This window comes from Falco biarmicus, chromosome 3 (genome assembly GCF_023638135.1).
Source record: "Falco biarmicus isolate bFalBia1 chromosome 3, bFalBia1.pri, whole genome shotgun sequence".
Classification (NCBI taxonomy): Eukaryota; Metazoa; Chordata; class Aves; order Falconiformes; family Falconidae; genus Falco; species Falco biarmicus.
Window position 1 is genome coordinate 114,211,039 of NC_079290.1, and position 102,407 is coordinate 114,313,445.

Here is a 102,407-nt window from a genome sequence, read left to right on the forward strand (position 1 = left end):
GGTGGGCACCCATGGCTGCAGCATGTCCTCGGGAGCCAAAAGTGAGGATTCCCCATTAGTGTGAAGCCAAGGAGCCAAACACTTTGTCCAGATTAGTCTCCTAAAGGCTTTGGAGTTGCTGATGTGCAAAGTCTCTAGCCGGTGGGAGCCTGTCACCTTGCAGCAGGTTTTAGGGCTGGAAGGCTGGCGTCACAGCGCTGCAGACCAGAAAAAGCCAGAAAACCCCAGGCAACTCCATCATCCTCCACCTCACAGCTCCAGGCTCAAGCACACCCACCTCATCACAGCCGGTGTCCTGCCCTCAGGAGCAGCCAATGGCAGATGCCTTGGGAAGGGCACAAGGAAGGGATGTGGTGGCATAGGAGCAGTTCCTGGAAAGTCTCTTCCAGCCCTCACCCATCCGCAGCTTTGCAGTGGGCAGCCCTGGACAGACCCTTCTGCCCGGTTACTCTCAGACGTGAGGCACCCCACCTTGCCACAGCTCCCCCCTCTCCTTCTGGGGCTGCAGACGGGACAGGGCTGTCTCTGCTCACTGGGACCAGGAGTGGATTCCCAAAGGACAAGGAGACAGCAACTGCTCCCTTCGCTGTAGTGATGCCTTGATCCCATGGCTGGAGGGAGACCCAAGGGGGGAAGGCTGGGGGAATCCTTCTCTTAAAAAAAACAAACAAAAAACAAACAACAAAAAAACCCAAGCGGCAGTGTTTGAAAGCAAAGACAAGGTGCAGCATCAGGTCTTCCACCTACAGCCTGGAGTGGGCTTCAAATACAAACCCCGTTGTTAACTCCTTCCCATTCCCCTTCTGCCTCTGCTGCTCTGAGCTACTGGCACTTCAGAGCACCACATATTCAGCATGCTCCATATGATTTTAATACTGTTATGTAAGCTGCTCTCTCCCCCATCTCTCGATGTCTCCAATTGGTGTGTCAGAATGTAATTAGCTTTTGATGGGATGTTAAGATTTCTTGAGCTCCTGTGGAGAGGCAGCATGGGGAGAGGCGAGGCAGCAGATTGTGATTGTCACTCCCCACGGTAAGTGCTCGAAGACCCTGGAAGACTCATTTACAAAAATATAAAATAAAATAAATAAAATAATCTAAAAGCAACAGACCCAGTAGGCTTTAGTTTAATTGAATGAAATCACTGAGATTTTTTTACCTCTGTGCTTTCTCTTGCTTGGAGAAAAATGAAAATTAACAGTCTTGTGACTGACAGAAGAGTGCCATGCTGTGGCAATGGTCAGGGCTCTGTTGCAAATCCAGCTCCTCAAGAGGCTGAGTCCTATCTGAGCTGTTCATTCCTGCCTTTCTGCCCAAGGCTACGCTGCAAAAGCTTGGCTGCTGCAACCAGCCTCAACTCAACCTGCAACTCCACCGCAGAGCTGCTGACCCCCAGCCATGCAGGGCAAGACGTGCCACCCAGGCAGCAGAAAGGGCAGTGGGAGGTGAAAGTTTCCTGCAACCGCATTCGCAACAGCACACCTGATTGTGGCAAGGTGCAATCCACAGCCTATCTCCAAACAAGATGACACTTCCAATCCAGACCTGCAATTTAGGGGAAGTTTGGTGCCTCTAAACAGAGCAGCAATCACAATTCCCATCGCTGCTGGGACTGAGCTCCTTCAATGCTTCGCAAATCACAGCTCTCCACTGTGGTGAGGCAGGACAGCAGTTACTGCATCCCACAGATGGGGGACAGGCACCAAGACATGGGGTGCTTTCACCAGGGAGCAGCATTTATCAGCAAGGCTAGCTGTTTCAGCATCTATTTTGTCATCCCTGAGTCCTCCTGCAGCATCCCATAGGGAGAGAGAGGACACAATTCTGCAAAAGGGTGCAAGCCCTTATTTAGGTAAACCACGTGGGAAATTGGCTTTTCAGGGCTTACAGCCCCAGCCTGAGATGCAGCAACCTAGATATGTCATGGAGCTTTTACAAAAACAAACACGTTGCCATCACTTTTCCAGCCTCGTGGAGAGCTATGGGACTTGTGCCCTAATGACCCCTGCAGGAAATGCCACGTTTCCAGAGCCTTCCCCACACTCTTCCCCACTAGCTGAGCCCCACAGTGGTGTAAAACAAGGCCGGCAATTCCCCCAGAACAAACGTTCTGCGATCTGCCCCAGCCAGCGACAGCACATGGAGCGTTTACGTACCTGCAGATGGTGCTTATATCACCGAGCAGTATGCTTGTCTACATCAGCCCTGGCCCAAAGCCCATCAGAGTCATCGGATGCCTTTCATTAACTTCAACAGGCTCTGGATGAGGTCGGTTTTGCCAGAGCCTCCATCAGTGCCGAGGCATTCTAATGAATCCTATAGGAAGCTCCAGCACACGTGCACTCAGATCAGCCTTGTAAACACTTCCCTGAACACAAACCTGCCACAAACTCCCCACAAATACACGTGGTCTGATATTAATACACCACTGGCTCTGAATTAGTTGATTATGTGAAACACAGACACATCCAATACAATAACGAGCCATTCCCATCAAATGCCAATTCAACTGGATAATGGGCCATATTGATTGCTTCAAGGGCCAGACCAATTCCACTTGTCCTTTTAATGATTATTATGACATTATCTATATTATTTGTGCTCAGCAAAATGAATTCCGCTTTCCCCACCCCTGTCCCTTTGGATGTGAGACCGCTCATGTCTCGGCTTCTGCTGAGACTGAAGCTAAGGAGACCTCTGCAAGGACTGGACTTAATTCACTTTTAAAGTGTTGTCAGGCAATTTGATTTTTTCTCTCTAATACTGTCACTGGCATTAATGGAAAGAAAATAATAAATGTATCTGGACACCTAAGTAGTCAGCCTCCACTTCCACAGCTCTGCTGATATTTCTGTCTCCAGCCTGGACAGTAATGCATTCCATTTTAATTTTAGCAAATGCTTTCTTTATGATCAGAGACATTTTTCATTTGTATTTGTTTGCATCTCCCTTAAAATTCAATATTTCATTTGGGGATGCAGGGTTATTGCCTGTTCCTCAAAACAAAGTATATGTGGCACAAGGATATTTCAAATTATTTTCTCTGGTTTCCTCCACTCAAAAGCAGCAATTGCCTTTCCAGCCACCCCCGGGGGCAGCCGAGAGGAGTCAGTCCCAGTATGGTACATCTGGCCAGCATGGCCATGGAGGGGAAACAGGGCTTCCTGGGGCTGTCCTGTACAGGATCAACAACAACAACAACAACAACAACAACAACAACAAAAAAAGAAAAAGAAGAGTTTGAACAAGCCTTCATTTCCCTGAGCTAGATGCACCTGTGGCTGCATTTATTCCTGTGAGCAGAAGCTGTATGTCGCTGAAGTTTCACCCATGCAACGCCCGCAGAAGCCAGGTGTGCAGACGCAGGCACCCGCCATCCTGGGGACAGCACTGGCCCGACACACCGACCTCCCCCATCTGCCAGAAAACCACGGACATCAGACGCTGGGCGAGCTCAGGACTCCTGCTGGCTTTAGGCGTTTGTCGTTCCAAATGCTCTGAACATAAAGTCATAAAGCTGATGAGATTCCTTTGCAGCAACCTGCTCCTCCCTTCCCTGCCAGGTTACCCCAGGGAGGCTGGGGCAGGAGCAGGTGGAGCTCCCGTAGCACGTGCACGACTGGGAGACTTCAGCCCCCAATTTTGGGGTCCAGGTCTGTGACAGACCCCGAAAACGCATCAGATAACATCTAAACGTTGTGCCCCAGAGCTGCTGACTATCAGAAGTGGTTTCTTCAGAAATACACAGTAGCTTGACACTCACGTGCTCTTACAAGCAGCACTCACCAGCTTCACAACCCACCTGGGAACAAGGGGCAGGTGGTTTGCAACGTGCAGCCACCTCCTCTGGCTTGGGCAGCTCACACCAAAGTGGCCCTGGCTCCTCTCTCCACTACTGCTTTCCCAACTGTCCACTCCCAACACTGAGCAATAGCGTCCACCGCCAGCCCCCCTTTCACATGGCAAAACCCGGTTCCTTTAAAGGCTGCCTTTGGGACATCTCAGAGGATAATTACCAGCTGCTCTTACTTAAATACCCCTCTGATCTCTAGCACCAGATAAGAATAGACAAGAGAAGTGGGTTGGATATATACATCACCATTTTTCTAATCTTCTGACCAAATTTGGTTACAGCTGCTGAACAAGGAAGCCTGAAACCTCAATAATAGAGCAATTGGACAGGCGAAGAAACGACAAGAGGTCTACACTCAAACATCATTCTGCTCTGACCTGGAGGGACCATTTGAAAGGCTGAAGGAGATGCTTGTCCTCCCTTGGCTGTCACATCAAGGTTGCTGAGAAAGGCTTCCCAGCAAACAGCTTTAGTTTTTAGGTAGTTTAGGGGTTTTTTTTTAGATAGCAATATCTCCACCGGGGCTCAGTACTAGACTGCTCAAGTGGTCTGCATCCATCCTTTGACTGCCTTGAGTCAACAAAACGGAGGGAAAGGTTTTGCATACAGGCTGCTAAAGGTTGCATGTGCCAGAGACCATGCCTCCCTGTGCGTGTACGTCTTGAACAATTATAAAAAAAGGTAGGAGGAGCCCCTTTGGCAACCTGTGTGCTTGCACAGGAGGATGGAAAGAGACCTTAGCAGGATGTTTTTCTGCAAGATGAAAGCGGCCAGCACTGGAATTATTCTGAGAGCAGAAATCAGCACAAGAGCTTGTCTCCCAGCTTCTCTGATCTCCCGTAACGACGGTGCAGAACAAAAGGTTTTGTCTCTGTTCAGGAAAGGGAGGGGTGTCCTAGTTCCTGTGAATCTGCCCTGGCAGCTGCAGCACTGGGGCATGGCCACTCTGCCTCATCTCTCCCTCCATTGCTGTTGCCTGCAACAGGTCTTTGGGACCAGCAAGCGGATCAGCTGGAGGGAAGATGCCAGGAAGGTCCTGGGCTGGGGGATGAGGTTCCCTTGGCGCATGAACAGGAAGCATCCCATGGAGCTGCTGGGGGAGCATGGCACTGCTCAGTGTCAGAGCAGGAGAACCTGCCCAGAAGTGATTTTGCCCTTAGTACCCACATCCATAGATTTTTGATTACGTGTGATGCAGCAGCTTGACTTTTTCCCAGTAAGGCTGACTGATGCTCAATCAGCCACCAGAGCCACCAGCCTGTGCAGCAGATATCAGCAGACCAGATCCACCCACACCCTGTGTAAATGGCTGTAGTTTTGCTGGAAGCCGCTCTGAGCTAAGGAAAGATCTGGCAAAGTTCTTTCAAAGCCATGTAATTTGTGCTGGTCTTTTGCTTAACTCATTTCCGGTAGCTTTCCAGGACATACTATCATCTTACTCACAGGTTTAGGGTCCATCTAAGATGCTAGCAGTTGTTACTTCCTTCCGTTTGCTGTCTTGCTTTCTCCCAAGCCTTGTGTTCTCACACCAACAAGTGTCCCTATTTTGGTTTCCCATACCAGAAATTTCATTTTAATCACTCACCATCTTCAGACACAACAGAAGATGTAATGCAGTTGTTTAACATTCATAGATCCACTAGCTCTGCTCCTTTGGGTACTTTTTTAGGCAGTGCCAGAAAACACCATCCCTCACTAGCATCCCAGTTCCAGTGCAGTGCCTGGCGTGTCAGTCCCTCTGGAGCACACACTGAAGGACATCTCTTCTGATCAATGAGAAAAGCCCAGCAATAACAATCCATAAAACTAAACTGCATTAAGAAACCTCCTAGACTTATCTTCCCATATCTAATTAATTTAATGCTACTAACTAGCCCTCTCATCCATCCTATTCAGGTTTTATTACAAGCTTTTTAATGGAGTTGGAAGGAAAATTGACTCTCCCTTGGTAAGGGTGACATGTTAAGTATCGGTCCCCCAAAAAGTTAAATAATCAGTATTAAGAAAGGAAAAGAAATACCAAAGCGAGGAGGAAAGGCTAAAACACCAGATGAAGTCTCCTATGACAGAGAACAGTTTCTGTGCCCACACTGCCAGATAAGCCTGATTTGAACTCCTGATTTGTTCAGAGCCTGCCGAGAGGAGGCTAAGAGATGAGCTGCCTGCCTCTTAAATCAGCTCTGTCTCTCTCCTACAAGCCTGGTGACACCAACACATGAAAACCATGGAGATAACAGAGAGTTCCCAAGGTCACAGAGCTGACAGCAGAATTTCCTTGCTGTCTTAAAACCGCACCATTCAACAACCATTTCTTCAGAGAGGTTTGTGCCTCCTGCCTTTTGTCTCCATGTTCTGCTCTCATCTACATCGTCTCCTACATACTGAGGTCCTTTGCTCTGAGGAACAGGAGTTTAGATGCAATTATGTGGCTCCAGAACACCCTCAACTCTAGGGACAAGGCTGCCTGCCCTCAGGACACCAACACATACCAGGAACACCATGTTCTTGCTGGACAGGCATCAGCAGACACCCCAGCATCCACTTACTCTGTACTTTGCTCAAGCTGGATAAAGCCACACTACTCACCCCTGGTATAACATGTACTCTTACAGCTCCCATCACTTTTAAGTTACTAAAAGTTTTAGCTACTTCTCATAGCTCAAGTGCTCACAGGCTTTCCCCTACGAATATTGATGGGACTTTTCTCATCCTAAGCCTAGGTATCTCCGGGAAGTTTCCTGACCTCTGCTTCACCACCTTTTTTCAGCTGGGAGGCTCTCTCCCCTGCCCAAATTGTCCTTGCACCAGCTTTTCTGTTAATGGAACTTCCAGTGTCACCTCTCTGAAGAGCACACTTACCTGCTTTATTAATCTCTGATGCTGCATTCACCTTCTCTGGGCAGCTTGTTAAAAATGGATCTGTTGGTGTTTCTATCGATTTCAGGTCCTATTAACACTAATCGCCCTTCCTGTAAGTGGATTTCACGCTGCTTTGGTTGAATACCTGTTCCTCTCCCTCTGCACCAGGCAGGCGCGGGCTGGCAGGGAGTCTCGCCCATCAGCATGCCTGTGTGTGTGAGCAGCTTTGTGCTTAGGATCAATGCTGGAGGTGCAGTAGATCTGAGTAGAGGCTTAGCACTGGTGTGAACTGGGAGCGATATGGCATGAGCCCACACAGAAGGAGGTGGAGGTGCAGGAGAGGGGAGCCAGAGCAGCACCTCTGATAAACACCCACCATCTGCTTTGCTCTGAACTTTCTTGGTCAGGAAACGGTGTAAGCATTCTTGCAAGCAGGGATTTCTTCCTGTTTTCTCATCTCTGAAGCATCCCAGCTCGACAGGCACTGAAGCCTGAAATCCTTTCCTACACAGCCCTGCTACAGCAACAGTAGCCCAAAGAGATGTGTCTGGAGGAGAGAGGGAGAGCAACGGGAGACCTGGAGATCAAAGGGGAGCTTCTTCCAAATGCCATGGCCCTGGCTGAGGGCAGCCCGAGGACAGCTCTGGAAGTGCTCATGAGGGCAGAATGAGCCTAGAGACCCCACATCCATCCCTAGCCCGGGCATCAGAGCCAGGATTAAACCCAGCAGCTCTACACGCATCCCTGTGACTGGCTGCTTGGATGTCTTGGAAACCACCCTGGTATTTTAAGGTCCTAGAGTCAAAACAACAGCAAGTCCCAGGGCATCTCCACTCCAGAGAGCAAACTGCTGAAATGGCAACACGTGCTGATGCTTAAATATTAACAACACAATAGCCATTAAATCCTGATATATGCCCAGATGCAAAACAGTATATCTGGGAAACTAATAGGATTATTAGTGCCGTAGGGGGTTTAACCACAGCAAAATTTGTCAGCCTGTTCCGCCACTGTGTTTAGTGGTGCCTGAATCATGCCCAGCCAGGACAGAAAGAATAGCTGCAACCAAGGAACCTGCCTGTGCCACAAGCCCTTTTCTGCCCCTGCACACGAACATCCACTTCCCACTCTTTACCATGCATCTGTAGCCCAAAGGAGCGGACTTTAACTTTCTGAAAAAGCCAAAGCATCTCTGCTCTGTCCCTTGGAGGATCCCCTCTGCCTGCTTGAACAATGCACCTGGTCTCAACAAGGAAACCCTCTCCCTGGCAGCACCCACTTTCTTGCTTGTGCCTGTCTCACAGCAGAGACAAGCAAGACACTCCTTTACATACAAAGTGTTCCTCCAGTGAGAAAATGTGAGCCCACAGCTGGTCTGCTTCTGGCCCTTTTCACATGAAAATCCTTAACTACAAGGTGCTGCACCAAGTGTGAACCTCAACCTTTAGCTCACAGGTGTAGTCCACAGGATCAAACACCCAGCCCAGAAATGGGTCTGGCATGGCTGGGACCCAAAGGCATTTCTCTCTTGGTAGCAATGGGCTCAGAGCCACCAAACTTTCATGAAGAAGAGTAAAATATATATATACATATATATATATATATATATATAGAAGAGTAGCAGCGCTGTAAGAGTAGCACATTGAGTCCACATACACAGAAATAGGAATTTAGGTCCTTCTGAATGTATCTACACTGTGGAGAGCAGTGTACTAAGGAGATGTAACTACTTAGGCTCTGCAAGAACATCTCACTAGCCTGGCTGCAACAGTCCTGACACCTCCCCATGGACCCAGCTCCAAGAATTTCCTGCCACAAAGCACCAGGAGATGGGAGCATGTCAGCCTGATGCAGAGGGACATCCCAGGAGATGCACAGTCAGTTCCTGCAGAAAGCCAGCAGTGTGAGCTGGGCAAGAAGCATTCATCCCCACACCGCCAGGCACCTTCGAAGAGAGGGCAACCTGCTGAAGAAGGAGAGCAAAAACACAGCAATGCCCAGCTCGCTGCAGCATCTCCAGCTCGGTCCCTGCCGGTCAGACCATGGCCCAACACCCAGCCTTTCTGCTACAGGGGGGCTGTGTCTTCAGGTTGGTCTCCCTGGTCACATCATAGACAGGCACACCCAGAAAAAAACACCTCATGGAAAACGCAAGGGGGGTGGGATGCACCCTGTACCGGCGTTACGCTCCTCCAGCCTCAGCTAAATCCACCTCTGCCATCCGAAGGACAAGCTCCATAGGGAGCAATGTACAAGCCGTGCTTACATGGCTCAAAGAGAAGAGAGCGACTATATATTACACCAGCAATAAATGTCAGCAACTAAAAACAGGCTTCAATTTCTAACTGTTGATTTTCAATAAAAATAAAGGCTGAATACTACCAAGCCTAGTTAACTTGCAGGCAAGCTGACAGATCCAGTCAGCTTGGTTTTCTTTAAACATCGTGATACACAAGCACCTAAGAAATCTCACCTTCTTGGCACAGATTAGACCCTTATCAGAAGTGCATATCCCACTTGTAATTGTGCCCTTACATCTCAGGATATACAAGAAGCAAGTTGAGGTCAGACACTTCCCACTACTAGACCCCTCTTACCCCCGCTGCGCTCATATTTACACATTTCTCCCACTAATTCTTTTTCCTTAGTGTTTCTGTCCAGCCAGATGTAAACATCTGAAGTAATAAAGCTCCCACATTTCCCATGGAAGAATAGTCCATGGTCTAACAGAATTTGCCATTACTGGGGTTTTTTGTTTTCCTTCCTGACAGCTGAATTTTGGTGCAGTTTAACTGCAGAGAACAGTGCCTGAAAGGGCAAGAAGGACCTAGACAGAAGAGCCAGAGGGGTCTGGGCAGGATGGAGCTGAGTAGGGACAGATCCTGTTATAGTCCCAGTGCTGTCCCCAACTCGGTGCAGCATGTCAGGTAGTCCATCTCTATCACCTCCCCAGTCCCTGTTTTGCCCATAAACTGGAAGAACAGCCATCAACTCACTGAGGCTGTGACTGAAGAGATACTCCCAGCAACTGCTGGCTGGGTAGGATAGACAGAAAGCCACATAATTTTGCATGAAACATTAATCTGTTCTGAACTCCGGGGAGAAAAGTTCAGGGTGTTGCAGCAGTAACAGAACAAGCTCCTCCTTCCCTAATCAGGATGTGTTATTGGGGAACAATTAAAAACAAGTCAGGGGTAATTAAAGGTAATTAAATGCTCTCAGTGGGGAGTGAGATGCTTGTGGGATGCTGCATAGCTGGCAGGCAGAGCACTGCCTGCCTGTGTAGCACATCTGCCCTCCAGGAAGGTTATGAGAGCGCCTGGGATGGGGTGCAGGAAATGCCCCCCCAGCTCTGCACCAGGGGCTGGGATTCCCACAAGCCACATGCGAGCCAGCCCTTGAGGCCATGCAGGCTCAGGCTTCTGGATTTTCCCCCCTGTGGGACACCTTTCCCATTATAAAAGGCAGGTGGATGTCTCTGAAGGAGCTTAGCAAGAGCTGGGCTGGGGCGGGGGGAGAAGCTTGTACCTTGACTAAGAGCATTATCCCCAAAATGCAATGGGATGAGACGATGCCACCTGTGACCGCTGAGCAGACACAAACAACATCCAGGAGGGGAATGAAGCCACCGATGGGACTGGAGAACAGCTGACTGCAAGTGGGAGTTCAGCCTGAAGAGCAAAAGCTTTCCCGAGAAGTCAGCACTCTCCAGCAGGGCTCATCTTCCCTGGCTTATTGGGAAAGGCTAATAAACACGGATTTACGCAGCGCTCCTAGTTAGACATGCAAGAAGTTTCATAAATATCCGCTTACAGTTTTATATGAATTTCAACCGCATCCGACTGAGTAACTATAGGTGGAGCTAGAACTACTGTCAGCTCGCAAGGAGAGCAAAGACCCATACTAAAGCTAGGTGCGTGGCCGGAGTTACACCTGCGTGGGGCATGCCCCATGCTGGCTGTCTTCAAGACAAGCTGGTGGCAAACAGAGCCTGACTGCCCACGTGCTTTGCATGGGGCTAACTTTTGCTTTGGAAAGGACTTTTGCATTAATGTGGCACGATAAAGCCGTAGCTTTTACTACGGACCTCGTGCCTGGTGGTGTCCACACATCCGGCACTGCTAAGCCAGGACTCCAGACTTGGACTTTGGCTGGTTGTTACAGGAAGGCCAGACCTCCAGCTCTGCAATCCCAGTTTAAATCAAACTAGAGATGCATAACCTGCACCAAGGCACTCTGAGGTCTTTGGGGTGGATCGCGCTGCCTGTATAGATGTGAACAGGGGATGCTTCATTCAAACAGACCCTCACACGTGCTGCCAGAACAAGATCAAGTACGTTGCCAAGGAGTGAAAATAACCCTGGACAGTGCTCAGGAGGGAGAGCCGAGTAGAACAGTATTCCCAGCAGCACAAAGTCCCTATAGCTTTGGCAAGGTGGGACAGAAAGTACCTGCCATGCCTAATATATTCCCTGCCCCAACACATTTTCCCCCTTTCCCATCAAGTGTCAGCTGGCTAATGGATGCTGAGCATGTGCAACAACATCTCAGCGTTCATGCCACAGGAAGGTGCTGGCCAAGCCACTTCAGACTGCAACAGAAGCCCGGCCAGCCTTCCGAGGCAGACCAGTACCCCTCCTCACCCCCAGAATGGTCTCTGGAGCCTCCCCCAGGCAGGGCTGCCGGGTCCTTTTGCTCAGACCCGGGTGACAGCTAATTGGCTGTTTAGCATAAATCCAGACTGTCTCTCCCACTTTCCCTTGGGATGGAGGGAGAAATTTTTAGCGTCTCTGAAGTGAAGAAAAGCAATCTTGTAGGAAGGGGGAGCGAGGGGGGTGGGGTGGGCTCACAGCAGCTGCAGGGTGATGGATGGGTGTTCAGGGTGCTCTCCCCTGCTTCAGCCCCAGGTCACAACAACCTCCAGGAGCAGAGGGGGGTGACAGGTTTCCCTGGGACATCTCTTGCTATGAAGAGCTAGCACGAACCCCGCAGCTGAAAGCAGAAGGGAATTACAACCCCATCCTGCTCCTTTGGAACCTGGAGGAGAAGGAAGCAGCTCCTGAGGGGGTGGGAGGAGGAGAATACTCAGCCCCACTCCCCGAGGGTCACAGCAGCAGCCCTACCTGCTTGCGGGCATTATCAGCTGGGCAGGGAACCTCCGTTCCCCTGCCCCCCCCCACCCCCCGCCAGGTCCCCTCAATTTCTGTACCGACCTTTGCTGGGCTGGGCTAAGCCAAGGGAGTGGGCAGAGGCATTTCCCCACTTCTTGCACCTCCTGGTTGTTCCTACAGCAACTCTTATAACTACCTGCCCATGCTCAGGGAGGCACTGAGTCCCTGCCGCTGGGGTTCCCACACTGCCCAACAGTCCTCCCCCTCCACCTGCAAGGCAGAAAGAGGGAAGGGTGAACAAAGTCACATACAAAACGCTATCAGGGCACAAAGCACTTCTCCCAGCCACAGAATGCAACCACCTCTGGGCTGATTCACAGCAAGAGCAGCAGAAACATTTAGCACAGGTTAAAGAGGACATCTCAGTTATACTGGACAAAGAGCCAGAAATACAGATAAGGAAACAAATCCTGAAGAATAAAAGCAGCAGCACAGAGTAGCCCAAGAAACAGCAAGAGCAGTAGCGTACCTTTCTCCTCTCCTCCTTGGTGGTGCTGCTGCTCCTTTGGCAGGGGCAGGAGGACCAGCTGCTCCCCCAGTATCACAGGACCCCAAACATCACTGTGGACCACCTCATGGGGCTGGGAGAAAGCAGAGAGGGGTTTGCTTTTTCCAGCTGTCTTCAGTTTAGCTGCAAAGCAGAAGCCTGAAAGGCACAGCTGAACTGAGGCTCTGCCTGAGCTTCACACACTCCCGCAGGCAATGGTGAAAGCAAAAACTAACCCATTATTAATTATATCTTTCTATTTCGTGGATGCAAACACAAGGTAGAAATCCTTGGAAGAAGCCTGAGACAAGAGCTGCAGATCACCTCACATTAACTCTGAAACCCAAAGGCATCCCCACGGAGGGGTGTCTTGGAGCCAGGCAGGGGAAAGCAACATCCTTCAGACCCACAGCGCCCGTCCCTGCTCAATGAGCACCCCAACTGAGGTGGCTTCTGCATACCTGCTGGTCCTTTGAGGCTTTCCCCATTGGGTCACGCTACAAAATTAGTGTCTCCAACGCTTCATTATAAAGTGGTCAAAATTACAGCCAAAACTGGATCCTGGCAGCTTGTGGACTGGACATAGGGCAGGGTCTCAAACACCCCAGCTTGCGCTCAGGCAGGCCTGAGCCGGTGCCATTAAGATGATCCTTTTGCAATGGGCCATGCAGGGGAGGGCGGGGGGGGGGGGGGAGGGGATGGGATGAAAAAGTTGTAAACCAACTGCTTTGATTAAAATGACTGATATCGGAGCTGTTCTGTTAAGCCACACAACTACCCACTTTATGGCAAGAGCTCTTTGCAGGAGCTGGTGGTTGTAAAATTGGTTTCCCTTCTGCTCTGAAAGCAGAGCAGCAGGGTGATAACTTGAGAGGGACAAGAGTTCCCTTTAGCTAGAACAAGCATGCATGAAGCCCTCCATTCCAGGTCCCCATCTTGGGCTGGGGACATTTGCCAAGGCCCCAGCTGGGTCAAGAGTTTGAGCCTTCTCTGCTCACTCCAGACTGCTCCAAGGTGCCCAGCAAGCCCTAAGTCATGAGCAGGATGGAGGCGCCTGCACCCACTATTGAGAATTTGGGTCCAGGGGCCCAACCTGACCTTTCAACTTCAGTGTTTGACTTAAGACAGTGGTCAGGTACATGTTCCCACATCATATCCCATGATGGCAGCTGCAAATATGGTCTTTTCTGGGTAAATTCTCCCATGGGAATACTCAAGGAAATCCATTAAATTTAAAGTTACACCAAGGTTTAAGCTCCTCACCAGAGCTGTGGCACCGACAAGACTCTCCATCTATAAGCAGGCAGGTGCTCTGCATGGCTGGGCCACCAGGACCTTCAAGCATCTCCTCCGATTCAAAGAGTTTTAAGGCAGCACTTAAAATGAAAGCCTCTCCCCTGTTACCTTAACAAAGGACAAAAATCATTGACAAGGAACATTAAAACTCCTTTAAAAGCACCAGAGGCAGGAGCCTTCCTGCAGGCTGCAGAGCCGCTATTGAAGCCAGGCACCAACCGCACCGGCTGGCCACGCCACGCCCCGGGACAGCGGTGGGCAGCAGCAGGCACCTGCTGGGGTCGTGCTGGTTTTAATGGGAACCCGCTCACCTCGGCCGTATTCAGCGCACGGTGTGAAGTGCCTCTCTTTGTGAGACGCTCAAAGTAATCCCGGCTTCCCGGTAAGATAATTAAGTTCCACTCGATGGTGCGACTGCTACGATTTAAAGCACGTGCACAGAATGAATAAAGCCTTGTGGGGGGCTTTCTCCCCCTGAATAAGAATAAGTGGCTTTTACCAGTTGAGGGTGTTTCTTCTCGCCTTCTCAGCAGCACTGTTGCGGCAAGCTGAGCCCGCTCAGTGCTGGAGCTCGGACCATCCTTTCCACAGGAGGACCCCATGGATGTGGTACACCCCACGCAGCACCAGCTGGATGCACACAGAGGAGCTCTGCAGAGTTCATAGTCTAAATAGGCAAGAAAACAATCACAGCAGTGCAATCTGCCTTTAGGAGCAATAGCTGATGTGAAAACAGAGAATTACGGGGACGACATCCTGATGCTGTCTCTGTTTCTGGCACGTGTTTGACATACCCATGGGAATAAACACCCCCATGAGCTGGCCCTGCTGTTGCCCACACTGTACGGGGGTGACAAATGGAGGCACAACGGCAACTATGACAGTGCCCTGGGGACCCCGGGCTGGGTAAGACTGCTGCATCCTCAGGCCTGTCTCATGCACCCATTTAGCTCTAGGGGGGCCCATATGGCAGCGGCTGCTGGCACCCACGAGGTATAAGGGCTGCTCAGATGAAGGCTGTCTCCAAATCCCATCTGCTAATGTGGGCTGAGCCACTGCACACGGGGCTGGAGCAGGCGAGGGGGCTATTTGCAGCCTGGAAAGCCTGAGCATCTCCAAGGGGATAGGATCCAAATTCAGGAAGCCATGACATCTCTAAGCTTTGAGCCAGATAACATTTATCTGAAATATTAACATTTTCACCCAAGGCATCCTGTAAAATACTCACCTGCTCCATCACAGCAGCGGCACATCCCTAATAGTCAAAGAGACATCAGAAGACCTACCCAGCAGCCCAATCTGGGCTATTCCTACCCAGCAGCCCAATCTGGGCTATTCCCACCCAGTTTCTGAATGAGGTCCATCTTTATAGATTGCTGCCACTTCTCTGGAAACAGAGCTGTGCACGTTAGCATCAAGAAAGGGTTAAATTCCTGAGTGAGCCTGTAATTACATTTTTACTGTAGTTTAAAAAGGCCATCTGAGGCCCTACAGGAGCAAACATTTTCCCTTTTAATGACACTGTAATAGATTAAGAGGGACCTGTCTCCCAAAAACCATTAAACAAAGGAGATGGATTACCCTGGCGACCAGAGGAGTTGATCTCCTGTGCAGACACCAGAAAACAGGCACAACAACTTCGGCACAGATGTGGCGCAGGCAGGTCACCACAGGTTTTCTCACTGTCCCTGCCAGTCTCCTAACAGCTACTGAGGCAGCGAAGCTGGGCCAGAAAAAAAGAAAATAGAAAGTGCTTTTGGGGTGGGAGGAGGTGTTATTGCAGATGTTTTGGTTACTGCAAGATATTGCCTGGGAGAAGGACCGAAGGGGAGAGACAGTGGGGGAAATATTTATCAAGCTTCAAAAGATGCAGATGGTTGCAGTGGAAGGGAAAGTGCATGCAGGATGATGCCAGTAGGAGCAGGATTAGTTCCAGTCTTGTAAATGTTTTGAAGTGCTCCCTGCTCCAGGCCACCACATCACTGCTGAAGCTCCAGAGTGCGCTGTACTAACCAGGTGCTCTGTGCAAAGCAGGGTGCCAGTGTCTGCCCAGTCACCGCAGCCAGTTCCAGGGTTTGGGAGTAACTTCCATCAGCATCCTCAGCGCTTTGCACCAAGCAGCCAGCCAGGACACATGCTCCCCGAGCTGGCCTGGGGCCGTGTCACCATCCCAGCAGGCTCAGTTGATGCCTGGGCTGACCCCAGGACATGAGCCATCTCCAGCCAGGACCGGAGGGGGACACATTGCTGACCCCCTCCACTGCTCGCAGAGGGATGCTGGCCCTGCCGGGGCTTGCCAGCAGAGTCACCTGCCTGTGACTGGCAGGATGGAAATCTGCCTAATTAGTGCCAGTAAAAGCAGCAGCAGCAGCAGGGGCCTGGGCAGCCCCTGCCAAGCAAGCATGTTCAAATCAAACGGCAGCATCTTTGCTCCAGAGTTTACAAGATGTTTCTTTCAAACCCTCATTAAGCCCTTCTGTCATCCCCCCTGCAAATGCCGGCCCCTGCGCCCAAGCTGAGATGCCACCACGCACAGCCACAGCTCGGTCCCAGCCCTGCGCTGCTCCTGCTGCCGCTGGGGATCCGCGGGTCTCAGCACGGGTGGTGTGGAAGGGCCCAGGAAACCTGAGGGACTGGACTTTTCCTCTTTCTGGGCCATCCTCCAGACACAGCCACCTCTGTAAAAGGACACAGGATAGTGTGTCTGGAGAGTCCCAGGGAGCAGGGCAGCTTCCCCTGACACTATAGATGTATCAACCCATGTTTAAAGCCAAGCTGGCCAGCCGAGACTCCAAAATGCCTGCAGAGAGGCAGGTATCTCCCAGGTGCAATGCCACTTAGACTGGGAAAGGTAGGGCAGGCGGTGTGTCTGCTTGAGTCTGGTGAAGGACCCAGCTCGTAGCAAAAGGCTGGGAAACTCATGGACCCCAAACAGGGGCTGGCAGGGAGCTCAGTGGCGAGAGAAACGAAGAGAGGTGATAGATACGTAAGACATCTCACCATGATGGTTAGAAAGGAAGAGTCTCCACAGGGAGGGGGCCAGTCCCTGAGGATGGATGCGTGGGGAGGGGAGGGGTAGGCAGCTAACTGGGACATAGTGGGCTCAGCAAGTCCCTCACCACGGAGGACGTTTCGTGCTTACCTTGCCTTTATTCTCCCCTCTTGATTTGCTGTGGTTGGAGACCTCAGATGATGGACTCGCAGCTTCTGCACACTTCAGGCATTTCCTGCTCGGTGCAGCATCAGGTGACAGTGGGACAGGGTCTGAACTGGAGCTCAGCTGCCCCCCTGCACACATACCCAGGTGAAGCGGGCAGGGAAGCAGGCAAGGCATGCAAATACATCCCCATCAAGCTGTTCTTTGGCATCAGCAGAGGGCTATCAAATGGGAACAGCCAATGTCTTGGACACAATTTTTAAAAATAAGTTGATTTCCTTGGACTCCCATTAAATGCTCGGCAGCAAGTCCTAGCTCTGGGTGAGTGCCCAGGCACCTTCCATCATTACAGCAGCCTGGCCCGCGGCTTCACTGCTAATTGCACAGCCCAAACCCACCCATTCACCAAACCGTGCCTCAGGTGTTGGGACACAGCACCGAGGAAAGTGCCTAACTGCAAAGCCCCACACTCTGCAGGCAGCTTTTCCTCCCCAGCTACATACCTATCCTTTGTCACAAGGACTGGGGTGCACCTGAATGGGGGTGGGGAACCCCAGACTTTGTGCCAGAGGAATAGAATGCCCTTGGCAGGTCCAGCCTGAGAGCAGGGAGCTGGGTCGGGCCATGTGGCTCTTGCTGTGTAGAGGGAGCACGGAGAAGCCCAGCCAGCACCACACCTGGAAGTGGGATAGTGGTAGCGCTCTGTCAATATTTTATTCAGCGCTTTGAACAATTAGTCCTTTTCCTTTTGCTATGCTCATGAACCTGTTAAGTGCCATTTATAAGCAGCAAGATGCCCGAGAGAGAGCCTGAGAGGCCAGGAGGCAGACATCAATAGGGGAAATGAGATGGAGCAACTCAGCCCAAGTCCCCAGCCACAAAGAAAACCAGCCCTCCTGCTGTCCTACACACAGTCACTCCAGTCCTCCCCTCGGAGTACTGCCTGATTTTCCCTGCACTGGCTGGCTCACACAAGCACTTTCCTGCCCAGTGGGGCATCCCTGCAAGCATCTCCTGTCAGCCCATGCCTGGACTCTGTAGAGGCTCCACAGATGGCCACCTCCATCACCTGCAACTAGCAGGTGATAAAACTAGCACAGAAAGAAGCTGTTCAGTTCTGGGCTATTCCTGGCCTCCCACCACTGCGCATTACTCAGAAATGGTCAGGGCCCCTGTGCAGCATACCTGCACCCTCCTTCAGGGCAACTAAAGTAGAATTCATAGCAAGAGAGCACAGCCATTGAGTTGGGTGAAAAAAAAAAAAACCCTTGAGAATAAGTAGGTGGTAAAGCAGAGCCACATGTGATCAGCACACCCTGCAAAACCTGCTGAGCAAAGCCCCAAGGCATTTGCTTGTGCAGAGGTTTGCTCCCCTCCAGCGATGCTCCCGCCCACGCCAAGCCCAGGCGCTTGGCCAGCCCTGCCACATGCTGCTGGGTGACCCAGCACCTGCCAGGGAAGTGCCGGCTGTGGCGGCTGTTAGACGTTCGTGGGGCAAGGGGGGCAGCTGGAGGCGAGGGACAGCCTCAGTCAGTTTGGGAGGTGTGTGCCCTGTTGCTGCCCAGCTGTGTGCCGTGCGGCATCTGCCCGGAGAGATGCACGTTGATCAAACAGCCACCCAACAACCAGCACAGCTGTAACGGGCATAGCTGGCAGTGCTGGCTCCAGATCAGAATCAGCATCGACAAAGAATATGATAAAGGCAACTGGCAGGCTCTCGGTGCCATGGAGCAAAGGGCTTCCTCCCACGTCGCTGGTCCCTTTCTTGCGGTGGCACAGCCACTGGTGTCACCCGCCACCGTGCCTGTGGCCAGGACGGGGCTTGTGCTCAGCTCAGCCCTGCCAAAGGAAAGCAGAGAAAAGACTTAATAAGGAGGTGTGCGCACAGAGGGGCTGGGTATGGGGCAAGACTGGAACCAGCCCCACAGGAATCTGTCTTGGCAACTCCATCAAAAATGCATTCCAAGCTTCACAAAATCTGTTCTGGTTTTTGGGCTGGGGGAAGGCCAGGGGAGAAGCACTAGAAAATATCAGGTTCCAACACTTAGACAGTGTTGTATTATTCCCCTTTGGATGCTACTTCTTATTTTGATTGAAAAATATTTTGCAGTCTGACACAAACCTCACTCTTGCCTGAAGAGCCAACATCAACATGAAGTTCTGTGAGCTCCTCAGAGGGCAACACTTAAAATTACAGAATGAAAAAAAAGTAAAAAGCAGCAGCCGCCTTTTCCTATCTTAGCCTCTTCCTTCCTAGGACTTTTGGCATTTGTGTCATAGGGAAAAGAGCAAAAACAAAGTCACGTTTTAGGGTCTCAAGCTTCCTGCTACACTACCCACAGCTTAAGGGAAGGCCAGCTCCCAAGCAGCAGGGCAGTGCCCAAACCCACTCTGCTCCCACTCCAGGATTACCACCCCCAGAGAAAAGACCCTGGCAGGCTTTTCTGTGCAAAATTATTCCTCCTGGAGCCAAACCAAACGCCTTCCCCTCTTGGCATAGCATCCAGGGGCCAGGCAGACTGTTGATAGTTGTTTAGTTAATGCTGGAAAAACCTTGGATCAGGAGAAAACCAACATTTTCCCCACAGAAAAATGCAGCCCTCAACCCCTTCCTCAGGTCAATTAAGGCAACACTGCTAATTAGGCTTCCATCTAACCATCTCACACCCTTTCCTTAGCCAGCAGTTTTCTACCCACCCTTGTGGGGTCATTAAACAGCCTTTCACTAAATGAAAAAGCCCATGAAATTGGGCTAGGGCAGGCTTGCAAACACCTTCAGCTTCTGGATCTCAGCAATATGTTTAATTTCTACCAGAGAAACTCAAACCAAGAGGCCTTTGCAAATGGTCTTTCTATAGGGCAGTCCATGCATGGGCGTTAAAAGAATTTGTGCCCTCTCTTTGCATTTGCTCTAGCAGTGTGGAAGGGAAAAACTTCTATTTGCACGTGCATTTTTTGTGTATCAGAGTGCCTCCATATAGGCTTCCTACAGCATCTGCCTGTGTGGATGTGTTTCAGGCTTGCTAGGGGGTGTGAGCCTGTTTATTTGTGTCTGTTTATGTATCTGCATGCTGGCTGTTTGTTGGTACGGGCTGCATTTCCCTCCACATATGTCTCTGTGGCTACGTGCCTGATTGCGTAGGAGAGTTTCCCATGGCTTTTTGATGCCATTCCCAGGCAGCTCTGACAGCAAAAGGCACACTCTGCAACGGGAAATTATTAGACAGCAAGGGAAGAAGAGAAGAAGCACCACAAAATGATTCATTTGCAGAGAAAAGCCAAATGGGGAAACAGTGTGCCAGAGGGTGTTTCTGATGGCTCCCCCCGGGGGCACCGCAGGGGGCAGATGGGGTGTTCGGGAAGGGGTGTTGGGGTTGCACAAAGTCACTCATAGCCAAGCAGGGTGGAAGGGAGAGCCACAGAAAAGGGAAACACATTCCTGCTGCCTCAAGGGATGGTTTTCAACCTACATATCATTCCTTCAGGGTTTTAAAGGCATGTTTCCCACTCACATTTCTCTGGCGTCTAAACTGAGAAGCATCCAGAGCAACAAAACCATCTGCAGCATCTGCATGGCTCACAGGAACGCCATGCCCATGACACCGGTGTCCTACACCACAGCAGATGGCTCTTCCCAATGGAAGGGTAATCCAGTTCCTCCCACATGGACTCCAGACACAACAGCCTCCAAGATAACCAACTTGAATAGCCAGCTCCCCAGTTCAGACACTGAAGCAAGGCAAGGATACATCATACACCGACCTGTGATGGCCCCAGGAGGTACATCCTTGATGCATCTGCACTGCAGGAGCTGCTTTCTCCCAGACTAACAAGAGGCCCAGCAGCACCACCCTGCAGACATCACACTAGGCTTTCTCAGGCACCTTGAGATGACAACCACCACCCCCCAGATCCCAGGGATCTGCATAAGAACACTCCCTGGCCCTGAGGTCCTGCCCTCCTCCATCGCTATCACCTGTGAAACATGAGACCTGCCTGCCCTTGCTAACGAACGAAGGCTGATGGCTTAATGATTCATCCATCTTTCAGCCTCCTTACGAGCTTCCCTCCCCCCATACTGACAGGCCGGGCAGCTCTTCTCTGCTCTAATTGCCTTACAAGAGGATTTCTGGTTGCATTGGGTGCCTCATGCCAGCCTCATACGGTCCTTCCATGCTGTATTCTGGGCTTGTTCACCACTCGTGACCAAATTTCCCTTTTCTGGGTACATCTCTGCACGTGACTGTGCAAAGCATGCCCTCCTACCTGCCTGCCCGCCCCCACCAAAGGTAGTAGGAGCCACTGACACCCTCCATGGGTGAGCTCAGCTCCACAGCAGAGAGCAGATTCCCCTTCCACAAAGAAATTTTGCCCTTCTGATCCCAGAAGCTCCTCAGTGGCCAGACATTCACCTTCCAAATCCCTTGGGATGCCAACGGGGTAACAAAGAACCACCCACGAGGAAGCTGCCCATGGAGGACCGTGGGCTGCAGGTGGAAATAAGCCCCCCCAGCAGTCTGCAGACACCAGACACCGAGGGATGTCGGCTCTCAGTGCCTTCCCCCAGCCAGACCCACGCTGTCAGCCCCATGGTGGGCAACCCCACCTCTGCCCCACCCATCTGCACCCCTTGCATAGAGACGAGGCATGACAGGTGTGCTGGGCTGAGGCTGCTCATCTGCACAGACCACCCCACCCCACCCCACTCCACCAGCTATTCATTCTATTTCCAAGCAGGTATTTAGCTTCAAGTTTTCCTTGCACCCCATGAGGTTTCCCCCCATCCACAGCACACAGCAACCCATAACAGGCCACTGAGTAGAAGCATCGCTTGGGTCATCTCCATGACAAAGGTCTCTGGGGATCCCATCCATTACCCTCTTATCAGCACCCCTCTTTGGTTCATTTCTTTAACAAATCTTCCCTGTGCATCTTGGTGGAAACAGCCCAGAGATAATAACAGCAGATATGTGTTGACCTATGGGATTCCTGGAGTGATCAAACTGTCAGATAACAGAATAAATCTTTCTCGTGGGCTGGGGATTAAATCAGAGAGTGTTAGCTGCTGCGGCTTCTTATTTATTTCTGTTCTCTTAAATTGCATTTCCCTTCCCCCCATGAAGAGCACTTGCTGCCTACAGCTGTAAATTACTGCAAACCTTTATGGTAAGTTTAGACACTGAGTCTCTTAACCTTGCAAACACCTCTTGTTTCTCTTAATGGTCTCAGAAAGCTCTCAGGATAAAGAAAGCAAAAAGAGGAATATGATTTGATACTAAGCACATACCTTGGCATTGCACAACAGCGTGACCCAGTCTGAAGATCACCTAAAACACACGGGCTCAGTGTTTAACTCTTGGCTATTTCACTGCCTGGCTTCATGACCTTGGACACGGAATTTCATCTCTGCTTTGCCCAGCCCTTCATCTGTCCCTGCTTCTCCGCAGCCTCTTGAGGCTGAGGATGGTCTGGACCCTGCCAACAGGGCTGCAGGTTGCTGAGGGCACTGCTCTCACCCACAGGCACGCGTCCTTCCCCCAGAACAGAGCAGCTCCCCAGTTGCTTTGGCAGGGGCTGCACTTGGGTACCTGGGCATCAGGCAGCATTGCTGGGATTTGGGTACAAGATCACCGTGACAGCTGTAGACCACCGAATCGCCTGGTTAGCTCCAAAAGAGTGGATGAAGAAATATCCAGAGGTTAGGTCTGTAGTGACTATTTAGAGAAATTTTTGATGTGGTGAAGTACGTTCTCCTTCCCCCCCCCCCCAAAAAAAAAAAAAGAAAGAAAAAACCCCCACCAAAACAACAAAAATCCCCAAAACAAGTTAAGTGTGAAATTTACTGTGAAATGATTACTCCCCTGGAAAAGTTTTTACATTTCACTGCTTAAGCCCCAGTGTCAGAGGAGGGTCCTGCCCAACCCCCTGACGTCCCTCCACCTCCCCAGGGTGAGCTGCCCCGGGTCCCTGTGAATTAGCAAAGCAGCTGCCTCCAGCACGGTGCGTCTGGATGCCACTGCAGCCACCCGGCGGTTAGCACGGCTGTAAGACCCTGCCCTGCCTCCGGCAGGATCCAGCCCCTCCTGCCCACCCCCTCACAGCCCAGCAGCCCGGCTGCCAGCGGTACCCACCCCGCTGCAGGCAGAGGATGGGGCCGGGATCCCGGAGCACTGGGAGTCACACCAGACACGGCGAATGCAACAAAAGAAGTTTGGTAGCTGGTGCTCTTCAGGTGCAGTAGTGCATGTCCTACAAAGAAAAAACACCCCATCGGAGCTGGCACTGCACAGGCTTCAGGCTGCCGTCCCGTGCTGCAGCCGTCCCAGCCCGGCCGTGGGACTGGCACCAGAACCAGCCTCCGCAGGACAGATTAAGCCGGGTGCCAGTATATCGCCATCGAGATTGGCAGACTGATATCAAGTCCAAATGTGGCACGTTAAACCAGAGGGGAGAGCAGCTCATTGCTGCTCCTGCAGTGCCAGGTCCCCTCTCCCTCCCCTCAGAATTTTCACCTGAGGAAACTCTGTTTGCATGTGAAACAACATTTCTAGAGTCACCTCCCGTCCTATTTGCACCAGCTGTTGGTGCTGGGGGCCAGCTCACCTTCCTCATCTTCCTCGCCTTCCTCCCTATGCCAGACTCGCTTGCAGATCGACATGATCGCATGAGAAAGGGAGCCCGAGGGAGGCAGGGACTGACACACTGATGGACAACCATGCAGCTCTACGCAGACAAAACTGTCTTGTGACTTTCTAATCCTTCCTTGGAGCAACAACTTTCTGAATCCCACCCCAACAGCCCCTCATCGATGCCCTTGCCAGAGCCCCAGTGAATTCCCAGGGCTCTGTCCTCAGGGCTGAGCGCATGAGAGGAGGCCATGGAGATGAGCGGGGGCTGGAGCATCTCTGCTGTGAGGACAGGCTGAGAGGGGGCTGTTCAGCTTGGAGAAGGGAAGACTCCAGGGAGACCTTAGAGCAGCTTCTAGAACCTAAAGGAGCCGACAGGAAAGCTGGAGAGGGGCTTTTTACACGGGCATGCAGCGATAGGGCAAGGGGGAATGGCTTTCAGCTGGAAGAGGGCAGATTTGGATGAGGTACTGGGCCCAGGCTGCCCCGAGCAGCTGTGGGTGCCCCATCCCTGGCAGTGCCCAAGGCCAGGTTGGATGGGGCTGGGAGCCACCTGGGCTGGTGGGGGGCGTCCCTGCCGGGGCAGGGGGCTGCAGCTGGATGGACTTTACAGTCTGTTCCAAACCAAATCCTTCTGTGATTCCCACTCCCTCCCCAGCCCTTCCTGCAGCCACTTCAGCCTCCCTGCTGTGATCTAGACACTTCTTGCTGTTCCTGGCAAGAAAACCCCAGGCTACGAGACCTAGTTCCCAGACAGACACTTCTAATGAATTTTGATTTTATAAAAACAAAAATCTCAAAGATGCCAAGTCAGCTGATCCCTCTTCAAACCTCATTAAGTGTCCCACAGAGCAGGGAGAGACGAGCTGCTCCATATTTCCTATTTCTTTTTAAACACCATCCATTTAAGAATGGTGAAAGCTTGATCAATAAGCAGCACCGACATGGGCTGCCCGGGGTGCTCACGTGCTGTTTCATTAGAGGATGATTGCTCTGCCAGCAGCCTGCCACCAGGAGCCCACACTGTGACCAGCGGGGAACAAGCAGCCAAGTTCAAAGCCAGCCCTGCAAACCCACCCGCTGGCAGGGCTCGAGCCGGGAGGGCAAAGGACTAGGGAGCAATGTACATGGCCCACCGGGTGCTGGGGAGACAGCGCTCCTTTTCATGCTCCAATTTAGAAAACAAAATAGCGCTGGCACCCCTGGGGAGCTGCAGGAAACTTCCACTCAAATGGTAGTGAAAAAAAGTTTCAGGGAAGGGAAAAATCAGTGCAAAGGGCAGCTGAGTGGCAGGGGGATGGCAGCGGGGGGACGGGGGCCCAGCTGGCCGATGGACGGGGCGTTGTTCTGCACCTCCCACCCCATCACAGGGGAGAAACGTGCTCGAGCCCCCAGCACTCAGCCAAAATCCCGGTGCTGCAGGCAAAACCTCCTAAAAGTCATCTAAATATGCAACTGCCGTGGGCACGGCTCCTTTGGGCCACGTTGATTTTTTCAGCATCAGCCTCTTGGCTCCCAGCACACCACATTCCTGATGGCCAGGGGCGGTTTCACCCTGCCGCTGACCTGGCTGCAGCCCTGTGGGGATGCTTCAGGCCCTCCTTTTCCAACGTCCTTGGTAATTCTGGGAGCATTCATCTCTGACTGCCCCCAAGAGAGGCCCGAAATTCAGCCACGGCTGAGTGCCTCCTCCTCTTTGGGTATCTGGCAGCTTTACCAGCCAGCTGAGCCCTTTTTGATGGGCAGCAACAGCATTCCAGGCGCCCCGAGCAACTCCTGCTTTGTTAAGCACTGTGCTGTCCTTGGCCAAGAGTTCTGTCAGAGCAGGGGAGGGCAGGAGGAGGCAGGGTCATTGTCCCCAGGGTGACAGCGATAGGAGATGCTCTGCCCCATACAGGGGACTGTCCGGCGCCCTTCCCCAGCGATGCTGCACACAGAGGAGCAGCTCACCGATTCCAGCTCAGACAAGGTCATCCCGGTTTTAGAAAGGGAGAGGTGAAGCACTGAGAGATCTTGTCCTGAGAATACCTCAAAGAATCACCAACAAAACCAAGCAGCTGACCCAGGTCCCCTCTGCTCTTGCCTTACCCGAGGGACCACCCTCCATCCCACCAGCAAATGGGCAATTCTTCACTCCACCAGCACTGCCAACGTGGTCTCTTTGGGATTGAAAGTCCTCCCATGACTTTCTTCACCTCCTGGGACTGGATAGAAAGAAGTCACTTGGCCATCAACCCCCAAGTGCAGAGGATCTGGCACATGGAGACATGGGTCCAGCACATGGAGACATGGGTCCAGCACGTGCAGATGCAACACCAGCAACCGCTGACATAGAAGGACAGAGGTAGCACCCATTGCTGGCCATCAGAGGTTTCCTTTTGACTCAAAGGGCTTTGGGCTGCTCAGGGTGGGGAAGATCAATTATCCGCTGCCGTTAATCTGCAGGGACATCCAAGACCACAGATGTATCACAGATAAAAGCTGTTCTGCCTCTTCCAGGAGGAATACCTTCCCTGTCCTGTAAACCTCAAAGACACTGAGAGGGAAGTTAAATTATTAATTTGTTTTTCAAAATTACGTCCTGAGAAAAATATCAAATTTTCTAGCCAGAAGAAAATTCTTTTGGCAGCCTGAGCCCCCGTGAGCTGTTTGGGAGTTCATTTTAGTTGACTGAGTGTGCTTACACATCTGTGATTAGACACTCACTCTACAGATCTTTTTGTTAGCTTCCCTATTTGAAAATCTCCCCAAACTTCCTGAGCAGGATTTTCTTGTCCAACCATTTGTATTTTATATCCGTGCTGAAATACTGCTTTATAAATAGCAAGAGCTTTATCTTGACTCTAACCAGCAACCTCAACTTAAAGCTAAATGCATAATTTACTGCAAATTAAACTTAATGGGACTGGAATAATTATGTTGACTTTTGGAAGTACTTAAGGATAAATACATGATTAGATATTTTGCACACCGTGAGGAAATATTTATTTCTAAATACAAATTCTTCCCATTGAGCCTTTTGATGGAACATTTAGAGGTGACACTATCAGCATATAGATTACAGTACGTTAAGGCTACTTAGATAAATTCCCCCGCTGCATTTGCAGCACTGGAGAGATGGGGAGTCTCCAGCAAAGCGTGGTGGCTGTGCCGCCAGTTTGCTGCACGGGCCTGGGGAGCTTGGCACAGCCCTGGACGTGGCTCTTCAGCCTCTGCTCCCCATGTGCATCCCAGAAGAAGTGCCATGAGCATCCCTGCAGAGCCGGGCTGTCTGTGGCGACAAGTCATCCCACAAGGGAATCCCACTCGGGGACCCTCCACATACTTCTTCCCAAAAAATGAACCAAGCAGCATTGGTACTAACTCATGTTTTCTCCCAAGGGTTTGGTTTTTCATGGAAATGGCTTAATTTCAGGGTTGGCTTTCTTCTTTTTTCCCTCCTGCAAGTCAAAAATTTTGGGAGATTTCAGCAGGAGGAGAATTTGCAAGATCCTTACCAGTAGTTCTTGCCATAAAACCAATGATGACCACAAATTGCTCCTGCTTTTTGCTTGTATTTCAGGCTCCAGCTGCTCTTAGCTGCCCAAGAGGTGAGCAAAACATTTCCAGCAAAACACTTTTCCAATGGGAAATCCCAGCTGGTTGCTGTGCGGGGTTAAGGCAGCCCTGTGTTAACAACCAAAACAGCAGGTAGGGGAAACATCAAGGCAAAATATCTCACCCTCCTCCTCCAGGCTGCAGCTCCCACAGCTGCTGCTCTGCAAGGACATAAATCCCCAGCACGGACCAGGCTGCTGCGGGCATCGCTCCCCACCCGCACAGGTCATCAGGCATCACCCTGGGCTTAAAACAGAGATGATCGGGTGTGGGGGCTCTTTTTTCCTTCAATAATGTTAGCAGAAGGGAGTTTTCCTTTTGCTTTTCCCAAGGGGGTTCCCCATCACAGCCCCCATGAGCAGCACTGCTGAAACACTGGCTGGTCTGGGGTTTTCCTGGATTTCAGGATCATGCTCCAGATGGACACGGGGGCTTTCCATCTCTGCACACACCCCCAGGGCCACGGGCTGGGAATAACCAGGCTGTAACATAAGTGAAACCGGGTGATATCTGCACGGGACAGACTGAATTATGGAGGTGAAACATGGCACATTGGACAGGGGGGCTGGTGTGGCATCCCAGTTTGCCCATTTGGATCGCTTCAGCTCCCAGCTTTGGAGGCAGGCTCTGATGCTGCTGGGAGCACAGAAGTAAGAAATAAACTTAAAAATTAAAAATTTTTACACATGTCCCAATGTGGAGCCTGAGGAGCGCCCCAGAGCACAACGTGCAGTAGACACCCCCCAGTCTGTCCGCCTGTGCCCAGGGCCACATTTTGGTGCCATCAGGACCAATTGTTCACGACCCATCCAGGCTGTTGGGCTCATCTGCAAAGGAAAGCTGGCCGGGACATGGCTGGGACATGGGGCTCTGCCCTCGGGGGTGGCAGTGACAGGCTTGTCCACAGTCCAGCCTCACCAGACAGGCTTGGGAAGCGCTGATGCTCAGCAGGGTCTCTAGAGTCTGAGGATCAGCGAGGGGATGGAGATGATCAGCCCATCCTGAGCCACAGGCAGCACTTGGCCTCGCAGATACATCACAGGCAATAAACGGGCCACTGTAACTAATTGAATTTGGGTTTCGCTTTAATGAATTAATCTGCCAAGGTTAATCTGGAGGGTTTTAACACACCCTTCCCCCAGCCCTGCTTTTGCTCTCAACCTTGACGCAAGACAACTTCTAAAATGCCACATAAAAAGGAACAAGGCAAAACGAGAGGGTGAACGGCCATGAACTGCTGAGAGGGACAGGGGTGGGCTGCCCCAGGTAGGACCCCCATGCCGGGAAGGGAACCACTTCACCTGAAGCGCTGAAGAAGAGGGAAAAAGAAGCACTTGCTCTGCCCATGATTCCTTCGGCTGCCTTGGCCGTGTACCTTGGTAACTACAAGGTGGCTCCACTCAAAAATGGGTGGATGAGATCTGGGTGCCATCCCAGCACTCCCCGTGCCCTAAAAACGTACTTGGGTTGCAGGTTCTCCAGGGGCTCTGCTTGCAGACAGACCTTCATGAGCCAAAGATTCCTTGGGTGGTACCTTAAATTCATTTTTCCTGCAGCCCCAAGGAGAGGAGTGCTGATGTGAGGAACAATCCACCCCATTACTGGCTGACCCAGAGAGGCAGAAGGTGGGCAACCTGGGTTTCTCCTGCCCCAGGAAGATCAGCACTTTTCTCCATCTCACAACTTCGTCAGACGTCACACGCTATAGCTGGGTCTTTGCACACAAGTAGCTGCTGTGAGAAACAGGGCCATAGCCAGAGATATGGCATGGGGAACGCCAGCAGGGCAGGAGGGTTGTGGTGGGGTTGGGGAGGACAGATCTGAGCATCCACCAGTATTGCCAGCCCTCCTGGGCGGGAAGACTGGGGGTGATGGGGACAGAGGTTCCCACCTGCCACCTCTGCAGCTACCGTAGGACACCAGCTGTGGGCTGGAGCCGGGGTCCCCCAGCACATCCAGCACTGTCTGTCAGCCCGGATTAGGGAACAGGCCTGTGAACGGAGCAAGAATATCCAGGTCACCTCCAACAATACCATGACATTGGCTTAGGGAAATTATTACCAGCTCTACCAGGGCATGCATGCTGCAGATAACAGCACAAAGGAGGCGTTGAGTTGGCAAGTAATTCCCAAAGGCCAAAAGTTGGGCATTGGACAGTGTATTTGAATTAGTTATTGAAATGCAAAATGCTCCTTTTCAAGTAGCTCTAATCCATCCATGCCTGGCAGAAAGCAGCAGAGACCTGGGCACCTGCGGCTATGCCAAGGCACTCTTGGCTCTGCAGACCAGGAAAAGAGGTAATTCCCTCCATCCCATCCCCATCCTCAGGCTAACCCCGCAACACGTCACTCACCAGGACGTGCTGATGAACCAGAGCTGGGAGAGGAGGGACATCTCCATGGGATGGGCACCTGGATTTGTGGTCCTGCCCCGGCTCCGCAGGATGGTGCCAGTTACCTGTTGGCTCTCTTGGGCTGTCCATGCCTCTTCGAGATGTTGCAGGGATGAAGCAAGGAAGGAAAGAGATGCCACCCACCTCACCGAGCTCCCAGGGCCTCAGAGAGCCACAAAACCCGGTCGCCACCACCCGTCCCCACAGAAACAGCTAATTTTTTTACCTTAATGGGGCACAGCAGAGAAGGGGCAATCCATGGTGGAGCAGGGCCCCAGGGAGCAGCTGCTGTTTCTCTCTTCATTACGGACCAGCCGATGGAATGATGGCTTTCATAAAACCAGGGGGAAAGTTTTTTTTCATCATTAGCAGCCGGCGACAGCAAGTGCCCAATGAGCTGTGGCTGAAACACAGCTTGGGAAGACCAAGGCTCCAGCTCCGGCGGGCAGGGGACCACAGGGAGGAGAGTGACCAGGCACCAAAGATGGAAGAGCCACCAAGCCAGTGGCCAGCCGAGCTGTGTGCCCTGGGGCCAGGCTGCTGCAGGGCAGCCAGGGAAGCTGGACACTCGGAGCCGCACAGCGGTAACTGTGCAGAACCCTCTCCTCTTCACTTTTTCAGCGATGTGAATGTATCAGATGCTTTCCAGTTCGGTTGGTTTCAGGGTGGGCTTTTTTGCACGCAGTCATCCCCATGGATAGCAAGTGGGAAGGGAAAGGAATAGGCAGCAGTGGGATATCGCTGATGGCTTGGGGGCTCCAGAAGCTGCTCCAGCATGGAGCCCCTTCCCCAAGCAGGGGCTGACATGCCCAACCTCCCCACCCCCACCAGGGAACAGGGCACCGGAGGCTGCAGGGGCCAGCCCAGCTCCTGCTCCTTGTTACCCGGGGCACTGCCACTGCTTGAGGCCACCCTGCTCTGTGGGATGGCACCGCGGGACTTGGGGACAAGCTCACCCCCAGGGACACCCCTGCCAAGGGCTGACCCCCAGAGCCCTTCCCAAGTGCAGTTCTTGACTTTAATTTGCATTATCCCCCTTTTCATTATTTATTGGTAAAATGTAATTACTGTATCCTTCACAAACCTTAATTAAAGATGAAAAACAGTCCTGACAAGTAAATTGGTTTTTTTTTTTTCCCCTTGGTCTCCATTAAATTAAGACTCAAGTGTTACTGGAAGTGTTTAATATCACAACACATTTAACTAAAGGCTGCTTTGTAATAAATAAATCACCGAAGACAATGCGGGAGCTTTCTTCTCCTGAAGACTTTTCTTACAATAGGATTTCATTTTCCAGCTGGGAAATGCACTGAAAGTTTCTTCTTCCTCCGTAACACCTTTTCCACCAATGGAAAAATTCCATCAGACGTGTTGCATGAAGCTGTGGGCATCGAGGTTGGCTGGCAGAACTCGTCCAGCACAAGCTCTCACCGCGCTGGTATTAGGAGGAAACCCACAACAAAGCTCCACCAGCACCAAGCAACCCCATCATCTCCTCTGCGTGGTGACGGGCGAACACGGCTCCTCTGTGCTGTGAAGATTTGGCAGTCCTGGAATTTAGCCCTGCAAAGGTACTCCCCCAAAACACCCCTGAACAGCAAGACACAGCCGCTACGGAGATCTCTTCTGCAAGCTGGCTGGTGGGTACCTGCATCAGGGCTCCCTGCATCACAGCTCCCAGACCAGAGCCAGCGAAAGAAATCCAGAGGCCATCACAAATTTGGAACATTTATTTATGCAACTGATTTTCTTAAAAGGAAAGAAAGCCAAAAATAATAATAATTAAATTAAAAAAAAACAGTTGACAACAGCTGGATGTGCGTGGTACAATCCACATCAGATGTGTCCCTCCTTCGCCATCCCTCCCTTGGTCCCACCGTACCGTCCTCCCCCATGGTGGAGCTGCCCCATGGTACCAGTCCCTTTGGCAGCAGCTCTTGGACTGCCAGCTTTTGGGGTCACTTTTTTCTGCATATAGACAAAATCTTTCCGATGTGGTGTTTTTCTTGGGGTTTAATTTTTTATTTTTTTATCGTTGTTTTGGTTTTATTTTTTAAAAAAAGCACCACTCCAATCTGTAATACCAATAAACATTATCCATCTTAAGAACAGTATTTATATTTTTTATATATATTTCTATATATATATTTCTATGTACAGGATGTCCTTGCCTCATGTCATGTGAGCATCTCAGTAGGAGCTGGAGATCAGTTAGCTTTTGCAGCACTTAGATTTCAAAGTCTGCCCTTCATAAAAGATGCCCTAAAAACCCAGAGACGTCCAGCAAGGAGATATAAAAAAAAAAATAATCTTGCTTTTAAAACATATATACAACTCTTCCAGTCTCTGCTGTGTCTTTAGGACTAAATGGGGTTTTTCAATTTTCCTTTTTCTTCTTTCTGTCAACACTTTACCTGTGAAGCACTGCAGGATGCTCCCTCCCTCTGGACCAGAGATAGGATGCAGGTGGTCTAGGCTCCCGCAGGGTCTGGGATGAAGCAGCAGCATCCCTCCAGGCTCCAGGGCTGAACACTGCCAACATCATCCCATTCCCAGGAATTTCAGAGGCTCAGCTCAGCCATTTTCATACAGAACCAAAAAAATTCTGCACCCTGGGACCTCTCTGCACCCACCACACAGCACCTTCCCTGCAGCGCCCTGGGACAGCATGGACATGTCTACAGAGAGATGAAGACTGGGAGAAGGACACTGATCTACTCTAAATCAAGGCTTGCAAGGAGAGTACTGGTGTTACCAGGTACTGGTGTAACTGGACCATTTTGCAGGCTCTGGTGGGGTAAAAAGACTGTCACAAGACAGAATGGGCACATGGCACGCATGGGAAGAAGGGCAATAATGATGTATAGCCCTTGCAATAAGTTACTGTCAGGCCATGTGGATCACTCGGTGAGCACAGGGGAAAGCCAAGTGTCTGGGCAAAACCTCCTGATGCTGATGAAATCCCCATCGCCACCCCTGGGCGTTTGCAAGGCAGCGAGGGGAACATCCTCCGGGGTGAAGAGAGGGCAAAGATTTATCTCCTTGCTCTCCTCCACCCTTGGAAGGTGGATGGTGGATGGAAATACCTCTGGGTTTGCTCACACAGGGCACAGCCATTTTGGCTCTGCAGCCTTCATGCTGCAGCTCGGTCCAGCCAAACGGTGTCTTCCAAAGAAAGCTTTTGTGGTACGGATCCAAACACGACTCCCTGGGGAGAGGGACCCCAGCCTCCCAGCAAGTGGGGCGGGGAAGCTTCCCTGCCCCAGGCACATGGGGCTGATGGATGGGGAGCATGGAGGATGGGGGGATGAAGGATGTGGGGCAGGATGAAGGATGGGGTTCCCACATGCAACCTCCAGCATATTGAGGACAGTTTCTCATCTGTTCTGCTCCACCCCCCCAAAAAATGACTCTGAAGGGTTCTGTCCGGCCCTCAACACAGAAGCAACCTCCTCTTGGTTCCTCGAGTCTCCAAAGCAGACCCCAGACCTGCATCGCTCTGGCTGCGCCTTCTTGAGGCCATTTGCAGGGAGAGAAAACCCTGACCGCAGCTTTACTACAACCAGGCTGTAAACAAAAACCCCTGTAATAATCACATCAGAAAAAGTGACATCTCACACCTGCCTGCAGCAGGATGAAGCCAAGAAAGTATCAGATACCTTCAATCACCAGCCCCATATGCTTGTCCCTGCCTGGGTGGCACCAGGGGCGTGGGGACCTCCCCGTGCCCAGCCCTGAAGAGCTGCCATGGCTCTGGGCTTCAGCACAGCTTGCCCCGCAACAACGCCATCACCAAACCCATCACCAAAACCACCGTCCCGCCTCGCCAGCCCCAGCAAAAGCTGAGCAGCATCGATGGACAACTGCCCCGGGTGGCATCCAGGAGCCACATGGGATGGACCCAAACATTGAGGATTTTACTTCTGGGCACCAAAGGTTGTCTCATATGCAGCAATGCAAATGCACAAGGGAAGGGTTAAAAACAGACCTGTGGGCTGGTGCCTTTGGGTCAGCCCAGGAGGAATTCATTGCTACAGATGGAGAAGATGGTGTGGAGGTGCCAGGGAACCATCACTTGAAAACCTTGCAAAGGCACCAGGAGGGCTCCGGGTCGGTCCCTGCAGAGGGACATTGCCTGCCCAGTGCCCCCTGCCCCACAGCCTGAGCCCAGGCAGCCACTAAGCCCTGCCCACCCGCCTCCCACCCCCCATCCCTGCTCTGTCCAGGGCTGGATACACAAAGGGTCACAACTCACAGAACTAAAAAAAGCGAAGATCAAACTCATGGTGTGAACGGGCAGAAACTCAAGAGCTCCTCTCAGGCAAAACCTGCCAGCAGCCGTCTGGGCTCCTCGGAAGAGCAGCTCCAATTCCACGCACAATTGAAAAAGCAACATCTCTTCTCCAAATATCCATCCTTCCCTGCTGGGAAATGGCCTTGGCTCCTTCTGTCCTCCTCCTCCCCTCCCTGGCCTCCTCTCCAGCTGCTTTAGAGATGCCCAGGCAGCACCGCAGGGCCACATCCTGCACACACCGACCCACGGCTGTGACTCAAAGCAATGCAGGGACTGGACGAGTTGTGACATCCATCCTGTGGCCACTCGGACACGCTCGGGGCAGGAAGAAAAGATGGGAGAGCGGAGGATGAAGATGGGGAGCAGCTGACACATCCCCACATCCTTGCGTTTTTCTTATCTGATGGGTTTTCTCATTGGGTCCTTTGCTGCTTCCCTCCTCATCGTCAGCACTAACACAACATCTGAGTGCGAAATGCACAGTTGGCATGACCCCTGCGCAAGCCCTTGCCGCCCCTCACCAGGCAAGGTGCTATCTGGTCTCCAGGGACTCCAGATATTCCAGTGCTATGTCGTAGCAGAAATGATACTGCTCCTGTTTGGAGAGAGAAGAGAGGACGCTATGACTCAGAGTAAACGAGCTCCCAAAACTACCCCCACTCAATCCAACAGCCCTAAGGAAAAGCCTATGGGGGGCTCCTAAGGGATGAACACAGGCGTCACCCCTCGCTGGGGGCTGCCTCCCCCTCTTGGCCCCTGTGACAGCCCCGCTGAAGCAAAAGCCAGGAGAAAATCTGTTTCTGGCAAACGACACCCGTTGCTGGGGAGGGGGGGATGAACCATCCTCCGGATCCAAAGGCACCGCACGCACCGGATTTCCTGCATTTCTGGGGCACATGGCACCTTTGCCTCCCCCGAAGGACAGACAAGGACTGCGATTTCCCCTTCCCACGGAAATATGGTTTATTCACTACACCAGGGTACAAACCGGGCAGCACCAGTGCAGGGCTCCACCGACCAGCCTCACCCATGTCCGACCACGACCCCCCTCACACAGCGACTGACACGCCTTAACCTGATGGTGGCAGAGCTGTGGGAATGATGGGCTCTGGGGTCAGAGGCGTCTGAAAGAAAATCCCAGGCATGATATCAAGGGGAGTTTTTATTTTTGAGTTCAGCAGAGGCTGCTAACAGGAAGCATGTCCAGGCAAGCATCCATGGTCCAGCTCCGGGATTACCGGAGACACCCTGCCCTGGCTGCCAGGACATTCCTCATCACAAATTCTCTTGCTGCAGATAAAAAAAATGCCATTTTCCATCCCTAGCAGGAATTTGGTCTGGGCGTTTGCTTTGCATGGGCGGGAGGACAGAGATGCAAAGGAAAGTCCCGGAAGCTCTCACTTCCAAAAATCCAAATTTTCCAAGGGAAATGCCAAACAAATGAGCATTTTGGTGCTCAGGTCAAAGTCTGACCTGCCTGCAATGGCTGAGCTGGAGCCAAGGGGTGCAAGTGGGAAAGCTCGTCTCCGATCCTGCAGCAGGACCAGGCTCGCTCTGCCACCCTTCCCCTTTCCCAAGACAGCTACGGACTGTGTCAGCATCTTCCCATCCTTTGCTCTCCCTCTAGCTGGCTCCCCAGCTGCACAAAGGGAAAGCCCCATGTGCCTGGCTCCTGGTTTTATAGCAAAAAATCACTGAAATCGGGCTTGCGAAGGCAGCCTCATCCATCCTTGGGCTCCTTTACGTGATCTGTTCTTGTGCTCTCCTGTCCTCGTACAACTCGCAGCCCAGAAAACTGCAGTGGAGCTCAGACCTTGGAAGTGACCATCCGCATGAGATGTTGCTCCTCGGAGCATCCGACAAGCAAAACCAGCCAGAGCGGGGAAAAGAAACCAACTATATCAAGTTTCTGATGCTGCTGCAAGTGCTGGGACATCAGGTGGGAGCATTCCAGGTGCAACAGCAGGGAGGGAAAGGGGAGAGCTTATCTCCCCAGATCCCCAGCAGCAGCACAAGGATTGCAGCTTGACCACCAGCATGAAAAACCTGTTATTCCCCACACAGGTGGGCAGCTGCTCAGGGAGTGGGCAGCGGGGAAGGGCTTCAAAGCAAGGAAGCTACGACAGCTTAGATTAAAAGCACATAATGCTTTCTAGATTAAGAGAAGGGATTGCTTTCATTTATCATCATATAAAAATAAAGCCCACAAGCAAACAGAGGAGGAGGATGCACAGGCAACAGGAAACTGCTGCGTGCTGGCTGCTCTCTGCTGGGCTGTGGCTCTTTATACCAGGCGAGGATCTGGCCCCCCAGTGACTCCAGTAGATTGGGATTCCCAGAATAGACGGTTCAGGTTCATTTGAGGCTGGAGGACGCTTGTGCCCTGATGTGAAATGTTGCCTTTTTTTAATACCTTTGCAATTTAGCCCAGTGGGTCCTGGTGGCTTCATGCTTGTCGCATCATCTTTCCATTATCTGCATCCATTCCTCCCTCACCTTCTCCTCCACTTTAATTCCTAATGCAAATCACATCCCCTCCTCGAAACCATTTCATTTTGTAACTTAGGGATTTTAAATCCAAATAGGGTAAACGTTTCCAGCTGATCTGCTTTTAAAACATTATGAGGCACCTGGATTTCTCCACCACGGGGATGACCACGCATCTGCTTCATCCCCTGTCCCCTGATTGAGGGCCTGAAATAGGGCACGGGCTTTTCACCCTGACCCGCTGCCACCTCCAGCCTCCTCACCGTGAAATGTGAGTCCATTGCTGCTCCCAGCAGCTTGTCCACTAATTAATTTCACTCAAAATAGAGTTCCCTTTTGTATTTCCAACAGGAATTTGTCTGACTCCACCTCAGAGCTCTCGGCACCACAAACCCTCCAAAGAACTACAATTACATCCTGTGAATTAATGTGAACCTGCCTTATTACCCCTGGGAAGGACTGCCAACAAGCCCGGCGCCGACACCAAGGGCATGTCGGCACAGCGAGATGAAGGCAAGCCCAAGGCTGCTTTCAAGAGCTGCTGTCTCACCTCCCCGCCCGCCCCAGCCCGCGGCACGGTGCTGGCACACTCCCCGAGACACACTCTGCATGAGGATGCCCATAATGCGAATTAGGATTTGGGATGGAAAAGGAGGTCTTCTGGGAGGTGGGCATCCCCCAGCACCTCTCCCCTCTGCTGGAGGGATGCACCAGCAGCCAGGGCAGACGCCGGCGGTGCCTGCTGCTTACCAAGGTCTCTACCATGTTTGGCTTGTAGTTGCGGAGGGTCTTTGCAGCATAGAAAACATCTGCCATGTTGTGACACTTGATCATCTCCAGGATCATGGTGGAAGCACAGAATGTGCCGCTCCGGCCACCTCCGTTCCTGGTGGGAGAAACACACGTGTCATTGGTGAGAAGGTGGCATTAGAGCATCTTCCTGCTCCCTCTAATTCCTCCTTCCTCTACCCACCCCTGCATCCCAGAAGATGTTCCAGAGCAGAGGCTCGTACCCCACAGACCTTCCAAACTGGAGGACCTGAAACAGAGCCACGTGGCTGCAGGAGCTGTGATCCTGCCCTCCAGTCCCCACAAGAGCCACAACAGAGCATGAAAACACCTTTTTGGACCATCAAGGCTGGGTCTTGGACATCTGGACTCAGTTTCCAGCCCTGCCATGGACCAATTCCTCATGTGACCTTGAGGAAACCACTGTGACCCTCTACCATCCTCTTGCATCTGCAGGGTGACCCTGGGCTGGTGAGCTGTTGGGTAGCGCTGGCTGGAGGAAGGTCTGACCCAGCACACAGCTCACTGGATGCCTCCCCCATCCTGGGCTGAAACCATCCCGCACCACCACGTCTGATCCCTGGCAGCAAAGGGGAGCGGGGAGGGGAGGAGAGAACATGGTGCCAGTGTTGTAAAAGCACGTTCTCAAATTATCCTTCCGTTAATGAAGATGGACGAGGCTGTTAATTGATTTTTGATTAAAGGCTCTCCTGCTGTCTGTACCAATCTGCGAACGTGCTAGGTCCCATTCGAGGAGAGCTTGCACGGGTGTGTGTGTGAGCCCAGCCCAGCTGGGAGGAGGGGGATGAAGAGCACGTCCACCTCGATGAGAAGCAAGCGGTGGGAGCTGCGCAGCTCCTGCCACATCCCTTTGGAGCCCGTCACTCACGGGATGTGGTGAGGGGGCTGGGATCTGCTGCAAGGCAGGCGCTGGTGTGAATGGCAGGGCTGCCGAGCATCCATCTCGGGGAGGAGGTTTGACATGGTGACCACAAGGTGCCTCACCCAAAACCCACGTTGTGGGAGAGGCAGCACTATCTGGAGACAAAGCCATTCCGGTGAGGGTTTTTTAGAGGATTTCCAAGAACTGTGGACACGTAAGCTGGTGGCATCTCCCCCACCACCACAGCCCGCTCCTCCCCAGCTGACACTCACAGGCAGTGCACCACGGTCCTGCCATCGCCACTTTCTTTCTGCCACCTCTCCACTTGGGCCAGGAGGTGCAGGAAGGACTTCTTGGAGTCTGGGGTGTCCCGATATGCCGACCACCGCAGGTACTGGAAATGTCGGACCATCAGGTGCCCCTCCTGCAGCTAGAAAAACAAACCTCATCAGCTTGAACCCATGGTCTGCCCTCATTTGCCTCCACTGGAGGTGTGATGGAGGACAAGAGAGGTTTGCCACGCATCAACAGTAGAGGAAGAGAGGAAAACCCTTTCCCGATGCTTTAAGATGGTGGTTCAGCCCTTTCCTCTGCAGCTCGCACTTGTTCCACCTCCCCATCCCACCCAGGGGAAGCTCCACTGACACGGTTTATCCTAACTCACAGCATCTTGGGCTGTCTGTCACCCAAGCCCTGTTACCAGACCCCTTAGCCTCCCCAAGGCTTCTCCATCACATCCTCGTCTTGCACGCAGAAGATCCCAGGGGATGTGGTTTTGTTGTGTTTGCTTTAAACCAGGAGGCTGATGAGAAGCTGCCAACCACAGAGGCGGGAAGCGGTGGAAGTACGCCTTAATACCCTGGTAATCTGGTTAGTTTTGAAACCTAATCTGGTTAGCAGGCTCCAGGAGGAAAATTACGTCCGTAAAGCTAAATGAGGCCAGGCTTTAGCCAGGCAGATGTGGGGCTCTTGCTCCGAAGTGCTCAGGGCACCAGAAGTACCTGATGGGATGAAACCACAGGTCACACACCCCAGCCGCATCTCAGGGCTTCGTGGCACACATGTCAGGAGCGCTGAAGGAGAAAAGGATGCAAATGGGGGATCCTCAGCTCTGGAGGGCTCCAGCCACCCAGTTTCAGATGCCTGATGAGCAGGATGAGCACCAAAGCATCTCCAGCCAGCAGGCTGTGGCTCTGCAGGGAGTCCCGCCTGGGGAGGGCATTGGGGGCATTTGGTGCCCACTCCAACCAGCACACCCCACACGCACGGGGGCTTCCCTGAACCTTTCCGGGAGTCAGTGATGTGGCTGGGATGGGCTGACCTCCCCGGGCTTGTCGCTGCTTCCAGCTGGAAGCCAGGAAGACAGAGGGAAAAGGTGAAACAAAAAAGTGAAGTTAAACAGGAGAAAAACCCCTCTGACAGCCATGAAGGAAAGCTCTGGGATGCGTTCTGAAGCTCAGGTGAAAGCTCTGTCTGGCTCTGGAGGACTTCTGACACCCCACAACGCCCAGCTCCCCTCCAGACAGCGAGACTTGTCAAGAAGCGGCTCCAGACGTTTACCAGCACTCCTCCAGCGATCTGCTCCCTGGGGAAGTCTCTTCTTAGATGCAGAGATTTCACTCGCGCTGCATTTTAATTTAGCACGGAGTTATGTTCTACCACCTGAGAGCAAAGCACATTTTTTTTTGTGTTGACACCCAGGAAATGCCAGATGCTCCCACTGGGAGCTCAAACCAAAACCCTCTTTGTTTTAAGAGTCCAGATAATCAGGATTTATCTTCTCTGACCCCAGGTCCCGGGCCAAAGCGCCCTTCCCAGCCAGGCCACCAGCCAAGCCGTACACTCTCTTCCAAGCTCTCTAATTCCCATCTGCCCAGTGACCTCCAGTAGGACGCTGGGCTCAGCCTCTTGGCAACCCTTGGGAGATTTAAGGATCTCAAGAATGCCAGCTCTTCCCATCTGGCTTTTGCAGTTAAACCAGCTTTCTTTTCTGTGTATTCTACACCCAGGTGCGCTGTTCATCGCTGTCCCTTCCCGCTTTCACTACGTTTCTCCTTGTTCGAAGGCAAGCTGAACCAGCCAAGCACCAATGCAGCAAGGACAACAGGTGAAAACCTGCATGGATCTTCTCGCCCTGCAGGAAAAGGTCTCTGCTGGTCCCAGGGGGGCTGCTGTGCCCATGTGGGGAGTCTCCATCCTGTGATATGTACGTGGCAGGGCAGAGATGGACCTCCAGGCAGGATGAGAAAAGTCTTCTTACAGAGTTATCTAAAATCCCGCAGGGAGCTGTGAACTCCGGAAAGGTTGGATGGAGCCAATGACAATTTTACAGCCACCATTCTGCCACGAGGAAGGCTGGGCCTGCATCCTCTGGAGGAGCTGGGCTGGGCTGCAGAAGACACCAGCATCTACAGCACCACTCAGTCAGTTTATATGGAAAATTACTTGGCCAAGCAATGACAAGCTCTGGGACAGCGTGGCCTCACTAGATGTATCATCCTTCTGGCTCTCCAAAGGTCTTTGTTCACATAAAGCAGCTCTTCCTCAATGCAGAGGCTGACAAAAGCGATCCACTCCCTGCACAGGCGCTCCCCCAGCCCTGACCCCTGCACTGGGAGATGCCTGGGGGGCACCTGGGCGCACACACAGGCATGCACGGAGCCCCCCAACCACCCTTCACTGACATGAAGCCAGAGGAGAGACCCTCACCCGTGTGATGTTCTGGACTCGGAAGAGACGGGACACAATGTCCTCATCTGCCGCTCCGGAAACGTACTCCACCTCCATGGGGCCGTACTGCTGGAGCCCCGGCTCAGGCCAGTACTGCAAACAGGGCTGCGGAGAGAAGAACAGCTCACCAGGACTGGGAACATGTACAGGGACACGGGGAAATGGCATCATGCATCACAGGCAACGTGGAGTGGAACGGAGCAGTTGGTACTGGACACCGAGGGGCTGTTGGCACAGGGGGTGGCCCCAAGATGGGACACTGGACCCATGATGCTGTTGCTCACTCAGGACCCATGGCACACTGATGGATGGAGGATCCTTCAGCTTGTTGTGGGATCAAAGCTGAAAGGTCAGGTCCACCCCCCAGTATCCACATAGCCCTCTCCCCACTGCACGAACAGAACAGCTGATGCTCCTGGAGATGGACCTTGGTGGTCCAGAATGATGCAGGTGGTCCAGACCTGACCCTGCACAATGACGGAGCAGGGCTTGGCTGCTCCAAGTCCACCCTGGAACCCCACTGGCTTTAGAAGCTGCTCTGCCATCAGCAACAGCAACGTGGGGTGACAGAGACCCTCGCCCCACGGCCAGGACATCCCACCAAGCCAAAGCCACCCCAGGCTGCAGCCCAGCAAAGGGCTGGGGAGCGACTCCTGCTCCCCCGCCGTGCGTCCAGCACAGCACTGATGGATGCCTTGGTCCAAGGGTCACGGATGCGATTGTTTTTACACCATGACAGCTGGGAAACCAGCATCGACACAAAATATATGATATTTGTCACCGCACTTTAACAGGGCATTTACCATTTCAGGTCATCTAACGGCTTGGGCCTAACTGCATGGCAAATGTCTTTGAGAAATAATTGGTTATTAATAGGGGCTATAAATCTCCACAATCTCCAAGCCTTCTAGACTCAGAACTATAATTTGGATATTAAAAATTCCTTCAGCAAGACACAAGTTCAAGTGAGGGATATACCCTCCAAGTCACCTTTCAGAGCTGCCTGCTATAAAGGCTGATTTATTACCTGTTGGTCCTAAACTGGTAAACATTTAAGATCCAGCTAAATATTGTAACACAGACATCCCTGAAGAATCGACATCCAGAGAGAGAGGGAGGGCTGACTAATGAAGAAAAATAGCAGAGCCCCGTCAGACCGTGCCAGGGGACAGCGGCCACTGCAGGGGATGGGGACCTGGGTGAGGATGGCACAGGAGCGGTGAGCTCCTGCGAGGCTGAAGGGCATTTCTGGACTATGGAATGAAAGAACAGGATAAGAGAGAGAGAAATTAAATCAGTTTTGCTGTCTCCTTCCCCGCCGTGGTCCACTGCAGCTGGGCGGGACAGTCAGACGGTGGCACTGCTGTAGGGCTGGGTTTTTGAGGGGGCACTTGGTCCCTAGCAGGTATCTCGGTGCACACGAGGGTAAACATGAATCCAGATGAAAAACACAGGTGGGAGCGAGCATCGGTCACCCTGCCCTAGCTGGACCTGCCCACTGCTGGGGCAACGCAGCTGCTCTCCTCCGCAGCCACCTTGCTGGCAGAGCCCTTCCACCCTCCCACCTCCAACACCTCTGCACACGGGGAAGCCAGGCAGGTCTGTCCTGTCGGGACCTGCCCGCAAGGCTCCGGGCAGCCCCCGCTGCCAGCCAGGGCTCAGTGCAGCAATGTGCCAAGCCCCGTCCTCGTGCTGGGACCAGAGAGCCTGCTCGCCCATGACAGAGCCACCCTTGGGTGCTGGGTCTGCACCAACACCCTCTGCTCTGGGCTTGCAGAGAAACAGAGAGGCACAGCCACCACCAGAGCCCCCTTCTCACACCTTCAGTCACATCGTCCTGCAGAGGGGCTGGCACTGAAAACAGAACGGAACAGTTCCATCGGAAGGGCCCCACAAGGGTCCAGCATCTGGTCCAACTGCCTGAACAATTCAGGGCTGACCAAGGGTTAAAGCATCCCATTAAGGGCATGGTCCAAATGCCTCTTCAACACTGACAGGCATGGGGCATCACCCACCCCTCCAGAAAGCTTGTTCCAGGGTTTGACCACCCTCTCGGTAAAGAAATGCTTCCTAATGCCTGCTCTGACCCTCCCCTGATGCTGCAGAGAGCAATGAGGTTGCCTCCAGCCGCCTTCTCTCCAAACCAGACAAGCCCAGCGTCCTCCTCCGCTCCCCAGAGGACATGGCCCCCAGCCCCAGCACCAGCTCTCTTCACTCCTCTGGACGCACACAGCAAGGCTCATGGACAGAAACATTCCTGATGAAGTCTCAAATGTCACAAGGGCTAATCCAGAGAGGGGGTTGTCACTTGTACCGAACCAGGTGTTGAAGACTTCTGGGCTTGTAACACGGTCTCCAGCAGTGAATACCCACGTCATTCCTCACTCAGATTTCCTATGGCAGTGGTCTCCACAGTGGCATGTGGGAGGCAATCCATCGAGATGCAGGAAGGAAATATTTGAACTTCTATTTATTTTCATTCTATTTATCTTTTTCTCATCCAGAGAAGGTATATTCTCAACACCAAATTACTTGTTTACAACATGTTGTAATGGGACAGGGAGCACCCACGAAAATCTCTCGTCCCACATGGAGACTTGCTGCTTATCTTGCAGCAAAGGGTTTAAAAGAGCTGTCGAACTTAAAGGAGTTTTATTTTACAAAAAGACAAGTGTTGCAAACTTGCTGATGACCAGTTGCTCTCAGTAGCGTGCTACCTAGCTGATCTTGCCCAAAAAATAAACACACCTAATTTAAGGCACCCTTTCAAGGTGAAGGTGCTGCTTGGACAGTAAGTGAGAAAAGTAACTTTGAAAAAGTGCTTTTTCAAATAAATTCATGCTATGGAAAAAGCATTTCCTAAAAAAAAACCCAAAAGCAACACAGGCTGACACCAGGCAGATGGCCATTTACCAGCCAAGAAAACCCTTTGCATAAGCAGTGGATGGATTGAAAAGCAAGTATGGGGCTTTAATAAGCACAGCCGGCGATGCGCTTCTTCCATTTGCATCTCCACATCTGCGTGGGGAATTCTGTTCAGCAGAGACAGCCATTAAAACCAAGTATCAAAATAAACTGGACTTGGAATGAGCCCTTCCGATGGCTCTGTCACAAAGTGCTAAACCAAAGTTTTCAAAACTAATGAAGCGTAGGCAATCACAGAGCCCCTGCTATAAAATACTGGTATTATTAATGGTATTTTTTTTTTTAGCAAGAGCAAAAAGGGAGGTTGACCATTAATACATTAAAACAAAAAAATGTCTCTAAATATTGTTCATCTTTATTGCTTGCTTTGTAAATTTATACTGCCTGTGTACACCTTACAGGGTACCTAATATATTAGTACAGGAGAACGTACGTATGATTTATAAATATACGCAATATATATAAATAAATACCCATATATTGGGGGGGGTGTATGCTCAAAAATCTTCTACTGATAGGAGTGTGCAATCAAAAAAATTCTCTTAAACAGCAGCCAGCAATGACAAGATGGACCTTTCCTTCCCACGACGCTCTCCAGGAAGACCCTCAGCCACAGTCCAGCTATTGCACTGACTGTCACAGAGTCATAGAAACATTTAGGTTGGACAAGACCTTTAAGATCATCAAGTCCAACCATCAACCAAACACCACCAAGCCCATCAAGTAAACCGCATCCCTAAGCACCACCGTCTACACATCTTTTAAAGACCCCCAGGGTTGGTGAGCCCACCACGTCCCTGGGCAGCCTGTTCCAGTGCTTGACAATCCTTTTGGTGATGAAATTTTTCCTAATATCCAACCTAACTCTCCTCTGGCACAGCTTGAGGCCGTTTCCTTTGTTACCGTGTTTCTCCTCACATCCAGTAAAGCACGGAGATTCTCCTTAGCCATTTGTTTGTTGCTAATCCACTTACAGAAACACTTTTTATTGTCTTTTATGGCAGTAACCAGATTGAGTTCTAGCTGGGCTTTGGCCCTTCTAACTTTCTACCTGTCCAACCTCATGACATCCTTGTTGTCCTCCTGAGTCACCTGCCCCTTCTTCCTAGAGTCATAAGCTCTCTTCTTCCCTAAGTTCCAGGCAAAGCTCTCTGTTCAGCCAGGCTGGTCTTTCCCGCTGGCTCGTCTTTCAGCACATGGGGATGGCCTGACCCTGTGCCTTGAAGACTTCCTTCTTGAAGCCTGTCCAGCCTTCCTGGAGCCCTTGGCCTTTGGGACGCCCCCCCAAGGGACTCTGTCAGCCAGGTCCCTACAGACGCCACTGTCTGCCCCCAGGGAGTCCAAGGGAGCAGTTCTGCTGATCCCCTTCCTTACCGCTCCAAGAATCAAAAAACTCTTATCTAAATTTCATGATTGCTGAGCCCCAGATAGCCTCCAAACATCATGTCACCCACCAGTTCTCCTCTTCTGGCAAACAGCAGGTCCAGAAGGATGTTTCCCTCACTGGCTCCCTCAGCAGCTGAGTCAGGGAGGTCTCTTCCACACGCTCCAGGAACCTCCTGGGCTGTTTCCTCTCCACTGGATTGCATTTCCAGCAGACATCTGGGAAGTTGAAGTCCCCCATGAGGACAAGAGCTAGCGATCGTGAGACTTCTCCCAGCTCCTTACAGAGTGTTTCATCAGTCTCTTCACCCTGGTTGGGTGGTCCATAACAGACCCTCACCAGGATATCTGCCTTGTTGGCCTCCCCCTGGTTCTTACCCAGGAACACTCAACCATCATCATCACTACCATCACTCGAACAACACCATCATCAAGCTCTGGGCAGCCCAATCAGTCCCAGCTGCTGGTGCTAGACGGGGCCTTCCAGCGATGCTGGTCACACAAGTTTGCTCACTTCAGCGCGTCCACGGGCAGATGGCTTCATTAAACATGAGCCTGATATCAAAGCGACTCCTCGGAGTCAGCATACGAGCTCGGAAGCTCGTTGGGGCCAGCTCTGCCTCCTCTGCCAGCAAACCTCCACAAGGAGGACGTCATCCCAGGACATCCTTCAGTGCTCAGGGTCTGCTCAATGTCACCCCACAAAGGTCCTTTGGAGCACGTGGCATTAGCTCAGCATGGAGGGATGCGTGGGCGCGCTCCATAGCTCTGCATGTGCTCAGCATATTTATATATATAAATAAATACCAGCTTATTTACACACCAGTCAGTACCAGTGCCGCATCCATCTGCATCCTGGTGACGAATGGTACAACTGCTGTTTTGGGTCATTTACATCGAGTATCTGATCTCAACTCATAAAATAAACCAGCTAATGAAGTCTTCTCCAGACATCCATTAAGAGTATGTAACGCTAATTTTATGTAAAAATCCAATAAGATTCCTCATTGAATTAACATTACAGACCTGTAGCAGACTTTTACATCCACTCTGCTGGCAGCAAAGGTGCTCGAGGCATCCCCCTGGGAGCAATGCACCGAGGTGAGGCTAAGCATGGCCCCCGACTCCCTGGCTTCTGTCCCCTCTCCCCCAGGTGACACCCCTCCTCCAGCCTGGCAGACTTGCACATCCCACCACACCATAAAACCCGCAGGACAGCTCCTTTGCAGCAGGCTGATTTATAAAGCAGCCTTCACAAGCCACCGGTGCCCTCGGAAGATGAAAGCAGGAATCCCCTGCGCCTCACTGTCCCCTTTGTAAAAGGAGGATAAAAACCAGTTATTTATAATGACAAGGTTATACTTGTCATCAACCTCGTATCTCCCTGGGTCATCCACAAAGATTAGGGTACAGTGAAGCAATGGCAACGCAACACCGGGAGGCTGGTTTGCTGCTGAACGCATCTTTGGTTCCAGCTGGCCAGCCCTCTGCTTACAGGGCATAAATACTGGCTGCTGCAGGCAGTCCCGTCTCCCCTTGCAGAGAAGAAGGAGCTGAGCGAGCAAGGCAAGGGCGGCGGTACTGCCAAGGCGGTGGGGACAGAGCAGGACAAGGCCACCCGCGGGGCTGGTGCAGTCCCCAGGGCGGCAGCACTCACCCAGGCAGAGTTGGACTGGTTGAGCTGGTTGAGCATGACAATGGAGGTGCAGCCGTAGTCGTACACCAACCGCCAGAAGTCGGTGGTGGTGTTCTGCAGCGGGTGCAGGGTGACGATGAAGGCAGCGCTCTTGGTGTAGCTCTGCAGAGACGGAAGACAAGCACCATTAAGGACAGCGCTGAATTCATTGCTATCGCACCCCAAAAAAAGCCAGGAGATGAGTGGCACCAAAGTCATCTCCGTGCTGGAGCAGAGCTGGCCTCCCTGGCACAGCCTCAGTCCCTCCATGCCCTGGTGCTGGGGAGATTCTGTAACACCAGGTCTAAGCCTTCCCTGCTCTCGGTCAGGATGAAAGTGCTGGCTTCCCGCTCTCACAGGGAAGGGCGTTTTGTACAACGACCAGGGAAAAGATGCCACCTTTGAGCCAAGAACAAGCAGAAGCCGTGGCTGCAAGGTGGCCCCAGCCCCCAGCTCTGGGCTGAATGAAACCATCACCCACAGCATCACCCCCCCACAGTGCCCCAACACCACTGGGCACCGAGAGCAGCAGAGACAACCATTGACACGGGCTCAGTGTTTTTGGGGGGAGAAAAGGAAACCCCTAAGCAAAAGATCCCTAGAGACTACAAGAAAGAAAGGGGCCGGGGAGGGAGGGAAGATGATTACTGTATTTCTCATTTGTGCTTCGATCGAGATTTGTACCCTGGGCCATCCTGACACTGGCTTGCCAAGGGACTGGGAGCCCACAGCTTAGCTCAACGCTGCATCAATCGGACTTTTCAATTTACACACTTTAGCTCAAGCCTCTTCAGATACAGGAACAGAGCAGAAAATGTTCTGTGCCTGCGAATTAGCACAGCTCTCCGCTAACAGGGAGTCCCCTGGCTGCTGCAAAACCCCCTCATTCAGCTCCTGGAAATGCCTTTATTGGACCTTTCCTCCTGCCCTGTCCATGGGGCGGTGGAGAGAGCTCTCCACCCTCAAGGAGGGCAATGGCAGCAGCAGGGCGAGGGGAGAGTTCACCAGGTGTGCACCAGGTTTGCCATGGCACCGCAGACCTTGGGCACCACTGTAAATGACAGCAGCCGGCATGGAGCAACGTGGCTCCTCCAGCATCGGCACAGCGCTCGGCACCAGTGATGGGCAGCACGGACCAATTTAATCTGACAGATGGACAGAACGACTAAGCAAACCACTTTGGCACTTAAAGGAAATGAGACTTTTTTTATTTTCCCTCCTCAAAAGAAGGAAATGGGTTTTATCCCTTCAGCAAGAATTTCATCCAAAGGGCTTTTTCTGTCTATAAAAAAAAGTTTTATTCTCTGACCTTGTAGCAGAGATTAAGGGAGGCTCAGTGAGGTATAAAAATAAAATAGATATGCAAACAGCAAGCAAGCTGAAAACAAAGCTCCCATCCCACAGTAGCCAAAGCCTGCAGCCCAATGGGTGCAGCTCCTCCGCTTTATAAACTGCTTTTTGCTGCAAGAGCAAGTATCGGTGAGATGAGATCTGCACAAAGATGCAATGTGATAAATCACCCGTGGGGTAAAAATGCAGGGCTCAGCTGCGAGCAGGAGGGTTCAGGGAAGGTGCCCGGGGCGCAGCAGGGCTCAGCGCTGCCCATGCAAAGCACCCCGGCTCGCTTCCAGGAGAGGAAAGTGGCTCTGGTGGCAAAAGGCCCATCGCTCAGGGCGGACTTCTGCAGTTGTCAGCAGGTAGGACACAGCTTTGCTACTGCAGGTGTCCTTTCTGACTGCACGGGAGGGATGCACGGCGGTGCTGGGAGCAGCTCAGAGCCCCCTGGATTGCCCCGGGAGGATGCACACCAGAGCGCTGGCAGCACATGGGGGCACCTCAATGCTACCAACCCCTCCTGTGCTCCACTATCACCACAAAATAAATGAAGACCCTTTGCACACAGCTTGTGAGAGCAGGTGAAAAGCTCTTTCGAGACAGACAAGATGCTGCTATACAAAAGGGGTGAAGCACCCCGCTACGCCAGTCCCAGCCCTTCCTCCCCACCCCCACAGCTGCCACGTGCCTTGACGCCCTTGCACAAAATTCAAACCAAGTGGGGTTTTGCTGTGAAAAGCAGCCCAAGACAGGGGAAGCCAGCCCCTCCCCCCTCCCCCACACGCTCACATCAGTTAAGGCCGCGTTGATGTAGTTGTTGCTGTCTCCATCCACGGAGATGAGGAAGGGAAGGCATCGGTCGGGCGGCAGGACGTCCATGCTGCGGTTCCTCTCCCGGTTGCGGGGCAGGAGGGCAATGCTGCACTCCTCCACGTCCAGGTGGGGAGTCACCGAGTTGAGGGTCTGCAGGCACAGGTGCTCCCCTCAGCTCCCCTCCAGCCTCCACCGGGGCCAAATCCCCTGCCTGCTGCTCGCCACAGCCTGCTGCTGCAGGCAGCGGTGGGCACTGGGAGGGCGAGGAGCAAGGGGGTGTTGCTGCAGGGGATGCAGAGGTTTTGGGGCCGCTCACCTGGAACTCCTCCCGCAGCTGCGAGGAGTTGCTCTGCGGCTCTATCCTCACCATCTCCTTGTAGGTGGGCTTGAACTCGCTGGCAGGGATGCTGGTCTCCCCGCACAGGCAGGCTTCCAGGATGGCGTCGTGAATGAAGACATACTGCTCCTTTCAGGGGGGAGGGAAGGGGAGAGGGCTGAGCCTCCGCAACATGCTGGTGACAGTGGCCCCCACATGTCCTCAGCTGTCCCTGACACCCGCTCACCTCCGTCTGTATCATGTTGATCCTCCGTGAGCACAGGGTCTTCACACAGTTGTAGATGTCCACAACACCCTCGCACTCAGCCATGTCCAACATAACGTCCAGGACGATGTAGCAGCCTGTTCTCCCCGTACCAGCACTGGGGATGGAGGAGGAAAACACAGCAAACACTCCCAGTCTGCACAGCATCCACATGCAGCCCAAGACGCCAGAGGGCACAGAGCAAGGTCTGTGTGCGTGAGGGCTCGATGTACGGTCCCTGCCTATGAACGTGGGGGCAGCGGGGGTCCAGGCAGGGCTGCCAGGACCTCACACACCTTCGGAACCAAAGCCCAGTTTTGCCTTAAACCACCTGCCCAGACACACCCCTGCAGCGGCTGGGGGTTGTGCCGTGGTCAGGCTGTGGGCACCCACGCCTGCAGTGCATTTTTACCGTAAGACAGCAAACCACATGCTTTTTTGCAACAAAAGCTGCAGCTAAACCACCTGAGCGCTGACAGTCCTCCAGGACGCCCTGCCCAAAAGGGGTGAGGAGGATGCTCAGTACCAAGCCCCAAGAGTACAGGGAGGCACCCCTGGCACAGAGTGGGTCCAAATCCCCCCCAGGGGAGACCCTCAGGTTAAGGCTGAGCCCAGCAGGATGCCCAGAGCCAGACAACCCAGCAGCTCCCAAATCCTGGCATGCTTGGACTTACAGCAGAAGACCTCTCAATGCCGCAAGCCCCCCGCGACACATCAGGAACAGAACTGCTCCCCCCGATTCCTTTCCTACAAAGTCTTTTCCAGCTAAATACTAATTTCTTGGGCTGATGAATCACTCATCGTGATTATCACTGATTACAGGCTACGGGCACTAACCACACTCACTGTTGCCAGTGAATGAATACTGATGAGGCAGTTGACAGGGAGAAATCAAATAAAATAAAAATCCCTCCTGCTCATCAGCTCCTCCTTGTTTGCCCAGCAAAGGAAGAGCCATTAACTTGTTGCGTGGGGACGCCCGCTCAGGGGACGGAAAGCCACTGCTGCCACTCAGATGTGCCACTGGCGTCCTCCCAGCTCTGGGGTCCTGGTGGCTGAGCCCTGCCAGGCTGTCCTGCTGTCACTCCTCACCTCTCCCATCGGCCAGACCCAACATCCTGACCACCAGCAGTGGTCAAGAGAGCTGTGTCATCAGTAAGGGGTGCTGGGACAGCCCCCCCAAACATGCTGCTCCATGTTTGCCCCCTGGGACCTGCTGCCACCAGCCTGGTGGTGCCACTTTACAGCTGGATGCCATCGCAGAGGGACATCCAACCCCATGCCATCAGCCCTGGTGCCTGCCCTTGCTGTGAACCCAAATTACACATTTTTGCATCTCCCTGCTGAGTATTTTAACATCATTTGGAGCTTTTAGCATCACTCAGAGCCAGAAGCTGAGCACCCACCTAAGACACACCGTGCTCCCCTCCAGGGCCACCCATACCCCCCCAAACCCCACCCCAGAGGCAGATGCTCCCCCACAGCTGGCTCTGCCCCACGGCCACGCACGTACCTGCAGTGGATGACGATGGGGCCAGCGTCGGGCGGCGTGGATGCCTTCACCCTGCGGATGAAGGCCAGCAGCCCGGTGGCATGGTAGGGGACACCATGCTCGGGCCATGACGTGAAGTGGAACTGCTTCACCTCGTGCCGGGCCGAGTAGCCCCGCTGCAAGGGAAGGGTGAGAGGGAGTGAGGGCGCACAGGGAGGACAAAGCCACCCAAACACTTGATTTTCTTGGGAGTCCATGATCTTGCCAGCTCAGCATCCAGCCAGATAGACCACGCAGTGGGCAGCCACTCTGGCAGCCCCACAGCTCCCTCCTCCTTGACTGCAAGAGGGTTAAAAATCAGCTGAGGAGGAAAAGGAGGAGGTGGCAGCAACCACAGGTCTCATTCTACATGCATCTTTGTTACTTGCCCTATAACTAGACAGTAATTTCACATTCCTGTAGGTAAGGGGTAAATCGCACCGGCTCCATCCCCAGGTACCGTGCCGCAGAGTAATGGCCGCATAACCTGCGCTCCAGCACGGAGGAAAAAAAGCATCCTTCACCTCTGTCACATTTACATGGTGCTCACATGGAAATTAAATACTCACTCACTGCTGAAACCAGAGCGGGGCTGAGCTGCTCGCCCCAGCAGAGGGCACAGAGCCAGGGAAAAGGCAAAGGAAGAAGCTACCATCATCCCTGGAGTTCAGAAGTTGCACCTCAACCAGGGCTGAAAGCCCCGTTTTGGGGTAAATAAATAGGGTACTGGTAAATGCCAATCTAGCGATGGTTGGAGATGCCCAGAGCGGCTGGTTCTCTCCCTGTGAGGGCAGGGCATGGCCAGCAGGACCGTACCCTCTCGAGAGCGAAGGTGCGGACAGCATACTCTGCCAACGTCTCCGACTTCACCAAGGTGATCTTGATGTCCCCATACATCTCTGAGTCATCCGGCCAGTATTTGGAGCATTTCACCTGCAAGGGAAGGACAGGAAGGGGTGTAGGCTCTGTGAAGGAGGCTTCTGGCAGAGCCAGAGCCCGGAGAGAGAGGGATGGGATGGGGTCCTTACCCGGCCCACCTCCACCAGCTTGGTTATCATCACGATGCTGGAACAGTGTTCCTGCCACACCATGCGCCAGAAGTCATACACCATCTCCTGCTTGGGCCCTGCAGGACGAAGGAAAGGCCACAGGGGCTGGATGGGCACGGCCAGCAGAACCCAGCCCCGGCAGCGCCGCGGTACCACTGCCCATCCCCTCCCACGCCGGCAGCACCAGCACCAACGCAGCGCTGGAAGCACCCATCTGCCCCGGGATGTGCGGTGCCGTGGGGGACCAATGCTCCACATTGCTGTCACCCAAACTGGCCCACTCCTGCCTCCCTTGCCCACACAAGGTTAAATCCCAGTGGGAATGGAATCGGGAGCTGCTGACCCACTGGCCAAGAAGGAAGGGGAGGAGGGAGGGGCAGCTCACCTTGCGTGGCTATGAAGTGGTTGGACCTGTGGTAGCCCTGCAAGGGAAGCAGAGACCTCGGTCACCAGCTGGGGGGACACAGGACACTCAGGAGCTGGGGCACAGCCCCCTAAAATGTCTCACAGTCACCTAATTAGTAGCGACTCCCCACATCTGTCAGGCCAGGTCCTGGCCACCGGCGCAGTGCCACCCACCGCTGCAGGAGGAGGAGGAGGCTCAGCAGCCACCTGGCACCCAGCACACCCTGTCCCGGGAGGGCGCACACCCCACAGCCCACGAAAGGCTCATGCAACACCAGCTCTCAGCGATGCTCTGCACCAAAGTCCCCAGCAGCTCCCAGCTGGCATCCTGGGGTCCACTAGTTCAATCCCAGCTCTTGCTGCCACCACACCGGGCCTGAGCACGGCAACACCACCATGAGAGCCCCATTAATGATACCCCAATCCTGCAACAGCCCCACGGTGCTGAGTGACTGCCCCATTCCCCTCCTTCATGCCAGCTGCTTACTGGGGCCGTTCCCAACTCTTCACAGGGACGTACCAGCCCAAAGAGCATATCCCAGCGAGACCACTGCCAAAGGGACCGGAGACCCAGCGTCCCACAACCTTGACCACAGGTCCAACAGAGTTAAGCCACATCACATGCATGGAGGTGGTGGTGGCTTCTCCATCCACCGTGGGTCCTTTCACGGGGCATTTCTGTAGGCTGAATTCAACCCTTCTTCCGAGCACACAGGCCCTGCTCTCCATCACCCCAGGGAGGACGTGCCATGGAGAGCTCGCTCTCCCCTTCCCTGGACCATACCCAAGTTTATCCACAGATTTTCCCAGCCTGCCTCTCCCTGATGCTATTTAACAGCATGCTGCCCAGTATGACGCCTGGGAGGACACGGGAGCAGAGAGGAGAGGGGAACCATCTACTTACTTCTCGGTTTATCCGAATCTTAATGATCCCGTTGGGACACAGGTTTAAGAGAAAAAGATCAGAGACAGAGACATTAGTGAGGCAGAAATCAAGAGCCAAGTTAGAACACCTGCCCCGGAGCAGGGCATGGACAGCCAGACAGCCACAGGGGAGAAAGGACACATGGGGACAGGGGACAGGCACAGGGATGCAGCTCGGGCACAGGGAACCCATCGCGGTGGCATCAGGCCACCACTGATAAACGACGTCCTCCAAGCAGGTGGGAAGAGTGGGATTTGCTGCCACGTCCAGGAAATGCTCGAGCCTGCGCTCGGCGGAGCCTCCCTGCACCTTCCCTGGTCTCCGCACTGCTGGCAGGGAACATCGCTGGGGGGGACGTTGCTCTCAGAGGACACCAGGGCCCAGCTCTGCCCAGACTCACGTGCATTGGGAGGACCCGGGTATCCCGGTGTGAGGCCCCAGCTGGTCCCCTCAGCCTCTGCATCCTCCACCCAGCAGGGAGGGAGGGAGCGCTATGGACATGAGAGCAGGTGAAGGGAGAAGAGAGGATGGAAAAGGGGAGGAGAGAGGGGATGAGAAAGGAGGGACAGAGCGGAGCACAGACAGGAGGGACACAGCAAGCAGAAACCGAAGGTGAAAAGAACATAAATAAATCAGGCAGGCTCTTCATGGCATGTCTCAGGAACGCACAGATCAACCCATTCCGGGCTGTCTAAGCTCCTCCAGACGCTGGACAGACCCTGACAGTCCACAGGGTCCACAAGAAGCTGCTGTTCCAGCCTAGACCCCCCACGGAGACAGGCACTGTCCCTACTTACATCGATGTAGTTGGCATTGATGTAGTCCGAGTTGGGATCACCCAGCAGCGGGTGCAGCTTCACTCGGTGACGGTCATCTGGAGAGCAAGGGGAGAAGGGACTATCAGCCCCTGGGCAGGCGAGCACGGGGACAGCGTGTCACCCCCCATGTCCCAGGGCTCCTAGGTGCCCTTTGCAATTGTTTTGCACCAGGAATCTGCAAAATGCAGGCAGGTGGGACATGCTCAGGAGCAATCAATACAAACTGGTGGGGGTCTTCCCAAAGATGGTGGTTTAGACCAGGAGGGACACGGGCGAGCAGCTGTCAGCGCAGCATCTCCCTGACCTCTGCCCAGTCCTGCCAAAGACAGAGAGCACCCACCCTCCAGCATCCTGCCATCCTCCCTGGCAGGGCACCAGGATGGCCAGAGCCCAGACAGGCGAGCAGAAAGCTCTGTCCAACCTCCGGTGCCCACCTCAGCCCCAGACAATGCTGCAGCGGAAGGGATGAAGTTGCGGACAAAGCATGCAGGAGGTAGAGAGCACCAGAGGTCCTGGAGTGCCAGGCTTGGTGCCTCCATTCAGCAAGAACATCACTGGAGATGAAGCAGGAAGCAAAGCGGCTGTGCCAAACTGACTGGAGGGAGCTGGCGAGGAGCATCCTTTCTCTGGTGGGGTCAAGCCCCTTCCCAATCTGCTGTCCTAACAACTCACCATTCAACCCCTTTGTCTCATCCTGCACATCCCCACCAAGGCAGGGCTGTAGTTTCTAAGTCCATACAAGAAAACACACCCCAGGTTATCTGGGGCCTTCCAGCACCAACCAGAATATCATAGTGATGTTATCATCAACCCAAGATGTCCCATCCTCAAGAGTTATGCAGTTCCAGCCCTCCTATTTGCTCTGGTGTCCAATGCCCAACAGAAGCTCTCAGTCTGGGACCCCAGCACTGAGCAAGGACCCTTCTGCTGCTCTTGACCAAACAAACCCCACCAGTTTATTCTTGCCATGGACCACACATCTACCAAAAAAAAGGCCCAAAGCCCTTCAGAAGGTTTTTCAAGCTGCTTGGGGCATCTAAGCCTTTGCTAATGGCACTCACATGTCGACACATGATCCTGTCTCCCTTTGGTCTTGTCTTTCTTCTTCGAAGCATCCCAGCCTTCAAAGAAACTCTGTAAGAAAAGGATGGTCATCATGACCCGAGGGCAGGACTGTGGGGTCCCCCCCAGCACCAGCCTGGGGAGCAGGGCAGACAGGGTGGTCCCTCCACCCCAGCACCTGGGTCCTGCAGCCCCAGCTCCACCTCCATGGCACGCTCTGCCAGCTACACGTTTCTGTTGCATCCACAACATGCCCCATTTTCCAGCAAATTATAGACAGCCTGGGTTTTTTTCCAGGGTTGGTTTTGGTTTTTTTTCTAAACCTCCCCAGCCCCTTTCTCTCCCCAGCACAGAATAGGTTTGTGTATAATAACAGTAGTATTCATAGATTGGCGTAAGAGGAGGAAAGTGGAAGGAAATTACATGTTTTCTCCCCTCCCATAATATCTGAGTGCTTTCAAATGACTAGTTCCAAGAACATATAGCAGCTTTTCAAGGAGCACTAATGATTATAGCAAGCCCTGGTTTGTCCAATACATGAAAGGCGGGGGGGGGCGGGGGGAGGGAGGGAAAGCTCCTGCACTTGAAACAACCAAGCATTAAACAGTATTCTCACTGGGAAATTTCAATCGCCAGACCTGTGGGACACCGAGGAGTCAGGAATCAACTCTGTTGGGTGTGCTGCAGTAGACATGGAGAACAGTGTGCTCCGTTACAAGCGCTCTGGCCCAGTGAGGTGGGATGGACCCTCGGGGGGGACTTCCCTCCCCTGGGATCACACCCCCTCTCTCTCCCACATCCTCTCCCTAGGGTCTGCACGGTCTCGGGAGATGCCAGACTCTAGAGGACTTGCTTGTCCTTAGGCTATGGCCATGCTTATCACAGGACAAGCGTGCTGGAGAGCAGCAGAACACAAGATCGTGGTGCCCAGGAGGACCTGAGAATGGGAGAAGCATCCCCGGCTCTTGCAGGAGAGAGGGGATGATGCACTGCGGACAGGAGAGGTGTGGGCTGGCAGGACTGGCTTGGCTGATGATTAAATCCTGAGCTGCCAGGACCAGAGATTTGATCCAGACCCAGGGACACCCCACGTGCTGCTAACGCCGGCCCAGAGAGCTGTGAGCTCCAGCTCCTGCTGTCCAGAGCATCGCAGCTCCAAGTCTGCAGCATCTCCTCCCTGCACAGGGGTCCTACCCGCGCCACCTTCTCCAGCCTACCTCCCACCCTCCCCAAGACACCAGCACAAGATGTTCCCACCTCGTACTCCTGCTTGAAGCCGTAGCCTTCTGCTGTCTTCATCTGGTTGATATGCTGGAGGAGATCTGCCACCCGCACGGCAGGATGGAGCTGCCCAGTGTGATATGGGGACCCTTTGCGGCCGCACTGGCGGCGGGGGGAGCCCCCCAGCAGGCTGCTGGACTCGTTGACCACGCTGCTGCGCTGGTCACCTGCAGAAGCAGAGGGAGAACCAGGGGCCATCAGGAGAGCAAAGCCTTAGACTGCATCCCCATCACCTCCTAGCACCCACAGAGGGGTGACAGGGCACCTGGAAACATCCCCAGGGGATGCCGGTACTGCAGCCAGACCCTCTCCAGGCACCACAAGCAGCCCAGACACCCCTCTGCTCTCCGCAGCGCTTCCCATACCACAAAGCTGAAAATACCCATTACAGCCTTTTAGGACCACAGCAGATCTCTTAGAAATCAGTGGGCAAGATCTTAAGGGGATTAATAAACTTATTTCCCACCTACTGGAACAATTAACTCCCCTGCAGACAAGTAAGAGCTACGTGCCCAAATATTCACACAAAGTCCTAACTTGAAAAATCACATTGCCAAAGTCTCCAGCCCAGCTTAACAGTTAGTTTTCCTCACTCCTAGATACCGGTGCCATATTCCTAGCACTGACACAAATGGAGCTCGCTGCTGTTTAATTGGGGAGTTTATGCAGCATTTACCTGCTTTATGCCTTTGCTGTGTAATTACCAGCAGAACCAGACTAAGACCTCACCTACATTTATCAGGGGAAGGTCCCACACCACATCTTGAAATCTGGGTCTGCACAAAACCTGACACACTCCAACAGCTCCCCAAGATGTGGCAGGCATGGATCCTGCAGCAGCCAGCCTGGAACGCTGTCCCCACACTGCTGGGAAGCAGCTTTGCAAGACAGTGCATCCTGGGTGCACTTTCCCCTAACAACACTTCTGAAAATCGCCCTTGCCATCCCCCCTCACAAAGCTCCCAGGCTTGGTGGTTTTGATCTGCTTGAATGCAAGGAGCAGCCCCTCGCCCCCTGATGCACCTCCCGGCTGCTCGTGCAACACTGGTGCAGTGTGGGTACAACACGGGTGCAACATGGGTGCAGCACATGCACAGAGCAGGGTCTCCATCAGGCATCACAACCCCTAAGGAGATGATGCTGCAACCTTTGCAACCAGAAACATCTCCCTCCCAGGCTGCCAGCGCATGGCTGAACCAATGGGACAACATGGGAGAGCCATGCTGCACCCCACGGCGTGGCTGACGGGTACACTGACCGCTGGGTTTTAAGAGAAATTAAATCCACGAGTCTGCGAGATGCTGACAGCTCCATGGAGCCACACACCGAGGACGCACCTGCGTTTCTGTAAGAAGGATTAGTGACACCTTTTAAGTGCAAAGAAACTGAGGCATGGTGGGGAACAGCCCCCAGCTGCTCACGGAGCAGCCTGCTCATTTACCTTCGTTAATTAACGATGCTTATAGGCAGGCAGTGGCCACAGTAGTGGCCGCCCCCAGCTGTGGCAGAGAACCCAAGCTCCTCGCATCTCCTCCTCTACCAAGCAGAGGGATGAGTAGCAGCCAGCAACAGAGCCAGCACACAGGTGGGAGCAGGATGCGGCCCCACAGCCCCTTCCCTGAAGAAACCGAGGGCCAGCAGTCCCCGCTCAGAGACCCATCAGCCTTTGGGCATGTTGAGGACAGCAACCAACAAGTAATACACCTAGCCAGATGTATTAAGAGGAGGAAAAGTTTGCCCTCTGGGCTTCCATTATCCATGAGACAATGCTGCGAAACGTATTAATCCCGCAGCCGGCGGAGAAGAGCCGTGTGTAAGCAGCATCTTGAAGTTACTGTAACAGATGTTATTAGCATATGGTTGAAACTGGGGCATCCAACGAGTTATTTTACAACTAAATCAGCACAGAGATGCATACTCCAGTGGGTGTTAAATTATCAGTCTCCCTCTGATGCGAACACTGTGGCTCTTTTAACCCTTCAAAGGCCAGGACTGTGCAGAACACCGCGGAGCAGAGCCACGTCAGGTGTGCGGGGTGAAGGCTGGTGCAAAGCTTTCAGCCTCGGCATAAGCGAAGAGTTGGGGTTCACCCAGCTCTGGGGGGCTGCAGCCAGTGTTTGAGCCCACAAATGGCCTCAACCCTCCCAGCCAGCAGCTCAGCTCTCTGCTTCAAGAGGCTGAGATGCAGAGACCGAGCCCCAGCTCAATTTCCTTCAGCAAAGCCTGGATGATAACAAAAGCTCCTACAGACACCAATGAGATCAATGTCCTTGGAGGTTTATGCAGAGCAGGGAAAAGCCTGCAACATCCCACACATATCAGATTCAATACCTGCTACTGAGCCTCGGATAAATGTTTCAGCTGTTTTGGGGATATTTAGGGATCACCGAGGACCCTCGCTGCAGCTGGATGGGGGCAGGGGGACACCACAGGTCCCTGTCCTCACCTCGGTTGCCGTAGTTGTGGGTGTCCATGAAGGAGAGCCCCAGGCGCTCGTCCTCCTGCAGCGTGCTCTGGTCGGTGAAGCTCCTGTCGATAGCACTCATCATGTGCGTCTTCTCGTGGCGGTAGTTAATGGTCGCTTTGGTCATGTTGACGGGTTTTCTACAGGGGGATGCAAAGGGGAGGAGGGGGAAGAAGCGCAGGTAAGTAGGGCTGACCCAGCGGTGCTGTAAGATGTCCCCCCAAAGCTACAGGGCTCGGATTATTTCAGGGAGCAGGATGGATTATTTCCATCAGCTATCAGCATGCTTTGCTCTTCTGGTGCCCCAAGCTGGTCACACACATGGGTCAGCTCTCACTGGCTGCAGCAAGTCCAGCTGCTCATCCTCAACGTGCCCTCCCATCCCCTCCCCAAAACACCCAGCGGCTGGCACAGCCGGGAGCGCTCCTTGTGCCAGCAAAGGCTCTCCCCGGCTGCCTGGCCCCGCACAGGTCTGCCCCAGCTCTCCCCCAGCCCCATTTCCCCAGGCATCACCCACCCCTCGCTCCACACCACCTCGCTGGTCATCCAACGCGCCAGGCACATCGCTGCGCTGCACGGTGTGAGCGCAAGAAGCAGAGGGCAGATGGGGAACTGCCGGAGCGGGTCCAGGGGGACCCACACGAACAGGGAGAGGGCTGGAATGCTGCTCCTGCGGGGACAGGCTGAGGGAGCTGGGGTTGTTCAGCCTGGAGAAGGGAAGGCACCGGGGAGACCCTACTGCTGCCTTACGGTAGGTAAAGGAGGGTTGTAGGAGAACGACGGGGATGGACTCTTTAATAGCGCCTGTAGCAACAGGACAAAGGGTAATGGTTTGAAACTAAAAGAGGGAAGATTCAGACCAGACAGAAGGAAGAAATTTTTTTTATGATGAGGGTGGTGTAATGGTGGCACAGGTTGCCCAGAGAGGTGGTAGATGCCCCATCCCCTGGAAACGTTCAAGGTCAGGCTGGACAGGGCTGTGAACATCCTGATCCAGTTGAAGATGCCCCTGCTCACTGCAGGGGGCTGGGACTAGGTGGCCTGTAAAGGTCCCTCCCAACCCAAAGCCCTCTGTGATTCTATGAATTTTCATTTGGGACCATCTTCTTTTTTTCAAAGCCTGCATGAACAGATAATGCCCACCACAAATCACAATAATATGTAATTCTATGAATCTAAAACCATGCCTGGGGGCCAAATCCATCCCAAGGGACAGGCTAACTGCACATGTGCTCAGCACCCACCAGGGAGGCTTTTTCCCCCCCACGCAAGGTCCCTGTTAGGCACCTAATGAAGATGCTGGGAAAGCCCAGGAGCTCTCGCTAGAACCAAACCTCACACCACAAATCCAAGACATTCAGGCAAAAAAAACCCAACTGAGTGTTTTTGAGAGGCACCATCAGGCTCCCAAAACCCAGAGCAGGGATTAAACCAGGGGAAGGACGAACAGGGGACCCAAGCCCATGTCAGATCTTGGAGGGGCTGGGATGCTGCCAAAATCCAGAATTCAAGCCAGAGTCACTGACCCTTTCCCTTTATGCTGTCTTTAGTCTAACGAGCTCAGCAGCATTATTTTCCCCAAGCCAAAGAGGCCTTTAAAATGTACTCAGCAGAGAAAAGGACTTGTTGGAGCAGCAGGGCAAGGGGGGCGGCCGAGAGGAAGGGTGAAGGAGAAAAAGAATGACAATTACTTACGGGTAATAGGAATAAGAATAGTAGTTCCTCCTGGCAAGCATGCAAACAAAGAGAACAGCAGAAATTGCATAAGCAGCTTTTCTCCAGCATAGGGAAGGGGGGTTACAGGGCAACTCGGCTGCCATAAAATTAAATGCACCGTAAAGAAACCCGGCTCCCCTTTTGCATCCGTATCTACTCCGGGCAGGAGCCGGCATCCCGGCAGCAGGGCCCAAGCACCGGCTCTCAGGGTGACCTCAGGCCCCGCACCAGCAGTGGGGTGTCCATAGTACCGTTGTCCAAGGGGTTATTCCACAAGTTTTAAGGCTGAACAGCAAACGTATCCAAAATATAGGGCATCCCCAGGGAGCCAGCTAGGGGCCGGGCAGCCCCAGGGGAAGAAGCAGGGTCAGGACATCATGCTTCCAGTGCACTATTTATTAGGGGCAAGCGTATTCCGGGGGTGCATAGCCCTTCCACCACATCGGTGTTTTTCCAGCAAAACGCTCTGGAGAAGACTTATAAGCTTGTCCCACTTTCCAACAGCCCCAAATTCAGGGCCCTCACCACCGGGTCTGATTTGTGGTTCTGGTTTGTCCTTCAACAGGTTCACCCCGGGATGCTGAAGCAAAGCTGCTCCTCCTCCTCCTCCTGCCCTGCAGCACTGGCAATGGGAATGCAGCAGCCGCACTCATGGCTTCCTACCCACAGCGTCACTCCCAAAAATACATCAAAAATACATCGGCACCGCCGCCACTTGCTCTGTCAGGGACAGATCTGATGCCATACGCACAGGCATCTGCCCAGAGCAGCAGCAGGCGGGGAGCCACGGGCCAGTCCTGCACCCCTTGCAGCGTGCAGGGATGCCACAGCCTTGCTTCTCCAGCTGGCATAAATCAGCAAGAATCCTTTCAGGGTGAACGAAGCCATAAAGAGCTTTGCAGATTTACAGGGGCTGAGGTTGTGCCCTGCTATTTTTCTCTCCCCCCTGGCTGTTAACGTACTTTCCTCCCATCATCCCTGCACGGGGAAGGCATTTAATTGCTGCCCTTTCTCCCCTGCTTCGAGAGCCCTCCAGCTCGGCGCTGCCTCCAGCCCCGCACCGTCAGAAGCTGCTTTCCAGAGCGCTGCACCCAAGCAAAACGCAGCGGCCACATCCCCAGCACTCCCGGGGCTGAGTGTCCCCAAAAGCCCTCGCCCTCCTCCCTTCCCAAGTGAAAGCCCACCGCCACGGCAGCCGCGCTCAGCTCCCCAGCCAGCATGGGGAGCATGGGGACCCCCAAGGGGGTGGGAGAGCAGTTTGGGGGTCCCCAGGAACCATCAGCCCTGGGAAAACCTCCCCTCCAGCACGCACCCAAATCTTAACGACTCATTTAGAGCCAGGTGGAGGCTCTCAGCAAGGGATTGCTCATGTTTCACTGGAAGCTCAGTGGCTCCCCATTAAAACAAGCCCAGGAGAAGCTGGGATGGTTTGAGCACCCGCACACCAGGGCACCCAGCCCCCGGCAGCCCCCTGCCCAGCCCCAGAGGAAGGGGGGATGCTGCTCCTCCCAACACTCTCAACGAACTAGAGCCCAAGATGAGAGCCAGAGTCTGCCCCAGTATTTCAGCAAGACACACTGCACCACTTTCCAGGTAAGAGCCATGGATGGAAATTCTTTTTCCAGCCATCACCCCAGAAGCGAGCACCCCCAGGGCTCTGTCCCCCAGCGCTGGGAGGTGCTGGGTGCTCAGCAGAAGGGTGATGGTGAAAATGCCTTCCCCTCCTCCCTGCCCCCAGGAATGCCAGCCCGATGCATGGGAACCGTGTGCAGCCCCATCCCCAACACCCCCCATGGCAGGGCACCAGCACGGCCAGAGCAGAAGCATTTCCATCAATGCAGAACTGACAGAGCAGCACAAAATCGAGAAGCAGCAGAGAAAGAAGCAAAAGATTGAAAAATACAGGGGACAGGGCCAGTGGAACAGAGCTCCAGAGCCCCGAGGGCAAAGGGATGTCCCCAGAACTTTGCTCCTCAAGCCCCAGCATCCCCAGTGCCTCCTGACATGTCTCATGTCACAGAGCAAGGAGGGCACCATGCCCAGCAGGATGCACAAGCACATGGAGGCACAGCTCAAGGGAGGGTTTGGAGTCTGACCAGCGCAGCGGTATCACCACCAATAACTCCCAGTTAGTGCTGGGATAGCGGAGAAAGGCTGAGCTGGGAGGAAGGCATGGATGGTGGCACCAGCCACGACACCAGGTTGCCTTACCCTTTCCGAATGATGACGATGATGGCTCCCAGGAGGATAATCAGAACGATGAGCCCTCCAGCACAGATCCCCAGGATCAGGCCCATCTCCTCCGAGTGCTGCGACACCTCCAGGGGACGCTTGCTCTCTTTGCAGGCAGCTGCCAGGGGACAAGGACAGATAGGAGGGGTCAATGCTCAGCTCTGTGGGGGGAGAGGGGGTGGCAACATCAGACAGGAAAACACTGGGATTTGTCCGGTGGGATGCACATTGCTCCTTGAATATATTTTATTCCACCGAGACATTATGGGGCTCTGCAGTGCCACACCATGACCATTGGCAAGTCCCTCTCTCAGTTCCTGTGGGATGAGACCGTCCCTTTGTGCCACTTTCCATCACGCCCAACATAAGCTTGTCCATCCCTGGATTCAGCATCCAGCCACAATAACGGCATTAGGAGGAAAAACTCAACCAAGGGAAAAAACCCAGACACTAAAGAAAGTGCAAAACGAGTGCAGGATAGGGCTGTAATAAACCACCATGCGCACCCCGACCACCGCCAGCACTGGTAACGGCACCCACCGGCACGGCCCCGACTGCCAGAGCAGCCGCAGGATCGGGTCCGCAGCCTCGGCGGGATCCCACCAGCTGGGAAAGGGAGGGCTCACCTTTGCGAGCAATCCGGACACAGTTCAGTCTGGTTTCCTATGGAGGAAAAAAGGAGGATCAGTGTCGGGTAAGCACCCTGGCGACTCCGCTCCCCATTCGGAGTGAGGCTGGGCGGACACAAGGCTGGTCCATTGGTGCTTTGACACCCAAACTGAGGGAGTCTGCAGGTTATTTGTGCTGCGGCACCCACTGCTGAGCCAAAGGAACTCCTGAGAACACAGAGCAAGAGATGCTGCTGAACGGCGTCCTCAGCATCCCGTACACCAGCATCCCCAGGTCTAGTCGAGGCCATCGCTCCTGGCACAGAGGGGACAGTAAAGCTCAAGATCATCGAAGGAGGGACCCAGCAGATCCAGCTGAGCCGCATGTCAGCAGCACGTCACCAACTGCAGCTAAAACTCCCAGGTCATGATTCAGAGCTTTACAGGGCTGTTTTTCACGAATCAAAGTTTTCAAGCCCCAGCCCCAGTGCTCTGCACATGCTGCCAAGGTTGCCATGAGGGCTTCCAGCTCAGGTCTCCAACGGTTTCCACATTTGCATTTTTTGGGATGGCTTCAGCTAAGATATTCCATCTTTCCATGCATCCAACTTCTGTTACAAAATAAAAAGCACCATTTTGGCAGGACTGCCTTCTTCCCTGAGCATCCTCCAGCCCCTCAGGATATCAGTGCTGGCAACGCTGCTCCATCCACCCTCGGATCAAGACCTGCCCGCGCAGCGTGCCCAGGGCAGGGCCAGCTCCAGCCCCTCTCCCCAGGGTCACCAGCTCTTGCTTCTCCTGCTTCTTGCTCCATCTGGCACAAAACCCATGAAAAACCCAAGCTGGGATCTAGTTTTTTCATGACATCTGACAGCAGCCGGGACAAATCCATTGCCTCCCAGCAGGAAGGCTATAAAACAGTGTCAGCTACCAGTTATTATCCAGCAATGCCCGAGCGAGGCAGAGCAGAAATGGTCTGTCTCGGCTCTAATTACAACCCAGTGAGGTGTGAATGATCCCGGAGCAGAGGAAAGGATTCAAAAACCAGCACTTTTCCAGCAAGGTGGAGCCGTGCAGGATGAGGATGCTGCCGCAGTCCTGCTGCTTTGCTTCACAGCTCATCCTCCCCCGGGTGCAATGGGAGCTGCTGGAGCAGGTGAAGCTGGGAAAGGTCCCCAGGGGTTCCCAGTGGTCCCACCGGTGACTTGGAGGACACCAGCCTGGGGGGATGGACGGGCTGCTGCCAGAGCAGGGCTGTTACAGCTTCGCTGAGAGAACCGGCAGCAGCAGGCAGGGAGAGGGCAGCCCCGGAATTCAGCAGCTTCCCAGGAGCTCCCTGCAGCAGCCGCTGTGTCAGCAGAGGGTCCCAGCAATGTGCACACAGCTCTTGCTGCCCAAATGGTCCTTCACCCCAGGATTAGCTCCTGGAATGTGGTCTCCCCAGCGCCGGCGCTGGCTGGGGTCTCAGCTGATACCGCAGCAGGTAGCAGAGGTTGGGCTCCTCCACCCCCAGCATCGGCACTGGGAAGGGGACGGGCACAGCCCAGGGTGCCGGGAGGAAGTGGGACACCCATCCATGACCCCCATGTGCCACGAGGGTGGCCCGGAGCAGCAGCTTCCCCAGGGCAGGACCCCAGGGTGAGACCAGAGAGGGACAAGCCTCGTTTTCTTTGACTCCCCCCCAGACCCCAGCTGGGCTCCTGCCTGGTCCAACTGGGACCTCAGACACGCTGCTGGATAGTGGGGTCCCACGGCTACTCACCCCTTTGAGGTTGCTCATGGCTTGGAAGTAGATGAGATAGGCTTTCTTGGGCTCCAGCGGCGGGTTCCAGTAGCCGCTGTAGGTCTGGTTGTCCCCCACAGTGAAGGGTTTGGCTTCGGTGAGGCTGCTGGCAGGCAGCTCAGCCCCAAAGTAGTGTACGGAGCCACGGGACACAGCATCGTCGAAGGTGAGCGGCACCGGGAAGCACTCCTGCCCACCCAGCTCCCGCTTCAGCTTCTTGGGCCGGTCTTCTTCTACAATGACCTGGTAGGTGCTGGTGAGGGCCAGGCACACGTTAGCTTCAGGAAAAGGATGATCCTGCCCTTTCCTTGGTGCTCAACCCCACCATCCATGCCGTACCACCCCGTTTGGGGGGGGGGGGGGTCTCACCCTCGTGCAGCCCCAGCCTACCTGATGGGAGCCCCTCTGCCCTGTGCCGGACGCAGCAGCACCGTGATGGTGCTCTCCGACTCACTCAGCGGCGACGGCATGTCCCCATAGTCAAAGGTGGGAGCTGCAAAAGGAGCAGGGGAGAGTGGGCAGGGGGGGAGTCCTGGTCCCCAGGGATGCACCTGGGGCTTCCCTCTGCTCAGTGGGGAAACTGAGGCACAAGCAGCCTTGCCCACAGCATGGCATCACCAAATGATGTAATGTGAATTATTCCAAATAAAGAAAACCCCTCCAGGTCTTGAACAAGTGTTATAGTTGGGAAAGGACCCATGGGTGTGCGCTGAGGGGGGCTACCAACACCAGTCTGACAGACTGGAGGAGATTGGAGCAGGATCCAACCTCAGCAGGACCCGAATGCTCCCACCTTCAGATGCACCCCTAGACAGCACCACTCTGAATCGCCAGCACAGCATGAACGTCCCACCCCAGAGCAGAAACAGACCCAAGCCAGCCCAGCAGCACCCCCAGACCAAGGTGGGGGACACCCCTGTGTCCCCAAGCCACCAGCCGCCACTGGGGTCTGGCTGACACTGCTTTGCAGTTTCGGTGCACCCATTAGTGCTCATCTCAGCCCATTTGCTGCAGTTAATAGCGACGCCACGGATGTGAGCAAACGGCCCCAAGTACTGCAAGGCTTATTAACAAACCCCAATTAATCCCTTGCTTGTACACCGATAGCTCAGACAGCACCAGTGCACTGGGCTGGCTGGACTCCCCAGCCAGAGCCCCATAAGCAGCTCAGCTGATGGGTCTGGGGGGCTGCCAGGGGGCTCCCGGCACAGCTGCCACCACCAAGAGCATCCTTTGATAGCAGCATCCAGTCACCAAAATCCATGGGAACACACCGGAGGGTCAGCACTGCCATTGGACACCTGGGCAGAGGAGAAGCCCCAGCACCAGGTGCAGAGCCTGGGGGAACATACCGGAGATGTTGGTGGTGATCTCGGTGAGTGCTGTCTGGCCAAAGCCCTTGCCGGTGCGGGCTCGGACCGAGAAGAGGTAGGTGGTGCCGGGGTGGAGGTTGGAGAAGACGTGGTAGGTCTCGTTGCGTAGTTTGGAGACGGTGCGCCGCGGGCCAGGCACGTTGACTGCCGGGTCGGAGGACTCGATGCTCTGGTAGCTGATCTGCAAGGACAGGGAGAGCATTACCAGCGGCCTCAGGAGAGGAGAGACCTCAGATCCAGGTGGAGAAAGGGTTAAGGGATGGATTCAGAGGAGGGGATGGGCATGGGGACAGCCTGGAAGCCAGAGGCTTTTTAGGATACATCAAAAGCAGAGGTTCATCAGAAAAGCTGCTGCTGGGTAACACCGGTGACCCTGAAAGCAGGGTCCGCAGCAGGGACAAGACCTGTGAGCTGGACCATGCAGCGTGGGTCCGTGCTCCAAACAAAGGGCTTGGGGGCAGCAGTAATGCTGCAGCCACCTTTAACCCCCACGACCGAGAGCCAGAAGTTGCCCCAGATCCTCCCCACTGCATCCCTCCAACGGGACCCTCCCACGTCCCCGCGGGTACCGCAGCCAGGGCATACCTCGTACTGCGTGATGAGGCCATTGGGCTCCACCGGTTCCTCCCACTTCAGGAATATCATGTCCTCCAGCGGGGTGAAGGTGAGGGACTCCGAGGCAATGCCGCCGGGCACTGGGGAAGGAAAGGGGATGTGCTCGGATGTGGCAAAAAAACAGCTGGAAGAAGAAATCCTCCGGGAAACCCCTCCAGACGGCTGCAGCAGCTCTGCCCCACTGCTGAGCCACCGCATCCCCTCTGCCACGTCACCCAGCTCCAGCACCCACCAGACAGCGGTGGCTCCCCAGGGAGATGCTCTCCCAGGCAATGACGCTCCCGCTGCACTCCCAGGCCCACCGGTGACACTTCGCTGCTGGGGGTAGGTCCCCATGCCACAGCACAAGCCCCGCAGGTACCATTTCTGGTACCGCGCTCAGTTTCCAACAGCAGAGCAGCAAGCACCCTGCCTCAGCATCACCAGCAGAGCTCGCCTAAGTTTGCCAGTGTGAGGAAAGAAAAAAGAAACTCCCTCTTCTCATACAATCCAACCCCTCCCCCAGAGCCGCCAGCATCATCAGGAGACATTGCCGGCACTCCCCGCAGTGAGCGATAACCTCCTCATCTGCAGACAGGCTTGACATGCCCCAGCACTTCCCCCCTAATTAACACCACCACCACCAATAACCACAAATAATAACCGCGATCGACAGCACTGGGATCAATATTTGCTTCTCTACCATGGCTTTCCTGACCCGAGGGGGTCAGCAAGGAACACTGCCGAGCCATTGCCTCCCCCAAGACCACGATTCACCAGCAGCATCCTCCGCTGCAGGCTCGAGGAGCCAAAACACACACCCTCTCACTGCAGAGGGACATCAGCTTTTCCCCTCTATTTTTCTTTTTTGCAGCTTTTGTTCAGATCTAATTACAGGGCCAAGAGAGAGGGATCGCCTTCCGCATGCTTCCCACTGTGCAAATACACAATTTCCACTTGATTTACAAGTTAATTTAATCAGAGGCGCCATGTCCTACACGTGTACACAAGGCACTTATTAAATTCACAGAGAATTACGGAAACCTTTAGAGCAGGAAGTGTGCACCTATATAGATATTTTATATATCTATATGTATTTAAAAAAATGTATAGGCACTATATATGTGTACATGCACACAGGCACCATGCGCTTCTGCATGCACCAGGTTGAGACCAGCAGAGGCACGCAAAGGCTCCCAGGTGTACATATACCCCTCTGCCATCCATATACGCATATGTATGTATTTGTACGTATTTATTCTGACTTGCGTTGCATGCACCCTGCCTGCAAGGGAGAGAACTGGCTCCCCACACACACCTCCCCATGGTACCGACATGCTGCACAGGTATTTCCACACACCTGGGGTTGAGTCTCATCGTTTCACGCAGACCGAAACCAAAATCTCCCGCCGTGGGTCACCGACCTTCCCTGGATCTATATGGGGCACCTATACACCAGCTGGGCAACTTATAGATGCCCACCCTCTTCTCTCGGTGTCACGCCCACACACCCAGGAGCCAGCAGGACTCAGCCCAGGGTCCAAGGAGGACGCTGTGAGAAACACCCTTGATTTGGCCCAGTTATCATTGCCCCAGAAATACGTTTTCCAGCCCCAAACCAGGGTTTATCCCTTGGGATGGGGGTGTGCATCTTTGCAGCCCACACCAGGCCTCCCCTCTGAGACAAGCCGCAATGGATGCTGCAACTGAAGCTGACCTTGTGCCAAAAAAAACCATAATCAAGGGTCCTATTATTAATGAGCCTTCACCAGCTTGACTTAATTGCACGGGTGGCTGTTCATCACCCGGTTCTAGATGCCTGAATCCTCATCACCCTCCCAGGCAGGCAGGCAGGCAGATGCTGGGCCAAGCCTGTGTGCAATATCTGCAATATATCCATAGGCAGACATCCATCAATCAACCTCACCAGAGACCAAACGCATACACGGCCCCAGGTTCAATCCAAGGGGGAAGCCACAAGCCCCAGTTAATCACGGCATAGGGGAAAGCAGCTGGAGTGATTACAGTACAGCAAAAAGACATCTGGAGCTCCTGTATTAATATTCAATAAGAAAACAGCTGGAGCAGTCACAACACAGTGAGAACAGCTGAAACAATTATAGCCGGAAAATAAACCGTCAGGAGCGTGAAGCTGGGTGCCCCCAGTCGGGCACACTCAGGGCTGGGGATATAGGAAGTGCTGAAGCGCAGAGAAAGGTGCCAAATTTAGGCTTTCAAGATAAAAACAGGACCCAGAGACCCTCCCGGCTCTGCTCCCGCTCTGCAGGCTTTGTTTTCCAGCCTGGGAAATGGGAACGATGAGTAACACGCACACAAAAGCTGCACGTTTCGGTGGGTCCCAAATCAAGGCGAGTCCCATGCAGGGGAGTTTCACGGCAGGCTTCTCCTCAGGGGTCATCCAGGGGATCTGGAGCTGGCCAGATCCTTTGCAGTTACCAGTTCTTCCACCTTAACTTCTGATTGTTGATGCTAAGAAGTGCTTTGGAGATTAATTATGTTTTTGCTGAACAGTAAGCGCCGGGAACACGGTGAAGCCAGGGATGCTCCAGCCACACTTGGCACCCAGCACCCACGCCAGTGCACAGTGGCTCTTGCACTCCACGCGAGCCCCAACCACTGCTGCCCTCCATGAAGCAGGACGAGACTCCTGGAGCCCACCAGCTGCAGGACCAGCCATCAGCTTTTCGGGGCTGCCTAGCTGTCCCTGAAGGCATCTGGGTCATCACAGCACACAGAGATGCTGATGGGGCAGTGAAGAGGATGTGATGAGCAAGAGGAGTCATTAGCAGGAGATGCCAGCTCTGGATGTGGCCTGTCACTGATGGGTGGCACCAGAGACATGGAGCCAGCTCTGCCCTGTACCCCCAAACACGTCCACCAGATCTCCATAGCCCAAAATGACCCAAGCACTCCGCGGACAGAGAGCCAGGGACCGCAGTGCAGGGTAAGCACAGACCTGGGAGACCTTTCTGGTGGCCCCAGCCCCAGCACATCCTCAGGGAAGGGCTGGGCAGGAGCAAGAGATGCCAAACCCAGGGGTCTTGGCTCAGCGCTGGAGCCTCCAGTGAGGACATCAGCCCCGCTCAGGTGCTGGCAGCAGGGATCCAACCCCAGGGCACAGCCAGGACAGAAGAGAAACAGCTCAGCTGTTCAGGAGCGATGCAGCTGGCAAATAACAGGAGCCGGACACCCCTTATCAATGTGCGCTCGTCCACAGAGCTCGTTCGCACAACCCAACCCCACTGGGGAGCAAACCTAACTGGGGAAGACCAGTGGGGTAGCCGAGCAAAGCTGCACCCAGCTCCGGTTAACAGCACTCCCAAAGGAATGTAGCAGTGCCGAAGTTATCAACAACCAAGCGGATAAAAGGTGTTCCCTAAGTGCAAAGCATTAGTTACTTTAATTGTTATTATGATCACTGCTAGGCTTTGGTTCCACGTTAAGGGATGAGCCAGGATGACTCATGCTGGGAGAAGCAGGGCATCAACCAACCCCCACCCTCTCTGCTGGACCGGGCATGGCTCAAACGCTGCGCTCAAAGGACGAGGGCAGCGTTTCTGCGCTGATGTCCCCATCCAGTTCCCCCATCCCTGCAAGCCACTCTCAGCATGTCCCTTCCCCAGCCACCATCGCTGCCCCCTTCTCTTGCCTCCCCTTGCACAGCCCTGGGGCTGCAACCGCCTTTTCCCCTCCCCATTAGCATGATGGCCGCAGGAGATAATTGCATCATGCCCCTGGCCGAGAGCCACAGATGAGCACCATGCCACAGGGAACACCCCGCAGCTCACCAGCCAGAGTCCCATTTCTGGGGATGATGCACCTCCCTGAGCAGACTCACCATCCTCATCCGTCTGGAATATCACCTCCTTGCCCTCCTTGCGTCCCTCAGGGTTGGAGAGGATGAGCTTGACATGGATGTTCTTGTAGGGCAGCAGGTTTTTGATGGTGTAGCGGTTGGTGTTACGCTCCATCTTCATGCACTCCTGGAAGGTTTGGTTGTGGCCGGTGCCCACAAAATAGCGGTAGCAGAGCAAGACGGTGTAGGTGTGACAGCGGGTCAGGTTGTAGCCCAGCGGCTCCCACTGCAAGGTCAGCTGCCTGGACTGGATTTCGGAGAAAGCCAGGCCTTTGGGGGCCCGCATGGGCTCTGGCGGGGAGGAGAGATGGGGAGAGATGAGTGATAAAGCAAAACATCTCATGGGTTTATATGTATTATCAGGAAAAGCCCTTTTACAGTGTAGGAACAAGACAGGCAAGTGCAGAGAGCAACCCTGACACCAAAACTGGGACCAGCCCCAGCACAGGATGACGCTGCCCTGCAGACAGGGCTGGGGACATCACTGGGTCTCAAAGCCACCAACACCACAGGGACAGCAGCCCCTGTTGGCTCATCGCCCCCTACAGAGGTGAGGCCGGGTACCAGCCCCGCTCCCTCGACCAGCACCAGGAGCATCCACAAGGCCCCAAATAACCAGATAAACACGCCTGCATGGTGGGAGCCCTCGCATTTTCATTGAGCCCATGTCAGACGCTCGAAAGGACAGAGATTGAGTGCCATCACTGGGAAGAAGTCTAATTAGCTCTAATTGGTGTGAACAGGAGAAGTCGGATTTAATGAGCTGAGCTTTTGCCAGCAGCCCACGCACACAGGTGGTTTGCGTTAGCAGCAGCAAGCTCTTCTCACCATCCCAGGGTGGTGGGAAGGACACCGAGAGGGAAGGAGGCTCTCTGCCCATCCTGTCCCAGAGCTGATCCCCCAGGGAATTCCCCTGAGGTTTGTGCAGTGGAGGAGCTGGGGCAGCTCGAGGTTACAAGAGGCTTTTGCAACCCCAGCAGATGCTCCCACAGATCCCAGTGCCCTTGTGGGACCCCTCAAAACGCCAGCTGATTTTGTCAGGGGGCAGGCACAGCAGAAGGCACGCAGCCCCATGCTGTGGGCAGCCCAGCCCTACGCCCATTGCCACGTCCAGCTCTACTGAAAAACACCAAACCTCAGCCCCCATGCCCACCCACGTCACTCCCACTGGGTGGCCAAGGGCACAGAGACACCTCCTCCTTCCTCTCCCCGAGGGGTCTGGAGGCCCCCAACCTCTCCCTGGCAGTGCTGAGTGGTGCCAGGCTTCAACCTTCCCCTCTCCCTTTTATCCCAGTGTATTTAAATGCTGGGGGGGGCGGCTGGCAGTACGGCATCCAGGGCTGATGATGGCCGGCAGTGTGTGGCTGCATCAGGAATCTCAAACCCGCCACGACCCAGGGGAAGCCAGGGAGAAAAACACATCGTGACGGTACGTGGGAAGAGCTGGGGGAGCCTGAATGCGGTAGCTATAGGATACTAATCACAGGGCACTGAGGGCATCACACGGCGCCTGTCACTGGCTTCAAGGCAACAGGAATCCTGGGCTTTCTCGCAGCACCTCTGAAAACTGATCTGAGATGCAAAGCCGCCGCCAGCCCCTCATGGCAATGCCTGTTTGCATCTCCCCCTCCCCCCCTGCACTGGCACCGGCCGCTCTCCTCTCGCCCACCCGTCTCCGAAGCCGACCCTGCTCGTGGGGCTCCCCACAGCCCAAGCTGCCGGGGGTGCCCCACAGCCCTGGGGCTGCAGCCGTGTCCTGCTCCGCTCCCTCCACGTGCAGGATGTGCCCACCGGTCCCCGCCTGCAGGGCAATGCTCCCAGCTCAGCAGCATCACCTGCACTTGTGTAGGGCTGGGTGTTGGGGTGTTGTGCAGGGTCCCAGCCCAGCATCGCAGCAGTGCTGGGTCTCGGGGTGAACACGGCACAACAGCCCTGTGCCTCCACCACACCTCCTCCCTCTGCCTTCGACTTTGCTCTGTTACCAGCAGCTGAATGCCAGCGCCGGGAAGGCGGTTGCCATGGAACATCTGAAACGCCACCCCCAGCCCAGCAGCCAGGGAGGGGAAGCATCCCCCAACCCATGTCTCCCCCCGTAGGGATGCAGGGTCAGCCTCCCCTGCAGCCCCACAGCACTGGAGAGGTCCTCACCCCCTCACCCCCCAGACCGACAGCAGGGCTGCACTTGTGGGCTGTGTTGCTCCATTTTGGTAGAGACAAACCCCAGCTCCCACCTTCCCCAGGGACACCCTGAGGGGGCTTCAGCAGGGATGGGATTGCCCTGAATTACCCCCGGGGCATGGCTGTGTGGGGGAAGGCAGCCGACCCCTGCAGCCAAAGCTACCACCCCTCCAGTGTGGCACAGGGTTAACAGTTTTAGAAGAAATATTTTTCAGAGCCACAGACTACTCCAAACCAGGCACCGGGGAATGATCTACAGTTCCTCCAAAGAGGGAACAAGACGGGAACCTCCCCAGAGGCAGCCAAAGGGCTCATCCTCAGGGGCAGCCTGAAATTTGGGAATGCCCTGAGCTGGATCCAGCCCCGAGCCCAAAGCCCCCGCCGAGCAGCAGCCACCACCTCTGCCAGCATCTGTCCGGCTCCAGGGATGGAAAGCAGCCGCAGCACTGCTAGCCCTGCGCATCCCGCTGCTGGCCCTTCCTGTGCCGAGGTCATACCTGGGTACTAATGACTGATCAGCAAAAACCCACCGTCCCTCAGGGCATTTTCAGGCTGGACCGATATTCAGCCCCTCTGCACAGCCTGCCTCGTTCAGGATCCAGCCTCGACCGTGCACCCTGCTACCCGCCTGCCCCTGATCATAACGTGGGTTTAATTAGCCGTCCCTCCCCAGATGCTGCATACAGCCACCAAGAAATCAGTTAGAGGTGTATCTGTTGGAGCAGTGATGCTCCGCACTGGCAAACACCCTCGGCACCCAACCAGCGCCAGCCATGCTCCCTGCCTGGGGCTCAGGGTGGCAGGGGACCTTGCCAAGGCCACCTGGGGTGGCAGGGATGCACTGTGGGACCCACCTGCGCACTTGGTGCGGCTGATGAGGGGCGGACCCGGTTTGCCAGTGCCCCCCTCGCCGGGCCGGGTGAGCAGGACGCTGATCTCGTACTCCGTGTCTGGATCCAGGTGCCAGAGCTTGTAGGTCTGCATGTTGACAGCGTGGACCTCCGACCAGGGCCCCGAGGTCATGCGGTACTCGATCTCCTTGCGCACGATGGGGCCATCGCCGATGATAGAGTTGGTGTTGAGCTGAATGATGAGGTAAGTGGAGCCAGCCCGGAGCAGCTGGGGGGGTGCGATGGGTGTAGGGGGCTCTGGAAGAGAGCCAGAGAAGGGGTAGGTGGAGCATCCCCTTCCAGCAGAAGCTCTGCAGCATCCCCAAGGCCAACTCTGGCACAACCACAGGTACCACAACTTTATTTTGGTTTTTACTAGGTACAGCCAACACGGTCACATCTCTTCCCAAGCAAACCCACCACCTTTGTGCTGCAGGGCACACAACCAGCACAGATCCCCTGCCCCAAGGACACAGGGATCAACGCTGAAGTGTGGGAGGGCACCATCCCGCCTTTGAACTGCAGCCTGCGCACGTGCCCTCCGTTGCTTTCAGTAAAGCTTTAAGAGCTGCCATAGGGTTTCATCTGATCAAACCTTAATTATTTTTCTAAGATACACTGCCCAGCGTGGCGCTGCACAATTTCACCATAATTAATTAACTCCCACCTACCGCAATCAAAAATAAATGATCTAAGTCCACCGGGAAAGGTAGTTTCCTGCTTTTATGGCGAACCATCTGCATGTAGCAACTTATTCACAACGAGAAACTGCAATCCCACCACCCAAGTGTCCCACCTTCCTCTTCCTCTGCAAGCAGCGCAGCAGAAATAGCCCGTCCGCAACCCAGGGACCTGGCGGGCAGCAGCAAGTCACCCACCTTTCACGATGAGCTCAGCAAAGTTGGAGACACCAGAGCCACGGCTGGACTGGGTAATGCAGCGGTAGAGGTCCTGCTCCTCCTTGGACACCTCGTCCAGCTGGAAGGTGGCCAGGAAGCGTCGATGGCTGATGTGCTTCACGGAGGCGGCCGGGACCACCTCGCCGCTCTGCCTCTACCCCACGGGGAGAGACACAGACGTCACCAGGAGGCACAGCGTGACATCCGGAGCCACCAAACACATCCCCAAATGATAGCTGCTTAAAAGGTGGGGGGGCTGCCCTCCCCCTCGCTGCCCAGCAGGGCTTTCTCCCAAAGGGCAGGCACAAAGGCGCTGCAGAAGTGATGCGTGGGCTTGACAGTGGAGATGCTGGTTTCAGCCCCGCTGCTGCTCACCTGCATGAGGAACCGCTCGGCCTCAGCTGCCTTGCCAGCGGCCACGCACTGGAAGGTGGCATTCTGCCCCGCGTTGACCTCCACGTCGCCCAGGCGGGAGAAATGAGGCGCTTTGGCTGCCAAGGGATGCAAGAGGTAAGTGGCCGAGCTCTGAGTGGAGCAGCAGGAACACTGCTGCAAAAATCCCATCACAGCCCAAAAACCCACCCAAGACTCCAGGGCTGGAGCTGAGCTCTGGACGGGCTTGATCCCCATCCTCACAGCCCAGGTCGGAGTCAGGAATTTGCTCCTGTCCTCGTACAAGTGTCCCAGGGAGGGATGCAGCCCTCCCCCCTCCAGCACCCTGCAGTGCTGGTGCCAGAGAGGGCTGATGGAGGAGGGCAGGTCTCCTACCCCAGCCTGGAAGAAATAGGGGGTGAACCCCAACAGCCAATGTGCTCGGACAGCCTGGGATTCCAGATCCCCACCACCAGTCCAGGTGGCCCTTTCTGATGGGGACACTCAGGCCACATATTCAGTCCACGCTTCTCCAAGGTCGCATCAAAAAACTGAAGCAATGTTGGAGGTGGTAGCGATGGGGATGAAAAAAGGAGCCCTGGAGGAACTCGGGAGAAGGAGCTCCACCAGCCTTGGTGACAAAAGGACACCCAGGTGCCACCAGGCTGCACCCCAGCATTAGCCCATCAGCTCTCCCCAGGACCATCCCAGTGGGCACCAGCTCCAAACACTGCTGCCCAGCCCACCCCCCACCGCCCACCCTCACGTCCCGTCCCCTGGCACTCACAGCACGGATAATTCAAGAGCAAAATGTCATCCAAGCCAAGATAACCCCTGCGCTCGCTGGAGACCATCGCCTCGAAGAGGACCTGTGGCACCAAACAGAGGGGTCACCCATTGCCAGGGGGGTCCACATCATTCATGCAAGGGGGGGAGGGGGTTCTTCTGGGGCTCACCTGGTACTCGCTGGGCCAGAACAAGCTGACGGCCAACTCTGCCTGGTGCCACTGGCGGCCGTGGGAGCCCGAGGCATTCCAGACAGCACTGCCCACCGGGCCCCCCGTCACCCGGACGTAGGCGCTGAGGGTGCCAGGGCTGTGGCCATCCCGGCTGTACATGAAGTAGCTGAACTGGAGGCAGTGGGTGTCATTCTCACTCAGTGCCTGGAAGAGCAGGTGAGCTTTCTGGCCTGGGGCGTGCTGCGAGGAGTTCACCATCAGGTAGGAGCCTGCAGCGGGAGGGAGAAGGGAGGAAAGCGTGGAGCGATCCCCCTGTCACACATTTCCTCAGCTCCACCAGCAGTGATGGAGAAGGCGGAGGATGTGGGACTGCAAAAATATTCACGGCTCAGCAATGATGCTTGGGTCCCACTGGGTATGGGACATGCAGGACAGGAGCAAGGGACCTGGGACGGAGTCAGCATCCAATGCCTCTTTGGGCAGCACCAGGACACTGAAACAGGACCTGGGCGCTGGAGGAGGAGGGAAGGATCAGACCCACTGCCTCCAGGATAAGCTGCCCCCCCCAGGACGCCGAGGTCGGTAACCGCTTCGATACCACCAGAGACCCTCCGCCTGCTTTGCTTTAATGCTCACAGCTTCGGCTGCGTCAATACTCCCCTCCCCAGCCGGGCCCCAGCCATTTAATTTCCATTCCCATCGCCTCGTATCATTTACCACACAGTTGTCGCCGAGTTTAAACTGTGCTCGGCAGGCACTCACCGGGGGAAAAGCGCTCATCGGCTTAACCAGCAGCAGCACCCCAGCTCTCCGGGATGCTGGCCCCAGCCCCAGCTCCGCCCATGCCCCAGCCACCACTGGTACTCCACCTCCCATCACCCAAAATCACCAGCAGCAAAACCAGGAGTCCCGGTGTGTGCCCCAGTGCAACTCTAAGGCCGTACTTATGGGGCAGGCAGGATGAAAATCAAAAAGGGGATCCTAAAGGCAGCAGCCTTCCCTGCCCCACACCCTCCATCCCAGGCAGTCCAGAGGCAGGAGGGGGATGCAGGAGCCCCAGCAATTCGTGGCAGCTCCCAGAGCCATCCGACGTGGCCGTGGGGCCAGGACACAGGGTGGATGAGAAGCTGCCCTGCCAAACCCTCCCCATCACCAAAGGCGAGGGGATTATTAATATCCCTTCAATTTTAATAATGGCAGAAGCTGTAAGTAACAAAGCTGGGCCATTTATTCAAGTCTGCCATTGTTTTCCTGACAGTAGGTGCTTAATTATTAATAGCTTTCACCACCAGTTAATTTAAACGAATTCACAAGCTTTCCTCCCAGTGAGCGGCATGGAGAAAAGCCTAATGAAGGCAGCAGGGGATCGTAGGGGACACCCATCCATCTCCCCCAGTGTCTGTAAGCTGCACCTAGTAGGACTTCAGAAATGCCTGGGGAGACCCCAAAACCCCCAGGGGCTCACAGCATCACCTAGGGAGACATGGTACCAGGTACCGCACCACACCTTCCAGTGCATCCCTCAGGGATGGGAGCCAGAGCAGGGCAGAGAAATTACCAAAAAAGCAAAATTTTCCCTGTGTTGCTGATCCATGTGTGCGCTTGGCACCCCCAGCTCCTCTGGGCAGATACTCAGGGTGAAATAAAATGATAACGATTTATTTTCTCAGAGCCAAGCACAGCCACATTTCAGCGACAGAGGGAAAGGCACTCTGTCCACAGCTCTTCTGGCTGGGGTGGTTTTTTTCCCCTCTTGTTTCCCCCAGCAAAATTATTTCTGCACCAACAAGATCAGCTCCATTTGGTACGGATGACGGTGGTGTGGGGAGCGACTTCCAACCCACCCCGTGCCAGGGGACATCTCCCAAAAGCCACCTCCACCTGCTCCATCTGCCAGGCCCTCACTAACACACCCAGACCCTTCTTCCTCCCCTCCCTTTAAAAGCAAAAAGCCAGAGGACCAAAATAAAGAGATCAAGACTAAAATTAAGCCACTGACAAGTTATTTTAAAAGACTGAGAACATCCATTGAGGTCATCTGGGACCACAGACATGAACGGGTGGCAATCCATCCGTGCATCACTCAGCTGGCAGGGTTTTCCCCTCTTTATTTTCTTCCCAGTGCTACTGCAACAAAAAAAAAAAAAAACAACCCAGGCTCCCACCATTCGCTTTTGTGCTAATTATATTTGTCCTCCTCCCTTGTAAATCACTGGTCCCAGCTTCAAAGTTGGGATTATTTATTTTTTTTAATGCAGGAGCAGCAGCAGTTCTTGCCCCTGGGGTGAGGTGCTGCACCCTGCATGGAAGCATCCCCTGGCATGGACAAGGTCCTGGGGCAGGCAGCTCACCAATGCCCTCGGCAGCCCCTGGGTTTTTTTTCTGCAGGGGCTGTTTTTGGTTTTCAGGGAGTTGTTTTGGTTTTGGTTTGTTTTTCTGTTTTGGTTGTGGTTTTTTTTTTAATGCAGCTCAATAAAATGGCAGCACAGCCCACCTGGCTGCTTCCACCAGCAGCACAGGAGCACAGAGAGCTCAAAGAGGCAGCAGCTGCCAAGATGGTGACAAGGGGGTGACTGCCACCTGTCACCCCCAAATGCAGTCCCCCCGCAGTTCACCAATCTGCTCCCCCTGCTCTCTCGATGCGGCTGACTGCTGCCCAGGCACCCAGGGGGCAAGGGGGCTACACAGCCCCTCCTGGGGAGATGCAGCAAGGACTTGGGGGTCCCCCAGACCCCTTCCACTTATTCCCTATTAATCCACCACTGCTGCCAGGATCTCCCCACGAGCCCCCACCCCACCAGGCGCTCAGCTTCCAGCAGGATCCAGCAGCTTCCCAGTCAGGGCAAGGGCAGAGCTGCAGCAAGAGCTGTGCAAATTGCCAAGTTCCAGCTTTTCAAGCTTAGCTTAACTCCTGCCCACAAAGCCGGAGATGGGGATGGAGAGAAGGGGGCACCTCAGCCCTGCCACATCCCAGAGCTGTAGGTGGGGGACAGGCAGGACCACTCCCAACAGCTGGGGGGTTGATGCACTATCACAGTTCATCAGCACAGCAAGGGTTATTTTTGAACCCTATCCATATGTCGGCATTACACAGCAAAAATCTGCTCCAAATATGCCGGGGAAAATAATTTCTGAACCTCCCACTAAACGGGAGCCTCAAACAGCCCCGGGGCATCCCCCAGTTCAGACTTCAAACCAAAGGACAGGATTCGGGCATACATCAATACCATCCTTTGCTTGTTAAATCCTTCCTCTGATCCTCAGTTTAAGGTCAGTTTGAATCAAGATGCTGGTCCAGGCGAGCTGTCACCCCCGCTTTGTCACGGCACACAATAAGTCAGCCCCTCTGTGTCACGTCCCCCACAACATAATTTAGCTTTCAGGTGGACTTTTAGACAAGAACCAAAGTGCTCTGTGGAGAGAAAGACTCAAAAAGTGCTAAATAATATTTCAATCAAATAGGAAAAGAGAAACAAGTTTTCAGAGATGTTCCTTAAGGAAAATAACATCAATTTGCTACGCAAAAGTCAACAATGAGTGTCGAGGTGCAAAATCAGCCCAGAGGGGCTGTGCACAGAAAGCCTTGCACCCCTCCCAGCAAGTCCTCATGCGAGGTCTCCAGCCAAATTTTTTCCACTTGTGGGATCACCAGCTCTTCATTGGGTTTCAAATAGGGTCTTCAAGGATAGCTTGGCACCTCCGATAACTTTGGCCATGAATCAGAGATAAATGAGCTCCCAAGGATTCCCCCCCCCCCCCCCCCCATTTCAGGCTGAAGCTCTGCTCGCCCACAGGGAAGGAGCAGCTCTCCCCATCAGGCTGCCCTTCCCCCAGCGTCCTGCCTGCATCCCTCTGGGAAAAACCCAAAACAGCCCAGCAAGGAGGAGGGAAGAATCCGACATCCTCCCCGATCCCCTGTCTCATCAAGTTTTAGCTCCTCCAAAACCACGGAGAGATAAAAATAAAATTTAAAAAAAAGAAAAAAAAAATCAGAGCGCTATTAAAAGGCAGCCAAAGGCAGGCAGGATGACAGGAGAAGGTGGCACCGCCAGCCAGGAGGTGCCAGGGGACCAAGTCTGAGCACCGCAGCATCTGCCTCCAGGAAAGCGTTTTGGAAGACTAAGCCCGACCGTGCCTCCTCCGACCGTATGCCCGTTTCTTCTCAACATGTCAGAGCCAGCACGGGAACCGGGTACCCGCTCCCCACCTCTGTGCCGAGCATCCCCCCAGGGAGCCCAAGCACCACCTGATCTGCCACCACCACAGGGTCCTTGGACAAACTGTAATCATTCCCCCAGGAGCCAAAAAAATTTAAGCATAATTTTTCATGGGTTTTATGGATACGCAGCAGAAGCTGGTTGGGAAGCGGTGCCAAAGCTATCAGCTGAAGGAGCAACTCCTCGGAGGAGATGGAGGGACATCAGAGCTCATCGGGGTGGGGGGGGACATCGGCCCGGTCACTCCCCAGGGCATGGTGATGGGGCTGCGCCGGGAGCATGATGCTCCATGCACAGAGAGAGGGAAGAGCCAAGCAGGGAACAGAAACTGATTCACAGAGGATTTTCTAATGTCACTGAGTTTGGAAAAAGAAAAAACACATTCAAGGGAAAAAAAACCCACCCACGGATATGCTGGCTTAGTATTTTCTAGCACAAGCTGTGAGGAGCGGAGGAGCCCGGGCGCTCCAGCCCCCAGGATGGGGATGCTGGGGGAGGGGGGGTGGGCCAGGAGGGCATGCAGCCTCCATGGGCAGCTTTTCCCACAGTTTCTCACAACCCAGCTCATCTCCTTTGAACTTCCAACCAGCAGCAAAAAGAGATGCCTGCACCTCATCCAGGGAGATGTTCCACAGGGCACCCTTGACCTCTAAGGGGCACCCTGCATCTCTGCAGGGGTGAGGAGAGGGACCCAGACTCAGCTCTGTCCCGTGCTCCAGCAAAAATCATACAGGGCTTAACCTAGACACCCTGTTTTCTTTTGAGGTTCATGAAGTAACCCCAACCTGCAACCCCAAGAGCTCAAAAAAAAAAAATCTGATTTCACTCCCGTGCCCCATCCCCACCTGGCAGCCCCCCCCCCCCCCCCCAACACCTGGCCCTCTGCTCCTCAAAGGGCATCCAGCCCATCCTCAAAGGGCAGGATCTAGCCGCATCCTGCGAGCCCTGTGGGTGCCAGCAATGCCAGGTGCTGTAGAGCACAGCACGCTGTCCCTCCTCACCCCAGCTCCAAACAGCAGGGCTTCTAGATATTGCAGAGCCCCTGAAGGCAGGTACAGACCAGCCTGGCACATAGAAGTGATGCTTGGGGGAAAGCAGGAGGAAAGTACACCCAAAACATCTAGGGAGAATTATTTTGGTGCGGGCACAGGGATGGTGCAGCCTCATCCCTGCCTCCCTGCAACTGCTCCTTTAAAAGAGAACAAAAAATAGTTGGAGGGGAAAAAATAAATAAATCACAATTGCAACATGGGAAAGACCCATCCATTGTCTTTTGGTGAAAGGGAGACTAGTCAAGAAGGGAAGAGAGAGGGGGGGAAAGAAAGACCCAAACCAAAGAAAGCAAAAAGAAAGAGGGATGGAAAGGTAGAGGCAGGTGGCCCGCAGCCAGCATCCGCTCCAATAAATCCTACACTCCTTGAAACTGGCTGATCTCCAATAAAAACTCATTTTAATCTAAGACCACGAGACTTCTTTGGAAAGTGCTCCCTGGAGAGGCCCCGGTGCTGTGAAATACTCTTCATCCACCAAGCTGCTGGGGGGGACCAAGAGGGGCAGTGAGGCTGCAGGAGCCTCGTCCACAGCTCCCCCTGCACGCCAAGGCACAACGACACAGAGCTGGGGTGCCTGCACCTGCTGGGTGCCCCAAGACCACGAGCAAACAGTACCTACCTGGTACTGGGGGAGCCCCCAGCTGTGGGGATGAACCCCCCTTCAATCAGCACTGGGGACTGGTGCCCTTCCTAGGGACCGGATCCAGTGATGCTCCGTGCCCACAGCTCAGCCTCACAGTGCCCAGCCTGGGACACTTGCATCCCCCTCCCCATTCAACTCTGGAGTTTTAAAGTCTTTGCATTCATTTAAGCCCCCATCTCTCACTAACCAACCGTTATTTCCTCAAGCAGTGCGAGCAGCCCCATTCTACCCAACCCCTTCAACCCCTGCAAGCCCCCAGGCTTTAAACTCTGGCTGTTCACTGCAGATTTTTTAATCACAGCTGAAAACCAAGCAGAAAACCCTACTAATTACAGGTTTAAGACTCCCCATCATGAGCCACCTCAATCCCCAGCTCTGCTTCCCTCCTCGCTGCCCTGGGAAACCCCCCTCAGGACACACACAAATTAGGATAATTCAGTTTAAAGCAATTATTTGGAATATCATCAAGGGAGGAACTGGGATCTGTCAGCAGTCCTACAGGCAGGCTAAGGGTTGTTTGCCCTCACCCAGCACCCAGGATGTGCCAGCAGGGACGGGAAAGGAAGGAAAAGGTGATGGGAAGAGGAGAAAGTAAAGGAAGAGGAGGGTTAGCAGAGGGGAAAAGCCAAATTAAGCCTTGGCACGAACAAGGCACAAGATAAACAGCTGGAGGCAGACTGATGGAGCAGTAAAGCGTTTTCTATAAGGCAGTTAATGTTTTAATAAAAAAAGTCATTTTTACTATTGAGCTCTAAAATCAGCTCTCCTCTCCTGCTCTTCTTCAGCGTAGGACCTGACCTCCAGGCTGGGCAGGAGCCGGAGCGCCAGCACCAGGCAGGAGCCGGCAGTCCCCGAAACATGGAGCATCTCGAGCCCCCTGCATCTTGCTGAGCAGATGGGCACAGGGACAACTCGAGGGGGTCACAGCAGGACACAGTCCGGAGCTGGGAGCAAGCAAAGCCCCCAAATGCCACCCAGGCACAATGCCCATGCCAGCCTGCTGGGAGAGGGGCAGCCCCCCACAGCTGCCTGGCTGGCCATGCTCCCCCAGCCTGGCCACCAGAGAGAAGCTGGACCCAGAAAATAGCAAAAGCTGGTTTTAAAGCAACGAGATAAAGAAGCCCATTTGCATTTTTTTTACAGTTCCTCAGACTTCGGAGATGCCTCCAACTCACAGCCACAAGTCCTTCCCCACACTCCCATGAGCCAGAAACACATTTTTCCCCCTTTTCCACATTTCCCAGGGATGAGAATTTCTCATGAACCTGCAAAAGCAGCAGGAGCCGACACGCCAGTGGGGAGAGAGCAGGCAGTGGCTGCCGACCCCAGGCAGGGAGAGTGGCTCTGAAGGTGCCCCTTTACGATGGGATCTGGGTGCATCCCAGCTGGCAGCAGCCACAGCTGCCGCGCTCAATGCCAGATGGGGAATTTGGCATCACCGGAGATGCTGCCGATACCCACGGGAAGCGTAGCAGCAGCTTGGGCAGCTTTCCATCCCGCTGCTGCGGGCAGGGGGATGCCAGGGTGCTGCGGACATCCCACACAAAGCCCCTGGCCAGCCCCCGGACCAGGGCTGGGGGTGCCTGGGCTGAGGGCAGCAAACACAGCGATGGCAGAGGTCATGTGCAGAGGGAACAAAGCTGGAAATCTTGACTTTCCACCCCAAAAATACATGCCTGGACTGTATGCAGGGTCCCCCACCTCAGGGTGGGCTAGGGGTGCCAGGGGGTTACACCCCGCCAAGGCAGCAACACTGGGCTCAGAAGTACCCAGGGCCATTCAATGTCCCTGTCACTGCTGTGCCGTTAAAAACCCTTCTCCCCTCAGCAGCAGCAGCAGGGTCCGACATCCCCCGTGCCCAAGCAATGCCCTCCCCAGGGCCACGCAGCATCTGCCTCATCGCACTGAGGACCGACAGCTCATCACACACAGCAGCACCCTGCCCATGCGTCTGAGGGCAAATCAAGCCTAAAACATTGCAGGAATTAAAACCAGGAGAAGCCACCTAGTCCAGCTCCAGTGTCCAGGACTGAGGGGTGGGTTGGGGGCACTAGGGGGATGCAGGGTGACGAGCATGGCCCTGCTGGGGACCAGGACTCACCGTGAGGCAGGTCAGCTGTCAGGTGCGGCATCATATAGCTGCGGACGAGCTCCCACCCAAAGTCATCATCCTCACCCTGGCTGTACTCGCACTGGTTCGGGTCGCCGTCCTCCTCAAAGGTGCAGCCGGCTGCAGAGAGAGAGACCCATCAGCCCCCGCTGAGACCCCCTTAGAGCAGCTGGTCCCTCCCTAAGAGCCATGCCAGGATGGTGTGCTGCACCCCACAACACAGGGGGACCCCAGGCAGCCCCCCATGTGCACCCATGAGCAAGGTATGACCCTATCTGCTGCTAATCCCCCACCTCTCCCATCCAGTTCCTCCACCAGTGAAATGAGCTGACAGGTCTCAGCCATGGGAGCAGGACGCAGCTCCCAGCTTTGCTTCCCAGGGGTCAGTCACCAAATAAGGTGTTTCTCCCAAAAAACAGGCACTCCACATGAGGATTCGCAAAACCCTGGGGGCTCCTGCAAAGGTCCTGCTTTGACCTCAGCCCTTCGTTTGCCTGCACCGGGTTTGACCTTGAGCTCCTGGGGGTCTGCCCGTTGCCTGACACGACGGCAGCAGGTCCCAGGAGGGCCTTCAACACCCCACAGCACCCACACCCCTGGAACAGCATCACCGAGTCCGTGTGTCCGTCCGTGTCCCCCCCCCCAGCTGCGGGCTGGCACTTCTGAGCCCTTTCATTTATCTGTCGGGGCTTTGGGGTTGGTTTTTACCCCTCGTATCCTCCCCGGTCTGCAAGGTGCTCAGCTCAGCACGGAGATTCGGAATAAACGCCAAGCCACTTGTCCCCACGTGTACCCAGGTGACACGGAGATGCCAGCCAGCCCCCCAGCCCCCCAAACCCCGGAGCTCTGGGGCTGGCTTTGCCCACGGGGCCGCTCCCAGCCCTTCATTAACACTGACCTATTGTTCCCTTAAACCCACAGATTACACCAGGACCAGAGCGCCAGCGCTAATTAATACGAGCCCCTGGACTGACAAGGGCAGGCACGTTAAGAAAGCCCTGAGCTAGCAGAACGAACAAAGGCAAATATCCCCTAATGGGCCAGCATGAAAGCAGAGCCGGGCCAGGGGATTATTTCTTCTGGGTTTTTTCCTATTTTATCCCCAAATTACAGCAGTAATTCCCCCACCACCCGGGGATTTGCCTGTTAATGGCCTCGCTGCTGCCGCACGGGTTGTGCTTCCCAGTGCCGGGGGATGCTTGGGCACATCGCTTATGCAAACACGAATCCAAACACTGGAAAAAATCCTCTAAAATGCCCAGAAAATTACGATTGCCAACTCTTTCACACGTAAGAGCATATTTGAGGCTTTCCCCCGTTTTACACTCATTTTTTAAAGCACGAGGGCACATTCCAGCTCCATCACCAAGCTGGTGGGTTTTTTCCCCCTCCCCTCTCAGAACCACAAGAAACTTCTTTTTAAATAACTTAAAGCTAATTCTCTCATATTCATATGCCTGGAGGCACCGAGACCTCACAGCTTGCTTAAAATCCTTCCCGAAATGGAGCGTCTGCCCAGCCCACGTGCGGATGTGCCCCCGCACCGCAGACACAGTGCTCAGCGCCTCCAGCTCTCCCCACGGGACACAGCAGATTTTTAAGAGTCTGAAATTTGACTGCGCTTTCTAATGGGAGAAAAAGTACAAATCTGTCAAAAATTTCCAGGAAGGAAAGAAAATAAAAAAATCCAAAATAAAACAGTGTCAGAAACTAAGCGCCAAGTGATTTTAAGAAAAAAAAAAAAAGCACTCAAGTGTTTCTTTCCAAGATCTGCTGAAACGGGATATATTCTGGGAGGAAGAAATTTGTTCTTGGGGCTTTTTTTTTTTTTTTTTCTCTGAGAAACCAAAGTGGAGGCAATTGGCGTTTCAGGCTGGCAGAGCCCCATTTCCCAGGGAAAAGCGATCCCTCCACCCCCAATAAACTATTCCCAGCCACTAACAACACTGGGGGAGACAACCCCCCCCTCCTAGGCCAGACCCCCACCACCCGCATCCCACTGCCACCCCCAGCACAGCCACTGGCACCAACCCACCCTGTGCCTCCGTTTCCCCACTACTCCATCACCACAAGGCTGGATCCTTGGCCACCTGCAAGACGATGCCCAGGCTCCAGAAGCTTAAAATGCAATTACACAGAGCAGATATTTTGCTGGCAGAGGCACAGCTGGCCAAGCCGATCCATCTCCCTCCTCGGACAGGTTTATTGTTATAGCTTTTCCCTGCACGAGCCTTCCCTCCCATCCGCAGCGCAGAATGAAGGAGGCTCGACTGGCCACTCCACCTCACTGACAAATTTGTCTATGATTTGCATACACCGGGAAAAAAAAAAGGGGTTTTGCAGAGCCTCAGTTTCCATGAGCTATGGGATGTTTTGGCACCATTTCTCCCCACCCAAAGGCAGGGCTAGGGAGAAGCTCGACCTCCAGTCCCTTCTCCCTCCCCATCACAAGACTAAATGGGGCATAAAAATTAACACCTGAGCAATTAAACATCAACATCCCAGCTCCAGAAGGGGTGGCTGTGGGTGCCCTGTCAGCCATGGAAAGTCAGAGGGGTTTTCAAAAAAAAATTAAGGTTTCATCAAAATGTTTGCAAGGAGGGCAGAGAGACTGCAACCTGAAATACCCATCTGCAACAAGGGGGATGGTTGTATCCATCATAAGGGCTAACAGCAGTGGGACAGGGGCTGGGGGAGCCAGCCAGGGCTGGATGCACCCTAAAAGTCACCAGGCAGAAACAAGGAGACCCCAGTTCCCAGCCCCTGCGCTGGCTCAGGGCCAGGGTAACAGCAGCTCCGGGTGGTGAGATGAAGGCAGTGAGCGCAGGAGGTGCAATATGAATGCAAGAGGCTAAAAATATTGCTGGGGGCATGACTGTCTGCTCCCCGGGGGTGTGATGCATCCAAGATGATGCCTGAACACCCTGAAGTCACCTAACACACACCCCACACACACATCCCAAACCCTGCCCCAACTCACGACCTGCATCCCGTGCCAAGGACAAGACATCGCCTATTAAACACCCCACACAAAACCCCCACGGCACCGTCACGCACCCAGGCACAGGGGAGAAAGATGAGTGCTAACACAGGTTAAACACCAGATGGATTGACATTTTAAGAAAAGGAAAGAAAAAAGATGTGGTTCAAAGGATTTGCCAGAGACATGGCTACCAGTGATGCTCAGCATCCTCCCTGGGTACCACTGCCAGCTCCGTGGTGCCAAAGCATACCCAAGCAGAAGGGAGCAGAGGGGCAAGTGCTAACACAGGGGTTAAACACCAGATGGACCAAAATTTTAAAGAGGAAAGAAAAAAAAAAAAAAAGAGGTGGCATGAGGGATTTGCTAGAGAGACTGGTACCAGTGCTGCTCAGCATCCCTCCCCGGTACCGCTGCGGCACCAGGGCATGCCTGGGCAGAGTGGAGCTGAGGCATGAGCAGTAATATGGGAGTTAAACATCAGATGGACCAATTTTATTAAAAAAAAAGAAAAAGAAATGGTGGCTTAACAGATTCACCAGCAACACAAGTACTGGTGCTGCTCAGCATCCCCTGTGTATGCTGCCACATACCCTCCCCCGGGATGCAAAGGAGGAAGCTGGGGAAGGGGAGAAGAGGAATGAAGGATTTGCAGAGGGAGTAAAAGAAAGACCAAGCAACGGAGTACAATGGACAGCATCCAATTAAATCTCCGTGACCACTGAGGAATATGATCACCCACTCACCAGCCCACCTGGCGCTCTTTCATCCACCAAGTCCACGCTCCTCTCGCTTCAAAGTTAATTACACACTTAAACCTTTTCTGTTTAACCTCCTGCACCATGGGACATGCTCCACAGGCTTCTTTTTTTCTTTTATCGAGCAGCCTTGAAAAGGCTCCTGTGCGATAGGGTGGCCCGGCACCATCCATGACGGGACCACAAGCTCCTGTATCCCAGTGAGGGTATAGCCACACCACCTAGACCCTTTGAGGCATCATCTGATGGGGATGCTACACAAATAACATACCAAGAAGTGGAAAAGCTTTCTAAAAAAAGAGTTTATACCCAAACTTCAGCAAGCGCAAGCTCCCCAGAGTAACAAAACTCAGGGTGGGTGCTCCAGACTCCTAGTCCAGGAAGAAGCAAAGCCTATCGATGGGAAAAAGCCCCTTTTGCTCCTGTCCTGGCTCAGCCAGGACGGCATTAGCCCCACGGTCATCTCTGGGGTGCAGCATCTTGGGGGCACAAGCCCACAGCACCCCATGCTGCAGGGCACAGGCACCAGCTGGCAAAGCTAACACAGGTGACCTTTCAGAGTCAGGATTAAATTTTTATCCATGGCCTTTTCCAGCAGCTCCTGCCCAACATCCCAGGTAATTACCAGCAAGAAATCAAAAGGATTCAGGTACCTGCAGGACACACCGTGCATTGCCCCAGCAGCCAAGTGGTTGCATGCAAACACCCTGCACAGCAGAACAGGGCTACGACCCATCTTCACCATCAGTCACCATCATCCGAACACACTGAGATGTGGCAGGGGGCGAGCAGAGCTCCTTTGTCTCCCAAATCCAGAGCTCCCACTGCTTCCTGGGAACACGGATGGAGCCCGAGGCTATGCAAAGTCACACAGCCCTGGACTATCATACCCAAGACCTCTTAAACACATAGGAGAAAGATGCTCTTTTTCTGCACCAAAGGATAAAGTTCTTTTTACAGGATAAATGGCCAATGCTGGCACTGCCAATGGGGAAACTGAGGCATGCAGCTGATTTGGCAAAGTCCCGTAACACCAGCAGTCCAGCATCATCCCCCAGGGATGTGGGAAGCCCAGGGAGGCGGGCTTTGCTGGGATGCAGAACCCTGCTCCAGCGGGTGCTGGCAAGATGCCATCCCTTCCCCAACACCCCCCCACAGCCGAGCCAGCCTCCCACCTCCCAGATCCCTGTTGCTATTTAAAGGCAATTTCCCTGGCACGCTCCTACAGGAACATGTCCTGGGAAGGAAACATTGGGAGCGGTTTTCCTCTGGGCACCAGCAGACACGGGGGATAGGGAACACATACTGCAGTTCATCTAAAATTAGATACCCTTCTTATCCAGCAAGGTCTCGTACGTACCATGCCACAGGCTCCCGGCCGAGGTTATTAACGGTTACGGGATGGGAAGCCCCAGGTCTGTCGGCAAGGGGCTCAGACTCCCCAGGGGATGATGCTACAGGGGTCCGGGACTCAGGACTCGCTCGGGGGGATGCGGCACCAAGGAATCCAGCTCAGCAAGAAAACCAAGACTCAGAGCGGTTGCCACACTGCAGCATCGCAGCATCTTCACACCAGTGGAGACCCCCACCACATAGGGCACCCCATCAGCCCCACGGCCAAGCCCAGCTGAGCCCAAACACCCCAGGGTTTCAGTCTCAGCAGTGGGAAAACCTCTTCTAGTCCAGGCAAAGGGGAGCTAAATCCCTCCTTCACTGTACTTCGCACACTCCAAGGGCCTGGGGCACCAGCACAACAGGCACCTGAAAGTGGTTTTGTGCATTATGCACCCCAGAGATTCTGACAAACACCCTCCCTGCTCCTCTCTGTTCCCCACTTCTGTGAAATAGAAACATTCAAAAATATTACCAATTTTCTGGCCCCGATAAAAGCTGATTAGAAGAATATGGAAAGCAGCTCCATTAAAATTCTCACCAGTAGTTTGTTTTGCTTCTCCAAATCATTTTAAATATTGCATTTAATAGAAAAATAATTTGCTCAGCTGTAAGAAACATCAATTTGCAACTTGAAGCCTTGTATATTAGCCAAAGAAGCTAATGTGTAAACATTAGCAGCTCCAACAACACATGGGGTTTAGCCAATGCAATTCCAGGGAGAGAGCAGCCAGATATTAAGACAGAGGATTTGCATAATAAGTCACTTATGCCTGATAACCTCAGTGTTTGGAAAGTGCAGGACTAGGAGAACAATATCCGTCTACCAGCAACTACAGAAGACATAAATCTTTTTTTTTCCCCCTTTTTTTTTTTTTGCCTGTTAAAGACTCTTTATGGTTTTTACCTGCAGGTTCTCATGGAGGCATTAAACCTCCCGCAGCGAGTGCCCAGCTCCAGCACTGGCCCCAGGAGCCTCCAAAGGACCCCAGGCACAGCAGGGAATCAGGAGATGTGGATTCAATGCAAGCATTCCCAAAGCTGGGGGGGAGCAAATACAATGGGGAAAACACGACTCTGAAGGGTTGGCAATGCCACGGGGCCAGCTTCTGCTTGGGCAAGGACCAGGTACACCATGCCTCACCTTATGAAGATGCACTCAAAAACAAAGGGGGAATAATTAATCTTTCCTTGGGGCACATCCAGCTGAAAAATGCAGTTCTCCTTCCCTCCCACCCCCTGAAGCAGCTCCCGGGGGGGATCAGCACTGCTGGGATGCAGGTGCTGCATCACCTCGACACAGGTGCAGCCAGGCACTGTGATGCCCCAGCTGTTTCGCAGTGATGCTGTGGGGCACAAGCCAGGAGGTTTCCCCCCCCACAGCTGGAGCAGACACAGGCATGTAACACCCCATCCCAGTGTTGCTCCCAGATCCAGCCAGCCCTGCTCCCTGGGAAGGACCAGCATCACTCCTCTAACACTATTTATACCCAGGTCAAGAGAGGTCCTGCAGCACAGAAACATCCTCAAGCTCCCCAGCCAGAAGGCCACTCACCTGCAACACAAGTCCTTTAATGATGAACCCTCACTTAATTAACATAGTCAGAGCTGCCTCTTAAATGCCATAGGAAGAAAAACAAGGCAGGCCTTCGGAAACCTCTGTACTGCCATTATCGATTGCTTTACTGTGCAGTTACAGATCCTGGGCTATGGACCCACCTGGAACCTTGGAAGGGGAAAAAAAAAGGGGACAAAAAAGATTAAAATTAATTGGAAAAAAGGGAGAAAAGGGCCAGGGGTGGGGGGAGTTCATTTCTCCCCCAGCTCCTTTATTACCACCAGGTCCCCATGGCCCTGCTGAAGGCTATCCCACCCCACATGCCCATAGACCCAGAGACACAAGGACTGTGAGCTTCGAGGGTAAAATGCTGCTTTCAGGGAACCCCTGAGGACATGGAGGTGCTCCCTTGGCACGAGTGCAGGCAGGGACAGCAGATGCCCCAGGACGCAGCAGCAGCACCATAGCCCTGGGGGGCTCCAACACTAGCTCCAGAATCCATGAGGAAGACCAAGTTTTCCCACACCAACCCGGTTCTGCAGGGGACAAAGATGGAGGGAACCCTCAGCCTCCCCACCCTGGAATCTCTCCCTGTGGGTACCATCTCTCTGCAGTGATGGATGTGGGCATGAAGGATGCAGGTGGGCTAATCCTGCTGTGATGGAACACATGGCAGCACCAGCAGGGCCTTGGGGAGGCAGCTCAGCCAGGTTATTTATGGTCTTTCAAGGCAGAGAACGGAGCAGCTTGCATTTGCAAAACCAGCCGGCAACAGGGATGCACAGTCCCCACCGTGCCCAGCATCCGCTCCCCAGCCCTCGAGGAAAATAAGAGCAGGAGGAAGAGGAGCAGGGAGGAAGGTCAGGGCAGAGCAGGAGCACATCCCAGTACAATGCAAAATCCAGGCTGACATCCTCCTCTTCCTCCCGTCAAACCGGAAAAAGCCAGGAAAAGCAACGTGGGAAGACTGACACTAAGGTTTAAAGGTGGCAATGCGGCTGACGTGGGCAAATCCGTCACTCACACACATGCACACCAGCACAGTGGAAGCTAAACCCTGTGCTGTTAAATGGGAGGAACAGAATCAGCCAGGAGGTTAAAGGCACCAGCAGAAACTTGCATGGGGGAATAACAAGGAGCCCTGTGCCCAGATGACCCATGTCACAGCTCTGGGGAACACATTGATCCAAGCTGGGCACCCTTTGGCCAGGTAAAGGTGGGAATAGAGCTAAACAAGCACAGAAGAGGTAAAAAAATAAAAAAAAAATTATCAGCAGGCATGTTTTTACCAGTCCCCCAGCTGGGCTCAGCCATCCCTGACCAGCGCTGGCTTGGGCATCCATCCATCCCTGAGGCTAGAGTAAAACCCAGCAGCTCCAGCAAACTCATCTCAGGGTCTCCACCAGCATCCCAGTGCCACCCAGTTCTCCCAGAGGTTACAACCTCTTTTAACTAGATAGAAACGTCCCTCAGGTCCCCCAGGTGCAGGCACCCATGCAGACATCAGGTATAAAAGCAGCTGGCACTTGGGGACAGCACACTGTAAATCCAGAGTCACAGAAGCTCACAGATGCTTTGCCTCAACAGCTTATTTATCGCTTTTAATACCTGCCCTCGGTTGCTGGCAGCACCGGCTGCAAAGCCAGGTTTGCTTCACAAATGGTGGGGGAAAAAAAAAAAACAACCCCAAAACCACACAAATTTCCCTTTTCTGGAAGGCTGCTGGAAGTCCGTTCCCACCCCTTTATTTTCATAGGGCCTATAAAAACTCAGCTGAGACACAGGCAGGAGCCCACCCCCTGCCCGTTTCCCATGGGATGGGCACAGGCAGGGATACCACAGTGCTGCCGCACTGCTGAGACCTGGCAGACTCAGCGCACGGAACCGCTGGGTTTGGACCCACCTCCCCAACAGCAGAACCCCGAGTCTGGTCGCACAAGATGAACTTGCCGCTGACAGCCGGGGCGCAGGGTGGATTCACAGGCAGTGCTGGCAGCTGGCACCCACCCACCGCACATCCCGACTCCTGCCCACCCTCCTGCTCCCAGGCAGGGACCCACTCCCCAGCCCCATGGCAGCATCCCAAACCCCCTGCCCTCCCTCTGCCCCCCTGCCGCGGGGTGTCCCTCCCCATCCAGGCAGGGGAAGGCATCGCCCACCCTGCAAACCAGAGACCCCTCCAGGGCTGGATGCTCAGCAAGCCCTGATGCGGCATCCACCCCCACCACATCCCCCCGCAGGATGGCTCAGGACCCTCCATCCAGCTCCAAGGTCAAGAAACCTGCTGCCAAGCAGCAAGTACACAGGGCGGGGGGGGCTTGCCTGCAGCACTCCCTTCATTCCCCTCAGAACCCCCCCACCACAGCTCTCATCACGGAAGATCCCACTCCTCTAACCCCCTCCCCACTACCACCACTCCAGACACCCAAAGGCTCATTCCTGGTATTTCCTTCCCCAGCATTTTATTTTTCCTTGCTCCTGCAGACCAGGATGCAACTGCTGCCTCACCCCCACCCCACAGCCACCCACGACAGATTGCCCTACTGTTCCCACGCAGGCACAGCCCCACTGGGACCCCACTTGCTGCCCTGGGCAGACAGTGTGACCAGGGCACTGTTGCTCCTACCCTGCCCCACTGCCGGGTCCCCAACCCCACAGCAGGGCTGACCTGCAACATCCTAAGCCCATGCCCTAAATACTCCGGGATTACATTAATTATGCAGCAATAACTGAAAAATATTTGTTGAGCGCATGGGTGGTCAAAGAGACCTTGCAGTGGTGCTAGAACTACACACAGCAACTTCCAACCCCATGTGAGCACCTTCCTGCACACATCCTGCCCAAGCCACGTCCCAGCTCATAGCCCTGCCCAGCTGCAGCCACCAGCCAGGCAGGACATCCCCGGGAAGAAAGGCCGGAGATGGCTCCTAGCACAGAGAAATGCTGTTCAGAGCCAGACACGGTGAGCAGCAGCTACCCAGACAGGAGCCGGTGAGATACTAAATAAAAAGTTCAGCTAATAAAAACAGAAATAGCTCAACGCAGAGATGCACTGCTTTAGTCTGATATTGTTATAATCCAAGGAAAGCAGGCTGATTGCTGGCTGCAGAAAAATCAATGGGACATTATCACTCAGCAGACAGCTGAAAAAACAGTAAAAAAATAAGCAGAAATAGGGGAAGACCCAGCTGGGCAGTGGCCAAACCCACACCACATCCTCAGCCCCAAGGAGAGGGGTCAGAGCCTGCCCTGGCACTGGGGGGGCTTCAAAAGTCACCCCCAAGATGCTCCTTCCCCAAAGCTACACTGGAAAGCTACGGCACCCACTGGCACCAAAGCCACAGGACGAGATGTCCCAGCTGCGACTATGAGGTGCTGGCTGGGGGCAACCAGGGACCACCCGCCTCTGCTAATTCAATCGGCCAAATGGCAGCACCTTGGAAATATGTGAAAAACATTTGCTCTGTAATTTCACAGGGTTGCTGACATGCCTCCGCTGACTGGCAGGGATGCGCTGTCAAGGGATTGGCATGTGCTTTGCACACCCCATGACAGGTCCTTGTCCCCACAGGTGGGCTGCCAGCTGCCAGGGAAGGGCTTTGGAGACTCTCCCCTTGAGTGGATCTGCCTGGACTTGCTGCCCAAGTTTTAAAACCCCTGTTGTTGAACCCTCCACAACCACAGCTCAAGCTTCAGTGGGAACCACAGCACCACACACGGCACAGGACAGGGCTGCACCCCAAGGAACCCTGTGGAGCATCACCCAAAACTGCAGCAGCTCCACGGGCACCTCCACACCCACCCAAGCCCAAGCATGCCGTCTGCCTGCAATCCATCGCTCCGCGAGCGGCTGCAATGCTCCAGCCCCTCCAGCCCTTCAGAGAAAAAGCCATTTGCACCAGCTCCCGGCTGACAGCAAGACAACTCCCAGGCAGCACCCCAAAGATGAGCCCCCAGCATTGGGGGGGTCTTCTTCCAGACCAGCCACCGCTTGCCTCCCAGCAACATCCTCCTCCCGGTGACCCATACAGCAGCTGATGGAGCGATTGCAGGGTGAAGCACACTGGACCTGAGCAGCACTTGCTCCTCAGCTGGGCTAATTGGGCTAATTAGGCTGAAGAAGGTCTCTGGCATGAAGCAGCATGCCAAGCTCAAATGCCCAGGGGCTGCCTTGGCTCATCTCCACACAGTCATCTGCGGCACCGAGCAGGGCCGCAGGGACTGTGGTCTCATTAAGATGCATCAGGTCATCAGTGTCCTTGTCCCCTTGTCCTGTCCTGGGAAAGCTCAGCGCATCTCGAGCCAGCCAGCCGCTGCATCCCGGCCACAACCCTGATTAACTTAACGATGTCAAGAAAGGTCTGACCCAGGCAGGGTTGCAGAAAGTCAAAGCAGTTTACTGGCTTGTGTAGGGCTCCCCACAGCAAGGGGGACCCCAGCACCTGGTGGGTGCCATACTGGGGCAGAGCCCAGCACAGCTGCAGAGCAGGGAAGGATGGGTTCTGCACCCACTGGGAGCAAGGGAGGTCTGCACCAGCAGAACCACCCCACTGGGGAGACTGACCAATATTGTAAGTCAAATAAACAAAAACCCCACAAAAAATAACATGACAAAATTATTCAGAGAGTTGCTCCAGCTGCAACACATTTACAGCCCCAGCTGCAGTAAGGGGACAACGCTCTGCTCCTCACACATCCTGGCCTGGGATGGGGGGGCTTTCCCCAGACCCCTACTATCAGCACAGGCAGAGGAGTCCCCAGGCAGCAGGGTGCACGGCAGATGTGTGTCCCTGCTCCCCCATCAGCAATGGGACAGCCCAGCAAAGCCGCTCCCCCCCCGCAGCACCAAGCTGTGGCCCCCAGATCCAGGCCAGGACATCACTGGGAAGGCAAGACAGATGCAGAATGGGTGCCAAGCACCCACCAACCCCACCCAGCTCCTGTTTCCTCAGCATCTTGAGCACTTTCAGTGTCAGAAAACAATGAATTTACAACTGAAGACAAGAGACTCCTTCCAGGTGTGAGTCTGCCAGGCACGAGGCGTGGGGGCATGCACCGAGACCCCGCAGCCCCACTGAACCCCAAACAACTCCGGGAGCATCACCCTCCCACTGCAGCCCTCCTGCCTCTGCTCAAGCGAGTGGCTGCTCTGGCACCCCGAAGGGCAGCCACCCCATGGGAACAACCCCCACACACCCCGGCGAGGGGGGAGCCTTGCTGTCCCGCTCCTGCAGCCAGCAGAGCGCCAGCACCCAGATTTGGGGGGGGGCAGCGGCACACCAGGACAGAAGTTGGGGACAGCCCCATCCTGACTGAGCATGCCACTGCCACGAACCAAGCTACATTCATTTGCCGGGTGGGGGGCACTGGGGTGCAAAACCTGAGCCCCTGTAGGAAGCTCATGGGCTACTCTGGGACATCTGTCATCGTCCCCCCACCAGCAGCCAGGGAACAGGCAGATGCTGCAAACCAGGACCCGGAGGAGCACAAAAGCAGTCAAGGGATGAGCTGCAGTAACAACCACCCAGCAAGCAGGAACAACCCTCTCTATTTAAAATTTAAAAAAAAAAAAATCCCAAAAGCGCGGCAGATGTGCGAGCCCCCCCAGCCGGTACCAGCAGCGGCTCAGGGGGCCAGGGCTGCTCGCGCAGGCAGGGGCAGGGGCTCTGCCTTGGCTTTCCAGCAGCTGGAGCAGAGCTGGACTCTGGCTCCCGATCCGGGCAGAGGGTGGAGAAACCGCCGCTGCCAGGGCTGGGAAAGCAAACAGCTCCGGGAATACCCAGGGAAGTCCCCCCCAGCACACCCCAGCTCCGCAGCCCTCCTCCTCCTCCCCAGAGATGCCCTTCATCCAGCAAGGAAGAGCAGGTCCCATGTCCCCAGGACTGCTCCAGCCAGGGAAGGCCTGGGCACACAAGGCTGGCACCCCCCACCACATCACCCCCCCGCATCCATCCCAGCACAGGGAAAAATCAGCAGCTTCTGCCAGGCCACCTGCAGCGGAAAGAAAAAGCTCCATCTCCAGGACTTATTTATTTTAAGGCTGCCAACGAGGAGGCAATTAGCTCCGGGGGACAAATTGCTGGGTATTCTGCTTGTCCGGAGGAGAGAGCCTCAGTTTACCCCAGGTACAAGGGGGGGGGGGCATCTCCAGCCTGCAATGGGGGGAGTGGGATCCAGGGAAAGCTGCAAAACAAGTCCCAAGCTGCCATCGGGGAGAAGAGGAGGTTTGGGAATCTTGACATTTAATCACACAGCAACTAAAGGTTCCCAGACATATCTAATAAGACAATTATAGTGCATGTTAATAATATATTATTAAAAAGCTTATTTATGGAGGTTTAAGCAGGCAGATGGCAGGGCTGTGTCAATAAGGCTCTCCCTGCTGCATGCTTAGAGCTGGGAGGTAGCACACGGATTTACCTGCCTCTGCCTCACCAGCCCCTCATGCTTAACCCTTGCATGGCTGCCAGAAGCAAAGCAGCAAATCCCTGGGGGGTGCAGCCAGAAGAGGGCTGTGATGGTGCACTTTGGGGTGCTCAGGGCTCTCAGCCCCTCTGCAGAGTGAGGATGGGGTGATGGGTTACACGCGATAGAAAAGCTCCATCCCAGGTGCAGTCAGGGGAGAAAAAACCCCAACATCAACAGGCAGCAGGGAGGTCATCACAGCCAAGGCAGGGGTCAAAGCCACAAAAATGCATCTGCTTTTGTCTTCCAGGAGGTGTCCTTACCACCCCACCCCACCCCCCCCCGCCCCCGACACCCCCACCCTGCCCAGGGGGGGCAGGGGCTGATTCTGCTGGGTGCTGCTCTGGGAAAGCTGGAATGGGGCTGGTTTGTCTTAGTTTGGATAGCAAAGGGAAAAATGTGCAGCTCGGGCCAGGAGGTGACTCACCAGGATCCCTGTTCCCAAGGCCAGGGCAGGTCCAAACACCAAGAGGAAAAACAAGGAAGAGGAGTTTTGGAGCAAGAAGAGGCCAAAAATGAAGCAAATGCAACTCTAAGTCTTGAGGAGAGGGGGAGGGAACAGGCGTTGCCACCCTCCACCCTGGAGCTGCAGAGAAGGGGCCAGAGGCATGGGCCCATCCAGGAGCATCAGCATCACTCACAGTATCCCTCAGTTCTGCTTCACCCCTGCAGACAGCGAAGATCTACCACGCTCCAAGGCATGGAGAGGGGACACTGGAGAGCCAAGGGCTTGGGAGCAGAAAACCTCTGCCCTGGGCAAACTTGGGCATGTCAACAGGGTTTTCCGGAGCATCCCAGTGCAAGAGCCTGCGGCTGTTCACACTGTCTGGGTGCTCTGGGAAAGGCCATGGCACACCCAGGGCGTTAAAACACACACCTAGGAGCAAGCAACAGAATGAGACTCTTCCCTGGCACAGCAGAACAGGCAGGAGAAAAAAAAAAATCCAAGGCTGAAACAAGCTGACAAGGAAAATGCAACGCTCCTGCATGTTTTACATGTTGGGTGAAGGTAGGGTGGGGATAAAAAAAATGCCCTGGCAAGGGAGAGCCCATCAGCAGCCAGGCAGAGGGAAATAAACACTGGGCAAAACACTGACAGTCCCCAGCACCCCAGGGCTGGTGCAGGGGGCTGCCAGCAGCACGCAGGGACAGCCCCCCACACCAACCCCCAGCCAGCTCCTGCACTGGGACACACAGAGCATCCATCCCCCCCTCACTCCTCTGAGCATCCCCACCCCCACCCCGTGACCTCTGCTGATGAAGATGCTGCAGTTAACGGCCGGGGCAGCGGGACGCCAGGCAGATTTGTTCCACTCCCCAACCCCAATCGCAGCCCTGGGGACAGCATCTGCTCTGCCATTCCCATTCACTCAGCCAAGACAACACAGTCACCCTGAGGTCAGGGTCACCCGTGCCGCCTCCTGCCAGCCTGCAAGGACTGTCCCTGGGGGTGACGAGACCCTCAGGTGGTCCCAGCCCTCCAGCACCCCAGCGAGGGGCTCATCCAACACAACCAGCCCCCCCCACCCCCAAACCAGTCTAGTGCCACCAGAGATGGCACCAACCCCAGGCTGGGGCTCCCCAGCAGCACCAGCCTCCTGAAGTAGAAGCTGCAAACCCAAATATTTTATTTGCTTAATTGCCACTAACACAGTCAAACCCCAGTGCAAACAGCTTCCGCATGATTACGGCGGGAGTGCCACGCAGCGCTGGCAGCTGCAGGTGTGTGTCCCCACAGCATGTCCCTGCAGCGCAGGAGCATCGGGGGGACACAGGCTGGGGTACTCCTGGGCAGCAACTTACTGCTGAAGTGTCGGGGTGCATGGGTGCAACACAGAGGCGCAGAGCTGCACCCGTTCCTAGCAGGGGAAGGCAAAAGGAGGAGGAAAAAGAGCTGAGCCTGTAAAACCCGCTGCCCCGTGGCCCAGCGAGCCAGCCTGCCCTTAGCTGCAGGCTTTTTAGCAAGGGGGAAAGGCTCCATGTTTCATTACAAAGAGCCCAGAAAGGGACACACCAGTGCCAAGTGGCAGGTCCCTGTCACGGCCAGCTGACACCACAAGAGCACCAGGGACCACTCCGTTTAAAGGGTCAGCAAGTGCCTTGCAACACCACCCCGGTCTCCGCAGCGCAGGCATGCACCGACAGCTTAGTCGCTGTGAAATCTTAATGAATTGCAAAAGTTTGCATGCTGCAGGAGGGAGCAGAGAGCACCCCGAGCCAGCGGGGAGGCTGGGACCCGGGCACCCAGCTTCCCCCCCACCTCCCTGCTCAGCCACCGGCATGCCCTGCCTGTTCCCCCACCCCTAGACAGGATCATCCTACACCCCTTCTTTGCAAGGGAGTGTCAAGAAAACCACCCATCTTCCAAACACCCACCAAGACAAGCAGCTGGTGCTCCCCGTGACTGGCTCCAGGGTCCCTGTTGACCCCAGAGCACATGCAGATGGCTTAAATTTATTTTATTTTTTACCAGCACTGCCTGCCGTGCAGCCCCCAGGCCCACAGGGATGAGCCTGGCCATGTCCCCGCAGCCAGCCAAGCCACACTAGCAGGAGCAAATGCTGCGATTCACATAAAAAGCAGCATGCGACAGAGGTGGGGGGCTGGAAGCAGACACCCCACCCCCCACCTCCAGCCGAACCCAGCCCCTCCGGCTCCACCGCGGAGCTGAGCCTGCTCTGCACCTACCAGGGAAACACAGGAATCAACACACTCCTCATTTACACCAGGAGGGGGCTCGATCCTGCCCCTTGCAAATGCCATCTTGTAGGGAAGGATGCCTACAGAGGGGAAAGGGTTTGCTGGGGAGGGGGTGCCTCCCCACAAAGCCCCCCCCCAGTAACACTGGGTCCTTACTGCTATCCTCCAGCCCCTCGCAGGCTGCAGTGGCTCAGCCGTGACAGCCAGAGACACACAGAGCCCAGGACTGGGGAGCAGCGCAGCTCAAGACCTCCACACTGACACCCGGGGTGGGGTTGCTGAAGCCCCTTCCTCTGGGGGAGGACGCCGAGCCCCTCACCAGCAGCGTGCCTCAGTTTCCCTACTGCCTCCTTGCTCTGGCCTGAAGCACGGGGCTGCTCTGTCCACAGATCAGCACCTCCCCCCACACCAGCACACAACTCCCCCCTCCAGCTGCCCCAGAAAAATCTAAGCTCGCTCCCCCTCCATCTCCTCCACCTTGCACAAGCCATGGGGAGCTTCCGCTGCTCTGTATCCCCCCACCCACCCTCCCTACCACCGCATGGGTCTGCCTTTTTTTGCTTTCTGCTGATGGGTGTCACTATTTATAATTTTTGGAGAGAAGCCACCACCCAAAAAAAAAAAATCAATGCACCAACATAGGGGCTGCATGCAGGTGAGCTGCTTCATTTTAAAGGTAAAAAAAATTGAAGAATCGGGCAAAAACATACCTTAACGCACCAAGCATCACCCAAGCACTGGCAGCTGCACCACGAGGGTCCCCTCGGAGCACGGCACCAGGTCCCCTCTCCCCTGTGCCTCAGTTTCCCCCAGCCCAGAGCACTCGCAGCCCCCGGCAGCACCCCGGGAAGCCCAAACACACCCCACCACCCCGCGCAGCACCCAAGCCCCTGCCCCCCAAAGGGCTCGGGAGCCAGCAGTGCCCCCGCACCCTGCCCCAACCCACCGCCCACCCCCGGCTTGTAGGGTCCAGCCGGGCTCCCGACCAGCAGGAGAGGGGACGGGGGGCGACGAGGGGGGGAGGACGCACAGCGCTAAGCTGCTCAGGGGAAAGGAGAGGGGAAAAAACAATTCAATCGATTGTGAAAATAAAATAAAGAGACGGTGCTTTGGTCAAACTCTAATTACACCCCCGTCACACGGGAGCCGGGGAGGCTGCCAGGGCGGAGCGGGCTCGGCCGCCACCTGTTCCTGCCCAGGGACCCCCGGTAACTCACCCGGGTCCCGCCGCCCCCTGCCCCGCGGGGCCCCGGTCCGCGCCCCCGCGCTGCGCCGCGGCGAAGTTCCCTTTCCCGGGGCTGCAGCGAGGGGGCACACGGAGCGCCCCACGGTACCGGGAGCCGGGGGAGGGGGGGCTCAGCTCCAGCCGTGCAGACACGGGGGGTGCCCCTCCCCACCCCGCGCTCCACCGCCGGTGTCCCGAACGCGACAGCCGCTCGCTCGCCCGGAGGAAGCCACCTCGCACCGGGACTCCCGGCATTGCCCCGCCGGCGGGGGGGCTGCAACCGCGCACCCCGAGCCCGCAAGCACCCGAAGCACAGTTCCCCCCCCCCTCCCCGTTCCTACCGGCGGGCGTCTCGGTGTCCAGCGCGCAGACCCGCAGGGCGAGGGCGAGCAGCAGCGCCCGGGCACTTCGCATGTTGCGGCCGGGCCAGGGAAGGGGGGGGAGGGGGGGGCGGGGACGGGGGGGGCCCCCGCGGATCCGGCGCGGTGGCGCAGCGGGGCACGCGCGCCCGCCCCGCGCCTCAAATACCGGCGGCCGCGCGGCGGCGGCTCGCTCCGCCCTGACGTCACCGCCGCGCGGGCCCCGCCGCCACCGCCGCCACCGCCGCCACCGCGGGCGGGCCGGGGGCGCCCCCTGCCGGCCGCCGCGCGCACACGCTTGGCGAGCCCCGCCCCCGCGGAGGCGGAGGGGGGGGAGTCCCGGTGACTGTGGGGGTGGAGGGGGGGGGGGGGCACGGTAACGGGAGGGGCTTCCCGGTACCGGGGGAAGCGGGGGAGGGAGCCCGCGAGCGCTGGTTGCTTGAGGGTTGCGGCGGAGGCTATGGGTGAACTGGGAGGGGTGGTGCTAGGGGTGACCTCCCGGTGCAGGAGAGGGCATGGCTGCGGGGGGGGCACGGCTGCAGGGGTCCCCGGTTGCACGGGGGTTCCGGGCTGCAGGAGAGTCCCGGTTGCAGGGGGGT

At 54.5% G+C, this 102,407-nt stretch overlaps 1 protein-coding gene across 4 annotated transcripts; it reads right to left on the minus strand.

The window, feature by feature from the left end:
• Positions 1–31,152: 31,152 nt before the first annotated feature.
• On the minus strand, positions 31,153–102,032 carry PTPRU (protein tyrosine phosphatase receptor type U). 4 transcript variants are annotated; one of them, XM_056332495.1, is made up of 32 exons: positions 101,791–102,032; positions 84,363–84,491; positions 76,347–76,618; positions 76,178–76,259; positions 75,394–75,509; positions 74,998–75,172; positions 74,084–74,377; positions 71,034–71,342; positions 67,166–67,275; positions 66,560–66,761; positions 65,598–65,700; positions 65,187–65,460; positions 63,443–63,479; positions 62,796–62,934; positions 60,564–60,593; positions 58,851–59,008; positions 56,381–56,571; positions 55,123–55,195; positions 54,041–54,117; positions 53,223–53,240; positions 52,299–52,335; positions 51,893–51,990; positions 51,681–51,797; positions 50,847–51,001; positions 49,316–49,451; positions 49,069–49,218; positions 48,729–48,902; positions 46,587–46,727; positions 40,601–40,726; positions 38,164–38,321; positions 36,970–37,105; positions 31,153–34,327 (listed from the first exon to the last, which is right to left on the minus strand). In XM_056332495.1, the coding sequence occupies exons 1-32, from the start codon at positions 101,861–101,863 to the stop codon at positions 34,265–34,267; spliced, it is 4,353 nt and encodes a 1,450-aa protein (XP_056188470.1). In that variant the 5' UTR covers positions 101,864–102,032; the 3' UTR covers positions 31,153–34,264. The 4 variants fall into 4 exon arrangements, with proteins under 4 accessions (XP_056188470.1, XP_056188471.1, XP_056188472.1 ...); XM_056332496.1 differs by lacking the exon at positions 53,223–53,240; XM_056332497.1 differs by lacking the exon at positions 60,564–60,593 and having other exon boundaries at positions 101,791–102,031.
• Positions 102,033–102,407: the final 375 nt, after the last annotated feature.

Coding starts and splice junctions, on each gene's coding strand:
- PTPRU (XM_056332495.1), bottom strand. CDS start 101,863: ATGCGAAGTGCCCGGGCGCTGCTGCTCGCCCTCGCCCTGCGGGTCTGC. Junction 67,276..71,033: donor ATTCCAGACGGATGAGGATG/GTGAGTCTGCTC, acceptor TTCCTTCCCCAG/TGCCCGGCGGCATTGCCTCG. Junction 34,328..36,969: donor CAAACATGGTAGAGACCTTG/GTAAGCAGCAGG, acceptor CTCTCCAAACAG/GAGCAGTATCATTTCTGCTA.